The following is a 141,389-nucleotide window of genomic DNA, read 5'->3' as shown; positions in this document are numbered from 1 at the left end:
AATACAAGAACTTCAGTTTGTAATCTGGCCGTGAGTCGACCCTTCACAATGTGGGTTGGCCCCCACTAAAAACTGAAGTTGTGAATCGCTCCACCCACGCTCTGCGTCCGTCCCTCCCAGATTACGACAACGAAGAGATCCTGACCTACGAGGAGATGGCGCTCTACCACCAGCCGGCCAATCGCAAGCGGCCCATCGCCCTGATCGGCCCTCCCAACTGCGGACAGAACGAGCTGAGGCAGAGGCTCATGTCCAACGAGCCGGAGAGATTCGGGGGCGCCGTTCCTCGTGAGTCACGCGTGGGGCGGGCTACGGAAGCCCGTGGCTGTGGGAATCCAGCTGGGGACAGGGCTTTCCAGGAGCAGGCCCGGCACTATGGGGGCGCTTAGGGGTGCATTGCAACCCCAGACAGACCTCAGTGCACCTCCAGCTATCTCCTTATATCCCGGGGTCTACACAGCATTTCGGACTTTTTGTGCCGCCCCGTGGATTGCAGCTGCACCCTTCCGTGTTCTCTCCTGGTGCCGAGCCTGATCTGAAGCGGGGCACTTTGTCTGCGCTCTTTATAAATTCACTTCCTGTAGCACTTGACCTCCGGTGCACTCTGAGCTGCTTGCTTGAGTCACATGACTGAGTCAGAGCCGGGCAGGTGCTGGCGTGTATCACAGAGTAGACTCTGTCTCATTGTTTATTCACATCAAAAGAGGCAGCGTATAAATGAAAGCACTCGGCAGTCTGTATGTGAGAATAACAGGCAGGTACTTCCTCTCTGGATCAGCCAGCGAGTGCAGGTGTGAGTGTAGCCTTTTATTGTTGTTACACTCAATGTTATCTACACCAGGAAGAGATTACATTACATTGTGTTGTAATTTAGCAGACGCTCTTATCCAGAGCGACTTATATAGGTTGCCATTTTATCCATTTCTACAGCTGGATATTTACTGAGGCAATTGTGGGTTAAGTACCTTGCCCAAGGGTACATTTGCAGTGCCCCGGCAGGGAACTGAACCAGCAACTTTTCAGCTTTGAGCCCTGTACCCTGACAGATGACTCCATACAACAAATTCCTTTTTGTATCATTGTTATTATTAGGTTTGTTCATACAGTTTGTGCCGATCCCCCCTAGCGGCAACCTTTTGGTTACAAGTCCTGCTCCTTAACCACTATGCTGTAGATGATGGATTATTTGATAGCTGGTGAATGAGTGTGGGCCTCGGCCCCTCCCCTCTGTCCCTCCCCATCCCGCAGACACCACCCGAAACCGGCGCGAGGTGGAGGCGAACGGGCGCGAGTACCACTTTGTGTCACGGCAGGCCTTCGAGGCGGACGCCGCCGCCGGCAAGTTCATCGAGTCGGGCGAGTTCGAGAAGAACCTATACGGCACCAGCACCGACTCGGTCCGGCAGGTCATCAACACGGGCAAGATCTGCCTGCTGTGCCTGCACACCCAGGTGAGCGAGAACCCGCTCCTGCCGACGACGATGCCCTCTGGCCTCAAAGCGCGACGAGTCGGCTGCCTCTTCAGACATTTTGCAGAAGACTCCTTATGTAGGCTGTGTGGGTGGGGTATTGTATGCTGTTATGTTTGCTCAACAAAGCTTGTTTCTGTTTCTTTCCCCTCACCTTTCCCTCTCTTCCTGCTGTTTGCTTCCTTCTCCCTCCCTGTTTTCACCCGCTCTCTCCTTCTTTGTGCAATTTCCTTCCCTCTCTCTCTCTCTCTCTCTTTCCCTCCACCCAGTCCCTGAAGGTGCTGCGCAGCTCGGACCTCAAACCGTACATAATCTTCATCGCCCCTCCTTCTCAGGAGCGATTGCGTGCCCTCCTGGCCAAGGAGAACAAGAATCCAAAGGTAACTTTGGCGATTTTTCCTGTTAAACAAACCTGTGCAACTGCAAAAATCTGAGCATACATTTGTTACAAGCAGCCAAGAACTGTATCTTGCATAAAACACTGAAACTGTCGCCATCTGTAACTACCACCCTACATTTGAGTTTCCAGATTGGCTGTGCCATCTTTTGTCCTTCCTTCCTTGTCAAATGTATGTACCTCAAATGACTCCTGTGCTGTGTGCCCGTCCCCTCTCCCCAGCCGGAAGAGCTAAGGGACATCATTGAGAAGGCCCGCGAGATGGAGCAGAACTATGGCCACCTGTTCGACGCCGCCATCGTCAACACGGACCAGGACAAGGCCTACCAGGATCTGCTCCGCCTCATCAACAAGCTGGACACGGAGCCCCAGTGGGTCCCCTCCTCCTGGCTGCGCTGAGGACGATTGGCCCCCACACCCCCCCAGCTCCCTCCTCCCGGTACCCCCCTCCCCTCCCTTCCTCACTCGCTCTGAACTGCTGAATCACACAGAGAGAAGGGCCTTCCAACTCCTTTCGGTGAGCCAGCCAGGAGATCCTTTATTCGGCTGCCTTTTTTGAAGAGGACAGAATCGCCATGCATGCTGGATTGAACAGGACTGAGTACCCTCCCCCCTTTCTGGGTGACGGAGCGGGGTGTAAGGGGGGGGGGGTATCCCCCTCCATGTTGTTCTGATTCTATGTTTTTATTACGCTTTTCTCTAAACGAACTGTCATCATTCCAGATAGGCTATATCTTCCAGCACTTGGTGGCAGCAATAGAAATAGTGCTTCTTTACTGCTTTTGATATCTATTTATAATTGTAAATATATATTTTAAACAAAAAAAAAAAGTTTTGATGAGGAAAACCAGTAGTTCACGATACATATCCAGTGAATGGCACTGCACACTAATTTCGCTTTGCTGTAACCTCAGGCCCGGAGTGTGTGATGTGTGTCAGGAAGGTCTGATGAGTGGCGCATGTGTTCTGGAGCTCTGAGGTGTTCCAGAACCGACCTGACCGGGGCGTTCCCATTGGGCGGGTGGCGCTCATTTTTAACGATTGTCATTACATGATTGGATAGTCAGAAGAAACTGAAGAACGAGGGGAAAAAAACACTAAATCACAAGAACAAGTTTTTTTTTGGAGTACTCCCTGTTTTTCTACGCCTCTACCTGAAGTGTACTGCCTTTGCACATTGGCTGAGGCTGAACAATGTTGTCTTACCGCCTCCCACACTAACCCGCAAAAGCATAGCAGCAAAACAAACACGGCCGCCTTCCGTGATATTAAAAGGGATGAATGTAGTGTTTCACTTGGTATTTAGCAGAATGACAGTCGTTAACACTTAGATGTAAGTCGCCTCTGACCAGCACCGGCTCAATGCCGTCTCTCTCACACAGCCATCCCTATATGGGCGTACGGTCTGTGTGCACACAGTGATGTCCACTGGGACACTCTGTCAGACGCGCTGTAGTTTCCTCTCTGGAGACGTAGTGTCAGACGCTGGTCCGTGATAGAAACACTAAACAACAGCACAGCATTGTGGGAATCGATTGTTCGGTTGGGAAAAAAAGCCCTGAGGCTAAAGGGGCAACAATGTGTTTTTTTTTCTCTTCTATTTTTTTTTTTGTTCCTCTGCATCTTCTCTGTATTTCTGTCATAGTATTTGTACACTTCTTGAATCCTCCCGAAGTGTAGTAAACAGTATTGTCGGAACAGAAGAGTTCAAGCAGCACCGCAGCATCAGTGTATTTTTCTTTATCGTTAACCCACAGTTTCCCATCTGAAATCTGCAACGCTTTGTCGTTGCCAGGCACCATCGCAAAGTAAAATCATAGCACTGTCCGGCGGTTTAATACGACCGGTTTCCCCTTATAAGAGTGTGCATTTTAATATTGGTGTTGCTGACTCTTGCTAGTCTGAATGTCATCCCATTCTCCTTTCTCGGTAGGTAAACTAACTTAAAAGGGCTTAACCTATTTCAAAACCATAATCGTGTGTGTGTTTGTGTGCGAGTGTGTGTGGATGTCTGTAAATGTACATACACATACAGTGTTTTGTGAATATGTTGCAATATTTATGTGTTTGTGTGCAAGTGTGTGCGCATGTTTGGGAGAAGATGGGTGTGTATATATCGGCTCATTCATGATGGGCTGAAAGTATCTGAGTGCGTTCAGATTCGGTCTTATCAGTGAAACAGAAGCAAGTATTTTCCCACTAGATGATTTAAAAGCACACATTGGAAAGTCTGACCAAGCACTGTTCCGTATTTTTATTTGTTATGAATAATCAAGGTGTATTATGAAGACAACTTATATATTTTTATGTAATAGATCTGCACAAAATACATCCTTAGGTTTTGTTTTTGTTTTTTGTTTTTTTTTTTTTGGCTGATTTTTTTTTTCTTCCTCTCCTCCTCCCTCGCTCCTGGTTCCTGGTTCGAGAACACAGTGGAACTGTGTCTGTGTGCTGAGGACCGGGGGGGTCTGGGGGGGTCTTTGATCCCTGCCCGTAAATATGTGATGTAGATATGAGCCAGTCAACTGGAAGTAGAACTAATGAATGTAAAGTGTTGTATTAAAATCACTTTTCTGAAGATCTTTTTTTTTTTTTGTATGAATCATTCAAGTGAATTAAAGACCAGAACGGTAGAACTTTTGAGAGGTGTGTGTGTGTGTCATTCTCATTGAGTCTGAGGCACATTCCGGGTTTGGGACTGCGACCCCGTCTGTTAACATGCATGGCGTTCCCTGCATATTCCTTGTGTGAGCGTGCATTCCTCTTGTGCGTGCAGAAGAGAGATTTATCTGCTGTTTGGTGGCAGAGAAGTGGTCTGCTGAATGTTAGTCAAGCTCAATTTTTTTTCCAAATTGTTTTTTTTTTCTCCCTGAACTTTGTTACTGACCACCTAATCATTTTGTTTTTTTTTTTTTTTTAAGCGTTTGATGCATGAACGTTTCCATTTAAAGTATTCTTTGTATGTATGGGAGGTTCAGGTGGATCGGTGTGCGGTGTGATTCCTGCAGGGGACTGTCCTAGGCAGCATCGTGACCCTTCTCTTCTGCCATCTTACACGTTGGTCACTGAACAGAGGTCATTCCAGTAACTGTAAAATGCCACCTCTGGCTGCCCACTCTGGCAGTTAGTACTGCTGCTTAGATGTAATGTATCAATGGCACTGTGAAAAACTAGCACCCTGTGCTTTTACTGTAAAACAGATGCACTGCATGACGACCAAGCCCGGGTGTTCATGAGCTGCTAGGTAGTCGTCTACGAATAAATCGTTGGTAACATTACTCTGAGAATACAGATGGCCCCAGGACCTGCACTGTCTCCCTCTCTTTCTCACCTCTGACTTCACCCAGGTGCAACAGCGGTTGCCACGGAGAGAGAGCCGAATGAATGCACAGGAGGCCTTGATCATGCTGGTTCATCGGGTTTATTCCCATTTGAAAGTGTTCTGACTGGGGGAGAGACATGCTTCAGGTACAGCCCTCCAGCATAAGGGTAAAGCACCAGATGGCTTATACAACTTCGTCCAAAGGTATGGGGGGGAAAGACACATGAGCAGTACACACTCTTAGTTCGGAGAAAGGCAAAAAGATCCTTATTCTGCCTGGGCAGGTTGACGGCACAGTGTATGGTGAATGAGTTAATAGCAAGGCCCAAGTAAGAGCATTAGAATAAATGATTGTTGGACATGGCAGCGTACTAAACATGCTTGATAAATGCTAAAAGCAATTAATTTACCATTAGGATCTCCAGCTGTTGTGCTAAACATCTTAGTTGCAATGAACTTCAATGCACTACTGCAAGCCAGGGTTTACTTTGCCATACAAGTAGACTCTTATGTAAACCATGTGTAGGGCAGGAAATGAACACGTTCCAGTGTGCATCTGTAACTTTGGCATGGCTGGTAACGACGCAGGGTGTTACAGAAAAAGGGTTCATTTTAGTCGCCGAGACATCCAAAGTGCTATGTCATATATATACCCAGCCATTTAAGACAGTTCTGCAGATTACTAATTACATATTGTCAACAGAATTTTAAAAATATAAAGGCTGAAGTTGAAAGTTGCATATTGTTTACTATTTTGTTCATATACAAGTTTATCCTGATGGAAACCGTATTCACAGCAACTTCCAGTTTGGCTGATTCCTTTGACTTGCTTTGTACAGGTCGAGGTTATCTGATGCACATACACACCAGATGAAGTGCATTTGTCTCATTTGATGACCAAAACTGAAAAACACAACCATCACGCCCCTTCAACTCAAATCCCAATTTTTGATCTAGAACCTGTCTTCATTTGGTCCCTGAAAGAACAGGAACGATGCAATGTACCTGTAAGAACTAGGGACCATTTTGCCAGAAAAATCTGAATCTCAGTTAAAACGTTTGATTACTAAAAGGAAATAAACAAAACAACAAAATGGACAAGGACCCAAAAGAAACGAAAGACACGGTTAGTTCCACAAGACACCATGGCCTTGAAGGCTCGTAAATAAATAATAAATTCTCCAGCTCAGCCTCTCTGACAGCCGGGTCACTCGAACAACAGGTCCTCGTCCGTCTCCTCCGTCAGCAGGTTGGCAGGTTCACTGATGGGCCCCAGCGTAGCCAAACGAGCCGCCATCTCCTTCTCCGTCCGCTCCTTGATCTGCTTCTTCTTCTCCTGGATCTTCTTCAGCCTGACAGCAAGGAGAGAGAAAGAAGGAGGAGATCTTTCTCAGTCCAGCCTCTAACAGAGAGGCGGCCACAAAGAGTGAGCGAGTGAGGCAAAGAGATTTTCATCACAGAAGTAGACAAGGTGAGAAGAGAGAAAGAAGGAGAAGAAAATCATCTGCTGAGCAGTGAGCAGAAAGACAACCACTCAGAGGAAGAAGGGAGGATAGAGGGATCTAGAGAGCAAAGGGAGAGGAGGAGGGGACGGGGGAGATTCACTCGCCTGTAGAACTCCTCTCGCTCCCTCTCGTCCAGCTCAGAGATGATGTAGCTGAGCGTTCGCTCGATCCGAGGGATGATTACTGTGGATGGACACAGACGGAAATGGAGGAGGCAGTCTAATACTGGAACATCTCTACAAACTAGCCAGGTTAATTTCACAAGCAAACCACTCCATGTGTTCAGTGTTTCTCCAAACTGGCTCAGATGAGATCACTGGTTGAGCGAGTTGTGAACACAGACCAACTGTCTCCATCCTTGAAATGCAAAAGGATGCACACCTATAATAGCTGTAATCCAATTATTATCCCCCCCATCCTGTGACACACACACCTCACATTTAGCATTTCAATTGATGTTCATGAAGAATTACCCTACATGACCTTCCTCTGAGGAAACAGTTTTAGTTTTCCAAGGCACTTCCTATTTTAACCGTTAACGATACCAGAAATAATGCATCCTGGATTTCAGCCTCAATTTCTGGTACTGATACAGTGAAATTCCAGAGCAGGCTTTCTTTTTAATGGAACAAGAAGGGGAATGCCAGACTAATGGATTTATACCATTATATATATATATATGGGCGGCAGTGTAGCATAGTGGTTAAGGAGCAGGACTCGTAACCGAAAGGTTGCCGGTTCGATCCCTGCTGGGACACTGCTGCTGTACCCTTGGGCAAGGTACTTAACCCTCAATTGCCTCAGTAAATATCCAGCTGTATAAATGGATAACATTGTAAAGAACTGTAACCTATGGAGTAATCACACTCTGCGCCCCAGTGTGGCACAGTGGTCCAGGACTCACCGTGTTCGATGGCGTTCACACGGCGGTTGGTGATCTTAATGGCCTCATCCAGAGTGACAAATGAGGTCTGAAACGCACAAGGATCAGGGCTCAGTAAGTAAGTGCCATGCTGTGACAGACCTGAAACACCTTCTTAAGCACAGCACAAAGATGCATGCATGCTCATGGCAACAGTCTGTCATGGTGTGCCAGGTCACCATTCTTATAAGCAGCATTACCATTCTGATTTGGTATTCCGATGGTAATTACTTACAATACAGATGGCTGCACACCACAGGACAGTCTATGTCAGGTGTTATGAATGCTTCTCATGCAGTGCTTATGAAATCTTTGTGTAGCTATGTAGGGTCCTTCCTAGCAGATCTAACCTAAAACAGTCATGGCTGGGTGAGTAGGGAGAACTGAAAATGTTGTAATCAGTTACAGCAAGTTACAATCTAAGTGACTGTTTCAATGTGCACATCAGAATTCACACATAAACAGGAGGGAACATATGCAATCCATCTGCATAAAGATGCACACATTCAACACCCTTATCCTTTTTCTCTCATAAAATGATTTCTATGCTAAATAAAAAATGATCACATTTCACTGCTGTTCATTTCCTGTCCAAAACCTTGCATGTGTAGGGTATTAACTGAAAAATATACATGTGAGTATTACCCGTGTTAAACAACAGAACTCTTGCACTTTTATATGAGCTGCACTAAATGTTGGTGTATTAAGCAGGCTACTGTCAACTCAACAGACCAGGTGGAGCCCCTTACCTGCAGGGAAGCCAACTCCACCAGCAGCTCCACTGCCTTGGCATAATTCCTCTTCAGCTTGGCCAGCTGCTCTCCTCCTCTGGCCAAACCAGTCAGCTCATAGCCTAAGTAGGAGGAAAGATTTGTCTTACATTAACATGCTGCACTTATTTAAAAGTAAGAATTTAATGACAGAAAGACTCCATTTCTAAATCCCTTTTTAAAAATGGAAAAATTGAGTTTTGTTGCACGTTTCATCTCAGCTATCGGGAGCTGACTAAGACCACTCTTTTTGGCTACAGTTCCACAAAGGGGATGGAGCAATTCCAAAAGACACCTACTGTCCCCTCCCTCTTGGTAATGCTCAAACACCGGCAGGGTAACACCTGGGGAAGGGAAGAAACACACAGGTAAAAATCCTTATGGCCGAACACTGTGGGCCTCAGTGTATGAAGCAGATCCGAAGACCCAGAGCACTGCCTGGGAGTGTCACCTGCCACGTTGTCCCTCTTTGCCCTGACCTTCACCTGCGCTTTGGTCACGTTCTGGATCACCGTGGTGCTGGGACGACAGAGAGCACATAAGATCAGCTGTTAGGTTTCTGCTCCCCTACCGAGCAGTACAGCACTTTAAGCTTGCCTTGTTTGTACAGAAGCAGTTTAAGGCATTAGTATAATTGCATGTTGATGTCAGTTCTTGTTGAACTTCTGATTGTCGAGGAACGTAGTCTTTATTCAGTGTGGTCCCTGTTATTGGAGCACTAGGGGTCTTTTTTACTCATGTTCAGATTTTGAACAGATGTTTCTGTACATATTGCTCATGTTCTGTATGTATTATTGCATATACTTATGATCCTGATTTTAGGTAAAAGCATCTGTTAAATAAGTGCATATGAATGTTGTGCCATATCACATCTGTCCAAGAACCATGACCTGTTAAATGACTTCAGAGGTATGGCAACAGGTGTGCACAGAACATGGTAAGGCGCTTACAAGTCTTCTCACCTGAAATCTCCAGCAGCAAACTTTGCCTCTGCCAGAGAGAAGGCCGCCTCCCGCATCACCTCACCCATCAGGGTCTTGGTCTGAAGGAAAACACAGTTTGTGGTCCTGAGACTGGTAGCGTGTAGGTGATGCTGAGGTTCGACATGCAAAGCAACGGACCATAGACGGTACACAAATGCTATGTGAACCATTTGACCACAAACATCAACATCCGTCGTCATCGTTGATTATCAACGGTATTCGGGTGAGCGGACGAGCAACCTAAGTTAAATATATGTGCTCTGTACCTCGATGATCTTCCTCAGAATCTGGCGAAAGCGCATAGACAGGGCGTCCGCTTTCTTCTTCAGTAAGTTTCGACCCGTTTGTGCCCCTTTCAAACGCGCCTTCATGATGGTCTGAGCCCTTAGGGATATAATAACAGATTAGTATGACAAACTTCTTCTTCCCTTGATCTTCAGACAAGGGCAGCTTTCACGCCCCGTTTCAAACAGAACAGTTACTTTACATGCATTATCTTCACTTATTGTGGAATGCTCTACTGGTTGAGTAATGTTACTGCATGCACATGTCTTCCTACTGGTCATTTCAGCTCCTTTGGAAATTGCGATTGTTCCTCACATGACTATGACCACTCTCCTTCCCGTTTCTTGGGACCACTACATGCCCGCGTTAGCAACTAGTTAGCTAACTGTATGGATTTACCTTATTGGACATTCGCTTCAAAATATTCAACCAGTTAATTGACTAATCACTTAGAAAACTAATTTTCACACTGTTAAAATTTGATTATTCATAGACAAATAGGTGCTACCTAACCACCTATTTGTCTTCAAAGAACGTAGATAACTGGTTAGATGTGTCAAACAAAAGCTGCCAGGGTAACTAATGTGAGTAGTCAGCTAAATAAGTAGTTAGTCCGGTTTCTGCATTTTGGTGAATACAGACGAAGTTCGACAACAACAAAAAAACACTGAAGTTTTAGTTGCCCAGTTACTTACATCCGAGAGGGGAACACTTCGATCCTGTCTTTTCCTGACATCCTGCAGTTTCAGTGCAAACTACGGGGTCCTCTCCTGTTTAAACTTACACCATACGGCCCTTTCACCGACGAAGTTTTACCGTCGATGTCGGTGAGAGATATTCTACCTTCTGTCTGTCAAAGATAGTTGGCTAACATGTAGATGTCATTTAGCAGATTCCAGGGAGCTCCGATCCGGTCAGCTGAGGTGTCATGTGACCATGAAGCTGGGGTTAAAGGTCAAAATGGCCGCTTGCTAAATTCGGGTGATGGTTCTTTTCTCTACATCAGTGTCTGTCATAAATACAAGTAAATTAAAAATATATATCTTTTATAAGTACATTTTATATTTATATTTTTATGGAGAATGTAAACCATTTGACACGTTTGGTTTGTAGTTAACTAACTTCGCTAACGTTAGCTAACGGTGATTTGCTGCCGAATACCTACCCTACGTGTGTAACGTGTTTATTCTCCACTAGATGTCGCTATCAATTTATTGCCTTTTAATCTTCACTCATAGAGATATTACATTGAGATATTTCACTGTGTCAACCATATTACCTGCCTTGAGAGTTCATTTATGACACTGCAGTAATTGGGGCTTGGTCGGTAGGTTTAACCATCCAGCTGAACCAACCAAACCACACGTTATATATTTTCACTGTGGCTTATTGTGCAGAACAAAATTTACACAACAACATGCTACTTCATAAAGTTTTTTTGTAAATGTTTTGAAACTTTCACAGAAATGGGTGGATCTTCCCTCATAATTTTGCTCCTGATTTGTAACGCAAGTTAATAATTATTTTCCATCCTCCTACTGAATGAACGTGTGTGTTATTAATGTTCTGACGAGAGTGGTCTCTCTGTCACAATGCCAGAGAATGTGTCCAAAATCACTCCAGGCAGAAGTTGCATGTAAGTGCTGATCAAGGACCAAATGTTCTAATCACAGTTCAGCCCCAAACCATTATAAAATAGCCAGAAAAACTGGCCCTAGATCAGGACTTATGGGCAACCTTTGCTTGGAGGTTGTCCCTCAAACCGCTCTGGGACTTGTTCCTGTGTTGCTACCCTGTTTTTTGACAGTTGGATCGTGCAAATGGCTCTAGACATAGCAAATAACAGATTTACTCTCCACACTTGACTATAAACTAAGTAATTAAACAATTTGCTGGTTTTACTTCACAGGATATCAGTATCAGTTTGCTACCATCATTTGCAAGATAGAATGTGCCCCCACATATGAATGAAATTCTAGCCAATATTGTATGCTAACTTGCACTGCATGTTTAGTAACTAAGGGATCAAAGCTATAAAGACTACGTGGGGGATATCTCATCTTTGGATAATGCAGGCCAAATGTAATTTGCCATTAAAATAACATAAAATTTAAAAAATAATTATGCTAAGCAGTATTGGTGAGCCCCTAAATCTCAGTGCTCATTAAAAATATATGCATATACATAGTTATAAGTTATTTAAATTACAGACTATTATAGTCATCCTTCTTAATATTCCTCCAGGAGTATTTTAATACCCTACAAAATGGACGGCATCCACTTGGTGGATGGAGAGTGATTCGAGAAAAGAGAAGTATCTGGCTTTTTAACAATCTTCGTTTTCAGCGGTTCTGCAACTTCCTGTTCCGGGTCAGGCTTACCTACGCGGTCGCGCATGCTGATGAAACTGATTGCTGAGAGACCCAGGCCTCTGTCGTGTGGGAGCGAAAGTAGCGCTTACATTTCCCCACCTGAAACTGGACAAATCCGAAAGAAGCCGTCAGATTCTGCGTTTGGAAGTTTGGATCTGTACCTAGCTGTTAACACCTAGAGAGAAGGCGAGTTCTCTATTTGTTGTAGATGTCTTCGTGTTTGGGTTGAAAAGAAATGAATGGTAGTCTTTCGCTGGCTAGCTCATCCCTAATTCTGAACATGGGGCAGCTGGATAGCTAGCAGATAGCTAGTCAGGTGCTGCACGAAGTATGTGATGTGACCGGTTAGTAAGCAAAAATAGTCTCATGGCCAGGCGTGAGTTTGATGTGTCATCATAGCTAGTTAGTTAACGGGTCAGATAAGTTGTCGGGTTTCTAGTTTACAACACGCGATGCAGGTGTAGTTAGGTCGTGTGCTAGCTAGCGACCATTAGCGACTGCCAGCAAGCTGAAGCCGATTGAATTGGACGGCTTGAAAACCATAACTGTATTTTCGCTAGCTAACGTTCTCGTTAAACGGTATTTATCGTCGTAACTTAAAGCACTGCCCAAGTGGTAAGTTATATCAATGACGCGTGTGTTAAAAACAAACTGGAGTATTGTATGCCAGCTGGCCGGGCCACCGAACCATGCTGTTTAACGGCAATTTTCTGGCTAGCCCCTTGCGTAAATTAAATATAGTTTATTGGCGATCAGGTCAGACATAACACAAAAGTACTGCAGTGACTCTCGCAGTTAGCGAGTTATAAATGTACCCATAACTGTACATGTTTCGTTGTGTCGGTGACATTTTGGTTATCTGAATATTGGTTTCATGTCTGTCCCCTCATTTATGTGTGGTGTCTGTCACTCCCGTATCCATGAACGCCGCGGTTTCTGCTTGTTTGTGTGATCGTGTCTGCCGCTGTTACTTGCAGGATGCCGGGGCTAAGTTGTAGGTTCTACCAGCACAAATTCCCGGAGGTGGAGGACGTCGTAATGGTGAATGTGCGGTCCATCGCCGAAATGGGTGCCTACGTCAGCCTGCTGGAATACAATAACATCGAAGGCATGATTCTGCTGAGCGAACTGTCACGCAGACGCATCCGCTCCATCAACAAACTCATCCGCATCGGTCGCAATGAATGCGTCGTCGTCATTCGAGTGGACAAAGAGAAGGGTGAGCTATATGTCGAGTGACACGGTGTCGATGCTCTGTTCAAGGGGGATCATTTGCTTTCACGTGCTTAATAATTTGTTTCACAGGGCATCAAATGGTGACTTCATATGTGTGTCTCTCTCTGCAGGTTACATCGATTTATCAAAGAGGAGAGTTTCACCTGAGGAGGCTATTAAGTGTGAAGACAAGTTTACCAAATCCAAAACCGTAAGCAGAGCCTCATATCTCAGCCCTGCATGTGCGTGATAGAGAACTGCGTTTGGAGGATATGAAAACCATATAGTCTTCCCTGGAGCTGATGTGTTTAATTAAGCTAATTGTGATGGAAAGAGCTGACACACTGACATTTTCTGTAACATGGAAATGTGAAAACAGAATCGCTTGCATTTGAGTTGAGCAAGCTGCTCTGCTATTAGAAATACTGCAATAGAAGGGGAGGCCCTTTTGCTCTCTGGCCAGCTGTGACTGTGTGTGTGTGTGTGTGTGTGTGTGTGTGTGTGTGTGTGTGTGTTGCAGGTATACAGTATCCTGCGACATGTGGCTGAGGTGTTGGAATACAGCAAGGATGAACAGCTGGAGAGCCTGTTCCAGCGCACTGCATGGGTTTTTGATGAGAAGTACAAGCGACCTGGATACGGCGCCTATGATGTCTTCAAACAGGCCGTGTCGTAAGTGTCACCTCTGGCCGAGGGTGCAGTCCCCACACACGTTAATCTTTAGATATGAAGGACTGGTCCAGTTTCGGTTTCAGAAAATTTCAAATATCTATCTGCATGTGGTATAATGCTTCCAGAAGTGTTTAGTGAATAAAAGAGGACAATATTTAACCACAGAAGTGTTTGTTCAGTCTCCTACACAGATAAGTTTGCATGTAAAGCAAGTAGAATGAGTGATGTCACAATTGAAATAAGCCATAGTTACATTGCAACAAACATGAGTCTCTTTATTGGGCAGCTGTTTATACCATCCCATAATGCAGTGCTCCTCACACCTCTGCCTTCTGTTGTCATTTCACAGGGACCCGTCCATTCTGGATGGGCTGGATCTAACGGAGGAGGAGAGGAGTGTCCTCATCGACAACATCAACAGACGGCTCACCCCGCAGGCTGTCAAAATCCGAGCAGGTACGGGTGGGCAGATGGGACACACTGCACCGCTGTCCTCACCCAGTCCTACAGGATGAATCCTGTAGGCTCTTGTCAGTTGCCATGTTCGGACTCACCAGGTTTCTCTTTAGATTGGACATAATGTATCTAGGATAAGGTCAGGGTCTAAAACTGTCAGCTAATGAGATGGTGATCTGACATTTGACAGCACATGACATTACTGCAAATGGTGGAAATTGTTTTACCTTTTCAGCGTGGTACCTGTAAATTTTGAAGTGCTCGCGAAAGTGTTTTCAATTTTTAATTTGAATTTTAGTGTTTAGTCAGTCTAGGTACAAGTTTGCATAGTACAGGATGTTTAGTCCAACAGCTAATAGGGCTGATCTGTAGAACAAAGACTGGTTTTCCAAAATAATCCCTTTCACACCCATCCTTCTCTGGACTGGAAAAGTATTTCCCATCTTCCCCTTCAGACATTGAAGTGGCCTGCTATGGCTACGAGGGCATCGATGCCGTGAAGGAGGCCTTGAGAGCAGGACTCGGCTGCTCCACTGAGGCTATGCCTATCAAGGTTAGTACACGGCGATCCTGCAGCCTCAGCTCTGATACAGTGGTGCATGTTGCCCTTCGGTGAAGGCCCACCCGCTCACTCGTGCGTCCTCACAGATCAACCTGATCGCTCCGCCACGCTACGTGATGACCACCACCACCCTCGAGCGCACTGAAGGCCTGTCCGTCCTCAACCAGGCCATGGCCGCCATCAAGGAGAAAATCGAGGAGAAGAGGGGCGTCTTCAACATCCAGATGGAGGTGGGTGCTGAAAGTGGTGACTGAAGGAGGGCCAGATGGTTATGGATGGGTTTGGGTGAGGGGCGTGTCAGCCCATTCATCTAGAGTTGTGACTGGGCAGCAGTGTAGCATAATTTGCTAGGACGCTGCTGTACCCTTGGGTAAGGTACTTTACCCCATGTGTTAAAGATCAGAGATTTTAGATCAGGCAATAAATTATTACTAGCGTATACGGGCTCTGATATTACCAGACCGGAACGCAATTTTATTAAAAACAATCACTGACGTGGTGTTTTTTCGGATGAGTTTTAACCAATGGTAGTCTGTTTTAACCTGGCGATGTACTGGCACAAGAGTATTGTTCTTATCCAATCGACAACTAGTTGCAACTTTCTGTGAGGTGGTGCCAGGAAGTATTTGTGGGGACAGTATCAGTTGATTACTGCACAATAGGCTAGCATGCATTCAAATAGATGGAAGTGAAAATTGTGAAGGTTGGCACAGACACAAGCACAGTAGAATGGGGGGTGAAAAATAAATGGCGATAGGCTTGGTTAGATGAAAACAGTAATGATGGACTAACGTTCGGTGTATGTTGTCACAAATTAAACGAGCCCAGGATCTGCTTTGCACCGTGTGTTCGAAAAAAATACAGTATGGGACAAGCGGCAAAAGGTATTGTCTCGCCATGATACAGATCCCTCACACAAAGCAGCTGTTCGGGCTCTTCGTTGCACATCAGTGTTGCCGGGAGCTTGGCCACTGTAGCTGCTGCCGCTTTATCCATCCAAGACCGCGTGTGCAATCATAAAGTCCGCATTTATAGCGGAACATGACCTGTCTTTCAAGATAGTGCCAGCACTAGATGACCTGTGCAAAACATCACAGGACAGAACTGTACTCTCCAAACTTGTCAAGCGTGTCAAATAGCGTACACAGGCCAGCTACCTATCCACTCACGACATTGCCTGTCACATCAGCGCACAAGCTGTCAAAACGGATATGTTCACAGAATTTTGACAAGTCTACAAACCGCAACTTGTAACAGCATCTTGCTAGTTGACCAACTTTTACTGAAGATGCACTCTTCATTTTTAATAGCATTTAAGAAAACAGGAAGCACTTTTAATTTGAGCACAGTAATACAAAATTGTATTAATGTTTTTTGTTGTTGTTTTGTTTTACAATTTTGAATTAAAGCTGTTGTGGTAACGCTAAATGTATGTGCATCCCATTTTGCCCACCCCCCAACAAAAAACATTTCAGGCTCAGAAAAATTTGTTGCTTTAAGCCCTTTAACCCACAACTGCCTCAGTAAATATCCAGCTGTATAAAGGAGTAAGAAAAAAACCTGTAGTTGGTGTAAGTCGCACTGGATAAGATTGTCTGCTAAATCCCAATAATGTAACGTAATGTAATGATTGGTCGGTCTCACTCTCCGCTGTATTTGATTGGTGGGTGTTGTGCTCACTCCAGCCGAAGGTGGTGACTGACACAGATGAGACAGAGCTGGCGCGGCAGCTGGAGAGGCTCGAGAGGGAGAATGCTGAGGTGGACGGCGACGACGACGCCGAGGAGATGGAGGCCAAGACCGAGGACTAACGATGGGCGGAACAAACGGACGGACGGACGGAGAGACGGACAGACCTGGCCACACCCAAGCATTCGGACAGATACAAAAAAAAAAATTCTAGGTGTCACATTACATACAACTGCACCTCTAAGACTGAACTAAAAAAAAGAAAAATCTTCCGTTCTAGCACAAGAGTGAGAGAGGGTGGGAGGGAGGTAGGGAGGGAGGGGGGAAGCTTTCTGAATAGGGGGGGACAGAGATGGCCACATCAACACAGTCCGCAGGAACCAGTAGGCAGAAATGAGCGACAGCAGTTTGCAACAGGGAAAACGCAGAGTGTTCAGCCTGCCCTCTGAATATGCTCCAAAGAAAGATGCATAATAAGAACAAGGACTTCAGCTGAATGGATTTGGAAGAAGCCTAGGTTTTAATCCAAATAAACTGTGTGAGGATAAGTGGTGATTACATAGTATTTTGAGGATGTTGCAAATATATCAAAGCAGTTGCATAAAAAAAAATACTTTTTAACAAGCTAGTATTTTAATGTCTCATGAGCAGTGGCCTTTTCTTTCTCCCAGCCCCAGATGAGAACCAGTGTCTTTCTCAGAGACCTGCATCCGACGCTCTGCTGGTCGAGGGACATGGGGGGGAGGGACGAGCTTAAGCGTTTGTACACCTGAAACCTTGTTTGGGTCTTTCCCCACAGCATCCTTTCTGTTCAGTTTTGTGGCATCAGGGCGGAGTTCTGACTGAGCTCACCGGTAACCAATAAAGCGCTGGAGGTTTTGAATATTCAAAGTGAACTTGATTGGTGTTTGGTGTTGAGTTGATTGAAACTACTGCAAAGTCGCATCTCTTTACAGATAAACATCCTCACTCTCCAAAGCAATGTATACTTGTATGACAGTATTTCTGCATTTTATAGATGTGTTGGAGTAATCCAGGTCTTTTCAGTCAAAAACTAAAATCTACACCTATGGAAATGCCAAAGAAAATGCATTTATTTAATAAAATCTAACAGGTGTTGTTTGGTAGAAGTCAAGATGTCATAGTGTATTGGTAACTTGTTTACTGCCCAAAGAGAAGCCAATGGTTATATAGGACTCATTAGATAAGTGTATTATCTGTATTACTCTTCCATCAGGGTTGAGTGGGATTCTAAAATAAGAGCTGAAGGACAGGTATGGAGGTATGGTATCTGCAGGTATGGAGACTGCTGAGTCCTGTGAAGACATGCTGGTGGCTTAGGACGTGCTTTTCCACTTGACAAATAACTTTTGATACAGTGTTGGTTTGAGTCTCTGAACTCATCCTACAGAAATACTTGAATTTTGGGCAAAGGCATCATATGCCTTGGCTTCTGCCTTAAACTACACAACTCCACAAGCTGTCACTGGGTGCTGAGAGATCCATGAACATAGGGTGACCATACGTCCTCTTTTTCCTGGACACGTCCTCTTTTTGGGATGCATGTTTTAGGTCCCAAAACGAGGACGTGTCCAGGAAAAAGAGGATGTATGGTCACCCTAATGGACATCTTCTCAGGGTCCGCATCAGTGGCTTAAAAGTACGCATTTGGTCTAGAAAACTCCATTGTGAGGCAAGTCGCAGAATGAAGTTAGAGGAGATCTGCTGGTTAATTTGGTAAATTCAGCGTCTACATTTTATGTTTTACCCAACTGGAGCTTCTGTGGCAGCGGAGGCTCTTCAGCGCTGTTCTCTCTCTGCTTTTGAGTGCGTTCTTGATTAGCATGATTTGTAGCTCCTGGCTGGAGATTTATTCAGTACAGATTGTTGGAAGTTTTTAGCCTTCCATGTCAGGCCTGTGCCGCCTCCTGAGGTTGCCAGGTGTGTTCTCAATGTTTGCATGTAACATGACATCATCTTTCAGTCAAAGATTTCAAAACTAACACATTACACAACAGAACAAATTTTGAGTGACCTCAACAGTGATTGTTTTGGAAGATGCCAAAAGCATAATGCTTTATAAAACTGCCAACCAGCTTCTTGTAACAGAAGTGCTTTGGAAACACAAATATGACTACTTCTGACTACTTTGGAACAACTCCAACTTACAATTCTGACTGAAAACGTGTGTGTGTGGTGTTATTTTTTCTTTTAAGCCATTACTGGTTTTGGAAGGAAGCTAAAAATGGATAAATTGCTAAGTGGCAATTTAGTCTCACTAGTCTGTGCAAAACTTTAACACTTCTTCAAATTTGGCAGAAAAAAAGACAAACCTTGCATCCTCACACTTTCTGTTCTGTTGTATTTTCTTGCTGTGTCATTTTTTAAAATCCTATTTAACAGTGTATAGAGGTTCAAGATACATAAAACTCACATAGAACATTTTTAATAAAGAGTGGGCAGAAACGTCAGCACAGATGTCTTGCTGATTTGTATGGACAACAGGTGGCCAGTACTTAGCTGAGTGATGTGTTTCACTCAATACCCCACCCCATATTATTTTTTTTTTATATTTGCAATGATCTAGATGGTTACATCATACATGTGGTTTTTATATCATATTTTGCTGGGGAGGGTTAGGGAACAAGACTTATAACTGATAGGTTGAGTGTTTCTGTCTCAGGTGGGACCCCATGAAGTGTTGTATGAACTGACTGTGAAATATAGATCATGCATGTAATAAGCAAATGGGAACATTGCTATTAAACAGGTTGTAAGTGTTGGCATATGCAGTATGTTTGCCTAATACCCCTTTAAGAACAGAGAGATTAGAGAGGCTTTTCAGACAGCTGATGAATACAGTGCGAGTGCTTTGATTATAATAGACAGAAATTACTCAAATATGTAGAGTTGTATCTGGAATACTATTGCCAGAAATCTTGAGTGCTTCCATTTGCATGACTATTGTGTACTGACATGTCAGAGAAGGATTCTGCTGACATGCAAGACACTCCCCAGCAAAACCCTGGTGAGTTTCAGATGGCTGGTATGTGATCCACCAAGTTACAGTTTACTGGCGCATACCCCGTGCATATACAGCAGAGAGTTAGGCTCTTCATGGGCTGGCCCACAGTGCTAATCACAATTGTCCTTCAGCACTGACTGAAATGTACTTTCATTAGTTCTTTTGCCATACAGCTGAGCTTTTTTCCCCCAGATTTGTCTATTTGTTTAGCACTCAGCTTAGTTAATGAATTGTATCACAAAGGATCTATAGTTTTCTTAGTTGTATTTTTATTGTTAAAATTATATTTTTTGAGTTTATGATGGTCTACCTTTATACAAATTATTGAAAAAGCCATAACGTAAGGGCTTTTTGGCGATAAAACTGATGTATCAGCAAGATTTTGACTGTAAAATCGCAGAATTGGTGACACTGGCGCATGAGAGTTCATTTCCAGACAAGGGAAACGCAAACTTCATTTGGAGGTATCCATAGTGGTCTACGTACCAAAATGCCAGTTAGCATTTCAGTTCCACTACTCAGAGCAAAACTGGGAAAATACATGACAAACCTGGAAACTTCACACCCTAATTTACAATATTTGGTTTCTTTGATTGGAGCGTAACCCTTTCCCGACTGAAGTGTACTGTTTCTTTAAAATTGTGGCGGACTGCCCTTGCAACTGTCGGGCCAGAGACCCCGTACCGACGGTCTGAGGAACCCAAGATGGCGGTGTACTGACTGTTGAAGCTCTAATTTTGAAAAATAAAACGGTAGGAGCGAAAGCGAAAAGTAGTTCCGTTGAAGACGTCTACCAATAGGCACTTCAATAATTGAACCGGGTTAATTTTTTAAATATTTTGACATGCTGGGAAAGGAGCGGCGAGAGGCTTGTCCCTCCACGGCCCGAGAACTGATCAACATGGCGGAATACTCGTCCAAGGTATAGCTAGCTGAATAGCAAGCTACTTGATAAATAGCAGGGTTGTCTACACATAGCATTTAGCTCGCATTGAAATTAATTGGAGCGGACGCATCCGTAAAACACCTATAATGTGCTCTAATTCTCATAAGGTTGCGTTTTCACATTTACAAGAAAATGCAATGATAAACAGCGAGGGCGTCCGAAAATCCTCCCGTAGTGCTCCGAAGATCTCGTCCCCTTCTTTCCGATTCAACTGACAACAACTCCATCCCAGCTAGCTAGCTCGTTAGCCGGGGGCCAGTCATTGTTCACTTTGAACCCGGAATATAATTATTGTTTTTTGTCAGTCGAGGGCTATTCTGGTTAAATAAGTTGTGGTTGAATATAGGAATGGCGAAAGCTAAATTACCTAGATAAAATATAAAGAGCGTGGTTAGCTAGGTACCAAGCTAGCTAGCTAGCCGCTCCTCTGAGTCTTGTACGAGAACAAGGCTTGCCTGCTCTGTCGTTGTCTGGAGGTGGACTGAGTTAGCGTTAGCCGCCGTTAGCCACTCTGTCCTACCCGGTCGCCGGCCCGCCGTTAACGTCACGCTCCGATTCGGGGAGGCGCGCGAGGTCGGGCGTGTTACCCGCGAACGTTTTCGGGTGTGCGAGCGGGCGCCAGGGCTTGCAGCATGACTGACACCCGCCGGAGAGTGAAGGTGTACACCCTCAACGAGGACCGGCAGTGGGACGACCGCGGCACCGGCCATGTGTCGTCCGGCTACGTGGAGAGGCTCAAAGGCATGTCCCTGCTGGTGCGTGCCGAAAGCGACGGTGAGTTCAGCTGTGTGACACAGCACTGCTCTGCACTTCTGGCTAGCTTAGTTTCCCGGCTGTGAAGCTGGTATGCTGAGAGAAATCAAATGCACTTTGCTAATTGGTAATACGCCAGGGATATATGTTGCTAATTAAAGTCAGTTTTATGCGGAACCGTGAGTAAAAGTAGCCAGGTAGCACCTGAGGTAAGTTACGTTAGCTTGTTGGTCGGCCGTGTAATTTCGCGCAAGAGGCACCTGTAAAAGGTATTGTGTGTTCTGGCTTTCGCGATATTCAGTAGAGACACCAACAAGCAAGTTAGCAAGAGACCACCGGGGGTTAAGCTTTCTGTCATACTCGGGTTGTCTGGCGTCAAACCCACGCTTTGTTGAACTAAAACGAACCACCCGCAGTAAACAAACAAACTGTTGACCCTTTGCACGAAGGTGCAGCAAAGTAGCGAGCGGCGTACCACATCAATGTAGCAAAACGCACATTTCCCATCTAGGGATGCAAAGCCAGAGGTCTCTGTTTATCAACTGCTGAATTGCAATCCGGCAGTAATCAGACAGTGAACAGGTAGAGGTAGGTAGGTAAACCATGAACAGGGCTGTTCTGACGAACTGCAAGTGAGTTGATTGCTTTGATTTGAGGTCATCAGCACTACCCCCTCACACCTGTGTATTCGCAGAAGGATAGGAAGCCAACGATATTGACGGTTTTATAGTGATTTTTTTTTTCCTTGTTCATTTTGCCTTCTTCATTGCAGGCTCCCTTCTGCTGGAATCTAAAATAAACCCCAACACTGCTTACCAGAAGCAACAGGTCAGTGATAGAAGACTGGGGGATGCTGCCAATCATCTGTTCATTTATACCGCATAGATATTTTTGCCACATTCAGCTGGGTTTCATTCAGTGCACTCACCCTGCTTGGAGTAAAGCCTAAACTGGCCTGAACTGCTACGTATCGGGACTGTTCAGGGTACAGCAGCAGTGTCTTGCCAGGGAATCTCGCTCGTGGCCCTCCGCTCTTTGGATGACTGCTTACACTGTTGCCGTGGTGACGGACTCCTGTGTTTCCGATTCTTCCCAGGACACGCTGATAGTGTGGTCGGAGGCTGAGAACTATGACCTGGCTCTCAGCTTTCAGGAGAAGGCCGGCTGTGACGAGATATGGGAGAAAATATGCCAGGTGAGACGCTTCTTGTGCACAGTTGTACATGGTGTGCCCTTTCACTGGCTTCCTCGCTCGGGTCCCACAGATTAATTTTTATAATGTTCCTTTGGATCCAACCACCAAAAAAAAACCTGTGTGTTACTACAGAAGGTGGTTCACGGTCAATCCCAAACTTATGGGACTCTCTGGAGAAACGTCGGGCCTCACCTTTCACGTGTACCCAGATTCAGCATGTTCAGCTCGCTCTGTGTGTGCCTGCATGACTGGGAAACCACCTCTACACTGTGAAATATAATAAACTAAATCAGGGTTTTCCGTGGGACTTCTGTGTAGTGCGTTACTGTTGGTTATCAGACGTTATTCAGAGTGAATTATGTCGATTATGTATTAACATATTTTCCACTTATATAGCTGGATGTTTACATTTACATTCTTGCTATTTATCAGGTTCTCTTACCCAGCGTGACTTATAAAGTGCAAATACAAACCTTCAGTGAGGCATTTCAGGTAAAGCACCTTGGCCAGGGGTGTAAAAATAACAGCCGACTTGGGAATTCAGCAAGTAACCTTTAGGTCACAAGCCCTGGTGCTGTGATAATAGCAGTCTTAGTCCTGAGACTTTTATTATTTTATCATGACCATGTACAGACCTGTCTGGGACACGTCTTGGGTTCTGATTCGTAGTAAAGGAGCCACTGCTTTGGACTGTATCATGTTTTTTTTTTTTTTCTCGATGAGCTGTGATGGGCTTAGTGGTGTTGACTCCTTATGAATAAATGTAAAATGTAAATGTGTTTTCTCATTGTTAAAGTTTTGTGTGATGTGTGTGTTCATGTGTCACCAGGTCCAGGGCAAGGACCCGTCGGTGGACATCACCCAGGAGCTGGTGGACGAGTCGGAGGAGGAGCGTTTCGACGACATGTCGTCGCCGGGCCTGGAGCTGCCACCCTGCGAGCTGAGCCGGCTGGAGGAGGTGGCGGAGCTGGTGGCGTCCTCGCTGCCCTCCCCGCTGCGGCGCGAGAAGCTGGCCTTGGCCGTGGAGAATGAGGGCTACATTCGCAAGCTCCTGGAGCTCTTCCACGTCTGCGAGGACCTGGAGAACCGGGAGGGGCTGCACCACCTCTACGACATCATAAAGGGAATCTTCCTTCTCAACCGGACTGCCCTCTTCGAGGTCATGTTCTCCGAGGAGTGCATTATGGACGTGATCGGGTGCCTGGAGTTTGACCCCTCCTTACCCCAGCCCAGGAGACACAGGGAGTTCCTGACTAAGACTGCGAAGTTCAAGGAGGTCATCCCCATATCAGACCCTGAACTCAAGCAGAAAATCCACCAGACGTACCGAGTTCAGTACATCCAGGACATGGTCCTCCCCACCCCCTCCGTCTTTGAGGAGAACATGCTGTCTACTCTCCACTCATTTATCTTTTTTAATAAAGTGGAAATTGTGGGAATGTTGCAGGTAAGTGGTCCCTCCCTCCCATCACACGCCGTAGGTGTGTATCATTATTCTCGTAATGTATGTGTAAGTTTGACGTTTCCCCCCATCCCAGTGCAATTACAGGTGTGATTTCCTTGGAACAGTGTGAGAGCAAATGTTCTTTGAACAGAAACGCGTTGATATTTTGTTATTGGTCGTGTTCATCTTTACGGCTGATTTTGCTAAATGTGGTCGGCGGTTGGTTAAGTCTGTGCCCTTGTGCTCAACCCAAAAAATGTCCAGCGGCTTGTCTCACTTGTCATTCTGATTACGGATCAGTTTATGATGGGACTATTGTGGGGACGGATAAGTGTGTTTTTCTTAGCATATCATCAACTGGGTATCTTTTGCATATAAACAAAGATTACAAGTCCATTGCTGGCAAGACATCTTGCAATCAGAACAGTTATGGTATTTTCTTAACATTACCTGTCATAAAAAATGAAACTGAGAACAGTTAAAGTCTTAGAGTTGCTTAATTTTAGCAGAAATTTCATTTTTACCTTATGGTCACTTTGGCATCACTCATGTTGAACAGCATCGACTGTGGGCTTTAAGCGGTCAGTCTGTAAATATATATCTTTAATATAAATGTTATTCCTTTTAACTCCCCCATCACCAAAACTGTTTCTGATGTAGCTACACTGTATTAAAGCAGCGAGGAAACATTTCAGCAACATGCCCTGTGTTAAAGAGACCGAATGTGACCGGTATTACCAGATATTTCTTGTGCCTGCTGAAAAAGTGTTTGATGGTCAGAATGGAAGGTTAGGGTCACAGGAGTTCATTTTTATGAGTTGAATTTTATGGGGTTGTATGAACTTGTATCACTGATGACCCAAAAACAATAACAAGTCATGTACACCGCTGTTATGGAAAAGACCATAAGTATTAACTGAGAGTACAATAATGCATCAGTTTATAAAGGCTTCAGATGGTTATGGGGTTTATTTATGATGCCAGTTGTGTAGAAATGGTGCCACAAATGCAGCTGCCTGAACAAAAATATATTGAGATCATACTTAAAAAATATATATTTTGTAGTTCAATCCCATGTGTTTAAAATATATATTATTGTAGTTTTGGTATATTGCAATATATTTGATTTACTAATACTGGTATTAGTATTATATATATAGTATATTTGTATTTGTAGTTTGGAAATTACAATGTATGCAATATAATTGTATTTACTATTATTGAGCTAAGCAATTTTTCTCAGTATATTACAGTGTATTTTTTCCATATGGGTGAAATGTCCATTAACAAGCCATGAACACAGTGAACCCACAAACCCAAACATTGCTGTAAAATGTGTACAGCTTTGGATAGAGCCGCCTTGTTAATTTCGGCATGCCAGCCAAGTGTGTTTAAAGTAGTAGAAAGCCACAAGAACACCACGGATTCCAAAGACTGCTCTGCTGATCTCCCGTGGAAGAAAAGACCTGGAGGACATTGAACACTCCAAATGTGAGGGAATCTGGGATGGTACAAAATGGATCTTAAGAATGACTTCAAAAAAGGCTGATATTTCTATACAGAAATGGTTGCAGTTCATTGCAGCACTCACAGGGATTCTGTTTTAATAATCTTGAGAGGAAGAGAACTAACATGGAAAATTTACATAGCATGATGGGTCATTCCCAGTTGCAGGTTATTTAGGATTTTTCCACCATCAAACCCCTGCTACATTCTGCAGGCTTGCATGTTGTCACCAAACCCATTTCTTGAATGGTGCAATAATGACCCCCCCCCCCCCCCCCCCCCCCCCCATCTACTCACCCACAGATAGCCTTTCAACAATACCTTTGGAGATGAGGTGTAACTCATTATGTTCATGTTATGTTTGAACGCAGAGTGGAGCAGCATGAATTTCTCAAAGGAGAAGCCATGTTAACGTGCTCGTGCATTCATAAACTAGGGTACATATTGAAATTCAGTCATTTTTTGTGGTGTTGGGCACATTTGGCAAAAATCATTGTTGGTGTCATCCTTTAACTGATTAATGCATATAGGTACTTGTCACTAAGAGATGTGTATCATGAAATGAATGAATTAGAATCCTGTGTTATGAATCACTGCAGTAAAAAGTGTGAGTTTGGTCAAGGTTATTTAATATGACATATTTGGTTTCTGTGCTACTCACATTTGATATCTGCCTGGTTATGCTGTGCCAGCTGCTCCATTTGAATGAATGAGTGTTGAAATAACCAGAGATACGAGGTGGGATGAGACATGATGTAGAAATATATTTGTTTGACACGCAGTGAAAGATGTAAAAACATCTTCCCTGCCATGAGTCTGTTTATTACTCTCATTTTGGCGATTTGATTCTTGGGAGATCGTGAGTCACATTTGTCCAAGAATGTAGCCCAGATTTTCCCAGTACATCCGTGAGAAACAAACTTCCAGAAAGTTTGGCCTTGGCATAAGAATAGGAATTTAAATTTATGTCTAAATGTTCAGCAGTTCTGCTTTGTTGGTGTTAAACAAGTTCATTTCCCTTTGTAGCAAATAAAGGTTTTCAGGAGGGGGGGGGGGGGTGTTGTATATGATGTGTGTACTTACTATACGACCCCAAGTCAGTCATGGATTTATTCTGATCAGTGTCTGCATGTTGCTGCTCTGCAAGCAGAAGATCTGGCAACTGGCAAACGCCGGAGTGAAGCCCTATCCTAAGCAGAATCTCTCAGAATGTCTTCCTGTAACGGTACAGCAATGTTACCACCCGCATCCACCCGTTCAGGGGTGATATTTCAGCATTATAAAATACGCTTGGAGCCCAGACGTGTCGTTCTGTTAAGGACAGAGGACCTCCGAGTTAAAGACCAAACTTGTCAAGGTGCCCAGGATGGTGGACGGTCATAGGGTTTCTCCCGACTCTCGGTGGTTTGATTGAACCCCTGTGACTGAATCGAGGCCCGTGCCCGGGGTTACTCTGGTGTCACGTTTTCTCATTCAAGGACCACCTGGTTTGAAAGCCGCTGTAGAGAGGTAAGTAGTGTCTGCAGCCTAACGGCGATGGGCCTGGGGGTCGGTGTGTCTGGCAGCCAGGTTGGACGCGGTACGATGCGCATGTGGTGTTCTGTATCAGTGCTGTTCTCTGCAGAGTGAACACTGTCCTCTTCCCCGTCCATCCAGGATGATGAGAAATTCCTGACAGACCTCTTTGCACAACTGACTGACGAAGCGACGGACGACGACAAGAGACACGAGCTGGTAAAAAGACCTCCTTAAACAGAAGTTGGGTAGACTGGGAACTGAATCGCCTGCTGCAGTAGCTAGCCATGGGGGAGAGAGGTTTGCTCAGTCGGTTTGAAGTTGTACAGCAAAGCAGAAGCAAACGTTCTTTGTCGCAAAGTAGTGACATAAGTATTTTCGTAAGTTTTCATTCACACTTACCGCATGCATACATAGAATAGAAAACGTACTCTGCCAATTTCTTATGTGGTCAGTGTTTGAATGTTGTTAGGACAAAGGAAATGAAGGTCTGAGCCGTATAATGCCTGCAACCTTTTGAAATTGCTGTGACATCTTTACCCCCTCTTTTCTACCTAAATTGCTGTTGACACTATGTCATTAAATTCCTGGAAGTTAAATAAAACCATGTCCCCTAAAATAAGGATAACCTGAAATCTGTTTCATCTGTGTGTGTGTGCTCACCTAATGCAATATTTTCCATTCCTTCTCTGTCTCTGTGCTGTAGGTAAATTTCCTGAAGGAATTTTGTGCTTTTTCTCAAACGTTACAACCTCAGAACAGAGACGCCTTCTTCAAAACATTGTCAAATATGGGCATCCTACCAGCGCTGGAAGTCATTTTGGTAAGCCAAGGAGACGCATGGGGCCTGATGTTGCAGTTAACAGATGCTCCACTGAGTGTGCCTGGAGGCTTTACTGAGTGACTGACTGTTATGTCTGTCTTATATGTTTGTGTCCAACACTTCCCTGACACGGAGAGTTCCTTGACTGCAGTGTCTTGTCTAAACTGATGCAGTGTCTGAAATGAGCAGCTTATGCCAGTAAAGTGTTCCACGACTGCAGCGCCTTCCTGAACTGGTGAAATGTCTGCCTGAAATGAGCTGCTCTGCCTGTTGCACCGCGAGAAGTGCATCTCTCACCCGATTGGTCCTCGGCAGGGGATGGATGATGTCCAGGTGCGCAGTGCTGCTACTGATATCTTCTCCTATCTGGTGGAGTACAACCCTTCCATGGTACGGGAGTTCGTGATGCAGGAGTCCCAGCAGAATGACGATGTGAGTGATCCCCAGCCTGCCCCCAGGCTTTGCCTGGTTTCAGGGTTGCTGTTTTGCTTTATATACCAAAGTGCTTAGGTTCAGCTGCTCTTATGCTGGTTTTAAGTGTTTAAAAAAAAAAAAGCTGTCACATGAATGCCTCAGGCAAGATGTTTCATCCTGTTGGAGAGGGGTGATCGAGGATAATGAGGGATGATGAGAATAAATGTGGCGTACTCCTCTGAGTGGTGCTGCCATGCTGTAACACAGACAGCTCTCTCCCTCGCCGTTTCAGGATATCCTCCTGATCAACTTGATCATCGAGCACATGATCTGCGACACGGACCCGGAGCTGGGCGGGGCCGTGCAGCTGATGGGGCTGCTGCGGACGCTGGTGGACCCCGAGAACATGCTCGCCACCGCCAATGTGAGGGTCCCCTCCAACCCTCCCGTGCCTGTACAAACCACCACCCCACACCCTGACCTCCACGAACTATACTGCTCTTCTCCTGTCCTTTATCCCCTGAACACACATGCATACACACACAGGCACACACACACACACACACACACACACGCGCGCGCACACACACACACACACACACACACACCCATCCCCTCCTCCCCCTCCCCACATGCTGGCCCCTCCCTCCACCTCTATTTACTCCTCCTACTGTATTGACACCCCATCCCCCACCCCAGTGAAGTCTACATGCAAGATCTATAACAAAGCCTGCAAAGGCTTTTGTAAACTGTGCACCACTTGTATGGCTTCAGTGACTGTACAGCCTAAGGCCTCTCAGAGAAAGTCAAGCAGTAGCATTCTTACTTGCATTTTTTGTCATCTTTGAAATGGTTTGCATAGGTATGCACTAAGCAGAACCATCCCTTTGCTCCAAACAAGTTTTACTTCCCCTATGTGAGAAAAGGGACAGCAGTTTGGAGATGCCACTCACTCCCATTGTGCTGTCCCTTTTTCCAGAAAACGGAGAAAACGGAGTTCCTCAGCTTCTTCTACAAGCACTGCATGCATGTCCTCTCGGCCCCCCTGCTGGCCAATACCACGGAGGAGAAGCCCAGCAAAGGTGAGACGTCAGTCTGCCCTCATCTGTGTCTGAACAGCCCTGTTGTACTTACTGCCCTCACACTTCGTCAGTTCCGCACTTGCAGATCACAGTCATAGACAAGAGGTCCAGAGGCTTTCTTCCACTGCTGCTGTTCTAGTGGTTTTGTCTCTGACAGCTCTGTTCCTATTTAGTATCAGTTTTGTAGTAGAAGAAAAATTTATCAGGGATTATGGCTGTTCACCAGAACACAGACCGGTTTAAATGAATGCCTTGGTGGGATTGCAAGCAGTTGTACCTAAAACCATTTTGGAAATAAGTCCATCAAAGCTGGTGTTGAATGAATGCTGCATCTGAGTTGCTCATTTAAGCCAGCTGATTCACCACACGTAAAGGACTGCTCGCTCCAGGGTGTAAGCCTCTTTATTTTGTGTGTGTCTCTGTCTGTGTGCGCATGCGTGTTGCCTGCACAGATGACTTCCAGACATCGCAGCTGCTGGCGTTGATTCTGGAGCTGCTGACGTTCTGCGTGGAGCACCACACCTACCACATCAAGAACTACATCATCAACAAGGACATCCTGCGCAGGGTGCTGGTGCTCACCGCCTCCCGGCACGCCTTCCTGGCCCTCTGTGAGTCCCGCCCACTTCCTTTACTGACAGCAGCCAAAGGGTTCTCAGGCTAGGGCTCAGAGAATATGGAACCGTGGACCCAGGAAGTGTTAATAAAGCAGATGTTGTTGGATCACCTATTTGGTTTGCACCTGCTAGGTGCAAACAGTTGATGGCTTACCTGGGGATATGTTTCCAGATATATTGGATTTTTATTTTTACAGTCAGCAATAAAATGGAAGTCGAACAAGGAGGTTATAAACAGTAGTAAATAAATACATTGGGGAAATGGCAGGACGCGATGCGACAATCATTGCTCGCCTTGTCTCGGCTGCAGGTGCACTCCGCTTCATGAGGAAAATAGTCGGCTTGAAAGACGAATTTTACAACCGCTACATCATGAGGAACTTCCTGTTCGAACCGGTGGTGAAAGCCTTCCTCAACAACGGATCCCGCTACAACCTCATGAACTCGGCCATCATCGAAATGTTCGAGTACCTCCGAGTGGTAAGTGGACGAGCGCCCCCCTTCTGTCCCGGGTACAGAGCTTTCAGCTTTGCTGAGAGTAAGGAGTACCTGTCCATTTGGACCTCTCATAATTTTTTTTAGCGCTTTATAATCAGTCTATTCCGTATAGCTGAGCACTTCTCACAACATGTTTAAGAGGGGCGTGGTTTCCTCTGACCGATGGCCTTTAGTTGAGCCTCAGGCGCAGAGATCAGGTAAGAGGCAGGGAGGGCTGACACACTGCAGAAGAGCTGTCTCTGCCGCATCATTACAGACACTGAGAGAACACTGATGCTGGAGTATCAGGCGCGTCGATCCGATCACACAGAAACCAAACGAGAAACCAAAATGGGAGGAAAGCCTCGTACCGAGGCTGCCAGGTCATCTCATGCGGCGCTGTGCAGGCACAGTGCAGAATGTGATAAAGCTCAGCGCCGGTTGAGAAACCGGCCGTTAATCACGTCTAACGTAGGGTACGTTTTCGCTCAACGCGCAGGCCGATTTCAGTGTATTTTCTGTGCAGTGTACATTTCAATCAACATGCAAGGTAATTTCATTTTGTTTTCAGTGCAGTGTGCATTTCAGACGACACGCAGGTTAGTTTCAGATTGTATTTGTTTGGTAAAGTACATTTCAGGCAACTTGCTGTGCATTTCAGTTTCAGTCCATTGTTGTCTTTTTCCATGTTCAAGGAGGATATGAAGTCTCTGACGGCTCACGTGGTGGAGAACTACTGGAAGGCGCTGGAGGATGTGGACTACGTGCAGACCTTCAAAGGGCTGAAACTGCGCTACGAGCAGCAGCGGGAACGGCAGGACAACCCTAAACTGGACAGGTAAGGGGCGTGCCTGGAGGCCAGGAGCTCCGCCCTCCCTGGGGGCGGAGTCTGTGAGTACACCTCAGTCTCAGCAGGAGGTGCTTTGACCCACTCATTTTTATACTATATGTAAACCTAGTTCACTTTTTATTCCTCCAAATGTGTCTCGCATACCCCCCTGGGGGGAGCCACCTGACCTGGTTGAAAGCCACTGTCTTCCAGGGTGGTCTTTTGTGTCTTGTGTGTGAGTGGTCAGCATTGGTTAGGAGGGGTAGATATGCTGCCAGTGGCACTCAGTGAAAAGCACAGCTCTGCAGAACCTAGCTGCCACAGTGCTCGGTGGACTTCTGGTCTGTTTTGTATAACTGTTGGGAGTTTTATCTAAAATCACCTGTAAGTAGAGCTCTATATAGGGTTTCTTCAGAGAATTTCATGCTCACATGGACAAGGAATAAGAAGATTGAAAATTGCTTTTCAGCAGTTGAGAATGATGGCTTTGTATGTGAAACACTCCTGGAGACTTGATTGTTTTCAACCAAATAATGTGATTTTGTTAAATGTTACGCACCTCTCACCTTAACCATTAATCAGCACAGATAACCTTCTCGAGAGTCATTTGATTGTCATTAATATGCGCGTGTGTGTGTGTGTGTGCGCACGCAGCATGCGCTCGATCCTGCGTAACCACCGTTACCGGCGCGACACGCGTACGCTGGAGGACGAGGAGGAGATGTGGTTCAATGCGGACGAGGACGACCTCGAGGACGGCGAGGCCGTCGTGCCGCCCTCGGACAAAACGAAGAGCGACGACGACCTCATGGACCCCATCAGCAAGTTCATGGAGCGGAGGAAGCGTGCGTACCATGCGGCCCGCCCTGTCCCTGTGTAGCATTAACGAACGCTACCCTAACCACTCTCACGGTTCAGTCCGCTCAGTCCCTGTGTAGCATTAAAGAACGCTACCCTAACCACTCTCACAGTTCAGTCTGCTCGATCTCTAACTCTCCTGGTTCACTCCACAGTGTATTCCAGATTTAACAATTATCATCTTAATCCGTCTTTTGTTTCATCCCTACAAATATATACATGCTCAATAATACTAAAAAAAGTGCATTATTCATATGGGTAGAAAAGTGTTGACATTTTGTAAAACTTTGTAAAAGCAAGTAAACTCTTGAAAAAAGTAGACTGACATAACATGCTACTTCAGGCTTTTTTAAGGCTTTGTTTTATGGAAATGGGTAGTCTGCTTGCTCTAATTTTCATCAGTTATGAATGAAACGTTTTCCCTGAATGAGGGCCTTGGCACCATACCCAATGTTGTGCAGGTGGTGCTTGAACTCTGTACAGTCATAAAGGGCAGCTAATAAGATAACATGGTTGGGTGAACCTGGTTGAATTGCTGTCCCTGGTTGAATTGTTGAATTGCTGTCCCTGCATAATAACACCATTTGGACTGGACAGACACAGGCTATTCCAGCAGGGGTGGCAAATGAGCCATTTTCCTTATACTTTGCTATCTTCACGACTCTCCGTTACCTGCTAGGTGAAGACACACACACACACACGGGTTAACTCTGCGTGTGTGTTTGTGTGCAGTGAAAGACACAGAGGAGAAGGAGGTCCTGGGCAAGACCAGCCTGACAGGCCGCCAGAGTCCCAGCTTCAAGCTGTCCTTCTCCAGCGCCCCCAAACCCGCCCTCACCACACCGCCATCCGCCAGCCACCACCCGGGGTCACCGGGGTCACCAGGTGCCATCGCATCGCTGGGAATCGCGGCCAAGAGCTCCCCGCCGACGACTGCTGTCACCACCAAGGTACCGGGTCTCCCGTCTGTGCAAGGCTTAGCACTGCTTCTTACCTACAGCAGGGTTTCTCCATCTCTCACATTTCAAGCCGATCCCTGTACCTCTGAGCCAAAGCTGGGGAAAAGGGCACCGTTTCCTCGAGTCGAGCTTGGAGACGTTGGTGTTTATGTCGATAAAACATTCCAAAATGAATTCCTCTCTCCAAAATGAATGCTGGCCAGTTACCTAATATATTTTAGTTTGTTGACAATGCTCTGTTAGTTTGTGGGTGCTATGAGCAGGTCCTGATGGTGATGCCTGTGTCCTGAAATGCCTCGGCTCTGAGGGGCCACAGCTGTGTTTCTCTAAAAAAGCGTCTGTTTAGGGATGAACATTGTGCCTCTCACACTTGTCCTGTTTCCCTCAGGGGGGTCTGGTTGGGCTTGTCGACTACCCCGACGATGACGAGGAGGATGAGGACGACGCGGAGAACAAGGAGAGTCTGCCTTTGGCAAAAAAGTCCAAGCTGGGTTCCTAAAACTTGGCCCCGAATCGGGCGCTCCCAGCCCAGGGACGCGAACTCAGTCTGCGCAGAGAAGCATTGCTTCCAGCCATTCACAGAAACAAACAGTCCAGTAAAAAAGGAATCAAAAGTAATAATAATAAAAAAAAAACAAATAATCGCGGTCCACGGTTTTTGGTGGGCGCGTCAAGGCGCAGAGAGGGAACGGACCCCCGACGGCGATCTCGCGCACAGTTCCGACGTATCCAAGTGCCAATCTGAGGAGCCACGGAGGGGTGGGACCGTGCCCCTCTCACACGAACCGAGAGGCAGCGTCAGAGCGGGGGAGGGGGGAGGGGGGAATGCAAAAACTGATGCCCGAAAGGGCCGGACCACACTCTGGACCCCCCCTCCCAGGGTTAAATGACACAGCAGCACCCCCCCCCCGCCCAACTCCACAAAATCCAGAACCGCCCTCTGCTGGCGTGTCCCGTCACAGCGGACTCCACTCTACCTTTCTTTTCTGCCACGTGGGGTTTTTTTCTTTTGCCCCCCCCCCCACACAATTGTTTCTTTTTCTGACTCAGACCAAGCTGAGAGGACTCTGGGAGGCGTGCCACGTCTCCATCACTCAGCAGACCCCCCGCCCCCAATGCCAGCAGTCAACTTCTTTCCTCCTCCTCATCCTTTCTCTTTTTTTTTTTTTAAGGAAAGAGACCTGCCTTTAAATATTCAGACCATTATCAGTCGCACTAGATCAGATTTTAAAAACCTCTATTGAGGGAGTAGTTGAAAAGTAGCCACTCTTTTACCCCTCTTATTGTTTTGCCCTATGAAACTGCAGACTTCAGATAAGTCACTCCTTCTTTATTAAAGAAGAGTGGCGTTCTAGATGTGATCATTTTTGTCATATCTTTTGCTTTTTTTTTTTTTCCTTTTCACGAGTGTACACTTAGTTGTTGAGCATATTGGGGACCATTAAAAAAGATCTTTGATGTAATATGACTTCACCATTGTGCTGGTGCCTGCGTTGTGTTTAAGTTTTTTGTCAGTTTCAAGGTGCTTCAGGTGTAATGAGTTCACTAAGAATACAAACGCATCCAGTAGCAATATGTTTTTTTTTTTGTGACTACAGTATTTTATATTTTGAATTAAAAAAAAATCAAATGCTGTACTCTATAATAGAAACGCCCAATAAGCTACTAAGGTCTTGCTGTAATTCCAAAGGGTTCCAAGGTGATGGCAGTATTCTTGATGGAGTTTATTTCTGGAAGTGGTGCATTATCACACTTTAGGGCCAATCTGCATGACATGTCCAACAGAAGGCCGTTTTTGGTTTTATTTGTCTTGACCCACGTTTTTAGCCCTACCCTACGGGACGCAGTGCCTTGTAATGACATAATACTGATCTGTCGTGCAACGTCTCACTTTCCCCATGGCCTGTATTTCTGTTCTCTCAGTCCTTTGGAAGCACAAAACAAAGTGATTTAGTTGTCTTTCACTTTATGTAGTTCCCTGTGTTTCTTTGCTTTTGGAGAAGAGCTTTCCAGAAAGAAATATCTATGATATTCACAGGGTGATGTTCTGGAAATATAAAATATGCCAGCTGAACACATCATGTGGTGGTGTTTTTTTAAAGTCCGATTTAAAGGCGTCTAACTTGGGGAAATGTAGTACTGGCTGAAAATGAAGAGCACATTGAACAATCTAAACATCTGATCTTCCATCCAATGTACACGCTGACATGACAAACCTTTAGCTAGCGTTAACACCCTGCAGTATGAATTACTGTGTTGTGGGGTTTTGTTCTGTTGGATATAGCTTCATTATGCACCTGTTACACTTAGCTTGCCGCATTATGCAAACGGTTGTATTTTATCCATGCACTAGCCTGTGTGATGCAGGTAGGTAGGCATCCTTCATTCGTCTCCCTCCCCCCCAAAAAGGTGTACATGCCACCTTTCAGCAGAATCTGAGGACTTGGGGCCTGCCAGGCATCTGAGTTATATTGCTTGTTCCAAGTGCAGGCTTTAGCCCCGCTGACCGTGACCAGGTGCCCACAATGGCAAAACGGCTTGGCTTCGTTCTGCTGGGATTGGGGTGGGAACGTCAGTCAGGGGACACCCCTTGTTGTCCACACCCTGTGACTTGTGCAGTTGCCTACAGGTTGCTTAGATGTGATCCTCCATTTGCCATTTGCTTCCTGGTGCACCGTGGGACTTGTAGTGTGAAAAACAGTCATGGGTGGCACACGTGTATTTGAGGATTGCCTTCACTATGCCCTACAGTTGTCATGGTGTGGTGAGGCTAGTATATAGTTGGAGGTTGCAAAAAATTGTATGGAAGGGGGGGAAGAGAAAAAAGAAAAAATTGGAGAAGCACACTGACGTTATGCGGAATTACCCTGCTATGTTTTAAGACCAGAAAAGCAACGTTGCCACAAATTCACTGTTTTCATGCATATCATACTGAATCCATCTCTTTGTCCATCCCATAGTAGATTCACTTTAATATTGCTGTGTCTCTGCAGTCACGGATTTGAATGGCGTTTATACGGTGCGGCCATGTTCCTGTGTGAGAGTGGACACGGCAGCACATGCAGGTGCTGTGGCTAAACTTCACGTTGTGTTGCCTTCATGCAAGAAAAAACAAGTTAAATGTTCTGTAGGGATGTTTTTCAGGCTCCAAACTTACCAAACCCAGAATATAAATTGTGTCAGAATGTGGGGGGAAAAAAATCCTTACATGAGTTTATGAAAGGCAAGCTCTAGGATGCAAACCATGTGAAATGGTACCATTTGCACTCACTTCTTTGCATTATAATATGAGCCTATATTGGTACCAGAAAGATAGCCAGTCATAGAATTAAGTTTTTTATTGTATCATTTGACTAACAACTGTGATAGTTTATCATAGAATTTTAAGGTTTTTTTTTTTTTAATTGTAGTTTGCACCTTAATTCTCATTTTTGATGAATACACATTTTCCTTTGGCCAAATGGTATGAATAAATGTACTTTCTGAGCATTTATTTTTACTATTTCAAGCTGATTGGTTTATTTGGCAGGTGCTCTTATCAATAGCGACTTAACAAGACATACACAGATTACTGGAGTAACAAGATCATAAGCACAGGACAGCCAGTAACAGCAAATGCATGTAGTTATGCAGTTATGCATAAGATCACACTGTATCACACTAATGCCTAGTGTTATCACTAATTTGGGGTTGATGCAAGCAACGATCTGAATCCAGGGAAGGGAGATGAGAAGAAGCAGGCTGTGGGCGTAGCTTGGGAGGTCAAAGACCAGCCTAGCAGCAGGAAACTGAATGAGTTTAAGTGATCTGGTGGTTCAGGCAGGGAAGCTGGCCAACAGCGAGCTGCAGTAGACTACCAATGACAGCACATGCTCTTCCCATTGTTACTGAATTATGAGTTTTCAGAGCTTTGTCCCGTATAGGTAACATCATCAAAACGGACCAAAGCTTCTCATATGAAAGAAGGTCTAAACCACAAGAAGGGGTTAAAAAAAAGCCCTGCATTTTGCAAGCAAAGATGGAAGACGTTTTCTTCTAAACCATTTAGCTAAAATTAGCTGGCAATGCAACTTGATTATCTTGACATTTTCAGTGATGTTTTCAGTACTGTGTTTGGAAAGTTGTTTTAATAACTTTTGAGTGGCAGTGTTGAGTTGGCGCAAGCCATGCTATTTCCTTTTCTGAAGGCATGGAGTGTCAGCTTGCAAGCCATTCTCAGAACGTGCTCCACCCAAAGGCTGAAACTACGTGGCCAGCAGCACCTGATGTAGACGTGTGGTTTTCATGGCAGTGGTCTCCGTGGAGACAGAGGCATGGCAGCGGATATTGCTGAGGCTTCCACTGGTTCATCCGAGAGGCCGAGGGAGGAGTTGGGCGTCCTTCAACACTGTCACAGTGGGGCTGTGACATTGCATCTCAGCCAGCAAACCCCTGGTTTTGGACAGTGCGGGGATTTAGTTGGGCTATCTGGCATTGGAGGTGCTACTCTGTTCTTCCTCCACAGCCACAGCATCCTCTTCCTCTTTTGCCCGCAGTATGAGGGATCTAGATGGACACAAAGAATATGCGGTATTTTCCTTAAAACTCTCTCCATATTTCTGTTTGTGGTCAGTGGGTCAGAATTTGTGACTGGCCACCTGATGGATTTATGCAGATTAAAGGAAAGGTGGTCCAGCATATGTGTGCATGTGTAACAGCGGGGGGAGATGAGAACCTCTTACCTGGGTCAGCTCTCTTCTCTGTCTGCCTCTTGCTCCCCTCCATCTACACCCAGCCACCAGACACACACGCACAAAATCATGTGTTCAGGCAAACATTGAGTTCTGAGTCCGAGAACCATTGATACCACTTAGTCTAACATCCACAGCTCCCTTTTCCGTTTCTTGGAAGATTTATGTTTTGCAGTTGTGATGCATAGCATTTATTTGGACATGTGCTTATTTTTGGTAATTTGAGACGGTTTTTGTCTCTCTGTTGTTGGGGTCTGTGAGTCCTGGGCGCGTAAAGATTGCATTATATTCTTGTTGGATCAGAGTAAGTGGGTGACTGTTGCATTGTGAGTGCTGCTAGCCAGTCCCTGCATTCCAACCCACTGATGGCTACACTGGTATTATAGCAATCTGTGCTCTCACCTCTGAAATGATGTCCCTGATTGGCTGGAAGGGGTTGTCCATGATGCCCTTGTCCTCTTGCTTCTCATTCTTCTTCTCCTCTGCTGTCTTTTCCTGGTGTTCAGCCTCCTCCTCCTCTTTCTTCATCCTGTGTAGAAAACCAAAAGCTCCAGGAAACGTTTCTAACTGCCACTCATCGCCACACTGCTCAAGAGAGAAGAATCTCAAGGCTCTGATGGTGTATTGCAGGATCTGTCCAGTGTAGGTCCTAAATCAAATCCAAATCAAAATCTTTTGTCCAACAGTTCATCTTATATTGTCTGTCCATACCAGAATCACATAAGTGATCGTCTGAGTGAGTCTGTGGGTTGATCCATGAAAGGCGATGGGTTTTCATTCTAAGCGGAGGCGTGCTTCAACAGACAAACCTCACATTATTAGCTTGTCGCAGGGTCTTTGAGTTTCTGTGATCGAAACGGCCCTCACCTTTCCTCTCGAACCTGGCGCACTCTCTCAGCCCTCCCTCTCCTCTCCACTTCTTCCTTCCCCCTCTGCTCTGCTGTGTCCTTCTGCACACGCTTGCTGATGACCTCATAATCCAGGGCCACAGTCTCCAGCAGCCACTTCAACCCACTCTCAATGGCCTTCCTTCCTCTGGCCATTATCACAGAGCACGGCACCTGAGGGGTTAATTTCACTTGTGAAGCTCTGATTGACATTACAGGATGCTAACATTGTACCAAACACTACAGCACCATCAGACACTTAATCACATGACCACTACAGGTTGCACCGGGTCAGCATGGGGTAGCTGTGAATGCCTGTCCTTCTGTCTCCCCAGGGATACTTACTATTTTACAACGACATTTGTGCTGGTTGACAAGCTTCTCCAGGGACATCTTATCTATGATGTCAGCCTCACGCAGGGCTCCTTCTCTGTCCTGCTTGTTCGCCAGCCTGGGGCAAAAACAAAGGGAAATCACACAAATTTTGATCATTTCCATGAACAGAACAGCTTTGGTCCTTCCGTTTAATATATTTTACCAAGTTGAAATTGGGATATCAGTGTTCTCTTTAATTTCACATGCAAACTTGGTTCCTCATATGTTGTTAGATCCCATTTCAATAACATTTTTCCACCAGAGGTCCCAGCTGACAAGGAGTGTCTGCTCAGTTCTTGACTGTTTTTCTAAATGTATGATTTTCATCTATTTTTTTTTAAATATTTACAGAAAGGTTTAACTGTATCCATCTCTACTCACAGAAGCACAGGCTTCCCAGCGATGCAGGGGTGTTCGAGGACCTTGGCCAGAGCGTCCCTGGTCTCCTCCATGCGCTGGGCATCGCTGGAGTCCACCACGTACACCACAGCGTGAGACTCGGAGAAGTAGTGCTTCCAGATGTCCCGGATCCTCTGCGCCCCACCCAGGTCAAAGATGGACACAGCAAACTCCCCCTGTGTGACATCCACTGCAGAAAAGCCCACCGTGGGAGTCACATCCTCTGGGTTTTCTAATATTAAAAAGTTAAAATATAGTTTATGCCAAAAAAAAAAAAAACTACAATACACGTTTTACTTTAAGCGTAGTGCTCTGAGTATTTCTGCAAGGAGACATTTTGTCGACTCTATCAGACTAGTTTACCCAGTAAACCAAAAATGTGTTAAGAACACAACATCCAATACTTGAACTGGAATTTAATATTGTCCAAACTACAAGCAGTTACTGGTTCTGCTAATCCTGATTGCACCAACACTTACTTTAGCATTCCGCATCCTTCTCATCTTTTTGTACTGCGTAAAGCCTTTGTTCTACTTAGAATCAAGATTGTGTTTGTCAGCGTGTTCCATTTAAAATGTGCAGCGGTTGCTACTACATGCTGACTTGAACAAGCAAGAAACTGAAGTGACACAAGTGTGCCTGGTTTACCAGTGTGCCTGGTTTATCAGTTTCCCCGGTGAAATCTCACCTCCTTGAATGCTTTTGACGGTTGCCGTTTTGCCAGCGTTGTCAAGTCCCAGCAAAGCCAGTGTAACTGTCCTGAAAATCCAAAGGTTTTTTTTTTTTATCTGCGTGCATTACAATGTGCTGCGAATTAAAATACACTTCAAGATCTTAATGTCTGAATTGTTAGCTCACAGCCTTATCTGATTTTAAATTTCGCACTGTGTAACTTTTCACAGAGGGTAGCAGCAATTTCCACCTACCTACCTTATCTAAAACTAGGGTAAGAATGAATTGAAACATGCCACAACGGTTACCTAACGCGACCGCGTACTTATGCACATTCGTGGTTGTCCTCTTTAGAGCAAGCAAAATGACAAACCCCACCTTGCAGGCTTTCCACACCATTTCAGCAATTTCCAACAGGCAGCCATCAGGATACAAAAAGGTAATGAAAAGCAAAGTCAGGAAAAAAAAGTATACACGAGCAAAAGTCATAGATGATGTCCACTGGGAATATCAATACTATGTTCGTACTGCTACTGTCATTGTGAGGTGATGAGGAAGTCACAGTGTAATAATTCGATTGCTCCGGTAACAAAAACCAAACATCGAATGCGTGTACGCTAATGGCCAACCTGTACGGAACGACAAAACATGCGAACTACTCGCCCTTAGACAGTTTAGAAATTATGATGTCCCTTGTTTAATGCGTCCGGCAATATTTTGGAATCTGTACTGCGCACAACGCCCAGATTCTGACCACTTAGTTTAATTCTGGATACTACCACACGTGGCAATATTCGAAAGTGCTACGTTAAACTGCCTTAAATTAAGGCAGATTAATCAGATTTTGATCAGATTTGGGATACTAGTGGATCATTGTTTGAAATTGCTGGGTACCTACTCTTGCATTCGTAAATTGTTTGGGTTTATGTTCGATTATGATAACATGATGTAGCTATTTACTTTGCTCTTAAGGGTAGCCTAATTGTTAAATTGTTTTTAAAAATTTTATTTTAGCACTCTTACCATAATGCCTCTTCACTGTAAACCTGACTCTGTACCAGTTTAATTGTTGTCAAGTGTATTTTAGGTATTAAGCAATATTAGCACTGTAAATCAAGAACATGCAAGCATTAAACGCCATTGAGTTTCTTCGCTATGTAAGTAGTGTTGGCCCTCTTATCTGTAGGATTTGTTGACAGCCGTGTCAGCATTGTCCCGCCATTGAGCTGGGTTGCAGAGACCGAGCGCGTTACTGTGAGCTCCTCCAGATGTATTAGAGGAGGTGAGGACGGTGTAGCCGGCAGTCCTCAGCAGCTAATCCTGGATCCGAAGCTAAACATTACACAAGATATGGAGATCAGAACAGAGACTGAGCGATCTGATGTAGATCCTCTCTCGAGGGCTGAAAGACTTCGTAACGGACTCCTGCTGGCTGGGCCTGTAACGATAGCAACAGCTGTTTTTCGCTGTTCAGTGCAACAGGCGCAACTAATCTGAAGACACCGTATCAGCTCCAGCCTCCAGCAAGTGGATCATCAGCTAAGGGTGTATTTCATATAGTCAAGGAAATGTATCAGACATTACACGTAATTTTTTTGTTTTGTTTTTGTTTTTCTTTTGGGTTCCTGTGCAGATTTTTCGTGGTAGACCCAATCATTATGGACCTCTTGACGTACAAACAACACGTCTTTATGAGTCTCTGTCCAGGAAACCGAAACCAATTAATTTGCAAGTTGTCAGTGACTTGCATGGGGGAATTTTAAATAAAAGGGTTAGACTACAATTATAATTAATACTTTTATTTTCAAAGATTAAGCCTATCTTAATCGCCTGTCTGAGCGGAAAGTGATTTAAGAACGGTTCTGTTCTTTAATACAAAGTTGCCTATGATCATACCAGTGACCACAAGGCGGCAGTGTTTACCACTTTATCACATACGTTGTCTCCATGGTAATTGTAAGCCACACTCTTGATATCCCGGTTAGTATGGGAACAGCGAATATAAAAGTTCATATGAGAATGTTAATAATTAATATAATTCGTCAATCAAAATTATAGTAATAACATCGTATTTCAACTCCCCTTCACGTCTCAATCAGTCCACTAATATTATTTATGACCAAAGGTAATTGCATCATTGTGTATATGGGCAGCAGACACGCTTTCAAAAGTGACTTTCTGATTTGAACCTACTATTTTATTTTGTATTAGTATTATTTAAAGAAATTTGTATTTCATTACAATAAGTTGTCTTCACCCAGCCTCGCAGTCGCACGTAACTTTCGCCCTGCTGTGTGATCACCCCAGATTGGTTTGCTGATTCACTTCGCCTTCTAGTCACCCTACTGCGGAAACAAATGTAGCCAACAGTTGTATCATTTTGCATGTTTGTCGTCTTTAATTTCAAGGGAAATGGCTCGTTTGTGGCCGAGAAAAGGGGGGAAATGACACTTGCTGAATTACTTCATTGTCATTTAGCTCTTATCCAGAGCGACTTACACAGGTTACAATTTTTATCCAGTTATACTGCTGGATATTTATTGAGGCAATTTGCTCAAGGGAACAGCAGCATTCCCCACCGGGAAATCAAACCAGCAACCTTTCGGTTAAAAGTTCTGCCACTTACAACTACAACACACTGCTGCCCTACTACTCTATATTAAATCCATTAGGCGTGATTCAGTCTGGGTCAGGATTGACTTCTACGATGACGGGAATCTCACAGACCAGCAAAGAGTGGCTGTGACTGTGGCATCGGACATCATACCCACTTTCCCAGGTGCTGTCTCTCCCACACGTTACTGCGCTTCTTTCCTGGCCCCCCGCTTCGACTCCCTCGCCATGTGATTGGCTGCGCGGGGTGTCAGTACGGGATGTCGCTCGTGCGGTTACAGGTCGGATGCTGCGAGAGAAGCCGCGCGAGGTGCTGGCGCTGACTCGCGAGGAGGTGGGCTCGCGCCGCGTTGCCTTAACGGTAACATTTGCAACTTTTTCACGTCTTCCGTGCGGCGGGAGAGCCAGCTAGCTAACTTCATTCAGGCACCGTTTTCTAAAAGTTACCAGCGTTTATTGTTTGGTATCTCCCAGTTCTAACATTTTCCCCCTGTTTTCGGCTAGCTTAATAGTAAACTGGGTTTTTTTTTTTAAACAATATCATGCTAGGCTAACGTGAGCGGCTATCATATGTTAGCTAGCTGTAGCTAGCTAGTTGGTGGCCGGCTGAGACGCCGAAATTGCTTTTCAACTGCAGTTGCAGACAGTGCGTTTTATATTACTCAAAACTGGCTGGTGTTGCTCGTCTTATGGATAAGGTTTCTCGCTAACGTTACTTGCTCATCAGCACTTTTCTGGAGCTGGAGAAAACGAGGGGGGGGAGTTTTGAACTTTTATCAGAATACACAAGGTTTTCTCTTTTTTTTTGCTTCCTGGACAAGCTGCATTTTTTATTTTTCATCTGCAGTTAGACGGGATAAGAGAAGCGCGGTGAGATAAATGAACTGTGAAGACAGATCGGAGTTTTGATAGTCGGTGTGAACGCGGCTCCGGCGCTCCGCGATGCCTTGTTCAGATGGTATTGTTCTCCCGGGAGCAGGCATGCATGGTGGTTAACGTGGATTCCTAGCTCTTCTGAAGTGCTCGGACGGGAGTTTTCCCGAGTTCCCTACATTTTCTCATTTTAACAGTGGAATATTACAGTGATTCTTAAAAAATGGATATCACCGTGTCGGAACTGATGGCAAACTTCTTGGATTCGCCGCTGGTGGTTTGGGTAAGTGTCGATGCACCCGACTGGCTAGATAATCTATACTGGTTTCATATTCACCTGCTATGCTAACTCGACCAGAGTTAGCTACGTATAGATAATATGTTTTATGTCTGAGAAAAGCGAATTCACTGAAGTGTTTTTTTACTGGGCAAGTGTAATGTGGACATGGCCAAGACCGCTTTCAAGTTTTTTCCTCTTAAACGAAAGTTTCTTTTGTGAAGTTTGTATAGCATACGTGTGTATCATGGACAGTGCCGTATGGCAGGCTGAAATTCTAATGTGCCCTACATAACCGTAAACATGAATTAACTCTGGAAGCTGATAGATGAAAGCTGCTGCTTTGTCGTCTATACTTTTGGTTTCATTCAGTAGCTACAATGTAACCGAATGTTTATGCACTGATAACAGACACAGTCTTTATGTCGCATTGAATTTAGTACGTTCTTTGTGCTGTTTTATAAACACTGTCGTTTATCTTCTTAGTCTCTGGCAATAGGTTTCCCTTATTCCAGTCTGAAGCACTATGCATGCCAGTTAGATGCATTGTCCTAGATGACAATGGGAGACCTGCTTCTTGGACAATGTCCATTGTTGGGACATTTTATTAGAATTGCTAAAGCCTTCAAAAAATTCTCTGCCAGTGGGAGTGGTTAATCACTCACTGGCTCTTATGGTACAGGGCAACCTAATTGTTTGCTCTTAATTTTTTTTTTTTTTTTGTGAAATGATTTTATAGGAGATCACAGTGCTAGAAGGGAGGGATCTTCTCTTTCCAAATGTATTTACAGATAACCATGTAACTGCAGATAGCTCTAAAATTCTCCCACACCATCCATAACTATTCAGTTTGATTAGTTATGCTGGTAGGCCTGTTGTACTTGAAAGAAATCCTAGTATCCTCTGAGATAAGAGTTGATTTCACTTTCTTTATAAGGTCTCCTTCACAGGAGACTGACTCAGAGCTGAGCTGCTGATGTGGGGGACAAAGTGCCAGTGCTTTGTCAGGAGGACAGTGCTGAACTCTTCTGAGGTTAATGGACTTTGATTCTGCCTGCACCAGCATGAGCAGCATAACAGGGGCTGTTGGCCCCTCTGTTGACTCTGCCCAGTCGGATGACTCTGAATGTCCAAAATTGTTCCAAATTTCAGCTGACACATGACCGAGTGTGCAACAGCAACAGCTCCACCACAGAGGCTAAGGCAAGCAGAGTGGTCCCTTGAGCTGGTGATGTCAGTGACCCCGGGGTCAGAGAAACTGAGGAGTTAGCCCTGATCCCCAAATGCTGACCTCACTTCCTGTTCGCCCCCCAAAGCTGGGGCCATTCCTTTCCCCATCCCGGCCTTTGTTGCACTTTCATCTGTTGACCCCTCCCCCCAGTCCCATAGAGCCCCGCCTCCCCACCAAGCCTTCTCCCAGTGAGCCCTCACATCACCTTAAGCATCTGCTGCACAGAAACCCATCTCAGCAAAATTAAGTCAGAGCAGTGAAATGCATGCAGATTAGAGTAAAAATGAAAGGAAAAGAAATGCCTTAAACGTTTGTTCTTTCTTTCTTGTTTTTTAATTGATCCACACTAAGCCTATAGTGAAGGGATCTCTCTCCCTCTGGAATGCTTCACTGTGGACAGGACTCTGTGGACAGGAGTGGTCTGTGCTTCTGCTTCCATCTGTATAACTCCTCTGTTGGCACACATTTAGCTTACACAGACTCCCATGTGTCCAGCAGCTTTGGTGGCACATGTTGCCCTGGGTGTCTGGGGCGTGTTCACCCAAATCATTCCCCAAGGTTTACATCACTTCTGAGGCTCCCCCAGGATCCTGCTGTCAGGCCCCTGTGTAGGGGGTGGTCCCCTGGTTGGCAGGAGGGGTGTTGAGCATGACGTTGGTCATACTGTTGAAGAGTATTTAATACTTTTGAAGTGTGTTACATCAGCAGTGATGCAGGCAAAGCACGTGCTGCAGCAGTCTGCGAGGGCAGGAAGCACAGTTCACTCTGAAACTGAACATGCGTGCACCTGCCGGGGGTTTTTTTTCGGCAGTTACAGGCTGCTCTCACAGTGACTTGTGAATTTTCAAAGGCCAGCGTTTGCCTTTTATGTTCCCCAACTGCAGCAGAAATGACAGATGTGTCAAGACAATAAACAAGCAGTGGTCTAATATAAAAGGCAGTAAAGTGTTATTTTTGTTCATTCAGCTTGTTCATTTGATTTACTGCAAAGTTGCAGGCATGGGCCCACTGGTCTGTGGCCTCTGGGTCCAGTTTTTATGGCTTTAGCCAGGCCATCAGGATGAAGGACTTTGAGATATGGCTCAGTCGGGTTTAAAACTAAAAACCTGTACCTGGGCTCAGTTAAGGAGTTGATGCTCCGTGTGCTTGGGTGTGTGTGGGGGTAATTGTGCTAGTTTGAGTGTCTGTGTTTTTTGAGTAGCTGTTTTTGCATCTTTGGATTCTCGTGCACCCACCTGGCTGTTGTCCTGTTAGCAGTGTCAGCAAGAGGGAAGCGTACATGAATACAGGGGACTCAGTACTAAGTTATGCTCAGTACTAAGCTATTTATTTATGCTTACTATTTATATATGCTTGTTACACTTCTGGTTAAATGCTAATTGTATTTCATTGGCTCTGGACCTGTACGCTGCACAATGACAATAAAGTTGAATCTAACCTAATCTAATCTAAGTTCATATGTTCGTTTTTAGCTCTTGGCACTTGAAATTACACAAACTATTGTGTAAAATAAGGAAAAATAAGTATTTTGTTGTCAGTTAGTGGGTGTGGGGGTTAAATTTCTCATTGAGGGCAAATAGAATTTAGTGAAATAAAAAATAATGGTATAAATCAGTGATGCCCCCCGTGTCTCTCTCACTCTGCAGGTGAAAACGCTGGGACCTCTCGGTGGCGGATCAGAGGACAAGCTCTCCATGTTCATGGACCTGGTGGACGGGGTCTTCCTGCATAAGATCATGACACAGATGTAAGCACCAATGCACCACTGGGCCTGCCAAAAGCGTGTTAGGGGTGTGATGGGGAAGGAGTGTATGTGTGGCAGAACTGTGTGTGTGGTAGGATGTGATTGGGTAGCTATGTGTGTGTTAGGGTGAGAGTAGGGAGCAGACCGCATGTGTGTGTTAGGGTGTGATTAGGCAGCTCTGTGTGTGTGTGGTACAGTGTGAAGAAGCTGCAGCATGTGTGATGGGGTTTGATTTTGGCATGCTGTGATGATGAAGCTGACGAGATTGGTGTTATCTAGCATCATCATCTTGACTCTGTCTCATAATGTGTCTTTAGACCACATCCTGACTTCCTCCTTGCACATGGCTGAGTGAACACAGCAGGGCCAAACTGAGCAGGAAAGGGTGTAGAGTCAGGGTTGCTATTTCACGTCATGTAAATTTATTTATAGACTACATTTATTTGCAGTTTGTGTGAGTGTAGTTTGTTTGACTGCTGCTATTTGCTGTTAGTATGGTAGTATATTCAGCTGGTTGTATTTGTGGTCAGTGAAAGTTCAGGATTTTTAACGAGTGGTGTTGTGTTGCTAGGCTGATCTGTATCTTAGCAAGCTTGTGTCAAATATACATTAATTGTAGAGTGTCTGTGGGCCTGGGAGACATTTGCACAGTGGGCCTGTCTGCTTTGTTTAGCTGTGAACAGTGAGGCATGGCCACATGATCCAGTCTTGCAGCGCGGAGCCAGGGAGAAAGATACTGTCTCACTGCACAGGAAAAACTTGGCCTTTCGATGTGTGTTGCATCCCAATGAGAGAGCTGCTCTTTTCAGGGAGGGGAGAAATGTTGGATGGTGTGTGCTTTGTGATAGTGCGGCTGGTTAAAATCCAAGTGATTTCTGAGCCATGCTATAGCCTGGACCACTGAAGATTTTCTTAATTCTAGGGTTTGTTTCTTCCTCTTGTTTTTTTTTCTTTGGGCGCTGACCTGCCCACATGTGTCAGTGTGAAGCTGGGTGGGCTGCACTGACTTTGTGTAAAGCGCACAGTGGAGTTCTGTTCTGTTGTTGTCCAGGTGGGAAAGTGTACGGTGGAAGAGAGCTAATGTAAGAGGAAGCGTGAGTCGGCTGTGTGCTGCAGTGGTTCACACATCAGCTGCAGGTGTCTGCCTCGCTGGCTGGGTGGCAGTCACTCCGTTTCTGTCTGTGTTTGTGTCTGTCTCTCTAACTGACTGACTGGCTGGCTGAGTGAGTGTGTGTGTGTGTGTGTGTGTGTGTGTGTGTGTGTGTGTGTGTGTGCACCTCTCTGTCTAACTGTTTGTGTATCTGTGTGTGTGACTGAGTTAGTGTGTCTGCTCCCCTGTTAGTCTGCCTGTCTGACTGAATGCGTGTGTCAGCCCCTCTGTCTGTCCGTCTGTCTGTCGGTGAGAGTGGGGGCTTTTGCCATGCTGTTTGCTATACTTTCACTTTCTCCCTGATCACCCCAGGGGCCCCAAGAGTGACCTTGTGTGGGCTGAGTAAACCGTAGCTGGAGGTTCACACACAAAGTGTGCATTTGAGCAGCCTTTCTGCCTGCATGCTTGTTTTGGTCTCAGGTGCAGAGGGGCCTGCCAGTGAGGTTTCCTAACTGTCACAGACAGGAAGTGAGCACTGGGTGCATAGGGGTGATGGCTGTACCTGCAGCAGCGTTTGAGATGGGTCTGCAGCTTCGCTGCCTCAGGCCTGCAGGGTGGCACTAAGCTCCACTGGAGAGAGCTGTGGGATTTCGAGGGCTAGGCCACAATGGTCTCCCCTGTAAAACCAGCATAGCCCTCTGCGATGAACTTCACGCAAATGCGGTTTGGTATGGAGTTTAACAGGCGCCTGCACTGGCCTAGTGTCATCATAGAATTCATTTCCCATTTAACTAGCTGATGTGCTTGTTTATCTGTTTGACATGGCATTGTGCTAGAGCAGGTCTGCATTTCCCAGTGTGTCAGTGTGGTTTGTAATAATTTTTTATCTGTTTTATCTTTTTTTTATCTGTTCTGTGGAAATATGTTATGAAAAAGGTCGAAAATGAGCCAGGATTGGGGTATTACTGAAGTGACACGTCCATCCCATCCACTGGATAGACATGTGTGGACCAGACAGACAGATGGCTGTGGGTAGTTTAAGCCCCTTACACTCTCTGTATACCATTGCATACATCTGTTTATTTCCTCATCTGCCCAGTTCCATTCTGGTAACCCCAGGTGATCCACTAAGGGGCTGGACCAGCGAGCCAGGTTACAGTTTACAATGTCATTCTCTCTTTCAAAGCTGCAGTTGAGTTTTAGACTGTTTTTAGCGCAAACATTAAAATCCCCAGAAGCCGAGTTCGGAGTGAGATACAGGCGTCCATTCAGAAAACTAGTCAGCAGTATCACACACTGAGTAATTTAGTTCAGGAAGGATTTAACTGCAGCCTCCCGATGGTGCTCTTTGTGAGCCCCCCCCGAACACTCGTTTATCAGAGAGGGGCTTCTACACTTCCATAGTGAATTTATGGATGTGCACAGGAACTGTGCTGTTGACCCATGCATGCTGTGCAGGTTACAGCAGGAGACAGGGAAGAGAGGGAGAAAGTGGCACGTGACCACTGAGGTCAAAGGTGGGTTGGGTTAGGGGTGTAAACCAAGCTGGGTTGCTGTGTAATTATGCCTAAAATATAACATGCTGGGAGTGCATGGACTAATGGAGTGTGCCATTAACTCTTTAATAAAGAGCCTGTATTTATAATGAAATAACAAACGTCTGTCACTGTGCTATAGTTGGCCCCTTGTGTTCCTGGGGAGAGCCGGATGAGTTCACGGCGGTATCCACAGTGAGATAAGCTGTATGGACTGCGGGGCTTTACACAGTCACGCACGTCCTTTCCCCCCCTCAGTTACTTTTTGTGAATGGGGAATGGGGAACTTTCCACGTTTGACCCTTTTTAATGCCGTTTCATTGATTCCAGTGGGATGGTAATCGACACCCCTCTCTCTCTCCCTCTCTCTGTCCCTCCCCCGACCCTCTTTGTCTTTCTCTCCCCCTCCTAACACTCCCCCCACCACCCCCCCAACCCCTTCCACCCCTCCCCGGCCAGCGTCTGTCTCTTTGTGCTCCACCCAGCTGTGCTAACGGTCCAGCCCCCTGTCGTCCCTCAGTCCTGTCCTTTAACCCACTTTCTCCCGGCCTGCCCCTGACGCAATCCCCCGACTCCCACTCCCTGCTTTAATGAGTGGGCTTAAATTCCCACTCTGGGCAGACAAAGAGATTATGAACTGTATTTGGGTTGGTCGTAGTGGCGGGGGGGCAGGGTAGGGAGATACCCCTGTCAGAACAATGAACATGGGACATATGTGCTGCTCTGTCACGCAATGAGCTCTCTGTGGAGACAGACCAGTGAAGTGACTGACACAGATCTGTCTCCCTTCCATGTGGTGGTTGATGAAAGGGTTAATGCGGTCATTTGCTATGCTGCGTTGTGCCTGTGAAATCTTCCACTGTTAGTTCCACCACCATCAGCAGTCCTGAATCTGAGAACAGTCTCTCAGCCCTGCTCTTTTGATCTTTGAGTGGGGTAAGACCGGGCCGCTCTGGGTCTGGGGTTCTGACAGAATCGCGTGTATGTGAAACTCAGCACAGATGGGTGCGTGTGGACCGCTCCGGTTCTGTTTGCCCGGCGGTTCCACAGAGCAGCAGGAGACTGAGCAGGAAGGGGTCTGGATGCAGCCCTGCCTTGATTTATTTGCCTCTAAAAAAACCCCCTGGGTGCGAGCCTGCCACCGTCGGTATGGCTACAGCGGAGAGAGGGTGGCTGGGGGGATAAGGAGAGGGAGGAGGGCAGGATTCACAGCCACACACTGGGCCCGCGCAAAGGAACAGGGAAAGCAGAGTCTAAACAAATTAAATGTGAGGAAGAAAAAAGGAGAGAAAAAAAAAACGTTTGCGTCACCGGCACCATGCTAACTAAGGCCTTTTCAGAGAGACAGGATGCTGAGCCAAACTGGCGGGATTTGCATGCAGTCGCCACAAAGCAAATGTAAATGAAGGAAACAAGCAGCTTCTATCCGGGACCTGTAAACTGCGGCCTGCTCCGGGTGCCCTCCGGTCTGGCCCGCATGGTCCAGCAGTGCGGGAGCGGGGCTGTCTGACGGTTGTACGGTGGCGGGTCCATGTGACCTCATCACCCTCTTAACCTGAGCAGACATCCTGTGTAACTGTGGGGTTCTAGATAAAGCAAAGCTGCTAGCAAGGCGCTATGTCACCAGCTCACTGAGGCACACGAATAACAGACAGAATCTGCAGCTGATGGTAAGACTCGTCAGCACTTCAAGGCCTTTTGTAAAGCACAACAATCCTAATTCAGCACAGGTTTTCATGCCAGTAAAGTCTGTTTCAGCTTCCAGTAGGGCTCTGAGTGTTGCTGAACTTCATGGTGGTTATAACTGATAGATAATGAAAAAAACAATCTGTGTTTAACCATGTGGTGAGTCATCGTGGAAGGGAAGGCTTGCACTGTGGCTACTGCTAATCTTTGCCTTACATGTCCCCTTCCTCCCCACCAGTGACCCAAGTCCCACTAACCAGCGAGTGAACAAGCACGTCAACAACGACACCAACCTGCGCGCGCAGAACCTCAACATCATCATCAGACACATCAAGAACTACTACCAGGTGAGCCCCGCCCACCCACTTCCTCTTCCTGTGTCAGTACTGTGTGAGTACTGTGTGAGTATTGTATAATAGGACTGATCAGCGTGGAATGTGTGCCAGACATGGGTGATTAGGGTGCTTTGTGATGTCAGTGTTGTGTCTGAAGTGACCAGTCGACTATAGCTTTCCAGTACAAGAGGATCAGAGGGTATATGTGATGCTTTTTGGTGAATGTGTTTCTGTATGCATGCACTCAGTAATATACCTAACTGTCCTATTACAGCATCAAGGTTAAGGGTTTCAGTCTCTAACATGCTTATACGCGTATGCTCTTACAGTATGCTGCTTGAGGCTGTTTACACTAATCAAATGAATCTTGTGCTGCTATCTTAGTGTCATTTCCTTGAAGGCATATCAAGCTCGTTTTTGCAGATAGCAATTCTTAGGCGTCTAAGCGTATTGCTAATCGACTGAATTATTACTGATAAGACCTTTTGATTATCCTATTTATTTAGCTTCTCAGATAGTTTGTACTTCATTTGAAAAAGGCTGCAAGTAATTCAGGATGAAGGTTACAGATGTCACAGGACGTTGCAACCCAATCTCTGTTTGCTGTTTCCTCTCCTTGCCTACATGATGGTTCATTCTAGGACCAGACGTTTGAAAGTTTCTTACGTGAGGATCATAATTATAGTAATTTAAAGGGGAGCAGTGGGGCGGCTGGTTTGCAAAATGCTTCCAGTTGCACTGACTTTGGAACAGATCCTCAGTGCTTAGTAATTATGTTTTGAAATTCTTAGCTGGAGAAAACACTTCAAGGATCTGCAAACTCCTTCAGCTCCTCTGCAATTTAGTTGAAAGTAAAAGGTATAGAGTGGATGTGCGGGACAGCTTTGAACGGCTTTTTTTGGTTTTGGTGCCTTGGAGGAGAATACCTCTACCTACCTGTGTGGGAGTGATTGGAGGGTCATGTTTTCCAGCAGTGTGGTGTCTTTGACTCCAGTTTTTTCCCAAACGCAACCATGACTGACTTCCACTGCTGGAAGTACTGATTTCTAGCTAACATAGTGATAGGAAACTATTACTTTTCTTAATAATACTGTGACGGAGTGCCGTCACTACGGTTGAGTATGTGCTCTGACTGCCATACCAACGAGCCTGGCTCTTTGGCGTCACGGTCAAAGTCGCATGGTTGGCACCCCGTAGACCCGGGTTTGAGGCTGGGTCACCCTTCGCTACAAATACAATTTCATTTGTTAGTGTATATTTAATCAATAAATCTGCTACCTTGGAACTGAAAGTCAGACACAGAGTGGTCCTCTACAGTGTGGTGTTTCTCCATATATTATTAAACTGTGTCCAGAGTGACTAATCACCTGATAGTTCAGGCTTGGAATTTCAAAAGTATAATCTCTGCCTTGGTAATTGTGTGCATGCCTGTTCGCACCGTGTGTAATTACAGACCTGCCACATATGGATTAGCTGAGAATGTGCAAGGAAACGGTAGAGACAGTTAACAGTGACAGAGATGACATCATGACCTACGTCACAATACAATCACTGTGACAATACAGATTGGGTGAAAGCGGTGGTGGGGGAACGCTGAAGTGCCGTGCCGTGCATCTGAACACCGTGCACAAAACAAGCATCGCTGTTATGAAACCTGGTATGCAGGATGTTTGTATTGTTTGTATTGTTTTCAGCCAAGGTTTTCCTTTAGAAGTCTCTGCAATGGAAAAACTAGTCTGTTCAGGATAAGGCAAGGCACAAATCACTTCTCATCTTTCATTGGGTCATTTTATTAACTGGTTCCTTACTAATGCTGAGAGAGTGATACTCCTGCATATGCTTTGCTAAAAAAATACTGCTAATTTATCAAGACTGACCTATATTATTCTGATGTACTTTGCCCTCTTCCTCCTTTTTATTGGCCACAAGGTGTATGTGTGTGTGTGGTGGCCTGGATGTTTTTTGGGGGTGCTGCCTTATAATGTGAAATGTCTCCAAGTGTGTATTGACGTAGTCAAACTTTGCACTCTTTAATTTACTCACAAGGCAGATTTTTGTTAGTAAAGCTTTTGTAGTTGAGACGTATACACACAGTCCCTAGTCATTTTGGATCAGGCCAGCACTGTGCTGGTGATGTAGGACAATGTGAGTAAATGCACAGGTAATGTGACACTTTTCTTTTATCAAGTAATGTTTGCGGATGCTTTATCACCCTTTTTAAAGGGGTGTGGAGTGGAGTAGGCTGTGTTATGTGTTTATTTAATTGGGTAGTGCCCCCAGCACTGCTGAAAGCTCCGTGTCCCAGAGTGAAAGATTATTGCCCTGCCATGTAGCAGTGGTCATGTTTGTCAGTAATATAAACCCAGCCGACTCTTGCAAGGTAATCCTTCCAAGTTGTGATGTTTTTACCACATGACAAATATAAAGTTTTATAGTGTGTCGTTTAGAAGATCCCTTCTAAGTGCAGGCTGTGGTGATTTTACTTATATTTTAACTTTCCAAAGAGGAGATTTTAAAAAGCACTTCAGAGGCAGTTATCAGTCACCTGTGCAACTTTACTCTGGGATGGTCCTGGGGTGCTGTGTGGATATTGATTTACTCTGGGTGTGATGCAGATCAAAGTGCACCAGTGTGTCACAGGGTCGGGGGAGCAATCTGGAGGTTACAGAGGAGGAGCCTTATGTTTGATTGGCAGGAGGGACCTTCGACCCGCCCCTTTCCTGACCTTCATACACAGCCTGCCTAAGGCCTGGATCAGTTGAATGTCCAGTCACAATCCGTGTGGGATTTATTCTGGTATGTTCACTTTTAAGGAACAGAGCTTGCTGGCTTCATTGCAGAAGTGTGTCAAACACATGCTAATCAAATGCATGATTTTCCATTCAGATTAGTCTTTTTTTATTTGCCTGAGTCATATCTTATCAAACTTGGGAAACCAGTTCCTTTATACATACATGCAATTGTGCCACAGCAAAAATAAGCAAGCCTAGCCCCTGCACTTCCATCTCCAGAATGCTCTAGGGCTTTGAACTTTGGCATGTTGGAAAAAGCTTTATCTGATGGGATCAGCTGTAACCCTGGTGGTGTTACTTATAAAGCAGGAGAGAAGGACTGACTGTTGACATCATGTGCTCTATTTTGGGTCACCATGGTTTAGGAATATATGCTTGCCTAAATAATTTAATAATGCAAGGCCCAGCAGGCAAAGCCTCCCTTAAGCAGTGGCAGGGAACCTAAATGAAACAAGGAAGGGCCAGCACTGTGGCTTAATACAAGGACTGTAGCATTTTTAACTTAATGTTCATTTTCTAAGAGTGTATAGTAACTGACAGCTAACAGACATGTCCTTGTGCTTGGAATAAAATTTTTTCATTTTTATTTAAGTAGAAGGCAGGAACTGAAATCCTTTGAAGTTTAGAACTTAATATGTAAGAATATGTATATTATATTAATACCTAGCAAATCCCCTCACTTGCTCTTCTGATTTATTGTACAATAATCCTGTTTTGGAAATCTTTCTCTGTAGTTTTGTCACTCAGTTTGGATTCCACAGTTGTACAACATTAAGCACACCTCTTTCCAACACCCTCAAATGCAATAAGACCAATGTAATCCTTCAGTACACCCGCAAGCAGCCGATGGCAGGTTTCACTGTGCAGCTCAGTGACGTGAATGCCGATTGGAGGATAGGCACATCTCCACTGACGTCACGTAAGCAACTCGCAGGCACCGTCTGAACTGCTAGAGGGGGGTACCATGGCAAAGTGCAGGACCCTGGCCGATGGACCTCATCTTACCATAGCAGACTGAAGCCAGTTGTGTTCCACCACTGTGTACACACAGGCATTGTGAGTGAATGATACAGCTCAGACTCAAACCCCAGTCTAAGTTATCGGACTTAGTCCACATGGAACAAGTTATGTTATGTTTTATGTGTTATGTTTTTGAGTTTAGACCAAGTTTTTGAGTTTAGACCAAAATTTTAGTGATTCACAGTCAGAGAATTTATGGCATGCATGGGGGCGCAGTACTACTTTAGATCACCACAGCCACATCTGAAGGTAGCATAGCTCTCCTGAGCTGCCCTTAGGTATCTGTTTGAACCAGTCGAGTAGATTATTCGTCTCTCCCTTGACTCAGTGCCGTGTTTTGTGGGAGAAAGCCGGCAGTAGTAGTAGCCACATGTAGTGCCTGCAGTGTTTGGCTGTGATCACTGCTTTAGGCTGGGAGGCTTCAGGGCGGGGCCTGCAGCCTTCTATCCGTGCTACTTGGAGCTTCCTTTAATTGGGCTGTTTAGGGCTGTGTGTCTGGTGCAGCTTCAATTCTGGTTGAGTAGGCAAGGAATTATGGGAATGCCTGTTTCCCGCAGTGCTGGTGGCAGAGGGTTTGATCAGAGGACAGTCTGTGGCAGAGAAACGGCGGGAGAGGTGACCAGCCTTCCACCAATGGGCTCACTGCTGCCAGCCACACCTTCATCATTGTGGATGTTACATGATGGAAGGAAATGGACGCCCCTAGACTTTGGCCTGTGTGCTTTTGTCCTGCTGTTTTGTCTATGGGCATTGTGTAATTTGTTTAGCTTTTGTGTTTATCTAAACTTTGTAAGTTTCGAAAGAAGCTTTTTCGATAACCTTCCTCATCAGCCTTTCAGTTAAAGCCAGACTGGTCTCCTTTTAATAAACCCCCTATTTCATGCTCTAAGTTCATTACAGATTTCTGACTGGAATCTACCACTTTGTTCATGCATGATTGGAATCCACCACTCTGTTCATGCGGGTGAATTCTGGTTCCTGTTCGTTCTCAGACTGGTTAGTGCCAGCCCTGAGGTCCTTGACATTCATATTTTTTGTGTCTCCATCAGTATATTCCCTTCAGAGAATTATGTTGCCTTTTTCAGTTTGCTCTCACTAGAGAAGGGGTTAAGGCTGGCCTTGCCTAACAACACCGTTCTCCATACAGCACCCCACTCCCGGCTGTTTGTGGCCCCAGGGTGCCTGTGACCATGCAGGGGTGCATGCTTGTGGTCACTGTGACTTTTTCACAGCACGACAGCCACACTTGCCAAGCTCAGATCCCTGGGGGAGATTAGCACTGGTGTGTAAACTGTGCATCCGCGCACATGTGTGTGTTTGCGTGTGATAAAGAGACACGTATTTAACACAGGAAGGCTGGTATTATTAGTGAAGCTTTGCTTCCATTTTCTGGATGAGCATTTAAACAGGCCACAGTGGGAGGGTTTTTGTCCCAGCCATTCAGTGCTTCTCAAGGTTGTTCAACGGGCCATAAATCTGAAGTGTCAACGGCTGTGTGGGCGTGTGTGTTTGAGAGAGCGAGAGAGTGAGCAAAAGATGCAGGAAACGAGTGTGATATAGGGCTCAGATTGGCCCGTCGTCACTCTCAGATGAAAGATTTTCCTGTTGGTAAGGGCGGGAGTCCCCCCTCGCTGATGGTTTTGCACAGACACATGGCCTTTTTCTTGTACAAATACAGAGGAGCTGGAGGTGCTCTCTAGAAAAACAAAACGGCCGTATCTTGGCAACTGGGCCTGATGCCACACTCCACCCCCAGCCCCCCTGACTATCCGAGATACAAGAGGTTTGAACAAGGCGTGGCTGGGCCTGGTACTGGATAGTATTGACGTGTTTTTTTTTTTTTTCAACAGGAACAAGGGCATACTTAATCACAGACTGGGTCTTCTGCGGGGGGTGCTTTTAGGGTGAATGAAACTGCCAATCTGTGTGCTGAGCTGGAAATACTGCCGGCTTTTAGATTTAAAACCAAATCCTGTGTCATGTTTTGGTAGGCGAGTCTCGTAGGTTATGTGCCAATTGCTCCAAATATTCAAAGAAATTCCTCCCAGCTGAACTTGGGAGGGTTGAGCTCTCTCTGAAGATGTGAGGGCTCGTTTGGATCGTGCCTCGGGCTGTTAATTTAGTTCAGCTAATACTCTTGAGTTATCTCTGTCTCAGAAGTCACACCTCTATATGCTTACATCACAAGTTTTATTATTATTATTATTATTATTGTTAATATTATTATTAGTAGTAGCGGTAGTAGCGGTAGTAGCAGCAGCAGGTCTGACCGTAAAGACGTGTATGAAAGAGACTTTTATCCATGGTGTCATGAGAACTGCAGGCAGAAAAGCCTAGGATCAGAATAGCACGTGACCGATCAGTGCTGAAGCATCAGGCTGCAAAACAATGCAGAGATGTAAGTATTGCACCATAGACATAAGTGTGCATGTACTGTTTCAAAATGATCATGAAAGACCACTGTACTTCACTGTGGCATACTGGACATAGAGTACTGTACCTAACAACGTACAATATACAAGTGTAAGACAGTAGCTTGTTCTCAGGGCACACCAGTTCCTAACGATGGCCTGTTACAGTACAGCAGGCTCCACTCAGGGTGCAGGCCGCTGGAGTACCAACCGCTAGGCCAGGGACAGGCCTTCCTTCAGGGTGTGAAGAGGCAGCCTGACTGGTGGGTGATGAGGGGGCGCGGAGTGATTCCGCCCGTCCTCCCTCACCATCTTCACTAGCTGCGTTCTGCCAGCAGGGCAGCCATGCGGCACCGGTGCACTCCGGTTCCACCCAGAGCGCCCAAACAATGGGGCGGGGGTGCGGCAGGGGTGGGGCAGGCCCTCGGCCCCTGGCTGTTGTGAGGAGAGGTCCTCCAGCCGAGCGGCTGTAAGGCGACTCCACTCCCGGCACTTTTCATGATGGCGCTGGCACCGGGGACGACATGCGATCCCTCTCTTTCATCAGCCTGCGAGCGGCAGCTACACATCCGCACAACAGCAAGATAAAACTTACAGGGTATTAGCGCGTAGTTATGATGTTTATTCCCTCGGCTTAACAGGATAATTGGTTCTTAGGCTGGCTGGCTGATGTCCTCGTTTAATCAAGACTTCTAGTACAAGGTGTTCTGGCCAGAATGGTGCCCTTACAAGGTGTTCAGGACAAGTAAGGGAGTCTGAAGGTGTGGAATGTTTTCATGGGGCAGTTAAAGTTGTCATGTTGTGTAATTGTAATGGCACTGTTTTCACTCTCCCCCTCTGGGAGACTATGAAGAGTCATAAACCGTTTAGCTGGCAGGTCAGATGTTTGCTCCAAATGCCCAGCTGGGGTGTTAAAGACTGTCGGATCAGCAGCAAGGCCAGGTTCCGAGGAATATGTAGCATGAACACGCAGTCTCATGATGTACATGCTGAAAAATCTCATGAAGTGCACAAGATAATCCCCTTGCCTCTCAAACTTTCATAATCATAACCACAGGTCTCCTTTCTCTGCCAATGATTTTCCGAGCTTAAGCCGATTACATAATCAAAACTTGGAGATGGTGTTTAGAAATGTCTTCAAAATAACAAAGCTGTGACCTAGCTACATGTGTTAAGTAACAGGTTTGCTAGCTAACCTGTAATAACGTTGTGACTGCCAGCAACCTTTGAAGCTGTGTGAATGGCTTACTGTTTGGAAGTTTTAGCTTTGCTGTGGTCATTGTTTGGGAACTATTCATTAGAGTATCATCATTCACAGAGAGTTCAATAAAGCTGTCTGAACATTTTAGCTGTTTTAGTTGTGAAACTGTCTCTCACCCATTAACTTATCTTGGGGCTTTTTTGGCTGGCAAGGTTTTTTATAGTTAACATTGGTTAATTTTAAAGTACAGTGAAACATACTATTCGTTACCAGTTAACTTTATCCTTATGAGCCGAATTAGATATTTGTCAACTCAAAAATAGGTGGTCATCTCAAAAATAACCATTGAGGTGAATGGGCAGTATTCAGTGGCCATAGAAAACATCACAGTTTATGCCTGGTAGTTAAGTGTTTGACTGCAATACCTTTGGCTTAGAGGATTTTGGCCAGGAAAATCATACATAAATAAGGTGGTACTGTGCTGTGTAAGTATGATTACTAAACTCTAATAGACCAGTTATTTTCTGACGGTGGTGTTTTGGTGGGGGTCTGTGCTTGTTTGTCAGCAGGCCCCCATCATCGGGGACTTTCCTGTGAGTGCGCTTTATGTGGCTGGAGACCCAGCAGGGTGTGATTTTAGGGCTCCGCCCGCTAAAGGGCCCATGCACAGGAGCTCCGCTGTGCCACACCGGCCACAAGGTTTTCAAAACCAGATCCCACATTTCTGCAGTCCTGGGCTGGGAAAAGAGGAGGATGTGGTTTTACATCCAGCTCTGTTTCTCTGTGTGCGTGTGTGTGTGTGTGTGTGTGTAAATAAGAAAGAGAGTGGGAGGAAGGGAGGAAAGGAGGGAGTGAATGTGTGTGTGTGTCCGTGTGTGTGTGTCCGTGTGTGTGTGTCCGTGTCCGTGTGTGTGTGTCCGTGTGTCCGTGTGTGTGTGTCCGTGTGTCCGTGTCCGTGTGTCCGTGTCCGTGTGTCCGTGTCCGTGTGTCCGTGTCCGTGTCCGTGTGTCCGTGTGTGTGTGTCCGTGTGTGTGTGTGTCCGTGTCCGTGTGTCCGTGTGTGTGTGTGTGTGTGTGTGTGTGTGTGTGTCCATATGAGCCTGTGTATTTCTGTCTCAGAAGACTTGAAGAGAGGGCGTTTGCTGTTTGTCTGGATGAACTCTGTTCACAGGGGAGAAAACTGGGTGACAGAGAGAGAAGACCTGCTTACTTTCTTAGAATGCGTCCAGCCCACAGTTGACTAGAGGCAGAGGCAGGCCCTCCTGGCTTAACTCTGCGCAGAGTTCGGTGCAGGAAAGGGCGCTTTGAACACAGCCACTGAGCAGCTCTTTGTCGGGTCTGCCAAGTGAGGTTTCTGTTCCCAGAGGTGTTGGCTTTCTGCTGCTCCATTTACCTGGAGGAGCCAAGAGACCTGCACAGAGCTGGAGGAGGCTTACAAACACACACACACGCACACATGCACACACATACATACACATACATACACACACACACACACACACGCACATACGCACATACACACGCACATACGCACATACACACACAGAGAGAGAGAGACCCACCCCTCATACACACACCCAATAAACATACACACAGTAGGTGCGCAAACACATGCAGACAATAGACGTAAACACTTAAAGCACATATTTAGTGAACACACAAACTAACCCCTCCACAGACACACACACATTAAACATATGCACAAGTTTACATTTACATTTATTTATGTTGCAGATGCTTTCATCCAAAGCAAGTGAAGTGTGTGTGTGTGTGTGTGTGTGTGTGTGTACACTCAGACACACACACACAAAAGTGCTGTTGTCATACAAGTTTGAGTTTTTAAAAAATTTTGGTAAAATTGCAATTTTACACTTTTGTCCAAAGGTTGAACACACTGTTCCATTGTTGTGTGAAATTTAAAAAAGTAATCGTAATGTTGCTGCACTGTGTGGGAAAACCACATCCATTTCCATTTGTAACGTGACAAGCATTTTACCAGTCTAAATGCCACTCCATTAATGCGTGTATGTTTTAAAATACAGTGTATGGATTTTGCATATTGACTACTTTTTTTTTGGCCATCAATTTCATTCATGACTGAACTTGATACCCCCGAGTGACTTAACTGGTGAGAGGCAATTGGGAACAGTTGATTAGGTGATTTAAGCTGTACAAGGTCAAGCCTGCTGAAAATCGCCAAATGCAAACAAGGGAAGGGGTATGTTCCTTTTAGCAGGACAGCAGTGCCTCGGTTCCATCAGGTGTTGGAGGAAGGATTAAGCTTGCTAGCTTAGCTGTCTTATCATCCTGACAGTTTCGTTGACATTGTCATTCTTGTAGGTGACAGAAATAATTACTACACAAACTCGTTGCATTTTGCACTGTGTAGTTATGTGTGAAGTGATTGTGAAGGAATTGATAACTTAAAACAACCAGTCAACAGTGTGTGATTAACCCACGCCACTGTGTATCTGAGTGGAGGGAATCATTACTCTCCCAAAGCATCCTGGGAAGACTCATGATTGGTTGGGCAGACTAGAGCATCTTTCCTGTACTTTTTGCTGTACTTGATAGAAGGGTCTTTTTCAAAGCGTCTTTTTCAAAGACGACAAAACAAAAATACCAAAAATGATGATGTTGAAAATGGATAATTATGATAAAATGCCTTTGTTTCGTTGTCTTAGGCTGACATTGCAGCACGAAAATTAGACCCAACTTTTATCACGTCCAACAAAGTTGTACTTTGATCATGTTATGTAACACCCTTTGCAGCTTACTAGCAACTGAGCGATCAGCAAACCAACTTCATGCAACTAGTTTCAAGCAACAGCCAATCAATACACATATTACTTCCATTTCACTGAAGAAGCTGGTAATTAATTAAGTCATTTCAGAACACATTGCCTAGCTATGGGGTTATATTCAGACAGTTAATTTCTATTCATCTGTTGACAGATGGAGAGGAGAAATACACTGTGTAGTTCTATGAAGGTTTGTACATGTAGTCAAGTGGTAAATAAAATGTTAACATGAAACACCTACGTTAAATTTTATTAGCTGGCTAGCTCACTAAGAAACCAGCTGTTTTGCTGTATCTGACTGAGTTTGTAAGTTAGGTAGCTAGCTATCTAGTTCAGGGTTTGAAATGATCAGCATCAAGGTCAATATAGGAAACTAAATTATAACTTGGTCACAAAGATTTTACTGGCAAAACTTATAGCAATAATACAAGAAAAATAAATGAATAAAGAATTGATGGGCACAATATTGAATGAAATTACATACAAGATATAAACGTGATTGGACATTGAGTGCTGTTTAAATCACATTTGAATTGTTTTGTGTAACAGTACATGAACACACATCACATGCAACTAGTGCATGCAACTTTAGTCGGGTGTAAGCTACTTTGTGTAACATCAGCCGAAGCTGCAGTGAGTCTGTGGCAGTGTTTTCAGTGCATTTTCATGCCAGTGCATGTGAGTGTGTCTAGCGTGTAGTGTGTAGGATATGGATGGCTGCCCCAGGTCAGTGTTTTCAGCTTTAACTGGAGCGCTCAGCCCCCCCCCCCCCCCCCCCCCCCATTTACAGGAAACCCCCCTCTGAGACAAGGGCAGTCACCATGGGAAATGCAAAAACAAAGCCCTCCCCAGCTCTGCCTTAATTCACTTCATTTTCCTCCTAATCCCTCTGGCCTAGATAATAACGACATCCTTCTGCAGTCGCAACACTCATTTATGGCACCATTGGTTAGACCCTTTTCCTCATTCTTGATCTCTGCCTCAGCTTGTTTACCTGTTAATGTTTTATTTTTTTTCATTTCTGGTATCCGTCATCAGTATTGGTTGCCTAAGTGACAGTGTATTCTTTTACTGCTTGTGTGTGTGTGTGTGTGTGTGTGTGTGTGTGTGTGTGCACGCAGTAAGTAAAACAAGCTCAAAGTACTGAAATATTGATGTAGGTACGATGCTATATGGAGTGTCCAGTGTTATATCCCATGGTGCTTTGAGGAGGACAGTGTTTAGACCACAGTGGGGGACCCGCTGTGTAATGAGCAGGAGCTAGAAGGTGGAATCCGATCAGCAAGCTAAGCCACAGCACTGCATCACATCTAAATCTAGATTTTCACATGAAAAACATTGTCAGCATCATGGTTACTGCCTGGGAGGTGAGGTCTGAGTTTGGTTTTGGTTTGTGGTTGGTATCAGCATTACAAGCCAAACAGAGAGCACTTCAGACTCATTCTCCAAGCCTGTGGCAGGCAGGCAGGCACTGCTCAGTTTGATATTCTCTGTGATCAGGCAGAAGCTCAAGTTGTAAACGCTTTGTGGTGATGCACATGTGTGGCGGCGCGTGTGTGGCAGTTTAAGCGCCCTATGACACCACTTGCTCCCCTTGTCTCAGAGCTTCCCACAATAGTCGCCATGCTTCAGGGACAGCATAAATGATTCAGGATCTCCGTGACTAATTTCCTAACCCCATCAAATGCACTTCTTGTAAGTCTTTTTGGATAAGAGCACTTGCCAAACAAACATAATGTAAATGTAAATTGTCTGTTAAGGGCAGCCTCTGGCAGCTCCTACATCGAGAGCATGTGTCTGAGTGTAGTTTGAGCGGGAAAGCACTATTAGTGCCCTGCTGTGGTCTTTGCCCTTTCTCCAAATTACTATGTTGGGGATGATTGCTTCAGGGCCTACAATGTTTTATAGTACTTTATATAGCCTTTTGTTCTTAATGTTTTTTTTTTGCCCTTGTGACGAACATCTGTTTCATTTGGGCCAAGCATATGGGACAAACCTGTCCACCGTGCCCCTTTGCCAGAAGCATCTTTCTTTGGACGCAGGAACAGTCGTAAGAAAATAAGGAGCAGGACCAGGGGGGCCAGTTTCACTGCACAGTGGCCGTTTCATGTTTAGAAGAACGTGCCTTTTTAGGTCTTTTTAGGTTTTTTGATCTTCATGTGATGCCATGCTACTCTGTTGTTGTCACTCAGGATTGCTAATGGTTATGTTTTCCTACCAAATAATTAAACACTATCTCCTCCTAAAGCTTTGAAGCTTCTAAAGCCATTCTCAGTCAAGTTACAGTACTTTATCCAGGTTAGATTGTTGGTTTGTTGAAAAACTTTTTTTCCTCCAATCAGCAGCATTAGCAAAACTCTAAAGTGGAGCGCATGCTGTCGACCAGCCAGTTAATCTCCGTTTCAAGAACTCTAGTTAAAAGTCTGCATTGCACGGCTTGCTTGCTCAAGGTTATTTTTTCCTTTCTCACAATGGGTAGTGAACTTCATGCTTACATGGAACGATGGCCAGTTGGCCAAATGAAAGACACTGTTTCCCATAAGGATATAAGAAGAGGGAGTGGATACACCTCACTAAGGTTACCATCAAAATGATATATTAACTGTGTAATTACCTTGATCTGTACCTGACCTTGGTCTGAACTGTAGGACTCTGCCTACGCTGGGTGGCAGTGTCTTAGCCAAGTGAGCCACTTGGCTGTCCCAATAACACCTCTGTGTAGTGCAGTAAGTACCAAAGGAAACCAGCTTATAGTACCAGTTATACAGCTACAGTGTTAAAAAGTGCAGCATTTCCATCCATTAGTAGTGACATCGACCTTGAACATGTTTTTATTCAATAGCATAAACAGAATAATTTTTTTGATTGTTCTTAGTCAACTGCCATCACTTAAATGCAAATGACAGGCTAGAGTATGCACACAGTAGCTTTAGCTAGTCCTTTTATTGTCATAATTGAGGAACATTAGGTAGCTAAGTCGCATATCTGTGCTGTTCAGCTAAAATAAATAAGGCAAACCTAATTAAGCTTGCAACTTATAAAATTGGAATGTTGAAGAGTAGACTGTAATGTTGGTGCTAATCTCATAACTCGGAGGAGAGTACATTCCCCATAAGATTGTATTGATTCGGTTGCTGAGCTGAACTAATTTCATTGGCGTACCAGCTTCTGTGCAGATCCATTGGACTGTCACAGCGCATGAAGCTGTTCATTTAGAAATGCAGTGGGGGGCCATAGACTGCAGCGCTACATTGTCAAGTAAATTAAATTAAACTGAAATTGTTTTACAGGGCTGTTCAGATGTAGAAAACTGGTTCAGCCACCGTATAGTTGGTGGGTTAAGGATCAGTGTTAATATGCTAGATTAAATGCTCTTGCATGCACGCTGAATTTAGTCAGTCCAGTTTACTTCCTGCTCCTTGCTCAGTGTCTGGTGGTGTGCTGCTCCTACACACCCGGCAGTCAGTCAGTCTGGGGCTGCTTCATATCGTTTATCTGCCATTCACCACAGCCTGATGTTCTGGCCCTCGATCGGCCTCCCCCACCCCCACCACCACTGTCAACAAAGCAGCTGAGAGAAAAGCAGTTCCACCAGGGCGCCCCATCTCAATAGGCAGGGAGACCTCCTCAATGTCCGGCCCCTGCCAGCCAGGCGGAGGGGGGGAAATGTTACTCTTCATCAGCAGAGCAGAGGAAGGGGGGGGGGGCCTTCAGCTGCGAAGGAATGCCTCTCCCCACCTTTCCTGCTTGGGCTGCACTGAGCCGGCAGACTGGGCGTACCGAGGTCTCGCACCGACAGGTCGTGTTGAAATGAGGATGTCGGAGATCACGAATGTGCTGCGCTGGGCTCCATGTGCAGAATCTCATTGGCTTGCACTTGGCTCTGGCCTGCAGGCGTGTCCAAACCTCGGGAGAGGAGATGACTGCCCGTAAAGGCCAGCGGCCGCATTGAGAGATTTGTACAGTTTCCCTTAACAGGCACCCACACACATACACATACACATATCTACACATACATTTACATTTTTACATTTACATTTATTTATTTAGCAGACGCTTTTATCCAAAGCGACTTACAAAAGTGCATACAGTAGGTACAGCGACAGTACGGGGACAGGATGTGTACAGTTCCACAATGAGACAGTTCTCAGCTGAGAGCAAGGTCTGTTTGAGGACACAGTACTATCAGATTTGTACAATTACAGCCTATAGGGCAACTAATACGATACACTTTCGAACGGCAAACTTCAACAACTTCAAATGGCATACACACACGCATATACATACATACATACACACATGCATATACATACACACGTACATACACATTTTGTACGTGTGTACACATTTTATGTTTAATTGATTCAAACAGCAAAAACCTAGACTTAGGTCTTATTTCAGATAGAGCACACATTGAATAAAATGTAGACTAATGACTTACTAAGTTTTGAACTACACGTGTGCCAGGCTCGTGTAAATCATAAAATAAAACATCTCTCATATCTCACTTCTGCCTCAGACTGGTGGTAATGTTGGCCAGTCTTTCAGTGTCTTAAGAATCAGTATGATTTACAAAAAGCTATAGACCAAAGCTCCTCAACTGTCACTTCGTGACAGGCAGCAGAGCCAGAGCAAAACCGGGGAGCCGAAATATTTTCCACACCCGGCTCTAGTTAATAATGGGGTAGGGTTGCTACTCTTTGGCCGTCACGGAATTGCAAAATTGACCCTTGAAAACAGAATTTCCATTTTCCAGTGGAACTGGGCATTTCAACTTGAAATTAAACAGTTTCCAGTGTCAAGTAATGCATGGAAACTAGTTTACTGTCAGTTCATTAATTATTAGTGTTCATTTGCATCCACCAAACAAGGAGAAGGGATTGTCATTGACAACAAGCCGACTATTTAAAGCATCCAGACATGCATCAGCGTATTGAATAATGTTACATGCATGTGCTCAGCTGTCATTTAACTGATGAATGTATTTATTTTTCCACTTAGTTCCCTCTGAGGGCTGATGGGACCCCTTCTGGGCCTGTGTGTGGCAGAGAGTGTCTGGGCAAAGAGCCCTGCTGTAGTCTGTGCTGTTGCACACTGAAGACTGCGTTTGCACATTGCTCCCTTCTTTATGACCCTCACAGCTTTGTCACAAGAGACATGGTACAAGATTGCAAATGTGCTATTTGGACAGACGTAAAAATGGATTAACTGCATGTGACAGGGAGATCACATGTCTGTGAAGTTCACTGAATCTGCCTGTCTTGGCTCTGTTTTCTGCACATACAGTGGCTACATATTTGTCGGCTATTACTTGTGCAATTTTAAAAATCCTAGTTAAATGTGCTGATTCGCTGTGTTTCTGTATCTCTCTTTCTCTCATCTTCTGTCGCTTTCTCTCTGTGTGTCTCTCTCCGTAGATATTTCCTCTCTCTGTGTGGAAAATCCTCTTCTGGCCTGTATTTTTTGCCTCTGTGGCTGATGTAGTTTCGTTCCAGTGAATTTCCAAGCTTTTTCCATCATTGATGGGTTACGGAGTGCAGAAAAAAGCCAGCAGAATTCACTGATTACCTCCACATTGATGAATCCACACTGGTCTCCCTGCTGAGTTTGGTAAAGGTGAAATGCAATAGTTCCTTCTCTACCTGAGAAATAATGCAGCGGTGTGATCTCAGCTCTGAAGTGGAATTGTTGCAGATTGGCATTTTTGAGAACGGTGTACAGTACAGGGAGGCCTTTCATTTTTTAGTTGAAATACAGTGGGAGTATATGCCTTTAAATATCCTACAATTTCTGCCCAGTCAATCAGTGTTCAGAATGATGAAGACTTGACTTCCACAGCTAAAAATCTTGCAGCCAAGCACAGGGCTCTTGTTTGAACAGTGGTAGCAGCCTTGATCTCACTGGGGCAACACAGTGGGTTTCTATGACTGTGCTACATGTTAGTATGGCACAGATAACAGTGTGTACTCCAGATAGCCCGTATCTATCTATCTGTCCCATCTGAATGAGTGTGGCACTCCTGGGTTCAGGCGTGGTGCTGCCAGGGGAAACGTGAGGTGTTGGCTGACAGGTTGTGTTTTGCTTGGGCCTTCAGATTGCTTTGTGCGATTAGCTGCTATCAGTGCTGCAGATAGAGGCCCTCTGGGGGGGGGCAAAGTGGCGCAGCAGGTCACCAGGACAGGGGAAGTGGGCCAGAAAACGTGGCCGGCATCGACGAGCCGTCACGCTCCATATGCCTGCGTGCTCCCATCACCGCGGAGACGCCGGGACCAATCGACCCCTCCCCGGGGCCTGAGCCTGGGCCCAATGTGGGTCAGTCCAACTTTACATAACACAAATCGCTAGGATGCCATCGATTCGCCCGTTTCCACAGCAGCGTTGGGATGGACTGCGCCTGCCATTGATCACCCCTCCCTACAGCTGATTGGCTACGCAGTCCCTTTGCATTCTCTACTGACCACTTGGTGTCCTCCTTGAAAAGTTCCACCCTCGTCTTCGTCAGTGTGGCTTAGTTGGGCCTTTGCTGATGTAGACAGTGTTATGCAAGGGGAGTGAGCGAGTCTCCCAAGCTGAAGTTTACCTGCCACAATTAATTTGTTCTCACTGCCATCATCACAGCGTGTTTCTACAGCAAAACTGGTGCTGTGCCTTTGCTGGGGGGGTCTGCAAGGGCACTAAAAGGACTCCTACGTTGGGAGGGAAGACAATGCCAAGAAACAGGGTGGAAAATCCCACCAAGGTGGGCGATACTGCAGAAGGAAAAAAAAAATCAGGTAGTAACATCAACGGTGGTAGGAGATGGTGGTAGGGTGGTGTAGGAGACGTCATTTACTGCAGTGGATTGCAGCTGTATGTTTTAAAGTTAATTGTCCTTTCAGGCAGAAGAGATTAAGTCCACAATGAACACAAGTCTTTCTGAAGCCTTTTGTAGTTTTGCAGACTGGCATTCTTTGCAATTCACACAGTAGTTTTATGTTTCAGTGATAAGCCCCCTTCCTGTATATTAACTATTCATGAAGCATGTTCTATTAAAGCCTCCACTCTCTCAGATCTGAAGTTAAGAATACCTATGGGAAAAGTGAATTGAATGTATTTCAACTGAGCTTGCATCCCAGTTACTCTCCATGAGGATAAGAAAGGTGAGATTTACCCAGGAATACAAATTGATTGTTCTGGTTGATGATGAAATTGCGAGAAGGCGAGTTTTGCCACGCAGAGAGAGATTCTGGGACATGCAGGAAGGCCTGAGGTGCTGTTGTGATTGACATTTGGGCGTTGGCCCTCTTGCCACGGAAATCTACCTCCGTTTCCTCTTCTCACTGATTGTCCTCGGTGCGGAGGAGACCGCCTGATGTATCCTCACAGGATGTCTGAGCGTTTGGGCTCCGTCCTCAGCAGAGACTCCCCATTCTGTTCATCTGCAACTCTGGCTTTCATGTTTCAGTTTTACCCTCGTCTTTATGAAACCTCCACTCAGAGAATGATGCACACCAGCCCAGCTGGCCAGTTTCAGAACGTTTATAATAACACGTTTGTTATCCAGAACTATGGGGAACATAGTGACAAATCAGTCTGGGGGATGATGGGAGATCTGTATAAGTGAATGTAGGTATGAAATCCTACATTGACGTCATGTACTTTTTTAAAACATGACTGTGGTGCATCTGTTGATTTTAGCACAATAGACAGCAAGTGTAGAAAGCCTGTTCAAGCCTAACCTATTGTCAGGACCATGGGAAAGGCATAAAGGAAACAATCACCAGGTCAACGAAAAATAAAGGAGACAAAATGAGGATGATGTTGTCTTCCTAAATCACACCGCCTCAGCTGTAATACCTGCTGAATAGAGGAAATGGCCTCATCAAGGCCTTGGCAGCAAAATGAAATTTCCAGCATTCCTGTGCTGGGAAATATCTGATAACTGCTATCACAGCATAGCAGATCTTCAAAGGCCTGTGTCTCCTCAGCTGATGAACTGCGGAGAGGTCAGACATTGTGTCACAGAGCACTTCATAGATTGTAGTCCATGTAAAACAGTTCATGAGATGTCCCTCAAACACTTTGCATGTAGTGCGATATATAAACATATATAACCTTTACATTTACATTGTGTTTATTCATTTGGTGGATGATTTTATCTAAAGCACCTTACAAGTGAGGCAGAGTACAACACAAGCAAAAAGCCATATAAGGATATAGTATAAATGACATGAAGGATTTGCACTTAATAGATTGAAAAACCACAGAAAAAAGGAAGGTTTGTTGGGGAAAAATTATGGAAAATATCACCTCAGCCCCAAGAGATGACCAAAGAGAAATCCACTGCATCTGTTTGGGTGGATGGGGCAATTGGCTACCTTTACAGGAAACTCTCTCACAGGTCAGAGTTTCTTAGAGTCTGGAGGTGGTTGAAATTACCATTTTCCTTTGAAGCTGGTGTCCTCAGGGGTTTTGGATATGAAACAAGCTGAAAGCTGAGTCCTGAATGTGTGCTGTACAGTAGCATTGCGAACAACACAAGAGTGAATATGTGGTGTAGGGTTCCAGCCCTCAGGCCATCCCAGAATCCATTTCTCATCCCTGGGAACAAATCTTGATTTTTTTTTTTTTTTTTTTTTTGTATTGTGCTTTTCCCTATTTTACCCAATGTGGAATTGACAGTTGTGCTTACATTAATCTTAAGTCTCACCCTCTGTGGTCTGAAGCACTGAAATGCAATGCAATCCTCCGACACAGGCATGCAGCCAATAGCTGTTTTCCACACTACAAGTCCCAGAGTGCACCACAGCAGGGCAAACACCCACTGGAGGATAGCAGCACCTCCAACAATGTCATTTGGGAAAATTGCATGCATGTCACAAGCCACTACAGGGTGCCATAGTGGTGAGATGAGTTGTTGAGATCCCTGAAAAAAGACTGCTGTTAAAATGGGGGCTTGTTCCACACACAAATAAAACACATTTAATGTAATGTAATGGTTCCATTAACAACTGATTAATGTGTGTATTTGCCGTGTAATAATCCAGTGAACAGGTGTAATATGTGTAGTACATGTAAGAGCATAGGTTCAGTGCAGTGCTCTCCTGCAAAAAGAGAGTGAAGGCAGGCACAGGGGGTGCTGCCTGCTGTAACTGTATGAAGCTTCACATGATGAGAGTCTTCTGTAACCAAGCTATTAAGCTTGGAATAATATTTTGTTGGGAAGTGAGGGTCAGTATCTCTCAATCCCTGTCGAGTCACTTCTGATAGTAGCAGTCGTCATGTTTGCCTGACCTCTGAAATTTCACTGATAGCAGCTGTTTGTGTTGGATTTGATTTTGTAATTGCTAATGAGTGGTATTTGTCGGGAGTAATGAGCTGTGTCTGTCAGGAGCAAGTAAGAACGGGGAGAAAGGAAGAGGTGGGTATAACCATAAGTATGTTAATGAGCTGTATCTGTCATGAGCAAATAAGGACAGGGAGAACGGAAGGGGAGGATCTAACTTTATAATTATGTTAATGAGCTGTATATGTCAGAAGCAAATGACGAGAGAGGAGAGAAGAGTATTAAGTGTTCCAGTGTTGAGCTAGCTTACTGGTGATCCACTCTGGCAAAGTAGTCTGAAATGGATCTCTCTCCTCATCAATAATGAAGGCCTGTGTGTGTGTAGTGTGTGGAAGGAGTTGCATGGACTGATAGGATAGGATGTCTTTAGACAATATGCCACCATCAGTGTGTGTTGTGCTGTAGGGGTTCATTGGCTCTCATCGTATCTAATTTTTAAGCGAGGTGTTTTTTTATCTTTTTTTTGGGTGATGGCAATGAAGGTATCGTAACGTTGCACAGACATTGGTCTCTGCTGGGTTTGGGAATTCTTCTCAAGAAATCTCCCGTATCTACTGCACGGGGCCCGTCGCTCAAGGAGAAAGACGATAGCCGATGTCTTTCTTTTCAGCGTCATTTATCCCCGGGTCATTCTGTGATCATTCTTCAGCTGAAAGGCGACACCAGCGTCTCCTCCACGCCTCTTTGTTATGTGTATTGCCCAGCGCTGGTAATTAGCCTCCTGTATTACGTATTCGGTGTCCTGCACACAGAACCCGCTCGGCGGTAATTCAGCTCAGAGGCGTCAATGAGGAGGCTCGCGGTGCGCCTGTCAGAGCTTTTTGCGGATTTGCATGTCACCGAGTCGGTTGCGTGTGCTGTGCAAACATTTTCCTCTGTCTCCATTTTTATTCCACCACAGCATGCTTTAATTCTCACCAGATGCCCTGCTGGTGCCCAAGTGAGTCAGTGAGGTTGCAGCCTCTAATGACACTGTGTGGGCCGCAGTTATAGGCTCAAGTTTCTGATTACACAGCCACCACACATTACAGCCATCTTTCTTGTGCTTGAAGTTTTGCACGTATTTTTTTCCCCTGAGTGGAGACAAAGTATGTGTAAAAAAAAAAGAGGAAATGCAGATTAATTGTTATCCATCAACATTAATTAATTATTTTCACCCTCACATCTAAAAAAAAAAAAAAGTCTGTAGCCCATGTGTGGCAGGCTCAGGGCATTAGTCAGAGGCCGTTTCAGCCGCCCCCATGCATCACAGGGGATGTTGGGGCAGAGGAGGGCCCTGTCTCAGGGGAGGGGTGTACCGGAGACAGATGGGGCCTCGGTCATAGCAGAAAGAATGTGCTTTGCCTGACAACAGCATTCAGTCCCGACCCCTGGCGGCCATCTTTTGTTTGGAGCAAGGTGGTCTGATCAAATCAGGCCACAAAGAGGCTTCCTTCAGACGGGGATGTCAGCCAGCTGATAGATTACCAGGCCTAATTCCCCCACTGCACCGGGGGCTAAGCCTTCAGCAAATGGGGCTCGTGGGGCCTGAGGGTGGGGCCTGGGGCTTTGTGATGTCATAGGCACCCGCTTGGCTGTCCCAGGCATTCACGGCCATGTGATTTCATTGTAACTCGATCTGCAGGTTGGGGGGGGGGGGGGTGACTGCAGGGCTTTGATCCATGGGGGCTTTGCTTTTATGGTTCATACTCACTTTAAGAACAACATGTCAGAGTCGTAAGGAATGTTATTTGTTACCCCCATTTTTTCCACAAATTCCACAAAAGACCACAAATGATGAGTCATAAAGGGCTCAGACAACTTTTTACTTTACAACTGCAAGCTGATACCCTGAAACCCAAACTGCTGTTACCATGGAAACTGACCTGCAGTGTTTTTTTTTTCCGGTCATGAATGTGAAGTTTTCTTTGGCCTCCTGATGTTGCGTTTAAAGACATTTTCACAGTTGAATTCATCTCGGCCCATGTCCAAATTGGCAGAGGAATACAACTGTAGAAATAGACCTAAAGCAAAGACCCGTCAGTGAAGTTGACCCCTTTAGTTAAGAGAAAAAATATGTTAAAAATAATAAATTATATGAATAGTCAGGTTATAGTCAGGAATAGTCAGTTATGAATACCAGTGCAATAGGCGAATATTGAGTCATTATAATGATAAGTTCCCCTTCATGGTAAATCACTGTTCTGTGTCAGCGTTATCAGTTCTGTCAACATTTCGCAATTTTCTTCCTATTATGAAGATGTTACAAGTGTGTGCCTGTGAGAATGTGAAAGTGTGTTTGCGTTTGTGTGGGTTCGAACATGGCATGTTCAGGGCAACCAGACGTGTTGGGTCTTGTCTGCTGTTGACAGTGTGCAGGAAATTGTAACCATGTGTACAATGTGTTGACCTGGCCTATGGCCCCGAGCGCAGCATAGTATGGCAGTGTGAATGATTGTCCAGGGAGTTGCCTGTAGGGTTTGTGAGAGTGTGTTTGTGCATGTTTGCTTTTGTGTGTGTGTGTTTGTGTGTGTGTGTGTGTGGGCGCTTGCTTGCGTGTTAGTGTGTGCATGCACAAACAGCCCGTCCCCTCCTGTCTCAAAGTGCTGGCACATGAGAGCACAGCATTAAAGTGGAACCCCACCCAGTGTCCTCAGCATACCTCTTTTCATTAACACTTCCTGTCCGTCTGTCTGTAAATCTCTCCTTTTTTCCACCCTTTCTCACGTGCTGTAAAGCGCTGCAGCTCCCACCCCACTCACCTGCCCCGCCCTCTCTGCTCTGTTTCAGGAGACCCTGCAGCAGCTGGTCGTCATGAACCTGCCCAACGTGCTCACCATCAGCAAGGACCCCCTGTCAGGTAACATCACCCGAGCTCACCTGGAGGGCCAGCCACCGAGGCCTGCTGCCACACTCACGGGGCAGGGCGGGGAGGGGAGGGGAGGGGTGCTGGATTTAGCACTGAGGGCACTATGGATCTCGAAACTCCACTGAGGGCGGAGTCGATAGCTGGCTTGTGTCCAAAGAGTGGAGTGACCTGGAAGAATTGCTAATGACAGTGTGGTGGTGGTGGGGGCTGGGGGAAGTTGGGTTGGGGAAAAAATGCCATTTTATTAGCCACATGTGTTGTGTTTTTAATTTATTCTCCATTCTTTAACTGTTTAAAAAAAGTAGCTTATTATTTATCCTTATGCTCTGTATGCCTTTGCTCAGTGGACATTTTTATGCCATTGGTCTTGCATTTGTAACATTTTCTGTAGTGCCGTTTGTCTGTTCTAACAGCTGTGAATTTTTGCTTGGAAAGAGGCAGTTAAGTGGAGAAAATGGAGAGGAAGGGGAGAATGAAGTGAGACAGAGGTAAGAACAGGATGAGAGGGTAGTGCTGTTTGCGTGTTCTCTCTCACGCTCTCTCCGGTGGTGCTGAGGTGAGGACACGCTCCTGAGCGCACCCACGGGAAGGATGCACATGGTGTCCTCCTGTAACGGGGTCAGGAAGAGGGAACGGCAGGAAAGCGGTTACGGCAGGGAGAGCTGGCTCTGTGGCCTCCCGCAGAGAGAGAGCACTAACCGACAGCCTCGCACAGGCAGAGAGCTGTAACTACAGCCTCGCACAGGCAGAGAGCTGTAACTACAGCCTCGCACAGGCAGAGAGCTGTAACGACAGCCTCGCACAGGCAGAGAGCTGTAACGACAGCCTCGCACAGGCAGAGAGCTGTAACGACAGCCTCGCACAGGCAGAGAGCTGTAACGACAGCCTCGCACAGACAGAGAGCTGTAACGACAGCCTCGCACAGGCAGAGAGCTGTAACGACAGCCTCGCACAGGCAGAGAGCTGTAACTACAGCCTCGCACAGGCAGAGAGCTGTAACGACAGCCTCGCACAGGCAGAGAGCTGTAACGACAGCCTCGCACAGGCAGAGAGCTGTAACGACAGCCTCGCACAGGCAGAGAGCTGTAACTACAGCCTCTCACAGAGAGAGAGCACTAACCGACAGCCTCGCACAGGCAGAGAGCTGTAACGACAGCCTCGCACAGGCAGAGAGCTGTAACTACAGCCTCCCGCAGAGAGAGAGCACTAACCGACAGCCTCGCACAGGCAGAGAGCTGTAACGACAGCCTCACACAGGCAGAGAGCTGTAACTACAGCCTCGCACAGGCAGAGAGCTGTAACTACAGCCTCGCACAGGCAGAGAGCTGTAACTACAGCCTCGCACAGGCAGAGAGCTGTAACTACAGCCTCCCGCAGAGAGAGAGCACTAACCGACAGCCTCGCACAGGCAGAGAGCTCTAACTACAACCTCGCACAGGCAGAGAGCTCTAACTACAACCTCAGACAGGCAGAGAGCTCTAACTACAGCCTCACACAGGCAGAGAGCTCTAACTACAGCCTCACACAGGCGGAGAGTTCTTACAGACTCACACAGGCAGAGAGTTCTTACAGACTCACACAGGCAGAGAGCACTATCTATAGCCTCACACAGGGAGACAGCAGTGAATGTATGGCCTCGGAGGCAAGGATCATGATGAACGGCCTCCCAGAGGCCATCACTAACCACAGCCTGACACAGGCAGGGGGCACCAGCTGTTTGACTGTTTGTGTGAGAGGCAGAGCAGCCTCTCAGGATTAACAGTGTGAGGAGTGGAAGTGCACCCAGGTTGGTGCTTTCTGTTTTAATGTCTGTTCTGGGCCTGTTTCACCTTACATTGCGCAAACCCTTTCATAGACAGATTATGGGCTTCAGTGAGTTTGGGTTACCAACATGCTACACTGCTATAATTCTGTGTACGGTACTTTGCTCCCCGGTATATATTATGCATTCATTGTAAACATGCTGTTTGAGCCCTCCATATTGTGTGTTACTTGTTTGTGTGTAGGGTCTGGCAGGCATTGTCTATGTCTACCATGAAGCGGGTGGCAATTGTGATTTTCCATAACGTGTTTGTGTAGATGACTGAGGAATTAAAAACGCTGTGTGTGTGCCCTCGGCGTGGCCAGAGCATGTGAATACCCCATTGTAACCCCACCATCTGCAGATTCAAATCTCCACCACGTCACATCCAACCGCTCATCCTCACTTCTGCGCTCCGAATTGTGTTTACCTTCCTCCTGGTGTCGTTTTTTTTTTTTTTTTTTTTTTTGGTCGGCTGCCAGCAGGTTGTTTTGCATGCCTGCTCCTGTCAGAGACATAAATAGTTTTTTTTTTTAATCAGAGTGAATTTCCCTGTTTTTTTTCTGTGCAAGTCATCTTGATTATCTGAGATATGGGCACCTGAGAAGGGAATCATAAACATTTGTTGTTGTTTTTTTTCCTAACAGCAGTAGTGGACTTATAAAAATAGAACAAGAATGTAGGCACAATCATAGATTTCCACAGGTCCATATGCTAGCAGATAAAATCTGTAGCGGAAATGATTATACCCCCACATTGTTGTAATGTTCCTATGTGAAAACTAAACAGCGGAATCAAGCAGAGTCTCGTTCATGGAGGTCTTTGCCAGGTCAGGACAGAGAGATTTTTTCAGTGAATTTTTTTCATTGTTTTCCTCTCTGCACAAGTTATATTGATGAACTAAGACAAGGGATCTGAGGAGGGAATGCATTTTTTTTTCTCTGAAGAGCAGTGATGTGCTGATAAGTGCTGAACTGATCCCAGTACACCTCAGTAGAAATAAGCTGTTGATCAGCAGAGCACTGCTGAATGGATTAGCTCTCACAGGTGTTAGACTGGCAGGACCTGTTTGTCTGAAGTGAACATTTCCAAGCTCGTAGGAAAAATAAATGGGAAATTGACTCCTGGAAATTCGCTCCACCTGACACCCTCGTCACAACAGCTTGACTATGCGTACTGCCCAACCCTGATAATTAGCCTCATGTATAATTTGGTGTTGTGTTCTGCCTTCAGTAATTCAATTCAAAGGCATGAAGGTGAAGCCTGTTGCTGTGTATATGACTCAGCTTCTTGTGGATTTCCTGTGTGCCAAATACCTTGCATTTGCTGTGCAAATATTTGTTTGTGCCATCGTTTTTGTTCCATGTCTGAGTAGCATATTTTACTCATCACTACATGCTGTCGGTAGCCATGCAAGTGAATGTGGTTGCAGCCGCTAATGAGATTGTGTGGGTTACAGTTATGACCTTGAGGTTCTGGTTACACAGTCACCATGCATTACATAGAAACGGCTCCTATGCTGCTGTCCTTTTGAATGTCCACGTTTTCTGTATGATTAGAGGCACAGTAGTTGTGTCAAAAGAACAAATGCATAGCATATATTAACCAAGTGCAATCGTTTGCAACAATTAGGTGACAATCAGAGTTCTGCCTTTATCATTCAAATTTGATAAGGTTCCCCCACAAGTTTGTTGCCCATGTGTTATTATGTGCTGTTTTGTACATGGGTGGAATTGTACTGGGATTTCAGTGCTGTGGTCTCAGCTGTGCATGTTTTAACTTGCCCTTATAATCACCACAGATGCTCTGTGTATGGTGCAGATATTCAGCTCCCTGTGCTTCACATTGAGAATTGCATCTCTTCTGTAGCTTGTGCCCATTGTTGAAGCTGTAAATGTTTTGATTTGCCTGCACATGGAGAACATTCTTGAAGGAGCCTAGTGGCAAACTGAACATCCATTTCTAGCATGGAAGTGCTGGCAGCACCAGAACCTCCTACATGAGGAGGTTAGGAGCTCTGAGGGAATGAGGAGGAATGTGAAGGAGCTAAACATCTGGGAATAATATAGAATATCTGTGACATCACCCATTTCTATCTAGCAGGTCAATGCTTCCATCAGCTGACAGCTGACTGTAGTTGCCAGTAAATGGATAGCTAGAAGTGGCTGGGCTGACAATGGTGTCTCTAAAAGCAGTGCCTACTTCAGAGGAGAATTGCTCATAGATTTTAGTCCCCTTCTAGCCTTTCTGGGCTCTGGTGTATTGACTAACTCACTAAATAATGGCAACTGACCAAACCAAGGGGGGCAGGGAGCAGAGGAGAGGAGCCACATGCTAATTCACAAAAGGAAGATAAACAGAGCTAATGTTTAGGATTCCTTGTTCTTAACTGGAATTGTTTTAGCTTTAGGTATTTTGAATCTCTTCTCTTCATTTTTTAGCCTTTTGTTTTCATGAGAAACAATTTCCTTTTTTGTTCTTAATTTTTAACTGAAATTGTCAGTATTTGTACAAATGACAGAGTATTTCACTTTCCTCAACAGCAAAAAGCATGGAGGAGATGAATCGATTGCTGCTTCTGATGCTCGGCTGTGCTGTTCAGGTAATGCAAAGTTTCTAATCAGTAAACCATTGAATAACAAACAGGTTAATACTGATTCCACCACTGCTGGTTGTGGTCCTCAGAGTTGCAGTACATTCTGCTGTGGCAGGTCTGAGAGTTCCGGAACCTTCAGTACAGTTGTGGGCTGCAGCTCATGCTCCAGCTCCAGCCCTGCAGTGAAAAAGGACTGCAGTGCTAACGGCTCATATTAGCCTGGTTACAGCCCTGCAGCGGACCAAGAACAGCGGTAACGGCTCATATTAGCCTGGTTTTAGCCCTGCAGCGGACCAGGACAGCAGCGGTAACGGCTCATAGTAGCCTGGTTTTAGCCCTGCAGCGGACCAGGACAGCAGCGGTAACGGCTCATAGTAGCCTGGTTTTAGCCCTGCAGCGGACCAGGACAGCAGCGGTAACGGCTCATATTAGCCTGGTTTTAGCCCTGCAGCGGACCAGGACAGCAGCGGTAACGGCTCATATTAGCCTGGTTTTAGCCCTGCAGCGGACCAGGACAGCAGCGGTAACGGCTCATATTAGCCTGGTTTTAGCCCTGCAGCGGACCAGGACAGCAGCGGTAACGGCTCATATTAGCCTGGTTTTAGCCCTGCAGCGGACCAGGACAGCAGTGGTAACCGCTCATAGTAGCCTGGTTCTAGCCCTGTAGTGGGAAAGAGCTGCAGTGGAATCAGGTTCAGTTTCTCTTTCTGAAACTCTGTGCCACTTAGCTTTTTCCTTCCTTCTCACCCCTCCCTTTTTCCCCTCTTTGTTTCTGTGCCTGCTCTGGCTGAGCAGTAAATGGTTGGACAAGGCACCTGTTTTTCCTGTTTTTGAGAGAGGAGGATGCAGGGAGAGAGAGAGAGGCACACAACAGCCCAGATAGATAGCCTCACACCAGAGCATATACCAGGACACTGTCTAAAACAGCCTGTCTGAATCAGTGAGCACTGCTGTCTTCATTGTTCTTGCACAACCCCCTGATCCATTAGGCCAGTGATAAAATGCACACTTTGCACACCTCCAGGTGGGTAAACATAAATCAAGATGAAGCAATAGGGGACGTTGGCTGCAAGTGACAGCCTGACCGTAAACCTTCTGGAATACAATGCAAAATCACTCAGTGTGGTCTCTGTCTAAACCCCACGGCTCTAAGATCCCTGCCAATACTCCCCTTTCTCTCACCCACAAGTGGTGAGAAACACTGAATTATGACCTTGATCTCACCTACCCCTAGTTAACCTGTGTGTGTTTTTAGGAGTGTTTTTAGCGTGGGAAGGTGCTCTGCTTTCACTTGGTGACGTGTTTTCTCTCCTGCAGTGTGAACGAAAGCAGGAGTTCATCGAGAAGATTAAGCTGCTGGACATCGAGACCCAGGCCGCCATCGTCACACACATTCAGGAGGTGAGCGAGGAGGGAGAGAGCTGCTTTCTTTAGGGGTGTGTGCCTGGCGAGGACGTCGCGTTTTGTGGACGCTCTTGTTTGATTCTACCGTGCTCATTCCTCCAGGTCACCCACAACCCAGAGAACGTGCTGGAGCTGCAGTGGCTGGAGGTGGCCGACCTCCCGGCCGAGGAGCTGGACTCGCTCTCTCGCAGCATGGCCGTCCACCTGCGCAGACTCGTGGACGAACGGGACGAATGCGCTGAGGTACTGCACCAGCGGCCGTGCGTAACGCACGCAGCCGGCTGTCCGAGTGTACTGGCTGCGCAGATCTGTGTCTCCGCCTGGACAGATTCATCTGCTCGTTGCTTCTGCGCAGCCATGTCTGCAGCTGATTGCAGGCAACCGCTCTGCAGGTGCAGGAATCCTCTATGGCACCGATGCTCACATCATCTCCTACCTTGTCTGTTTGTTTTGACTGTGCAAACATTGTCAGCTTAAATCACATTGTGTTGTATATGCATTTTTCACGTAGGATGTGTCTGTAAAGGATTCCCTCACTGTCAGACATGCAGCCGTTGTAAACTGCACTGCTGTTCCTGTACTGTACCTGCCTGAGAATCACCCCACCAATCCCCTGCTCCTCCCCCCCAGGTGATTTTGGAGCTGACCCAGGAGCGGGACTACCTGCAGTCTCAGCATCCCCCCGGCCCGGTACAGCCCTCCAGCCCCGAGCGCCCCGCCCAGGGTGGCCCCGCCCCCGTCCTGAGCAAGGAGGAGCGGCAGCACCTGGCCGTGGAGCTGGCCGACAGCAAGGCCAAGCTGCGCCGCTCGCGCCAGGAGCTGTGAGTGTCCCGGGGGAACAGGAAGCTGTCGGGTCACCTGTCGCTTCAGGGCGGACCTTCTCTCTCTCTCTGCACTTTTTAACGGTCAAATCTGGCTACTGCAGGAGGCCCGGGGGTTTCTTTATGTAACGCATTACGAGAGGGTTCATTGTCAATTATTAATGGTCGGGTTATTTTTGGGTAGCTTGTAGCTTGTTACTTCCGCGTCCCCGCCAGTCCTTCAGTCCCCTGGCAGCCAGTCGCCGCTGTCTGAGAAAGTGCGCTGGTGCACCACAACTGCTCTGATAGCCTGTGACAGGAAATGAGTTTGTGTTTCCCTTGCAGTTCGCTGAGTCATAGTTTCACTTGTATTTCAAGCTGAGGAGCCCTGTCACAGGCGATGAATAGGTGCATTAATGCTGACTCCCGATCCAGGCTTCAGAGCACCTGTATAAGTGCCAGTTTGAAAGGAGGGAGACAGGCAGGAGTGTAATTGTCTGGCCAGGCTGGAGATGCTGACCCCTGTGTGTGCGGTCTCCTCGCTGCAGGGAGGAGAAGACGGAACAGCTGATCGATGCCAAGAACGAGATCGAGAGGCTGGACCTGGAGGTGCAGAAGCTCAAGCAAGAGGTCTGTGTAAAGACAAATCAAACACACACACACACACACACACACACACACGCACCCTTACGTGGAGTTAACAGAGTGGCAGTGACATCATTAACAATGAATGCAACCCACCAGCCAAGGCAAAAGTTGCCTCTTGTCCTTGTGTGACTAGCATTAAGCTGTCAAAGAGCTCTTAAAGATGTCCACAAATGTTTTTTTCCCACAAAGTTTGACTTTTAAAGGTTTAGTTGGAAGAGAATTTAGGCTAAATCAATATTCCAGGGCTTTTAAAGAAGCACACAGAAAGTTATAAAGAAGCTTCAAGTTCAAGGCTATGTTCTCAGTCATCTTGGACAACTTTCTATGGCTGTATACTTCACTTCATCTTCCATCATATTTAGGTTAAGTCATTTGGATAGGCCTTTTAAAGGCAGAAACAGAAAACTTAGTTTTGCTCAGAGCTCTTGGGCTTCCCCTGAATATCCCCCTCTTTATCTATCTGAAACCCCTGCTTGCCACCCGCCTCTGTTCCCACCTGCCCCCCCCCACACGGTCTCTCAGAGCATGCAGCTGCTGGCGGAGGCGCGGTCGGCGCGGGCGTACCGCGACGAGCTGGACGCTCTGCGGGAGCGGGCGGGGCGGGTGGACCGGCTGGAAACAGAACTGACGCGCTGCAAGGAGAGGCTGCACGACGTTCACTTCTACAAAACCCGCGTGGAGGTGAGTGCCGAGGGCCGGCTCCGCACCGGCTCACCCTGTCCTCCCACTGTCCGTTTGTCTGCTCCACACCGGCTCACCCTGTCCTCCCACTGTCCGTTTGTCTGCTCCACACCGGCTCACCCTGTCCTCCCACTGTCCGTTTGTCTGCTCCACACCGGCTCACCCTGTCCTCCCACTGTCCGTTTGTCTGCTCCACACCGGCTCACCCTGTCCTCCCACTGTCCGTTTGTCTGTTCCACACCGGCTCACCCTGTCCTCCCACTGTCCGTTTGTCTGCTCCACACCGGCTCACCCTGTCCTCCCACTGTCCGTTTGTCTGCTCCACACCGGCTCACCCTGTCCTCCCACTGTCCGCTTGTCTGCTCCACACCGGCTCACCCTGTCCTCCCACTGTCCGTTTGTCTGCTCCACACCGGCTCACCCTGTCCTCCCACTGTCCGTTTGTCTGCTCCACACCGGCTCACCCTGTCCTCCCACTGTCCGTTTGTCTGCTCCACACCCTGTCCTCCCACTGTCCGTTTGTCTGCTCCACACCGGCTCACCCTGTCCTCCCACTGTCCGTTTGTCTGCTCCGCACCGGCTCACCCTGTCCTCCCACTGTCCGTTTGTCTGCTCCGCACCGGCTCACCCTGTCCTCCCACTGTCCGTTTGTCTGCTCCGCACCGGCTCACCCTGTCCTCCCACTGTCCGTTTGTCTGCTCCACACCGGTTCACCCTGTCCTCCCACTGTCCGTTTGTCTGCTCCACACCCTGTCCTCCCACTGTCCGTTTGTCTGGCATTCTCTTGTTCTGTGTGTGTGTGTGAGTGTGTGTGTGAGTGTGTGGGGGACTCTGTCTGTATCTATGAGTAACACTCCTGTGTGCCTGTGTGTGCACATGCCTGCCCCTGTCTAACTCTTTTTCTTTGTGTCTGTATCTGTGCAAATGTGTTTGTGTGTGTGTGTATGTTTGTGTCTGTGCATAACTGTCTGTATGCGTAACTGTCTGTCTGTATCTGAGTCTAACTGTGTGTTTGTGTGTGTATCTGTGTGTAACTTTGTGTGTGTGTGTGTATCTGTGTGTAACTCTGAGTGTCTGGATCTCTCTTTGTGTCTGTATGTGTGCATACGTTTGTGTGTGTAACTGTCTGTAACTCTCTTCGTGTGTGTATCTGCAGGAGCTGCGGGAGGATAACCTGACTCTGATGGAGACGAAGGCCCTGCTGGAGGAGCAGCTGAGCGGGGCCCGGGGCCGCTGTGACAAACTGCACGAGCTGGAGAAGGAGAACCTGCAGCTGCGCTCCAAGCTGCACGACATGGAGATGGTGAGAGTCCCGCTGCCTGCGTCTGCTCCGGTGCACACGCGTGTGCACACGCATGTGCACACGCAGCGCTTCCTCTAGCGTGAGCGGACTCATCTTGGCCATCCGAAGGTTCTGATCTGTAGTTTGCTGCGCTGTGTGGTGAGCGTTCACACTGGTTTGGGTGTGTCTCTGTTCTCACCACCTGCGATGGTCTCCCACGGGAAAGAATGTCTTCTGCAGATTCATTCCCAGCAGTACAAGCGGTATAATGGCACATTTAGCCTGCATATTCTTTTTATTGTTCAATTTTTACATATGGCTTAAGAGCAAAAAAGACTGGTGCAAGGCAGACATGGCAGGATCTCATCAGAACCTAGAAACTAGCCTACCTGCTTTTTAATTCAGACTGATATCAGTCAGCCTGTGGTCTGTGCTGAGTTGCTGGTCTCTCCAGTGTCTCTGTCTGCTTGTCTGCGCTGATCCCATGCGATGGTCTCCTTCAGGAGCGGGACGCAGACAAGAAGCGGGTGGAGGAGCTGCTGGAGGAGAACATGATGCTGGAGATCTCCCAGAAGCAGAGCATGAACGAGTCGGCCCACCTGGGCTGGGAGCTGGAGCAGCTGTCCAAGAGCAGCGACGGGGGAGAGAGTGAGTGCAGACCGCCCCCCGCCCCCCACCTGATGTTTCTGTGCGCAGTCGAAGGGGTTTACAAAGACAGTGTTTAGCAGAGACGCAATATCAGGGCCAGTTTTATCAGGATTTTAAGGCAAGTGTGAGCCTGATCAGACAAAGCTGTGAGTGCATCTAACCACGTTTCGCTCATCATGCCCTGGGCCGCTAAACACGGCTTCCTCACGATAAACAGCTCACAAAGGCATTCTCTCATTCGCTTCCCATTTTGCATTCTTGTCAGATGTCGTGCCCATATGTGAGGTCACTTGGCATAGCTTCTTTCCCCTTGACGCAGTGTTATTTCACAAGCATTCCTTGCTTAAGCTTGATTAGGCTAGACGGTTATTGTTGGTAGTCCATAGATGTGTGATATTTTTCATTGTCCTTCACCACCCAGCATTTACACCAAATGCAGTTTTTTTTTTATTAATGACAATAACAAACGATACCCATATTTAATGCATTCATCAGATGTAGACACAGCACAGAAGTGTACGGGCTGCTGGTCACAGCCCTAGGTCTCTGGCTGTTGGATGTGATGAACACGTCTTCACATTTATCACACTCATTCAACTAATATTCACCACTTTCTCAAACACTTTCTCTTGATGTGCTCTTGACCGTAGCTCTGTCACTGGCCATTGGGCTTCCCAGCCCTTTACTTGCCTGTGATCTGTAATTTACAGGATTTTCCCTTCTTCTCGTCTACAGTTTTTAGCTCCTTTGGCTGATTCCCCACAGCTTAGCCTTGTCCATTAGCTGCTCATAATTTTAGGCTGAGACAGTGTGGTAGACTTGATGACACAGTTCTGTGGTGGTGGCATGTGAGGACACAGCAGTTTAGCCACTAATGACATCAGCCTTCCTGCACGTTCTCTCTCAGTTTGCCTAGATGCCCAAGGACAGGGGAACCACTTCCTTCTTTAGGAGTCTGCTCTGGAGTTTCACAGCATCGCCTTTAACATTTGTGCAGACTTCTGTGTGTCAGCATTTCAGCCTGACAACTCCATTTCAGACTGACGTCTGCATTTCAGACTGTGCATCAGCATTTCAGACTGTGTGTAAGCTATAGTGTGTCTGCTTATCCCTCTTGGCTCTAACTCTTAGCTTGTGTAGCCCAGTCTTACAGCTCATTTGCTGCTCTTTGAAAGTCTTTTTTTTCTAATTCTGTAATGCAGTGAAGTAGTGGAGTGATTCAGCTGCTGCATCAGCGTCCCTCAGTTCAAATACATCATAGCAAATGGCTTAATGCACTTACGGTCTATAGGGATATGAGCATTCCGAAAAACACTAGGCTGTTGATTAATACTGTGTACTGCGGTACAGCCACAGACTGTCACATACTTATGCATGGATGCATTCTGGAACATCCTGAGAAGGTGTGTAGATCAATCTAGGGTAAATACTGACATGCAGACGGACAGAAATGTACTCCCTGCTGGACACAAAGTGGATTGGACACAGAGCCAGTGTGTCACATTGCTGAACGGTTCAAGACAGATCCAACTGATAAATGCATGCCCCTATATCTGCATGCACGCATGCACAAGCACACAGGCACACAGGCATGCACACACATTCAGAGAACCAACAGCGTTCCTTGTTCCGCCGGCAGCCCGCAAGTCCTTTGTGCTGGAGCTGAACGAGTCTGCACAGAGCAGGCTGCTGAAGCTGGAGAAGGAGAACCAGGGCCTGCAGAGCAGGGTGGAGGAGCTGAGAGGGGCGGCCCTCAGCCTGGAGCAGGGCCAGCTGCGAGTGCTGGAGCTGGAGAAGGAGAACCAGGACCTCCACAAGAAGGTAAAGCAAAGATTACAACCTCCCTGGTTTTCAAAAGCCACATTTTGCATTTGAATCCGTTTGGTACGTAAGACCTGAGTGCCGATCCTGTTGAGTTTAAGATTATATGATTTCTGTGTGTGGAAGGGTCCTGAAACGGACCGGGGTGGATGTTGTGGTCCATTTCGAGTCACTGACATGACATAACGTGTGAAATATCAGAGGCAGTTTGACACAGGTATATTCGCTATGACCCTTATCCTGAGTTTTACTTGGTCCTGAAGCATGTCCTGGCCAAGCTGTGCTCTAATCAAGCGTAAGATACCTGCTCTGGCCTGCACTGACACAACATTGGCAGTAATTTGTGGGGTTTTCTCTGAACAGTCTTGATGTGGTAACTGAAAGTCCTGCAGGTTTCATTTCGAAAAGAGCAGGCAGGTTGGCACCTCAGAATGAGGTGTCTGTGTTCTGTCACAGTTGGAGAAGCTCCAGACCCTGCTGGACCAGGAGAAGCAGACCACCCAGGACATGGAGGCCCTGGGAGAGGAGCTGCTCAAGGAGAAACAGAAGCTGGAGAAAACACTGGAGGCAGCGCAGGCGGACAAGGACAGACAGGTACACCACCTCTGTCCCTCCACCAGGGGGCTCTGGCAGCAACATTAAGCTGTGAATTATAGTAACAAACATGCTAAGCAAATTATTAATATCCAGGGTGGCTTTCGTAATCCACATGTCATATACATATATAGGTATTTACGGAAGCAATTCAGGTTAAGTACCTTGCCCAAAGGTACAGCGATGCCCCACGTGGGAATCGAGCTAGCAGACTTAACCCCTTATAAGACCTGCTCCATAACATTTACTGGCTGAAGTTTTCCTATTATAAATGGCAGTGTAGTCTTCTGTGCCTGGCTGTGCTGACGAGGCCCTGTGTCCTGCGTGGCTCAGGTCCTGGAACTGGAGCACCTGAACCAGGCGGTGGCGTCACTGCGGAAACGGGCGCAGGAGGACAGCGAGGCGCGGGTGCGGGAGGTGGAGCAGGAGAACCGCGTGCTGCACCAGACCATCTCGGACACGGGCGGCAAGCTGGCGCAGGCGGAGACGGAGCGGCGGCAGGCCCTGAAGGAGGCGGAGCGCCTGCGGGAGCGGGCGGAGCGGGCGCGGGAGCTGGAGGCGGAGGTGTCCCGCCTGGAGCGCGGCGGCGAGCAGCTGCAGAAGCAGGTGGCGGCGCTGCGCATCGCCTGCGACCGCACCGAGGCCCTGGAGCGCGACAACGCCGGGCTGGAGCGCGACAACCGGCAGCTGAAGAAGCTGGCGGACACGGCGCAGAACGCCGCGCTGCGGCTGGGCGCGCTGGAGGAGGACCGGCGCCAGCTCGACCAGGAGAACCTGGAGCTCCGCCGCACCCTGGAGGCGCTCAAGCCGGCCGCCGCCAAGCTGCCGCAGCTGGAAGCGGAGAAGGCAGAGCTGGAGCGCGAGCGGGAGGAGCTGGCCCGTGCCGCCGAGGAGCTCCGCCCGCTCGGCAAGAAGGCTGAGAGGCTGGAGCTCAGCTGCAGCACCCTGGACGCCGAGAACCGGCGGCTGCAGCAGTGCCTGGAGGGCGGCCGCGCCAAGGCCCAGGCCCTGGAGCAGGAGCTGCGGGAGGCAGAGGCCGAGGCCCAGGGGCTGCGCCGGGAGCTGGAGGAGCTGCGCATCGCCGGGAAGCGGCTGGAGGGCGCGGAGGAGGAGCGCAGGGCGCTGGAGCAGGAGCTGGGCCAGTCGGAGAAGGAGAGGAAGCAGCTGGAGAAGGAGGCCCGCAGGCTCCGGCAGCAGCTGGAGGTGAAGGAGGCGGCGCTGGACGAGAGCGCGCTGCGTCTGGCCGGCCTGGAGAAGGAGGCCGGCGCCACGAACAAGGAGCTGAGCCGGCTGAAGGAGGCCGCGGGAAAGCTGAAGGAGCTGGAGTGGGAGAACAAGGAGCTGCAGAAGCAGGCCACCATCGACAAGAGGACCCTGGCCACGCTCAGAGAGGTATGGGAGACAAGCCTTGGTGATAGGGGTGTGTGTGTGTGTGTGTGTGTGTGAAAGAGGGGTGTGTGTGTGTCTGTGTTTGTGACAGCTAGCGAGAGAGAGGTGTGTGTGTGTGTGTGTGTGTGTGTGAGAGAGAGAGTTTTGTGTGAGAGAGATATAGTTACGTGTGTGTGTGAGACAGAGAGTTGTGTGTGAGAGAGGGTAGTGTGTGCGTTTGCGTGTTTGTGTCTGAGCGTGTACAGATGTAAGGATAGTGTGTGTGTGTGTGTGTGTGTGTGAGAGTTGTGTGTGTGAGAGGGTAGTGTGTGCGTCTGTGTGTTTGTGTCTGAGAGACTGCTGTGTGTCTGAGCGTGTACAGATGTAAGGATAGTGTGTGTGTGACAGCTCTTGCGGCCTCTCTCTCAGGACCTGGTGAATGAGAAGCTGAAGGTGCAGCAGCAGTGGAATGACCTGGAGAAGCTGAACCACGAGCTGGAGAAGATCGGCCTGAACCGCGAGAAGCTGCTGCAGGAGGAGCACAGCAGCGAGGACAAGTAAGGGGCGCGGTCCAAACGCTCACCGCGCGGTCCAAACGCTCACCACCCGGTCCAAACGCTCACCACCCGGTCCAAACGCTCACCGCCCGGTCCAAACGCTTACCACACGGTCCAAACGCTCACCGCCCGGTCCAAACGCTCACCGCCCAGTCCAAACGTTCATTGCCCGGACCAGCTGCTCACTGCACGGTCCAAATGCTCACCGCCCGGTCCAAACGCTCACCGCCCAGTCCAGCTGCTCACTGCACGGTCCAAACGCTCACCGCACAATTGTTCCAAACGCTCACCGCTCGGTACAAAGGTTCATTGCCCGGTCCAGCTGCTCACTGCACGGTCCAAACACTCACCGCACGATCAGTCCAAATGCTCACCGCACGGTCCAAACGCTCACCATACAGTCCAAACACTCATCATATCACCAGCTCAGGGGCATAATTTAAGCTTTTCAGACACTCATGACTTTGTCCAAACACTCACCAAACAGTCTGAACTCCTACCACATAGTCCATACTGTTGTCACTTGGTCAAAAACCATCACCACAGTCCCAACCCTCACCACACAATCACATTGTCCAGACTCTCACCACATACAGTACATTTTGATTGGGTGATTGATTGTAATGCTTTTGTTTAGAGTCACAATAATGTCCCGGGCTTCCTGTGACTGCAGTTGACTACTGTCACAATATTTATTTGTTATGATGTTTAAGGAACCCTTAAGTTGATTAATTCTAAAAGTTGTGCTTCTGACCCAGACCATTGCCCTATTGCTCTTGTAAAGATTTATTAGTAGGCATCCAAGCCAGAAATGCAGAAATCCTATTGTTTTTTATAAAGATGATTTGGCTTCTTACCCAGAATGGTTGGAAGTCAGTTTGTTTAGTAAAGACTGTTGTTAGCATTGTCGTGTGCTGGAATTTGCGTCATGGACGTGTTTGCCTTGCTGTGTGGACGCTGCCCGCGGGGCCACCGCTGTGCCAGGTATTACGGGTGAGTGTGTTTGCAGCTGGTGCGCAGTGATGTGCCGTTTAAACCGGTGTGCTGTGAGTGTTTCTCCCTGCTGCGTGACTGTCCGCTCCAGCTCTCCCTCTTCCTCACGCTCTCAGTCCACGGGGATCACATCAGAAAAGCCCGCCGAGTCACTTCCTGAGTCTTAAAATTCACCCTTACAGAGCCCCAGCCCTGTCTCGCTTGAAATCCTGACTCTCTGTTCCTTTGAGGCATTCTGATGTGTGTTTCACGTGATTATAGTCCATTTATACTAGCTGTAGAGTGGTGCGTCAGGGTGAGGTAGCACGCAGTGTGCAGGGTTAACTGTAACTCCAGTGTGATGTTCTGGCCTTTTGTAAAACTGGTTGGGTCAAAGCAGGAGTTGTGAATTGGGATGGTGTTTTTAAAGTGGAAGGAAACTCACTTAAATAGCTAAGCACTGATTAGTTTTTAAATGAAGTCCCCCATATATACAGGAGCAGATGGTTAGAGGTGTAGCGGGTGGCGTTTCCCAGTGTTTGTCTCTTACAGTACTGCTTATCAGTTTGGGTTCTCTCCAGTGTGGGTGGAGCAGTGAGTCAGGTGTGTGCTATTGTTACAGTTCCTCAGGCCTCCAGAACCAGCCAGCTGTGGACTGGGTCAGACTGCTTCGCTTCCAGAAAGGAAATGGCCCTGTAGAAAAATGGCAAACTCAAACAAGAAAAGGAGTGCACAGTGCTCAGAGCTCAAAAGTGCAACAAAAATAGTCTGTGCTTATCGTTTTTAGAGGAAGTTCATTGTTGATTCTGGTGATGAGGTCCATTAAGCCTCATACAATGTCTTTAATAAAATACATGTGTGTTTACCTCGGCACAGGTAAAGACAACATGTTTCGTTCTACAGCTGTGCTCAGCCCTCACGACTGATTAAAATTTACTGGCACGAGATCAAAGCTAAATATGCCAACTTTGCAATGCTGTTTACACAGGCATGACTGTGTTAATTTATCCATCCTTAACCTTTGTCTTTTAGCTCTGTAGTGTTTTTATCCCGCAGGAGTATTTACTGAGTAAATTGCATTACCATTTGGATGTAATTACAAAGACACAGATTATCAGTACAGATTAGATTGGAATATTAAGTGGTTTAAATTGAAGATTTCAGGATCAAGTGAATGGAATGGAGCTCATTGGGGTACATGATCTCTGTGACTCATTGGGTGTGTTTATTGTACATTACAGTTCCCTGTTTAAATCTGGCCTCTCTCTCCCTCAGCAAGTACAAGATCCTGGAGTCGAAGATCGAGTCGACGCTGAAGAAGACTCTGGAGATCCGAGAGGAGAAGATCCAGAGCCTGGAGTCTCGCCTGGCAGAGTCCAGCAACTTGAACAAACAGCTCCACACTGAGCTCACTTCTGTAAGAGAGAAATCCCACAATCCCTTGCATGTAACCTGCCTTTCCGTCCCCATATTTCAAGGTTAAAATGGGATTCAGACTCATGTTTCTGCCTCCAAAGCATTCAGCTCCATGGTGGGGGTTCTGTTTATTTGATTATTAATACTTTCACTAGTATGTATGTATACAGCTGTAGCACCAGCAGTCCCTCGGCAGGATAAGACAAAACAAAGCGTACATACAAAAAAATAGATATGTGTGTGTGTGTGTGTACTCTTGTGGGACTGTGTGTGTGTGTGTGTATGTGTGTGTGTGTGTGTGTGTGTAGTCCTATGAGAGTGAGTGGGTGTGGGTAAATCCCTGTGTGTTCTCCTGTGGGTGTGTATATACTCTTTTGGGAGTGTGTGTATGTGTGTGTAAGCCCCTTGTGTCGCTGCAGGTGAAGAGGAGCCTGGAGGCCCTGCGGCAGAGGCAGGAGGAGCAGGAGGCGCACTCCCAGAATGCTCAGCAGAGCCAGCCGAGGAGGGCGCGGGAGAGCAGCGAGGCCGAGCAGAGGGAGGCCACCGCCCAGCTGCTGAAGCTCAAGGACCGCCTCATCGACATCGAGAAGAACGTGAGCAGGAAGGGAGGGGGGGCCACAGAAGCCACACCCACATACATCTCTGATAGGAGCCCCAGTAACTATACACTGTACCTCTATAGTTACTACTGTGTACCTACATGATGCCTTCTCGCCACATACACACTGTGGTGGTTACATAAGTGCAATTACCACAAACAGCCACAAACAGGTTTAACAAAACATTTACGTTACATTACCATCTGACTACATTTGTTCAGCAGACATTCCTGTCCAGAGCAACCCGCATAGCTTAGAATTTTAAGGATGTTTACATACCTGGATATTTACTAAGGCCATTCGGGTTAAGTACCTTGCCCAAGGGTACAAGAGCTGTAGCTCACCTGGGAATTGAACCAGCAACCTTTGTATGACAAGGCTTGCCCCTCAACGCTGTGCCACACCAGAAGCATCTGCACAGCAGAAAAAGGAGCTGGGCCTTGCTCACCTGCAAGGAGCAGTGTTTTTTCCCCGTCGCCCCTCACCCCTCTCCCTGTCTGCGCAGAACGCGGCGCTGCAGACGGAGAAGCAGCTGCAGAAGGAGCAGCTGCGGCAGCTGGACACGCAGAACACGCAGCTGAATGCGCAGATCCTGGTCCTGCAGAAGCAGGCCTCCGCCCTGCAGGAGCACAACACCGCCCTGCACACGCAGGCCGCCAAGCTGCAGGTCCCCTCTCTCACACCCCCCGCCCCCTCTCTCACACCCCCCACCCCCTACACTCCATCTGCCCCCCCTTTCATTACCCACCTTTACCTTCGCCACCCTGCACACCTGTTACCTCTGTAAAGACTCCAGTGCTTTGTCAAGTGCTTGTCCGCATTACCCACTGGCTTGTCTGTCGCGGCTGTTGTCCTGCTTTACCGTCCTCTTGGCATCTTTCCTGTCTCTGGTAACTGTCATGGTCTTTTCCTGAAATCCTTTAACTGAAATGAGTTTTGCGGTCTGGCACAGCAGTGATAATTTGTATGCTGTATGTATGTGTGTGGATGTCTGATTGTGTCTGTGTGTGTCTGAATGTATCTGTGTCTGAGTGTATGTCTGTATCTGTGTCTGAGTGTGTCTGTCTGTGTGTGTGTATATGTGCGTGCGTGCGCGTGTGTGTATACTCTTGTGGGACTGTGTGCGCGTGCGCGCTGTGTCTGTGTGTCCGGTATCTGCGGTATGTGCTCACTCTCTCCCCGTGGGCCGCAGGTGGAGAGCTCGACGCTGAGCTCGCAGAGCGCCTCGCTGATGGCGCAGAACGCCACGCTGCAGGGCCAGGTGCAGACGCTGGAGAGCGAGGCGGAGGCGCTGCAGGGCCGCTGGGAGGAGGCGCGGGCGGCGCGCGAGAGCGTGCTGCAGGACCACGAGCGGCTGCTGGCCGTGCACGAGCGGCAGGCCGCCGAGTACGAGCAGCTCATCGCCCAGCACACCGCCCTGAAGAGCAGCCACCGCGGCCTGGAGCAGGAGCACCGCGCGCTGGAGAGCAAGTGCGTCACACCGGGGCGGGGCGTTACGGGGCGTTACGGGGTGGCAGTCTTCTCCACTGTGATAGCTTGTGATGTTCTGACTTTGATCAAGTCGCTTCATGAATATGCACACTGTCAGCAGATCAAAATCACTTTTATCTTTAACAGTGGCTGAGGCTGACTTAAATACGTTAAGCATACAGAGCTGACTGTGTCATCAGTATGTCTTGTACACAGTGAGGTCATACAGGTCCCATGGCTCCACCTGTCATTCATGCTACCCATATTTATCCTCAGCAAAACATACAAATCTCAAATCTACAATTTAGATTTATTTGGATATAAGTATTTAGATATTGTGATACTAGATATTGTGATATAGACATTGATCTAATATACATGAGACTACATGTGATATATAGACCTAATACATAGATACTGTGATTTTAGTCATTATGGGGTTTTGACTTTGGCAGGATGAGCGGAGGGCCTATGAAGGTTACCCCAGATGTGGGCTCTGTGCCCTGCCTGGGCGTCTCATTACCCCACGACTGTAAAACCTTCTCAGCTGCATCTAGGCTGCACTTGGTGTCGGACTGCTGACGGGGCTTTTTGAGGGAAAGGGGGGTAAAGCAGGGTTCTGGTGAGGGGGAGGGGGGGGATTCTGTTCCGGGGGTTTGGCGGACATCGTCTCACAGGGGAGGTTATAATGTCTTTAGTGCCTTGATTGTTAAGTGGAGTCTAATTTCATTGGTGGTCTCATTGGGGGAAAACAGCACAGTAAAAGTCGACTTTGATTTCCTGTGTAAATGTGCAGAGCAGGAAGTGAAACCGGAGAGTGGTGCAGAGACCCGGGCCTCTCAGAGGGTTTACAGTAGCCCTGCGCCGGTGCCTTGCGAGAGATCAAATGCTGTGGTAAATCCAAACGAGCGGGCTGGGAGTTGAGAGGGCTGGCTGGGCTGGCCGGGCTGTGCAGCCGCATGCGCAGGCCTACTGGTGGGTTGCACATGTGGAGAAGCAGAGCGGGACGACTGCGCAGTCAGCTGCAGAGCGATGATGTCATAAGCCCTGGCGTGCAGCCGGTCTGAATGAGAATCAAGAATAGGCAGAAGTGAGGGGAGTGGCAGTTGTACAAAGGTTACATGATCCATAACATTTGAGCACAGTGGAAACTTCCCAGCCTCGTTGTTTTCTTTGATCTTATTTTTGAACCTGTAGTTCACACCCTTGTTTTCCCTCATGTACACGGAAAGTTGGCTCTATCTCACTACACATTATCAAAATTAGCTGAAAATACTCTAATGGTGCATGCTAGCCTCCCAGTGTAATCTCTCCATAAATAATGCATGTGGCTCCCCTGGGTCGCAGGCTCAGGGCTTAAGAGGAGCAGGTGGGCTGCGATCAGTGGGTCAGCTGTAATATCAGCAGCCTCTGGGCCCCAGGTGGCTGTCGGGTCTGGGCGTGTAGCAGCAGGGAGTATGAGCGTATGAGCACTCCTCATTACACACTGCTAAATATTTCATGACCATAGAGCACACACACACACACACACACACACACACACACACACATACTCCTGCTGCCATTATGCTGAGTGCAGTGAGGTAATCAATACGCTCACACACCGGCCGGTTGCCGGCTGCTTGGATCACAGTGGCCAGGTGCCTCAGGTCTGCCTGCGTCAGCAGGAAACCCTGGAGAGGGACACCTTCAGCACAGCCTCAGCCTTAACATGGAAATAGTGTCCTGCACTGTACAAAAAGCTCACAAACTGTGTGCATCAGACTGCACTGTCTGCTCTGGGATTCTGCCAGCACATTGTCCATCCATTGGCTTTGCTTCATTGTGTCAGCTGTGAAACTGCATTGAGAAGTGTTCTCTCACCTACCTAGAATGTCTAATGCACTTTACATTTGTTACACAAATTATCCTTAAATTCAAATGGATATTTTTACCTCACCCACGGGTGCAGGCGGTGCCCCACTTTCAGGTAGAATCTTCACCCTTCTCTCTTTTGAGTCCTAGTTGTGCTGAGTTTTTGAGTGTGAAGTTACCTTTTCACTCCTTTTGCTCCACCACAAGATTAGACCCCATGTCTGAACTACTGCAGCTCAGAGCAAGTAGCCAGGGCCCTTGTGTGTGGGGACACGGTCGCAGTGTGTGGGGTCCGGTCAAGCAGCATATTTCTGAAGGCAGCAGCTTATACTGCGTACCATGCTGTGGTCACAATTCCACAACATTATTGAAACACAAGGTTAGACTAGTGAAGGGCCTTGTGACCTTGTAAAGATGTAGAATGCAAATGCAAGACTGGAGAGGACTGGACCAGCTGAGAGGGCTTAAAGAGTTATGCCTGTCTGCATGTGCAGGCTGTGTTACAGTATTTAACTTGTCAATTAATCACGATCAATTTCGATAAAAAAGTTGGTTGTCAGCTGAAGTTTTATATGATTAGTTTTTCCAATTAATCAACCAGTCACTACAGCTGTGCAGTTGTAGTCAAAACAGTGCTTGAAGCATTCGAAAGTTTATGGAGACCATACCAGGTTAACACCTTGAGACCGGTACAAAACCCTGAGACCAGTCTGATCATGGAGGAGTGATCAGATAAAAAGTGGCCCTGAGGCCTGCCTGGCCCTGTGACCTTGTGTGACCCTAAGTGACCCTGAGGCCTGTCTCACCCTGTGCCCCTGCAGGTACGCAGTGCTGCTGATGCAGAAGGCTGCTCTGGAGAATCTGGAGGGCACCCTGCGCAAAGAGAGGGAGAACCTGGGGGAGGAGATCCACAAAAACGGCCTCATCCTGGGGGAGAACCAGAGCCTGAGGGGAGAGCTGGACAGGTGAGTGCCGTGTGTAGAAACTCAACTTCCATTTAAACACTGGCTCCCTCTGCTGGTTGTAGTGTGTAATTGTATGTGCCACATTTATTTGTGCAAGCTAACGGAAGCTATAGTCCTATTAAAAGAAAGGTTTACTAATATATTGTGAGCATTACTGTTGTTTGGAGTTACCACCATTTAAAAATGTCCATTCACTTATTCTTAATACATCAGCAGTGGGTTCATTTATTAAGAATGGTAAATGGTGAACACAGACTTTTCCCTACTCACAGTCAGTGCAGGTGAAGGTCAGTTTGGCAGGGATTAGAGGTGGTTTCTGGCACACCAATCCTTCCACTCCTTCACTACGAACTGACAACCCCATAAAGATAACCACAAAGATAAAAAACAAGTCATACTGTTCTCAGTTAAGTAAAAGTTAAGTAAAAATTTTGCTCATGTTAGTAGTAGCGATGGCATAGCCTTCTAAATGTGTCTTAGTGTTTACAACTGCTTAGTTTAAAATAGTAAAAATGGTGAAAAGGTCTGAAAATAACTAATACAATGCAACAACCCAACTCACTTGGCATTAGCAAGGATAAATAGGCTGGAGGGTCTTTCTTTAATTTTTTTTAATCTAAACAGTAAAGACTCCATTCAAGATAATGGTAATATAACAACCCAAAAATCACATCATGGTCCCCCATGGTGTCTGACTCCTGGATGCTTGGCCTGCCGCCCTTGTGTCCGTGCGGTGTATCCATGTGTGTTTCTGGCGCCCCCTGCAGGCTGACGCAGACGCACGAGCAGCTGAGGCAGGAGTATGACAGGCTCCAGCTGCAGACCAAGGAGCTGAAGACGTCGCTGAACGAGTCGCAGCTGGAGCTGAACCGCTGGCAGGCCCGCTACGACCAGCTAAAGGAGCAGAACCAGGGCCTGGACATCTCCCTCACCAAGCTGGACAACCACTGCGAGGTGGGTGTACGGAGACCGCATAATTATACATGCATGTGACATCAGAAGTTCTCTACACCTGTGTGGTCATGCTAATAAAGCTTATTTGAATTCGATTTAAATCTGAATTTGAACACTTCATCTCACCAGTTTATGGCTGAGGAGTTTAGGGTTTTAAGGTACACTGTGGAGTGAGGTGTAATGGTGGGGTTTTGTGAAGTAACAGTAACTCTCCAAACACTTAAATCAATAGGCTGTGTGCTGGGTTTAATAATTACAGTCGTCAAGTCTTGCTATACAGAGGTTGCTATACAGAGTCTAGGTGCTCCCTTTCCAGTATTTCGGAAACCTGTCGTATGAGTTGTGTAAGTTGCACCTTAGTTAAGTCTAATGATTGGGCCAATTGACCAAATCAGGAATTGACTAGAGGATCCTGAAAAAGTCCACCGCTGCAGCCTGAGGCCATTTTAGGGCTGTTAGGAATTGACCTTTCACTTAATTGTCTAAAAGATCCTGATAAGATCAGCGTGCTGCCAGTTGAAGTGGTGAGTTGATCGCGCGTTGACCTGCCCTGTTACACACAGCTGCTGACCCGTCTGAAGGGGAACCTCGAGGAGGAGAACCACCACCTGCTGAGTCAGATCCAGATGCTCAGCCAGCAGAACCAGACCCTGCTGGAGACCACCATGGAGAGCAAGGAGCTGTACCACGAGGAGCAGAAGCAGTACATGTGAGTGTCCCTCACTCTGGCACTCCAACTTTCAGGAATCGCAAAGTTGGCGTCAAGTTCTCCTCACCGTCCTGCAGCACGCTCAGTGGTGTTCGGTCTTTTTTGCGACGCTCTTGCAACTTGCGACTTGCAAAGCAGAGGCACATCCGTGCATTTAACCAGCCCACAAGAACAGCTGTAAACCACACTCAGATGGGCGTCAGTACGTCACACGGTGCTACAGAAACGGGTGCCATGCTGAATGCACACACTGAGTGACACAAAGTGTGCTACAAAGTGATACAAAGTGCGCTGGCTGGGTTGTGGTGTGATGAGGAATGTTGGTCCACATAAACTCCCCATTCCCTGGTGAAATGAAGCCATTTGTGTCCTGCTAAGCTCCCTTTCACTGAAATTCACAGCGTCTGGGCTATAGGGTTACCTTTGCTCTTGGCTTGAGTGTCTAATCTACTTCTACTGTAAAAGGTTCTTAAGCGTGTATTTTTATCACCTCTAATGTGCTGTATAATCTTGTTTCAGTGATAAGCTGAACACCCTGCGGCGCCAGAAAGAAAAACTGGAAGAGAAGATAATGGATCAGTACAAGTTCTACGATCCAACTCCCAAAAAGTAAGCTGTGCTACTTCTGTTCTCTTGCTATATACATGGATAGACCAAAAGAAATGTGACCGCATAGATTGCTGTAGATTAGAGATTTATAGACTCTTTTTTTAGCCTCCTGCTCAATCCTGAACCCTTGCAACCCTTTCAGTACTCCTATGGGTACCCCTGGTTGAAATCCTTTGTTTTAGAAGAGTAGGCAGGAGTGTATGATGTATAACATGGTAGAACGTGCTATGTGTTCATGACTGTATCCCGTACTTATCCTCAGACGGAACCACTGGGTGGGCGCGAAAGCCCTGGCCAAATTCATCAAGCCAAAGAGGGAGAGTGCCCGCGAGCGAATCCGCAGCGCCCCGGAAACGTCCCGGCCCACGTCGCCCATCGAGTGCCCCGACCCCGCGCCCCCGCTGCCGTCCCGGCAGGCCCGCCCCAGTTTGGACTCCATGGGCGTTCACTCGCTGGAGGAGAACCACTCCCACACCTTCCCCCTCACCCCATCGTACACCACCAAAGGTATATATGAGGGGAATGAGCTATGTATAGTTTGTGCTGTAAGACATGGGACCGCTGTTTTCTGGCTCCGAACTCCACAGGATTTATATTCTGTAGTTTCTGTACCTCATCCCGTTGGTTTTCATTCTGGAGAATGTTTTTGTAAGATTTCTGTAAGCACGCAACAGACAGGTGTATAGCCATTGATCCTTGGAATAAGACCCAGACGGACTTCAGGTGTGGTTTTCTCCCTGTATTATACCGTGGAGTTGCCTTATCTCCCATTCAGGCTTTTCTTGATGTGAAACAGTGAGGTAAGAACTTAAAGCCACTCCATCAAAATATCAGGCACCTTCACAGATATTTACACATACTAACACACTCTTAGGCAGACAGGCATGCAGTGGAAGGCGTGTTCTTGCAATCAGACAAACACATACACACATTCACTCACATGCTCAGACTCACATGAGCACACACTCTGAGTTGCTATATCTATAGTACTTAATGTGCACTGCCAGCCCTATTGAGGTTCCTACCATCCTAACTTGCTGAAGCTGACCTACCATATTGTAGATACTCTGTCACAGTATGCGGGTCTTAGTGTTCCTGCCGATGAATTCCTAGCAACCCTAACATGCATGTAGATGTTACGGTCCTCACTACTAAAGGAAGAGTGCTTTTTATTGAAAGCATAGTTTCTCCTAAAACATCCTAGTTTCATGTTTTGTCATCTGACCATAAAGCAGCATCCACCCATTTTGGCATGTTATGAATTGATCCTAGCATTGGATTAGCATGGTGCTGTTCTCATGTACAGGGATTTATTCTTTACATATGCAAAAGGAGACCAAACGTTTCTTTGGTAGGTGGTAGAATATCAAATTTCAGAGGTTTAGATTTTAGAGTTCTCCTTTTGAAAAAGAGTATTTGAATTCTTGTGTGTTTGTGAACTGCAACAAGCATTTTTTAATCCACAAGGGGGCGTCTGAGACCAAACTGACTTCTGGAATCAACTGCAGCGTATATGGTATCGGAAGGGATGCAGTTTACTTCCTCAGTCTCTGGTTCCTTTACTCTGCTATTTAGTAATTCCTTTAATTCCTCGAACCTATCTTATTCTAATTAACTGCCTCTCTGTAATCTCTGGGTTTTAGGAGTGTCACCTGTGTGGTCTAACAACGTATCAGTGATAGTGCATGCATCTGGTGTTTCTCTGTACAGTGGGAATTCGTGTTCTGTACAGGATTAACGTTCTTTTCAGTATCATCATTTGTAAAACTCATCTTTTTCTTCCACTCATCTTCCTCTCTCTCTCTCTCCCTCTCTCTTGCGTGTTTCTTTCTTCTGTTTGTTTTTGTTCCCGTAACCCCCCCCCGGGCGCTCAGCGCCTTCCTCAGCCAAACGGCTTCAGTTTCTGCGGAGTAAGAGTCAGGAGAAGCTCAAGTCCCCGCGGACCCCCCCCCACGCGGCGCTCGCTCTCGAGACGCCTGCGCTTCTGGGCGTCCTGTGACATCCCTCCCGTCCCCAGCGAGCCCCTGGCTCAGAACACGCACTTCTGACCGACCCCTTCCGCCATCAGCCGCCATCCATCTCCCTCCATCAGACACCGTCTTTCTGTAGCCCTGTCTTATACAGAGACACACACACACACACACACACACACACACACACACACACACAGACTGTACCCACGTCACCACACACCCACACAGACTGTACCCACATCATCACACACACACACACACACACACACACACACACAGACTGTACCCACGTCACCACACACCCACACAGACTGTACCCATATCACCACACACACGCACAGACTGCACCCACATCACCACACACACACACGGCCGGGTGATGGACCTCTCTCGGCAGTGCAGCGTGCAGTGTCTGAAGTCTCATCAATTACAAGGCTTCCACATCTCAGAGCTAGAAGCTGGCACTAATCCACTTCACCCCCCCCCCCCCCACCCCACCCCCAAACGCGCACGCACACATACACACACGCACGTACACAGTGACCATTCATTTCAGAAGAACTGATTCTGCCATCAAGTTCAAAATGGACTCAACTTAAGTAGGAACAGCAGTAAGTAGCCCCATTGGAAAGCATATATGTTAGCGCCTTTGCCCTGCTGAGGTGTTTCATCTGTGTCACCTGATAGATTTAATCATGTAAATGGAAGTGGTCCTGGGTGGTGACCCAACAGCACTTAGCTTAGTGGCAGCACTCAGAGCGCTCAATACATGATGAGTCAAACGCCTTCTTGATTGAAGTCCCAGTCTGTGGTTAGTGAGTGTGTTGTCGTGCCGCTTGCTTTTTTGTCTGTGGCCTGCGATCTCTGACGCTGTGTTTACGACTAACTCTGAAACGAGGCGCAAATGCCAAACCGCCTGCCACTAGAGTTCTTACTGTTGAGTGCTGACACTGCTCTGCTCCCCTGGCCTCAGCATACACACACACACACACACACACACACACACACACACACACAGAGAAATGCAGGAGCACCATCTCCACCCCCTCATCCATCTTCCCCCTTTCTCTCTCCCGCCTCGTTACCTGTCCATCACCATACCTGTCACCTAATCATTCATCTCACCGCAGCAGTTGGTAGCTGCTCAGCAGCTACGCTTCTTTCTAAAGGGGCAAACTGCACCTGATCCTCTTCATGCACTCGCATGTCTTGTGTGTCTGACTGCTGCCATGAACGTACCAGCTGCGGTTAGCACCCCTAACCCAACCCTCGGAGGCCCTCACAAACACGCTCTGCGCTTCCTCGCACTGTCTGTTTCCTGCACGCACATGGGAAAACAGCCACTGCTGAAGGTTTCAGTGAATTCAGTATAGAGGCGTAGAGGCTCAGCTCTAAAATACTATTTTCGTGAAATCGAACAAAAAAATGCCACAAATGATACCTTCTTGAGACTGCCTTTACAGAAGGAGCTCAGATACTTAATGAACAGTGATGTCAGTGTAGCCTCCAAGTGGCTCAGTTGGCAAGGCTGTCCTCTTGAGAGTAGGCTGAGCCCTACGGCCCGGGTTCGATCCCGGCCGCGTCATCAGGTGACCCGGAGCCCGCAGCAGCGGAACAGATTGGCTTCGCTCTGCTGGGTGTAGGGGTTAGCTTATCGACAGGAGTTTCCCCTTCTCTCCACTCTCAGGCACTCCTGTGCGTCATCGGGCACCTGCTGCGTGAGTCAGTGAGAAGACTGCAGCGGAGCGGCGTCTGACTTCCTGTTGGCACTTACGTCACGCGCTCACCGAGGGGGAACAAGGGTGTTGCAGTGAGATGAGCCGAAAGTGCAGTCGGCAATCCCAGCACAGAGTTGCATGAAGGGAAATGCACATTAAAAGAGAAATGTCAGAGTAATGGAAAAACTAGATGTCACTGCTTTCACTTTTCAAAATGGCTGCCTGTATCACCATATAGCTTCAGTGTTGGGAGATTTTAGCCCTGTTGCTGAGAAAACATGTTTCAACAGTTGAATTTGAATAATGAGGCGGTTTTTATGGTATTTGAATGTAACCAGTTTACTCAAGTGCAAGGTCTGCATAGTTGCACAATCCACGGATCTACCCCTCAGCCTTGTATCTAATCACTGTTGGTGTGGGTGCAAGAGATGTAACGTTGGTATGAAAGACGTGTTAAACAGGCACATGGTCTGGTGTGGGGATTGCATAAGTCTCACAAACCCGTTGTGGCCCCAACAGACATTTGCTGTGGGACCCCCACTTCCACTGAGCAGATTATCTGATGCTAAATGTCAAGCAGTAAATATCCCTCACCTAAGCCATCGATCCATGAATTGACTTGTGCCAGTGAATAATATCACATATAACTGAGAGAAACTGCATGCTGCAGCCAGCATCTTCTGAGATCTACCTTTAGATAGAGCGCTCCCCTGGGATCGACCTCACTTCCTGCTGAAATATAGGTTTTAAAGGCTGATGAGAGTTCTTGGTAACTGCTTCTGCAGTCCTGTCCAGCCCCTCCACATCATCTCTGTCCTACCCAGAATCCTTTGCGCGTGGCACATGGCACACATGTTTAGGAAGTGGACATGCAGTCCACCATCGCAGCAGCTGTATAGACAGTTTCAGCTCCATTTTGAAGACAGAATCTGTATTCTGTCCCACGGTGAGACACACAAATACACATCCGCCTGCTTGCATCGTTCTCCCACGGTGACCCTGACCTGCACACCTGCCCGCAGTCCCTCACAGTGGTGCACCTGTCCGCCTGCCTGCAGTGCCAACCGTGTTGCCTCCCCGCTGCTCCAGCTCGTGTGTTGAGGAGGCCGAGACAGTTGTGCTGTTGAGGATATCCAGGTGCTAACTGTTCCCTCGTTGCTTTTAGCCCGCAATGAGAGCGCCGGTCCGAGGGGAAGGGACATGGCCCGGACACCAGGGGGCAGCAGCGAGACCGTGAACGGAGCCGAGGAGCTCCACGCCAGACGGAGGGGCGTTGAGCCGGGGGCCTCGCCCTATTCACCCTCACCCATCCCCCCCACCGGCAGTACCAACTCTACCCCCAGCCACACTCCCAACTCAAGCACCAGGCACGGCCACAGACCCAAAGGTAGGCCGCGCTCTCCCACTGTTTTTTTGCAAAATATCGAACTGCGAGACTGAACAGTGGAAACGAAGAAACCTAAGGGTTTCACAGAGGAATCGAGTGTTGCGGTGGTCACTGGTTAGTGTGTAGAAAGGCACACAGTGTGTAGAAAGGCTCATCAAGGTCTTCTGTTCTCACCTAAAAATAGGAAGCTATAGTAATGCACTTCTGCAAAAGCTGTTTGCTTGTGGCTACCATTGCTGCTGCTACCTCGTTCATGGAAATGAATCCATTGTGAAATCCACCCCATGAACGCAACATACTGGATGAATTCCATCTTTCATCTTAATTGCATCAGGGTGCTTAATCTTTCATCTTAATTGTATCAAGATGCCTGCATCTTTACTGTTACAAAACCAACTGTTGTTTTTGATGATTTTATGTTTTTTAGCATGCTGTTAATGAAAAGATTGCTGTTTCACCCCAGTTGAAAGTTTGGCTTGCTGACACAAAATCCTGTTCTATCTGTACAAACTCAGGTAGTCAGATAGACATAGGTACACACACATAAACAGGGAGAAATATGTTTGTGGTAGGTCACAACCCCTTAAACAAATTGTCAATCATTTGTGGGAAATAATTATACTGATCTTTTTTAAACCTATTTTCCATTGATGTGTCTGAAGCATTCTGCGCTGTTGTGTCTGTGGCAGACCTTTGACCCCTCTGCTGGTTGCCTGGAGACGGTGATATTTATTTAATTGATCTAAAACAATTAATGGAACCTCTCTGGCAGGCATCTCTGTAAAGAACACAGGCTGAGCACAGCATCTTTATTTGTCCTGAAGAAAGCTCGCAGCATCCGATTTCAGATGCAGCGAGGCTCAGCAGATTAATGTTGATGCTGTTTAATGTCACCGCCTTGCTGTTGGTGACCCTGTGTTCTGTCACATGAATTTGCATTCCGGTTAAATTTGGACGAAGGGCTCTCGCTGGCTCGTTTGAAATGCCTCAGCTCCATCTCACCACTGCAGTCTCACCTCAGCTGCAGAGCTATTTAAATCAGGAAAGCTGCTGAGATGCTGTGTCCTGTCTTTCTTTAAGAAAGCGTGCATGCAGTCTGTTTTTATACATTGTGCTCTGTTTCTCTGATAGCACATAGAGGTTTTTTGGGCTCATGGGGTTCCTTTGTGTAAACTTAATGTGTGTTTTCAACTGCTTGCCTTTTCACCAGAAGAAATATGCATATTTGCACAATTAATCATCTCATATAGTATATTATATAATGAAGAATAATATTGCCAGTATAAATCATACAAGTCATGTGCAGTACCTTTAAAATCCCACAAATTTGGTGAACAAGAAATTGACTCCAATTTTGTGTTTATAGTTAACTCATGACCAGTACTGTGACCAAACCTTTGCTCTGGAAATTATGAAGTGTGCACATATTTCCATCAGGGAGTGATCCTTTATTCTGACCCATTACTACATATATTTATGTATTAATCACATCTTTACTGCATTCATAGGTTATTTTGTCAAGAAAAAAATTACGCTTCTCTTGGTAAACCTGTTGTAAAGGTGCAGTATAGTCCATTATTTGTGGAAAATCCCTCTCTACAATGTGCTTCCAGCAAATGGAGTGGGCTGTACTGTCAGATACTGAGGTGTGACATCTCTTCTAGGCAACAGTGGAGTAATGTCATTACTGAGTGTGAAGCACTCCTTGTGCTTTGAGCGTGAAGGGATTGGGTTTGTATTACAGCTGTGTGTGAAATCCATTCCATTGTGTGCTGGATTGGGCGAAAGCAGGCAGGGCCTCACAACTGGTGTGTTTTGGGGAAAAAGGGCAGTAAAGCCCTCTCAAGGAAGTTGGTGTACTCCCTAAAAGTATCAGAAGGACATTCTGTTTACAGCTGAAGTGTGTCAAATGTTTAACGTTTCACATATATGTGCATACTTAATATCCCAGAGCATCCAAGGACTCGGTTTTTTTAATGAAGTATATCTGGAGCAGATTAAGGCATGTGAATAATCTCGTGCTGAGATTAACAGGTCTCAACAGATTTGTGTCTGTGGAAATGACGCACTCTGTACATCCTGGAGGCTTTGCACTCGGCTGCCATGCGGTTGCAGTCACGTCTCTGCTGTCTCCTCTGCAGGCTTAAACCCAGACGAGGACCCGCGGCGGCAGTCCCCAGACACCGCGTTTGTGAGCGGTGGTGTCCATGGAAACACAGGTACGGCCCCGCTGGATCGATAGCCGCGGGCCGGCTGCGGCTGCGTCCCCTCGGCCTGTGTGTCTGCACCGCCCCAGCTCTGCCGTTCAGCGCAGCGGCCGAGAGCAAGGCGCGGATTGTGCAAGCCTCTTTCGGCTCGACGGCGGGGAACAGGAGCACACATTCCAGATTACCGCAAGGCCAGAAGTGTACTGATAATATGAGGGCCGTGGCTGTCAGTTAGTTTTTCTTGTCTTCGATGACGAAAACATACTGACGACTGCAAGGCCTTGCTAAACCAGCAATAATGATCTCTTCACTCCTACACGCATTTACGATTAGCAGGAGGAATCTTTTCACGTTTTAGCTCAATTCTAAGCTTCACAGAAGGACAACTTTTTTGTTGTTTAAACAGTTGTTGCGTGTGGGTTTTTCAGCTTTAGTCTCTTAATAAAATGACAGCATTGGTTGTTAGCTGGACAGCAGGCTTGTTCTGTCACATCACCTGCACAGTTGTATAATGTGCAACCACTGCGCTTCCCGGCCACATGAGGTTCACACTCATTAGCATAGTAAGCAGTGTTGGCAACAGGTGCTGTTTCCGCTAACTGCTTCCACAGGGACTGGCAGCCGTGGCCTGTGACCCTATTAAGAGCCACGAGGGAAACTCACAAATGTATTTAGATGTTGTGTGAGAGAAGCTCAGGCCTGACACTCCCCATCTCCTCTCTCTCTCTCTCTCTCTCCCTCCCTCCCCCCCGCCCCCCCCAGGGCACCGGCCCAACTCTACTGAGCTCAGCCGCAGCACCTCCAGCAGTGACTCTCCTGTCCACTCGAAAGGTATTCACCTACATTAGTGTGTTAACACACTGTCCCAGTGTATCGCAGCCAGTATCCAAAATATAGACTGTTCTCTCTGGGTGTGGCTTCAGCTTTCTATTCCTTTTTTTGTTTTTCCTCAACACTCTCTCCTTTCTCACCCTTTTGATCCTCCTTTTTCCATCTATACATCTCCCACCTGTCCCATGCCCCTGTTACCTGCTCACTAACCTCTTCTGCACCCCCCACCCCCCCTTTCCTTCTCCCTCTCCCCTTCTCACTCCCAGGCTCACTGGAGCGTCTGGACGCCCTCATGCCAGGGCATGGGGCGCGTGATGTCCTGCTGTCCCACAGCTCCCCGCTCCCCTCCGACACCCCCCCCCTGCGCGGCGGGCCCCGCCCGGGCCGGCGACGCCCTTCGTCCCCGGGCAGCGAGATGGTCACCCTGGAGGAGTTCCTGGAGGAGAGCAACACTCTCTCTCCCCCTACTGTAAGTCCGGGGCTGCTGCAGGTCCTGGGCTTTGGCAGCTCTGAGTTTGTTGATGTTTTCCTGCCCGTTGGGGTGAAAGGCCACTTTCAAAGTGCACTTGGTATGGGAGATTGAACAGGTCAAGTGTGACCCAGGCAAATTACCCATTACGCCAAATGACAACTACGAAACATCCATGGGCATATGTTACATGATACAGTATTACTAAGATAACCATTGTTTTTTCGTACGATTTTGAAGTGACATTGTTGGTGTGTTGGAGTCACTGTAGAATGATGTATTACTTCAAATTTACTTCTTTTTTAGTAAATTTATCATATATATTTTTTTCATATATATTGGTATACACGATTGTCACGCGGAACAGTTGCATCTTTGTCGTAAGCAAAGGGGGATGTTTGGATTTGCTCCGGATTCCCCCTGAGCACTTTGTGCTCGCATGAAGAAGAGGACGCAGATCCACAGCTCTGTCACTAATGCAATTGGTTACACTCATCCAGTCTTACTCCAGTAGTGTCAAACCGTGTTTGTGGATGAGGTGTGCTCACCCAGCCCAAGCTGATAGTAAGAAAACACAGAGCAAAATTAAGTCTAAGACAGACAGGGATGACAGTGTGGAACGGTATGGTATTTTGGCCCAGCACTCGACATGAATGGACCGCAGTCCAGAGTCGGTTCTATATGCGGAGTCTTTGTTGCCATTTGTCAGCCTATAGCCACTGAGGCAGTCAGAGAGCAGGTGGGTGTGGCTGGTGAATCCTCAGAGCTTTTCTCCCCCATTATTCAACCCTGCTTGGAGTCGCCAAATGTGCATTAGGCTCATCTCATTGCGTAGACATCTGCACCTGTGATGGTGCACCGCAAGTGATGAAGCAAGAAGGGTGAAATCCTCAGATTTACTCGCACGTATCCAGCGGCTGTCTGTCACGATACAGTGCACAACAGCGATGTGGTCGCTTATGTGATCAGAGAAGCTCCCAAGCGTCTCAGTAATCCGGGGAAACCCTGGCCTTCCTACGACCTACCCGCCCCTATCTCTGGCGGAACAAAGCCAGTTTGCTCGGCCGCTATGAACTCATGGCTGTTGTCAGCAGATGACATCTCAAACCCGGGTCTGAGGGCTCAGCCTGCGCTCAAGGTGGGCGCCTTGCTCAATGAGCCACTTGGGAGCCTGATCCTTTCGATAACTAGTCACAGCAACTGCAGGTTTGCAGGTCGTAAACATCGATGCTCAAACACCAAAACGACCACAAGGTTTGGCTTGTTTTTAAGCCCACAGCAAACAGATGTCTGTTTATGCTAAACTTTGAAAGACCCATTAGCACTGCAGAGAATGTGAGATTCATGATGTGTGGACAAAGTCTGACCTGAACTTCCTGACTGACCTGAGATATGTGAATATGAGAGAAGCTTCACCTCCTGAGGTTGATTCCAGGGGGGCGGAGTGCGTGGGTCCTGTAGGTCTTGCAGTGTCTCATGTCTCATTCTTACTATAATTGGTTCCCTAGAATTGCCAGCCCTGGGTTCTCGGGGGCCGCCAGTTTGTGAGTGCAGGCCTCTAGATTTAGAAAGCTGACCGAAACCATATGTTCCGAGGAAGCAGAGGAACTGAAATGGAACTGGATATCCTCACTGTAAAGCTTTTCAAAGCAGAGTAAATATCTTTGCATTGGGGGAGGAAAGCCAAAAAGCCGTTAGGTTCAACCGCTCCTGGGTATTTTCCCTTGTTCCATTTCAGCCGCAGACATAAGCGTGGCAGTGAGCAGACTTCCTGTGCCCGATGCAGGGCTGAGTCTGTCTCCTTTCTGCACCCCATACGGTGTGCCTCCCTCCCCAAAACCCTCCCCCAAATCTTCTCTGCCCCCAACTCACCTGCCAACAGCCAGTATTCGGTGGGTCTTTGAAGACGTAGTCACATTGCATTATAGTCAATGCGGTTTTCTACCCCAGCCCCACTGCCACCACAACACTTTCTCTTGCGGTGAAGGAACCCCTTCAGCAACCCAGCAGTTCAATCCACAGACCCACCCCAAATTTACATACACCACGTTCTCGCCAGGATCCAGCCTTATTCTAGTCAGCCAGTCGCAGCCAATCATAGATAAAGGCCCTCTTCCTCCTATGACCTCCCCACATTCCGTTCACAGTGCCAGCAGTGCAGAGAGCTTCACATTTATCTTTGCTGTTTGAAGCCTGCACTTTATTTCTGATAAAAGAGAGATGAATTGCAGGGCTGCGTAATGGTCTTACCCTCACATTTCTGAAAGGCTAGTTTATAGAAACGTTTGGAAAGTCCAACACTCAGGGTGTACCCTTCCAATGAGGGGCGACAACCACAAACCTCTCAACCTTGGGGGTTCAAAGAGGATCACGGACGCAGAAATGTTCTGGTTAGAACTGAATTCGATAGATTTTCTGTTCTGTTCTTATCCGATACGGGTGTGGTTATTGACTCACTTCAGATGTGAAAGCCCAAAGACATGAGCACCAGCGCTGTTAACCGATTTATTCTGCATGGCTGCGCAGTGCAGCAGTGCGGATGTGGTGCAGTTCTGTCTCATCACCAAACCAAATGCCGCTCTCTGGATGTCTGATAACTGTAACTGTAACCTATGTAGGTCGCTCTGGGTAAGAGCATCTGCTAAGTAATAAAAAAAAAAATAGTGGCCACAGTCTAACAAAAGATCTCTCCACTCTTTTGACAGCAAGTCTTAGGTAACACACAATACATCTTGATCGGATTACTTAAATTGGAAAGGCCACTCATGTCTAAATGTAGCTGTATTTTGAGCTGAAATTCACGGAACTATCATTTTATATTATATCATATTTATATTTATAGGGGCTATTGATTTTTAATATAGTCATTTGCTTCACTCAGAATGCATTTTGCGAGAGTGGGACAGTGGGAGGTGGCACAAGCTTGGGGAAATTTCAGTACATTGTTATTTTTATTTATTTTTTTAAAGCAGCTGACTGAGGACATCTGATCCCGCTTGTTTACGCCTTTATCTAAAAGCTCGATGGAGTGTCTAATTGAGGGCCATGGAACTAATTGGGTTTGATGTGATCTCAGGCCTGCAGTGCCATAAACACATTTTCTCTGCAATAGATCTTCATTGCTGAGCCAGGGCACTTTGAGGGACTGGAAATTTGATGGCATATCACCCTGATGCCCCCCCCCGGGGCACGCTCTGACTCCCCTCCTCCACGCTCACCAGCACAGCTCGGGGAGGGTTTCGTCTGCCCGTAGCAGCTCTTTTTAATTCAGACTGCATAGCTTGGTTTAATTTTTTAATTCAGACATCACAACTTAGGTTTAGTTTTAGTTTAGATGTGTCAGCTTGTTTTAGTGTCTAAGTGTCTAGTGTCTAAGTATATTGCCCAGGGGTACAACAGCAGAACTCCAGCAGGGAATTGAACCGGCAACATTTTGGTTACGAGCCGTGCTCCTTACCACTATGCTACACTGCCGCCTATACCAAGATGTCTGCTGCTCTCTGGTCATCCCCAGTTGCTCAAAAATGCATTGTCATTGACTCAGAATGAGCACTGACATAATACTCTCTGTAATGCAGTAAGTGGACATGATTAATGATGATACGAACAATTGTTTGATTAGTTGTAACTGTAGCCTGAGCGTGTCTTTGGGGGTGCCAGTAGGCAGTAACGGTGCAAGTCCCTCTCTCTCTAACCGCGAACCTTCCTCCCTCAGGTGCAGACCAGCAGTCATGAGGATCTGCTGACCGACTACTTCAACAAAGTGGGCGAGTGGCCCGGGGCCGGCCGTCCCACCCCTCTAAGAGACGGAGCCAAGACTCCCACCAGCTACGTCACACCCACGGTGAAGGCCCCGCCCCCTGGAGACCCCCGCGCTCTCAAACCGGGGCAGAGCGTCAAACCCAGCGTGCGCCTGCCAGAGGCAGCCCCGCCCACAGGCCACACCCAAACGCTGCCTGTGCGGGGAGGTGGCGGGGGCGGGGGCCGGCCCCCTCCACTGCACACCGCGGGCTCCAGGGCCGTCAAAAGCGGCCTTAGCCGAACCTTCAGCCTGGCATCGGCTGACCTGCTGCGCTCCAACGGTCCCGACAGCTACCGCGAGGGGGGCTCGCCCTGGCCTGGGGGGGACCAGGCGGACGGGGCGGTGGTGAGGAGGGCAGGGGCGGGGCCTCGAGAGAGGCCGCAGTCCGCCATCCTCGCCGGGTCCTTGCCCCAAGCAGGGGACGCAGTCCACCAGAGCCTGGCCAGGCTGTCCCATGTCCCGCCCAGAGAGGAGCACCTGCCCCCCCCACAGCACCACTCCTCCTCCCTGTCCCTGTCTGCCAGCCCGGGCGCCAAGGATCGCTACGGCGGCAGGCGGACGGGAACCCCGCGGGACAGCCAGCCCCAGGGCCGGCCCGCATCCCAGCACCGCGGCGAGGTCGCCATGGTGACGCCAGTTCGGGCAGTGCCGGCCCAGAGGCAGGAGGAGAAGGAAGAGCCGGCGGAGGCCGCACCGGCCGAGTCCCCGCAGATGAAGAAGTGGGAGGGGGGCGGGGGCAACTGCGGGGGCGAGGAGCCCCCCAAGAGCACCCCCGCCTCCCCTGACCCCAACAACGACCCCCAGACTGTGTGGTATGAGTACGGGTGTGTGTAGACAGTGGGTCTGCGCATCAGCAGTGAGTGCGGTGCTTAGCAACGGTGGGGGTCCACCACCTCACTGTGGGGAAACTTCTAACTTCATGACGCTGTGCCCAAAGAACTGTACCTGTCAGACCTCACACGCAGCAGGCAAAGGCATGGAATCTGTTTGGTTGCTCGTAGGAGGTCCTGCCCGCTAGCTTAGATGAAGTCTGTGTTAGTTTTCACTGCTTCCTAAAGGTTTCGTCTGAAGCGCTTCTCCTCAAGGAAGAGTCCCCACACCTTCAGCTCAGTGCCCAGCAGCGCCCTCTCTGTGACTGTCTGTTCATCACTTGGTCTAACACTGCGGGTTTGGTGCGGTTTGTGAATGAACGTCTCGAGAGAAGAGAACGCTTGAGACCAAACTGGAGAGGGTTACTCCGTCAGTCAGTCCTTTCCCGCCCCTTTGCCTCTAGCGGTGCTCGTCCGGCCAAGTTCTATTCTGAATCAGAAAAACAAAAGTTTGGGAAAGGGAGAAGGGGGACCACTCCCATTGCAATTACAGCGTAATTACAGCCTCCATTGTGGAGACCAAGGACAGCGGTTGTCTATCTCTTCGGTCACAGATTACTGGAAATGGTTCCTCTTTCTGGACGCCTCTCGTGTTTTCTTTTCTTGCCGTTTCCTTTGCGGGTGACCTCCGTTTGCTCAGCCACGGGCAGGGTTAAGTGCAGGCTTATGAGGGAATGTGTAATCCATGCCCCCTCTGTTGAAACCAGCAGAGAAGATGGTTCCAGTAAAAAAAAAAAAAGAGGACGAAAAGCGTGCAGGATCCTGTTTCCACACGCGTCTGCTCCCCACCCGGCCCTCGTCCCTTCATCTCCCCGGCGACGCCGACCCGCGTTGAATGTTGCGCAAAAGGATCTGTCTGTTCTCTCTGTAAATTCAACAGATGTTTTCCGAAATGCATTCTTAAAGCACTAAAGTATGTAATGAAGTAGACATGAGTTTGAACACTGAGTGCGTTTTTTAGCAGATTGCGTTTACTGTATGTCCTGTAACGCATCCTTTTCAGTTATTATTTTTCACCCCCCCCCCCCCCCACGCCTCTTAAATAGGAAGCATAATTCACATCAGCCTCACAGACTAGAGTAATAACTTATTTATTGTTTCAGTCCACACGATTAAATCTTAACATCTGAAAGCTGAATTGTGTTATGCTGAATTGGTGATGTGTTGCACTGAAGTTGTGCCGTGGAATGGGCCAGTGAATGCAGAAGGCTACTTTGTGAATTTAGCAGGTTAAAATACCGAAGACTTACTGCTACTGCTACCGCTATCACCAGGACCGAAAGCAGCATGGAGCAGCGGCTTGGTTTTGCTGAGCCCCACATGTGTAGCACTGTGCATAACAGCGTGTCTGCGGAAGAAATCTGCATCATAGCACTCAAAAGGATGTACATTCACGTCATTTAATTTCTTATCAGAGGCCCTTATCTATAATGACTTTTTGGCACCAAATAATACTCTTCCATTTTTTTTTATCACATTGATTTGAGTAAAGTTAAAGGGGTACAAGAGCAGCATCCAGCCTGGGATCCAAACCCATGTCCACCTGGTCCAGTGCTCTGTTGTATCATTATTCATGGTGCTCACCTTTAAGTAGCCAGACTCTGCGTAAGGAAGTAAATTTAAAAAAAAAAAAAGCCATTTGGTATGTGTCATGCTTTGTCATCTCTGGGCCTCTGAGAGCAGAAAGGTGTACATCATCTGTGAATCCCTAATTACTCCTACGTCATTACTTTTCTCGGTATCAAGACATATGAAAGGTATTGCTCAGACCCAACTTGTCTTTGTTGTCCTCTGTTGCTGGTGTACCTGATTATGTCCCTGACATGAAAGCAAAAACAAAAACACATTTGTCTCTGTGAAGTTGTTATCCCGAGATAAAAGGCCTTCTAGCGGCCGGCTGTCACATGCGTCTTTAACGCCAGACCAGTGCAAGGAGACTCTCAGGCAGTCCAGCTTATAACTAGGTATAAAATGGGATGCGTGGACACTTCTGACTGTGCACAACTACTGTAATGATTGCAGAAGTAAGTTATTGAGATCAACGTATAATAATGATTCTTTTAACACTACATGTAATCAATTTTAAGTGCTCCTTGTGAATACATATTAGCTTGCCTCTAAATTTCTTACATTGTAAAAAAAAAAAATTGAATCTTTGTTCATGGAATCTGTTTTGTTTTAGTTGATTTTTAATAGACGAGGGTAATGTTGGTTTGTTATTTTTGTTTTTTGTTTTTAAAAAAACTACTGCTGCCTTTGTAATAAAGATTTATAAATTGTAAATTGCGTCGTTATCTTGCGGCTAGATACGTGTGACTACCTGTTGTCTGAATCTTTCCATCAGAGCAATCATACAGGGTGGAGAGCCCATAATGGTTTCGGCTAGTTTTGGCGTATATTTACGTTAGCATAACCCTTTAACCAGGGACTGTCAAAGTCAAGAACATCAAAAATGAGATAGCAGGTGGTTTCAATTAATGTATTATGTGACGATAGGAAGATGAAAAATGAACTCAAAAGCTGAGGCAAGACACTGGTATTATTCATTTAATATTACAAGCGGAGATTTTCAGGGTTTGCAAACATACTAAAGCATTTGTACTGGAAAAAATTGAGCTCGTGTGGCTGCCCCTATGTGGAGTTCGAGGGTGGAAGAAGTCATTGAAAGGGTTAGCCAACAATACGCAGCAAGTCAGCGACTTCCGTTTATTACCTTAAAGTGGTTCTCGGAATTCACTCTTTTTTTGCGTAGGCGCCAAGTCTGAAGAGAGGCAACTAAAACTTTTAAATACAGTACACATCCGCCCAGACAATGTGAAACGTGAACGGGGACTCATTCTCTGCGCGTTACAGTCTCTCCGCACGCTTTCTGGGGATAGGAGGTAATTGCAGGACTGCGCGGCTCACTTGACTGCGTCTGGATACGGACGAATGGATGCGCTCTGACCGGGAGGTGGAAAAAAGGTAAGACTGGATAAAAGCGAAAATTGTCATGCACCTTACAGTTAGTTACATGATCTTCGGTAACAGTTTTAATTCGAATAAAACATGCTTGTTTGATTCATGTGGTTTTGTGCACTGGAAGCCTTTCAATCGATTTGTGTCTTGGGTATAGATGCATAGTCACAACTTTTAAGGATTTATTTTAACTGATACAAACTGCATTTACAAAAATCGATGTTTTCTCATGTAAAGGGGCTGGCACTTAAGTAATCCACGTACATTAATCTGTCATATTTAAACTAGAAATGCTTGGCCGAAAGCGATTGTCTTATTTGCTGTATTCTGATCCATTTGATGCGTGACTGTTTTTATCACGTGCAGTAGTCGTGCGCATTTTTCTTTTTATACTCTTTCGTTAATATGGCAGCAGTTAGTATTATGAGGGGTGAAGTTGGACACTGGTCTTGAAGCCGATGCTGGCTTTTGTTACACAGACCATTGTAAAGGTGGAAATCATGGCTTTTCCCGTATTGGTTCATCGAGTCTGAGCACCTTAAGTTGGGTCGACTTTTCAGGGACATCGTGCATTGCAGCTGAAGGAGTATGCAGAACCGACAGAGGTAGTTCTCGTGTTCATCAGAACATTTTCAGCGCCTCTCAAAAAAAGGCTTGTTCGGCAGGGTAGGCGACACCGGAGACACAGAATATGTTGTATATAGTTAAGTGATCATTATGATTTCAAAATATTGTGCTACGCTGTCTTTCTCTGCGTTCAGCCAGTCGGTAACTGGCTTCTCAGAGCTGTGGCCACGGGTCACTGCAGTCAAAACCGCCACGCGTTTTCTCTGGTGGCCGTAGAGCCGGAGGGCGCTTTCGCTCGCACGGGATGGAATCGTCACTGACCGCGTCTTCCACTAATTACCCCTGCTGATGGCTGACCTCCGAATAGCGCACTGTTACTGTGAGTCAGTCAAACCCAAGTTTAATGGGGTCGTGCGGCACAAGCCAGTGATGGATATAGCTACGCATGAAACTGGCATCCGTCGTTGTTGGTGGCAAGCGAACCTTCTTGTGTGCCGTATGAAGCACAGGTAATCCGTATCAGCACGTTCGATCATATAATTCGATCAGACCAGGTGGTTGGACATTCTCCAAACTAACTCATTTCAAAATTACAGCAGACTTTGCTAACGCGGACGAGAGCGGGGATTTTGAAACTGAGTCGTTACGACTTTCCTTGAATAATTATTCACCACATCACATACGTTGATGAAACCGGTCAGCTAAACCGGTCTGCTTGGTTGTTCTAGATATTCGCCTCAGAAATGGATACAATTATCTTTTCACTAAAATATCAAAACGCCGATCTTGTTGTCTGTACATTAATAAATAAAAGAAAATCCAATGATGGTAAAGTCTGCCAGATTGACAAGCCTGAAAGACCACAACAAGGCTTGCACACTTGACACAAATATCCTGGTTTAAGTAGTCGCGTTAATTTTTAACATGTATCCCAAGACATTTTGAATATCCCACCCTAATAATCACGTAATATATATAATTAGTGACGAAAATAAAGAAACATCTTAAGACACAGCTCTTCCACTCTCACCTGAGCACCTGAAACACACTACATCCTAAAGGAACTTCTCATATCGCAGACTGTCTCCTACTAAACTATATATATATATATATATATGTCATTACTATTTTTTTTAAATAATCTAATGGTTTAACACACTCTTTAGCTTTAGCTGTTAGTTAGTACCTTGCCTGGCCAGCCATTGAAACCTGGTCATGCAGTAAGGTTTTTTCACTTGTGTTGTACTGTACCTCACTTGTAAGTAGTTTTGGATAAAAGCATCTGCCAAATGAATAAATGTAAATGTAGTGACCACATTTAGGTGAACACTCACTATTGGAGGATACATTTGTCAAAGAATTGCAGTACTGTATACCAAATGAACAAGGTGAAAGTAATTTACAAATATGATTAATTTGTCAAAATGACAAACAATAATGGTTGTGCTCCTGTCTTTGGACAATTTTGCATTGCTCATATAACCGCCATTACCCATTACTGCTGAAGACTATTATTACTGGGTCTTTCCAAAGCAGTGTGGTCCACAGGAACAGACTGGCTTTAAATTAAAAATGCTCTCCTTTAGAATGTCCATCAATTTTTCATTAGCTGCACATCCGTGCAATTAAATGGTAATTTGTGTTGCTCTTCCACAACAGACAGATCTGTAGCCTACAACGTTACTGTCAACGTGCAATTGGGCATGCATTAGTACAGGTGTCTGCCTTTAATCTGCAGTTTATTGAGTTATGCTGAGACCATACAATGGCTTAATCAACAGGAAACTATAAGGATTACATAGAGCAGCTTCAGCCCCTTCAGTTGAAGCAGAAGCTTCTGCAGATGATATTACAAGATAGCGCTTGCTACCTCCGGTGTGGGTAATTGGGTGGGCAATTAAAAAAAAATTCTCACATACAGGAAAAGCAACATCAAACGCTATGTTGAGCCTTGCCCTTAGCTCCGGGTCCACATGTCAAAAATGTCAGTTGCTTTAACGTTTGACTTCTATGACTGACTCCACCAGAAAGCCAGCTGGGGTTTATGCATGTTGTATGATGGATAACCACAATTGGGAGAACATTACTTTCAGAATGAGTAGACTTATAAGTGGAATCTAATGTAGGTGTTGATGCAAATTTTGTCAGTGTCTGTTGGAAGTCCCAAACCTCACATTGCTCATGTGTGTGTGCTGGTTTTCTGTAGCAATCAAAGTTGCAATTATCCAAGAGAAATGAGCTGTTGACTGACCTGTAGTCTGAATTAGCAATTGACAGTGACCTGTGCAAGGTCTGTCCTCTAAGGCCAAATTACAACAGAAAAAAGGTTTTTGTTCCATGAAGAAACAATGTCTGATATTTATTTAAGGATTTGCTCATCCATCGTGTCAGCTCTCAGACAATTAATACAGTTCTTTTCTGTAATGTTCTCTATGGGATTGGCGCCAATAAGTAATTATTGTTTCCTGACTGACTGACTCATTGATTGATTGTTTGATAGACAGAAAAGAATTACCCTGCAGTCCTGACTGCTGACTGCTGACATTTGGTTGACTGAAACGGTACATCCTCTTACATAAAATGATGGGATCAGAGATAAATGGGCAATGCGCTAAAATTGTATTATGTTAAAATAACCTTAAAGCAGGAAAACTGTCGTGACACTTAGATGGGAGTTTTCAGTATAATAATAACTGATCAACAGATTTGCTGTACCAAGAAGTAGCATATCTAAGTTTTGAAGCCCTGGGCAGTGATATCTAAGGACAACCCCTCTCTCTCATCCTTTCTCTCTGATTTACGGTGCCCCAGCTTTCCTGTGCAATGTTATTTTCAAGGTTCATCACATCAGCCAGTCGACAATGTCGCTAATCACTTAGCTGCACCTCGGGGCCGATCAATACCGCGGCCTTCTTGCGAGCTGGGAAACCAAACCGCAAAGAGTTACTTGGACCGGCAACGTCAAGGATGATACATCTGGTGTACTCACAGGGAATCTCATAGCTCTGAAATACGGCCATAGAAAAAAATCCACTTCCTTGTTCAGTGCTGATGTAGTATTTGGTGTAATTGGCTGATTGAAGCTGGGGGCTGGGGAAACACGTGACCATCTCGCTCCTGAGGGTCTTGGGAAGCATGAGTGTGCCCGCCTCACACACGGCTCTCTGGACCGGGACTCTGGGTCAGGCCGGGGCGAGACGACCTCCCCTAACAGGGACAGCATGAGGACACTCACTGCTGGAGGATAATCGCGATAATTGGGTGGCAGTGGGGGTGGGGGAGTTGCAGGGGGGGTAGCTGTTTGTGTTATGAGGTCCTTAGTATCTCTTCCTCTTGTTTGGTATCATGGATTGAATATATTTGCTGGTGTTGTGTTGAATATTTGTGTCCTTAGATGCTATTGCCCAGGGATTCCAAAATTAGGTATGCTGCTTCTTGGTGCAGCAAATCTGTTGATCAGTTATTATTACCGAAAACTCTTCAGTGTGTCCACAATTTTTCTATCTTGTACCTTGTCTGGCCAACTATTGAAACTTGGTCATGCAGCACTTCTAATATTGTTGACTCCTTATATGGATTTTTGCATGTGTTTTACTTGTAAGTCACTTTGGATAAAAGCGTCTACCAGATTAATAAATGTGTTATTTTGTACTTTTCAAAGAAGTAAACCTTTTAAAAAATAACAAAAACTGCCTTTTATCAAAAAGTAAAATAACTTCAGTGATCAATGGGGGGTGGGGTGTTTAAACTTTTTGATGCTGTCAGTCAGGGAGAAAAGCAGTCTTCTGATTCGCTGCTCTCCAACAGCTAGTGTCTATGTTACACTGTGCCAATCCCATGATGCACTGCAGGGGAAACAATCGCAAGGTTTGGCCCTCCTCTCACAGAGGGACAACTTAGCAAATCATTAGCACCTGACAGAGGTATTACTGTTTTTATGAAACTTCAAATAATTTCAATTGATTTTTGAGAAAACATATAAATAGTTTTTGGTTTCACACTGGATTACAAACACTATGCATAGGGCTGCAGGTTTGTAGGAACATTTTGGAGGAATTGGTGCATGCCCTGCTTTTGTGCCTCGCTGGGTCAGTGCATGAAGGTGTCTCCATGCTGCCATCCGAATTTTCCGTGAGCAAATCTGATACCAAGGTGAAAAGGGGAGAAAAAAAAAATCATGTCTTCAGAATGCATTGGAAACATGCTCAATCCACCGGTGTGGCCTTGGGCAATGGTGACAGCTTTCAACACTTCATGAAACTGGTGTTATCAATTGTCAATAGACGGTACAACAAGGGCAAGTGGCATTTATAAAATCTGTAGTTTGCTGGAAGACCCACTTTGCATTTGGGTCCGTATGATATGCAGTATTTATACTATATTATATTATTATATCTGATTTTCTTGAGGCTCATAGCGATCCAAGTGAAATTCCAAACTTGCTTGAGTATTATGAACACATCAGCTGAATATATGCGCAGTATATGATTTCATGTACTGATTTATTCAATGGCTTATTTTTTGTTTTGCATTTGAGGCCACTACAAGAGAGATCACCAGTCACCACTTAAGGGGCATGACTGAAGGCCAATTGCTTTGTTTTTGTTTTTTTGGGTAAATTTGATTATTACACCCAGAGATATGGAGTGTGATCTTGTAAATCCACTATGTAGAGATTTTTTGTGTGAAAATGCTCTCACTCCCGTCTTGTAACGTGTTCAAGTTGTATCTGAGACCTGTGGTCTCACTTTGATGCATGATTCAAGCACGCTATCGAAATTTTTATTGTCTTTTATTGTCAGGTAGGGGGTGGAAAGATAAAAACAGGGACTGTTCATATTAATGTGTGACCTCATGTAACTCATTTAAGAGTGACACATTCATTTTTTATCCCTACTCTTTAGATCATTGCCAATTTGACCCACTTAAAGTACCGTCATTTTTAATGACACAGCTCCAGGTTTTTTTTCCTCACTTGACAAGGAATTTAAGATCAGCTTGCCAACCCTCAATCCAAAACACAATCATTTAGTTTCAAATTTTGATACAGATCCACAATCAGTTGCCAAGGGCAAAAAGTGTCAACACTGCTGGCATGGGAGAAGGTAAGGGAAGGATTGTAACAGTGCCATATAAGCAAAGACTCTTTATTTCTTTATATATTTATTGCTAAGTCATGCTGTCATGTTCTAATATCTGGTAGTTAGCCATTACTGCACTGCGCTAATGATATCTCACTGGAACAGTTAGCTGACTGCTATCTAATTTTATTCCTCACTGATGGCTAGATGACCGCACAACTAAATTATCCCTCTAGTTTAACTGTCTAGCAACCAATTAAAGCTACCTGAGAGCCCTCTGACTTTGGTTTCTAGACTATCAGTGCACTGCACGGCTGTATCAGGTGCAGAGTCGGGTATGTGGAATGTGAATTTGTTTGGTTAAATCCAACATGTTTGCTGCGCTGGAGATAACGGATGACTTGAACTGAGCCGAACGAGCTAATCTGATGCACCGAACTACATTCATGTTATCTGAAAGTAGTGCTTCCGCACTGAGGCAGCCAGCTCGGTGAAGGCAGATTAAGTCTTTTATTGAAAAAGGGGATGCTGAAATCCCCACATAGAGGAAACTCCAAAGCCACACTGCTTGTGTTCTGCTCCATGTGACTGTGCAATCGTGGTGCTTCTCGGTCACAGCCCCTTGCAGCCGACGCTAAATCTTGGGAACTGAAGGCTAGTTCAGCGTGCGAGTACAAATGAGCTTGTGCCTTTTTCTTATGAACTGTTGATTGCAGTAATGTAACTAGCTAACGTTCTATCAGTTACCTATTTTTGACATTTTTTAAACAATTATAACCATAACACATGAGGTTTCAGCAGACGAATGGAAAAAGTTACAGGTAGTATAACCACAGGATTTCGGTCATCAAGCAGCTGCATTTTTGCTCCAGGCAGAATTTGCCCATAAGTGCTGATCTAGGACCAGTTTTGCTATTTAGCTTCTAATGGTTAAGGTTAAATTTATAGTTGGGGAATCTGGTCCTTGCTCAGCACTTATGGACCACTTCTGTCTCAAGCTGTATTTTTTGACATATTCATGGTAGGTGATAACATCTCCACCTACTTCATGGAGTGTGGACCCCTTCCTGGTATTGATCCTTTTGTATCATTTTGTCTAAAATTTGAAACCATTATATTTTCTTATCCCAATTTGTTTGGTCAGTTAAATTGCTTGCTATGAGCACAGGTTAAGGCCTGCAGTCTGGTTTCAAACCCAGCAGTGTCTTCTGACAATGACCATGAGCCCATAGTGACAGGGCAAACTGATTTGCTGTGTTCAGGGATGCAGGTGAGTAGGTCACTCAGGGTTCCCTCATCAGTATGCACGTGTGTTGGAGGATTGCACCTAACTATGCCCTGTAGTTCTGCTCAAGTTTCTATGGTAAGACGAGCTTACTGTGCAAACTGTGATGCCAGACTGGATTAAAAAAGGAAACAAAAATTCCAAAAACAAGCAAAAAACCCCAGACCTATGTAAAGTACCTCAAGGAGTTTATGTGTGTGTAGTGGCATGGACATTCTAACCCCACCAATGTCTTCATGCAAGCAGCCCACTTACTTGGACGTAGCTTCAATGCACGTTATTTTTATGTTTGTTTGTTATGCTCTTGAGTATTGTTTAGTCGTAGTGAGGTAGTGTTGCGTAAATAGTCTGCATGGAGAGACAGAGAGCACTCACCCTACGCCCTGTAAATAAAGCCTCTGCAGACTTTACTGACATTTTCACATCTCACTGCCACTTTGTTTTACTTTCTATGCAGTAGATCAGATTTTTTCTATATTTTTAAATACCCTGCTACGTGTAGACTGCCGTGAGACAACAATTTATGATCTCTCAGAGTCCGTTAATCTGTCAGTGTGTCTCTGATTTAGATTTGTGTGTGATGTCATATACCTCCTCATCTTCAGCTTCTTCACCAGGCACATTATGTCATCACAATTGTCCCTTAAAACAATTCTAGAACCAGGAACACAGTATAGTTTCAGACTCTATTTGGCCCTGGTGATAGCTGAATACGAGTTTGCTACGATTCTTGTTGAAACTCTGCGCTCAGTCTGAAATTGTGCTGCCAAGCCTGACGAAGGGCCGGGCAAGACCGGCAGCCTAGAAGATGAGTTTCTGTCATGTCAGAGATTACAATCGGTGCTGGGCTTCACGGGTCAAGCTGGTGACAAGGACTGCCGCCAGCCAATGAAAAAATTACCATTCATTTGCAGAATGTTCCAGAAGCAATGAGCTAGGCAAAAACACACACCGGGCAGAAGCAGAGATTGAGGAACCTGTAGAGATGTGCCGAGAACGCGGGTGACTATTTGCTCTGTCCATACAGACTTGTTACCAGGACAAACAACCTAACTGCAGCAACTGCAAAGACATCCCTGACCACCTCGACACAGAAATGACAAATAGATTACTTTGCAAGGAAGTCAAATTCTGAACTTTCAATCCTCCAAGCAAACAAGCCAGAAAACTGCAAGTTTTTCATGCACAGTAATGTACAGTATCTGTATGTGGCAGTGGCATCCACACTACAATTCCCCAGTTCCAATACTCATGTGATTCGTCAGCCCTGACTCCAATGACTCTTCAGTAGCCAATCGGTGGTGTGACAGGCACATTCCTCGTTCTCTGGCGTGAGATTTTCAAGAGGGCATTACTCTTTCCTTGTTGCCTTGGTTACTACCTCAGAGTGTACCAAGAGGGAATTTTCTTGCAGAAGAGGAAATGAAGCCGATGTGAAAAAGGCAACAAGAGTCCAGCGATGAATAGTCGATATCCAGTTCAAAAATAGCAGCTGTGGTGGTCAGCAGTAGTGTTGGTGATAGGGTTAACATTAAGCATTTGACATTACTCGAAGTAAAGCAGCTCATGCCAGTGTAGTACATAATCATATTGCACTCAGGTCAAGTTTAATATTCTGCTATTGAAGTGATATGTGAGTGGATATACAGATAAGAAACTAGTAACGAAGATACTTTTTGCTTCTTTTCCTTAACCAATGCCCCATGTGCATCTAGTATAGTACAAAACAGTATTCCTTGATTCCTAGATAAAAATCTACAAAGCTGGATAAAGGTTTCTGAAATATTTTTAAATTCCCAGTATAAATTTATAGGGTTCCAAAATTGCTGAAATTTTGCTGCCTTTAGTTCAAACAAAATATGTTATTAAACTGGTTGCAGGAAAATGTCTGTGCTCTGTAATAATATGCACTGCAATTAATGTCAGATGTCAGATGTTATTCTATTAATCATGGTATATGCTTTAACTGTTTAGCACCCCCCCCCCCCCCCCCCCAAAAAAGGAAACCAAATTTTGTCAGTGTTATTACTACAAAAATAGTAGAAAGAAATTTCAACCATCAACCATCACTGTGCAAGAAGAATGCTAAAGTCTAAATGCTTATGAGAGCACTATTGAACTGTGCTACCTATATCAGCAGTATGATATATGACTCTATAGAATGACCTCATATTAAGCTCCTACAGTAACAAGGAATTCCTGTGCTGTGTGTTGCTACATAAACTACTAATGTTTCATTTTCAGACTGCGACCCCCCCAAGGAAGGTCATAAGGAGCCAACAAATAAAAATGCTTGCAGCTTGCTTTCAGACTTTCAGATCTTAAGCATGAAGCACAGGTGGCTGGATACCTGGTTGTAATAACCTGAATGTCTGTGGTAATGCTGCAGATTGAGAAAATGTAATTTGGCAGCCTTGTTATTTGAAGTGGCCTCAGCTGAATTTGCAGTGACATTCTACTGGCACCGTAAGCTGGAGCTGAGGCGATGAATTAAGCCAGAGGCTGTAATCAGAGAGTTCGCTCTCACACCGCTGTTCGAATAAACGGAGGAAGCATCTTCGGAAACGGACACACTTTATACTTCAGGAATGAATTGCTTTTTCCCCTCCATTGGCTGGAGACAAGACGTTACCTTCGCCATCCTTTTTCATCTCCTGGGACCGCAATGTAGCATGGTGGTTAAGGAGCAGGGCTTGTAACCAGAAGATTGGTGGTTTGATTCCTTGCTACAGCACTGCTGTTGTAGCCTTGGACAAAGATTGCCTCGGTAAATATCCAGCTGCACAAATGGATAAAATTGTAAGTCTGGATAAGGGCAGCTGTTAAATGATGATAATGTGATGTAATCTTCTGCAGAGTACTTCACTCTGTTGGCCAACTGGTTACGGAGGGCAGACTAACACAAAACTGCAGTTGGACTGAGAACAAAAGGTGCCTGCGTGCCCCGTGTGGATAATATCCAAAAGAACAGGCCACGTACGGATCCTTTTGGCATTTGCTTTAGAAAATGAGCACAAAATGCCAAAAATGTTTGAATCGCTTTCGATTTCAGCTCTTTCTTTCGCATGTCAGCTGGGGCCACCCCTCAGAAGAGTTATTATAATTGTTGTTGTTCATTTATAATTCATGTTTTTATCCAGAGCAGCTTACAAAGACATCAAGGCAAAATGGCATTAAATGTGTTGCAAGAGAGACAAGAATAGTGAGCTTAAACTGTAGGTTTAGGACAGTCCAAGTTAATATAGCTAAAGCACATGCAAGTGTACGCACACCACAGTAAATGTTTTAATGCACATACAGCACCTAATGCTTATACCAAAAAGCATAACAGCTTCAGACTATCACATACAAATGTGATATTTAATAGGAAATTACACCTCCCCCTCAAATGTCATAGTTGATAGCTATTTTTTGTGCTTGGGTTTTGCAAAGTTGTGGACCTGCAGACTGTAGTAAACTATCAACTATTGAAAAGAGTTGTTTTGATTACGGTGTTGTTAAAACCACATAAAAAGTAAGAAAAACCAGTATCAGAAGTTCTTACAGGTAAAGTGGTTTTGTTGATCCTTCATTTCAATGACAGATATTTTGTTTTCTTTTTCATTTGTGAAAACTGTACAGTGGTCTGTCTTCATATTTCTTTTTAATATCTTTTTTAAATTGATTTTTAAAAAGTTTAATTAGCTTAATTAGAAATAATAATGGTTTTAATTTAAAAGAAATTACTTCTTGTATGCTCAATAATAGCACATCCTATTTATATGTAGGAATATTTGACACGTAATTGTACAACATTCATGTGATTTCTAACAATACCCATTTTATTTCCTTTAGATCCCAGCAGAATGGAATTCGGAATTTGCACTGAGAATCGGCACATCGCCTCCCACTTCCTGGTTTGAAGGTGGGGCATGGGGAGGTGTGGCCATCTCCATGAAAGAGCCATGACCAACATGTCAGAGGTGCTGCGAATCGAATGCAACATAACACACGACATCCACCAGTACCTGTTCTCCGTCGTGTACATCCTGGCGCTCCTGATCGGCCTCCCGGCCAACGTGTACTCACTGTACCACGCCTGGCAGCAGCTGAGGGCGCGGAACGAGCTGGGCGTGTACCTGCTCAACCTGACCGTGTCCGACCTGCTCTACCTGGCCTCCCTGCCCCTGTGGCTGCAGTACATCTTCCAGGGCGACGACTGGAAGTATAAGGAGTGGCTCTGCCAGCTTTGCGGCTTCCTGCTCTACGAGAACATCTACATCAGCATCGGCTTCCTCTGCTGCATCTCCATCGACCGCTACCTGGCCGTGGTGCACCCCTTCCGCTTCTCGGGCTTCCGGACCATGCGGGCGGCGGCGGCGGCCAGCGCCTTCGTCTGGCTGAAGGAGGTGGCGGTGGGCGTGGTCTTCTTCCACCGCAAGGAGCTCAGCATGGACAAGACCAACCAGTCCATCTGCTTCGAGCACTACCCGATGGCACACTGGGAGCGGCCCATCAACTACTACCGCTTCTTCGTGGGCTTCCTGTTCCCGCTGGCCATCCTGTCGGTGTCGTACTTCCGCGTCCTGCGGGCCGTGAGGAAGAGCGCGGGCACCCACGGCGCCCAGAAGACCCGCATCAAGCACCTGGTGACCAGCACCATCGTCATCTTCCTGGTCTGCTTCTCGCCCTACCACCTCTTCCTGCTGGTGCGCACGGCACTGGAGAGAGAGTGCAGCTTCATCGAGAACATTTTCAACTACTACCACTTCTCCCTCTTGCTGACCAGCTTCAACTGCGTGGCCGACCCCGCCCTCTACTGCTTCGTGGGCGAGAGCGCCCAGCGCGAGATCAGCTGGGCCCGGGAGGCCTGCGCCCGCGTCCTCTGCTGCGGCTCCGCCCCATCCGACGAGGTCCCCTCGTCCAATGAGAACGGAGTCACGGGGATCATCCTGCCGCAGAAGTCCAATGAGGAGGCCTGGGGGCGGGGCAAGGAGAGGGAAGACTGTGTGGATCGACGGGACCTGAGCCAGGGGTGTTCCACCCTGGTCTCAAGGGCCACAGTCTTGTAGGCTGTTTCAGTTGATGATGATGAAGGATAAGAAAAGGGTTGAACTTTGCAATTGGATAAAAAAAAGAACAAATTTGTTTAATCAGGGGTCCAGGTGGAACAAAACCAGCCCCTGGAGGACAGCGGTTGAGGAGTCGAGGTTAACCCCAAACTGAATCTTGACAGAATCTTGACTTAAACAGGTGTCTTGGCTGCATCTGTCAACAAAATGTGTCAATAAGGTTCTCATTAAAGTTTACATGTGTTTCTATGCTATAATGTAACCGTCGTTCTCAGGGAAAATTATCTTCATAACAGTGATTAGCACAGTGAGGTCCTTGGAATATTTCTCTTTTTTTAATATTCACAAATCACTAAGGTAGAATCCAGTGCTGAAGTTGCACTTCCTATTCCTTCTCAACACACCTGCTTGAGTTTGGAATTGGACTAGCTTCCTGTTCGAGCTGACATCTCTGAATAGTATGTGCCAGTTTTCAGGCAAGTCTGTGCGAATCCAATCTTTGACGTAGTCTTCCACGCTACTCAATGAGTTCCTGTTGAGTCAAGGGTACTGATCTGTCTACACTCAGCTGAGTCTCGTATCGATTAGCAATGCGGATGCACACGGGCCCTGAGAGAATTCCAAGATGTAATTTAGTCTCACCGAAGACAGAGAATTAAGGTACAATTTCCTCCACATCCAAAGGAGAAATTATCGAAATGTCAGGGGTTGCAAAAGGGCATTCCATGTTCGGTTGATTTAACTCCCAACATTCCGGGCCCGAATGCCATCTAGTGTTTTTAAGTATTTATTTTTGTAAAACTGTCCTTAAATCCCTTTGACCAGGCGTCAATCCTGAAAGTCATACAGGCCACCCTGGGTCCAGCGGTGCCTCAGTCAGTTTTGACATGATGGGCCATTTGGGGAAAATGTTTTTTTTTTTTTTTTTTTAATACGTAAATGGCAAAGTAAAGGGGAAAAAAATATGGGCAGCATAAATATCCACAAGGGGTGTGAAAGGTCTGATCGGGGGGTCCCAAGCGGCCTATTCCACGGCCTGGGAAAACATAAGAACATGGGGAGGGCGGGGGTTAAAATGAGACGTCCTGGAAAAGCAATCTGAACGTAAGGAAAGGGGAAGCAGGCAAACTGCTTAGGAAAGTTTCAGGACTGGCTGGCTAAGAGGGTGAGGGGGGGACAGTGTTAGGAGGCGACCCCAGATTTTTTTTAGGCAAAGAAAAGCTCTGGATGCAGTTAAATGAATGAAGTGCCCCATGAGACCATGAAGACTGATGACTTTTTGCAATGAATGCTATGAGTTTCATTTGCTGGATGACAAACTCCTGTCTTCCCACATTCGGAGGTACTATGCTATAGGAGATAACATTCCATACTGTGTGTGTGTGTGTGTGTGTGTGTGTGTGTGTGTGTGTGAGAGAGAGAGAGAGAGAGAGAGAAGCGAGAGAGAGAGAGAGAGAGAGAGAGAAGCGAGAGAGAGAGAAAGAGAGAGAGAGAGAGAGGGAGAGAGAGAGAGAGAGAGAGAGAGAGAAGCGAGAGAGAGAGAGAGAGAGAGAGAGAGAGAGAGAGAGAGAGAGAGAGAGAGCACTCTTCCGTTGTGAGGAGATGCGTATCTGACATATGAACATTAAACACATTCAAACTGACCTCCAGCACTTGTACTTCTTTCCAGCTAAGTGAGGTGATTTTTTTTCAGCCGCCGGCCTCAGGTTAAAACCTAAACTAGGTTTCTGATCGCGCGACTGTCACGGCGTTAATCTGATCAATCGCAGCGGTCCATGCAGGGGTTAAGGGACACACAAAGGGGACAGCAGCTGTGTAAGTCTTTCCGTTGCGTCACGTGATTGGAACAGCGTGGGCCGCTTGTATCTGTCCGGTCCGACATGCGCGCCCGTGAAAGTGCAAGCGTGTTTGTGCCCGTCCGCACATCTAACGAGCTTTTGGCCGAAGTCCATATTGCGTTTAGCACAAAGCATATTTTTACAGGATTTAACCGTGTTATTTTTGTATTATCGGTCAGGAGATGGGTTTAAGCGGTGTCCGTTGTATGTTTTTTTTTTTTCATTCTAGGAAACTTGTGAGGAACATGTAACAATATTGATTCAGGCATTGATGAAAGATCTGAGAGTGATGAGAGAGATGAACCGACTGAGAGTGGCAGATATTGCTTCATCCTGGATTTTTTTTTTTTTTCTGCACATCAGCATACAGTTGCTAATTTATTACCCTGTTTCTATGACCCATGTTGGGCTCTTCTTTTCCTTGTACAGCTTTCTGTAAATATACTTTCTCAGGCGGACTATATTACAGATATACCCCCATTAAATGACATGCTAGTATTTTGGAGCAGAACAGAATGAGGTGGTCTGTTTTATTAATATGGATTAACCCGGTGTACTGACTCCTCAGTGAAGATAACGGAACCGAGGGGGGGGTGGGGGGGAGGAATCTGGGAACAGTGACATCCTGTACTGCTGAGGGTGGGAGGGGCTGACTCCAGGCCAAACTGTAATGCATTTTGATACACTACTATCTCTCCATATAAGGACTTCCTGGTCTCATGAAAAAACAAACAGTGTTCTTCTGAGACAAAAAGGAAAGATACTGAAAGGCATTTAAAATGCAGCGCAACATTTTAAAGTACTGTATGCGCATACACGTCTATGTATATGTGTGGGTATACACACACGTACACGCACACAAACTAGCAAAATTCCTTCAAAATTACTTAATATGCAGGGTAATAGAAATTTATATATTGCATTCCAAATTATATTCTGTTTCACCAAGCGTTTGTATTCTACAAATGTACTTCTGTAGCTCTCTTATGTAAAACTGATCCTGGGCATACACTACCTCGTTGATTAGAGGTTGATTTAACTGTCAGGACTGATCTGGGATTGACATCACTTGCCAATTGTGCTTTATGAAATATATGTGTGGTTTGTGTGCTTTTGAAAAGACATAATATGTATGTCCATTCATTTTTACCCTTTAAACCAATTAGCAGGACTGATTCATATTACATTTATTGGATTAAATTGAACTATTTGTTCACGCAATTGCTGTTGAGCCAGGAATCGTTAATTGAACAATCATTTGGCCTCAGGGCGGCTGCCTCTGCTTTTTTTTGTAGGTCTGGTATTAACACGATCAACACCTTTAATTGTTCTTGTTAACATGCACACACCTCTGACAACATGTTCCTGTCTGGAAGGATTCTCAGCTGATAAATGTCAGGAGATGTGAACCCCAGGTCAGTGTTCAATCAAAAGCTCAATGAAACCTAAATAATGACAATCAGCTAGGAAAAAAACAAACAAAAATTAGCAAGCCATGTGCCCTCAGGACCACTGTTTGGAAGCTCTTAAACGATACATAAAATTCAGTATCTGAAAGTGGCAAATATTACCATAATTCGTACATTTTGTGTGGTGTACACATTGACATATCTTTTAAATGTATTCCTTATAATTTGGATTTCAGATATCATTTTATGTGGGTCTGGCCTGACGATACTGCCACAGAGGAGCCTGTTGATTTTTTTTTTTCTTGGGGGAAACTAGAAAATGTGTGATGTGTCTGGTTCTTGCAAAATTCATTCCAGTGTTGTTAGTCATTTCTGCAAAATCACACAATGACCTATGTCACTGCCACCCAGCTCATCTCTTAAGGCTATGACTAAATCAGGCCAGAAAGCAGTCAGGCACGCCCATTATGCGTCATTCATATGCCACGTTGTTCTTTTTTTTTGTACTTCTTCCCCCTTTTTTCTTTTTGTGATTATCAAATGTATTATGTTCAACTCAGCTCTTCACAGCAGGCAAGGTGAACGCAGTACCCTGATACACGTGTGCTAGCTTGGCTATTTTTCACACTACAAGTCCCACAGTGCACCACAGTACAGTGAGCTCTAATTGGAGGATACATGCTACTGCACCGATATCGTCTGAGTAGCTCACAGCTGCCTCTGATGATTCACTGGGTGTTGAGAGTGGTGCGGCAAAGCTGGCCAACCTACCTACCACCTCCGCATGTGGAACGGAGAAACTCCGTTCCCTCACCGTGGGCTGCTGGTCATTGTAGGTAGATTCCACGAATGGATTTGAGCCTTGGTCATAGGGCTTGGCCTGCACTCAGGATGAGTGCCTTCAGAGCAGACTCGCTCGGGAGAATGAAAACGGTGATTTTGAGACACAAACGCAACGCTGTAGCCTTAAAAGATGAGAACTCCAGCAGTTTAAGAGGCCGCTGTGAACATCTATATCAGCATTGGCTTCCTCTTCTGTGTCTCCATTAACTGCTACCTGGCTGTGGTCCACCCCTCCTGCTGTAACTATTCAGCTTAATACAATTACAGCCACTTCTCTCTCTCTCTGGCTGTTTATACATCTTGGAAACCAGTGCTGGAAACCTTGAGAAGGCAGTGTAAGGAGCAGTGCTTGCAACCTAAAGCTCTGTTGGTTCAATTCTCTGTTGAGGCACTGCTGCTATAACCTTGGGCAAGGTACTTAGCCCACAACTGTCTCAGTAAATATCCAGCTGTATAAATAGATAACATGTAATGATCTATACAATTCCCTCTGGATAAAAGCGTCTCCTAAATGAAAATAATGTAATGTAATATAAACCACCTTAAAGCTAGTTCAGTTGACCAAGGACTTCGCCCCACCAGATTGATGGACTGCCGCATATTCAGATGTGGTCTGTTACTGTAGCATGGTATGAAGAACTGAAATATTCAGATGTGGTGAAACATACTGTTGTTATGATGGTCTTATTTGGTCCCTTTGCTTTGTAAGTTGCTATGGGTGTCAAAATGCAAATTCACAAGAAGGCTGTTGATATTTTCAGTTAACTATGTCTGAAAAAAAACAGCACACTTGTTAGCCACCAGCACTTCCACACAATACCCTCGATCGTTGCAGTCTTCTGCCTCTGCGTCTCTCTCTGGCTAACTTTTATTCGTTTAATTTTAGCAGGCCCCTTACGCAGGCCGACTTGCATTGCTTATATTTTGTATGTATCTTATACAGCTGGATATTTACTGTACTTATTCGGGTTGAGCACCTTGCTCGGGGGTACAACTGCATCTGAGAAGTGACCCTTTGGGTCAGAAGCCCAGTTCCACTTGCCCACACAGCTACCCCGTCACTTTCACCTCCTGAGGGAGGTCTTTCCCCTTAAGATACCCTCTTTCTCCCCGCTTCTGCACAGACAGCAGTCTCACCAACAACGTCCTGTTGATATCATTACAACAGCCTTCAGCTAGAGAGGAAGACTTATTTTAAGTTGTTCAGCCGTGAGTGAAATAACTGCCACCAATGTGACACTTTCTCCCAGGGAGCTGGACGGCGGTCGACAGATATGTTTCAGGCGATTTATTTTGCTTGCAACATGAGATTCCCTTTGGGAGTTCCGAGAGCGTTTGTTTTGGTAAGGCTTGCACGAGAAAGCAAAACAATCCTAATTATGAGAGGTCGACTGTGATGTTTTCCTTTTTCATTGATTTATTAGATAAATTATATTTAGGGAAATAGGCGGACATTTTTTAAAAGGATATTTGGTTTGAATGAGATGAGAAGCAGCTGCCCATGACGCCTCTGGCGAGAATGATAACGTGGGAGGGCTCTGCTTGAAGTGAGTCCAGCAGATTCCCTGACACACCTTTGGCTTTTCAGGAGGTACGGCGCCGGCACGCCTCGGTACAACCCTGCAGATAACAGACTGCACAAGGTTGCTGTGATCTTTTATTCAGCACTGCTCAGCGGTGTGTCTTCAAGAGCAGCGGGCGAATTACATGTACTGTACATTACAATCATTAACCTATCCAGAGTGAGGCTATGGGATGCTTGGGGGGACCGAACACAACTTCCACTGCTGATTAAAACATTCAAAAAAGTGTGATGCTTTAAGCCACTGATTCTCAATCCTGCTCCTGGGGCCCCCCTGCTCTGCACGTTTTCCATCTTTCCCTGCTCTACCTACCTGACTGAACTCACCAGTGGCACTTTTCATTAGCTGAGCACACAAGATTTAATCAAGAGCATGCACAGTAATTTCAATCAGGTGTGTTTGGAGCAAAGATAGATAGAAGATATGCAGGACAGAGGGCCTCCAGGAGCAGGATTGAGAAACGCTGCTTTAAGCAAACAACTGAACACAACACAATTAACACAAATTACTTTGTATAGAATAGTTAATGACCTAATTCTATGCAAAAACCCCACACAGCCTAGGTGTACATTTGCACAAGTTGCGTTTCATGTTTTACGCTAATGGCACTTTGCCTAATTCTATGAGGTGTTATTTTTCTAGTAGACAGGTTGTGGTTAACCTGCTTCCTTTGCACATCGGTGAAACTCGGAGGAAGCTTTTTTGGGGTTATCTCGCCATGTGCGATGTGTGACTAATTTCGGTCAGAACTGCCAGGAGGGAGGGAGGGAGCTGATGAGGCTCTGTCTGCAGCGTGTCAGAGACAGAGACAGTTAACCGTCTCTCTCTCTCCCCAAACTGGTCAGAATAAACTGGGCGAAATGAGCCCAAACATTAGAGAGCCGTAACAGTGGGGGGGGGGGGGTGCTGCCTGTTCAGCGGTGTGAAACATCTGCATTTCAAGCAGCCGTCATTAAAATGAAAAAAGGTACACTAGTCAATGATTGAAAGGGAGCGGTCTGACTCCCCCCCTCATCCTGTACTGGGCTGTTCCCAAGAGCATGGTAATCTGGAGGAGACGAGCTGTGAGGCTGGGCACAGCGGCTTTGAGAGGCTGTTGGGGGTGGGCTGGGGGGGGGGTTACTCTGGGTTCTTTCTGCATCCTTAACAGCTGATCTGGGATCACCCCCCCCCCCACCCCCCTCCGTCCGTGCCAAATTCCTAACCCCACCCATCTAGCGTATAGTGTTGGTTCTGTTAATTCCGTTGCTACGGCGCCGCCTGCGCTCGGGTCAGGTCAGAGCAGGGCGGGGCCAGAGGGCAGCCTCCCTCAGCTGCTGGATCAGGTCAGAGCAGGGCGGGGCCAGAGGGCAGCCTCCCTCAGCTGCTGGATCAGGTCAGAGCAGGGCGGGGCCAGAGGGCGGCCTCCCTCAGCTGCTGGATCAGGTCGGAGTGGGTGGGGTGGAAGGGGAGGCCATCCACCTCCATGGCCAGGTTCCCCGTCTTGCCGCTGCGGACGCCGTGCTTCACCAGGACGGCCAAGAGCTCCTCCTCCTGAGGGCAGGGGAGGAGGAGGAGGAATCGGGGAGGGGTGAGCAAAGAACAGTGAGAGGAATACAGTAAACTGTGTGCTATGGAGTGGCAGTCCAGCACTAAGTTATGTGCTATGAAGAGGCAGCCTAGGTCTAATAAGTTATGTGGTAAGGAGAGGTAGCCTAGGTCTTGTTAAATTTATGTGCTACATAGAGTTAGCCTAGCTATGTAATATGTAACATGGAGGGGTACCCTAGCTCTAATAAATTATGTGCTATAGAAAGGTACCTTTGCTCTATTAAGTTATGTGATAAGGAAAGGTACCCTAGCTCTATTAAGCTATGTATTAAGCAAGGTAGCCTTGCTCTAGTAAGTTAAGTGGTACGAAAAGGTTGCCTAGTCCTTGTAAGTTATATACTATGGAGATAGAGCCTAGCCCTAGTAAGGGCTAAGTAAGTTATGTGCTAAGGAGAGATAGCCTAGCTCTTAAGTTATGAAGAAAGAGGACGAGACGGTGCACTCACCTTGGCGACGGTGGGCAGGCTGTTGGCCCAGTCACGGTGGCGTTCCGGTGTGGCCGGGAACCCAAGGCCTCGGCGGAGGTAGCGCTCGTGGACGGGGCAGAGAGCGAGGATGCAGAGGGCGCAGGCCACGGCATAGCCCCCCCAGTTTGACACCCCTGGGGCAGAGAGGGGGACAGGGATGGGAACAGTGAGGGGGCGAGACTGTGTGTCGTTACCCGCTGCCTTGTATCACTGTCTCTGGCATGTGCATTTATGGGGGAGTGAACAGTTATCACACACAAACCGCTTCAGAGGTTTCTGTAGTCTGTGTTGCTTGTAGTCCTATAAAGGATGGGTGATATACACACTAAATGTATTTTGTACAATACAGTACCCATGCAAAGCAATATTTAAACACAAAGCGCAAATACGAAAACTGTATGAGAATAGGTATCAAAATAACAGATTATGGTTACAAATCGTGAAAATGCATTTAGATTTTAGATACATTAATACTGTATATTGAGCAGAAATAAGGGGTAAACTGAGCACACAAAAAACACTAAGGGAGAAGGCAATGTCAAACGTTTGACGTTGCGAAACTTCCCTTTTCGATTTTAAATTGAAAACACCAAATAATCAGTATGTCATGTGTCATGGGAATGTGTCACAAAAATTCTCAGTGCTTTCTCTCCAGGGACTGATAAACATATTACAAAACAGGGCTTTAAATGAATGTGTTTTAATTACGTCTTCTTGAAATGCTGACCCTCTCAGTCCAGCATTTGCTCCTGCTGCTCCTGTCCCATTTGTTCCTGGTACTGGAGGAAAGAAAGAAATCTAGAAGCTGAAGTTTCTTTTTTCCCCCCGCTCTGTTTGTGTTTTCTGGAGGGAGTTCAACATCTAAAGGGCAGTTTGTCAGCGCATCTGGCGTTCGGGGGGTTGCGTGGATCACACGCCAGAGCGCTCATCTTCAAGCGTCAGTCCAAGAGCGAGAGCGAGTTTCGCTTCTCCTTGGCAGGTCGCAGAAAAGAGGCTGACGCAACGATGGGAAGCCGCTTCTCCTGTGCACTCTTTCTGGCACCCTGCGGCCCACCTCGCGACCTTCACTTGCCCTTCCACGTCTTTACCTCCGCGCGTCCCCTCCAAAAGGCAGGAAGTGGCGTTTCCTGGAAGAGTCAGATCTCTGATCGGAGGGTAGGGTTCACATGCGCGGTTAATAAAATCCAAAGCTGTTTTTCGACGTTGCCTCCCCGCCTCCAGGTAGCACACAGGGGTGATTTTTGACCGTGGAAAGAACCTTGAGAAGCAAAACGCAGCAGGAGGTGAATTTGATGATAGTGGCATCTGTGGCATGTCTTCCTAGGGCGTCATTTGTGACGTGTTGTGCGAAGAAAACTCTGTGAAGTCCGCCCAGAAATCCACAAGGTAAACAGGAAGGGATTCGCTCTGGAAGGGCTCGGGGGAACAATGACCTGCCATTTATTTGACTGGTTTATTTAGTGCTTGAAACAATGTATCATGCAGACCACTGTGATGCAGCACAGGCTGAAGTTGATTGGTTAAATGCTCAACCGCCCTCTGTTGGTGGGAAAAGGAAACGTGGAAAAGACAGGTAGTGCTTCCCTTTTTTCCGCACAACACCAGCAAACACAGACTTTCTCAGCTGATTCATACCAAGAACATGGGCCCTCAATCCTTAGCACAGACAAGGATTAATGTGGTTGCAATCTAACTGTACACCACATATTTGTACATGAAGTCACTTGTCCAAGTCCCTCTTTGAAGAGAGCTGCAATGAATGATCACATATGCAGTTGAAGTCGAAGGCAAGAGACCAGTCGAGGTTCTCCATCAAGCACATGTACACAGGAGAACACACCCCCGAGTGCTGTGCCTGTCTGCACGTCAACACACTTAACAGGTAGGGGGAGCTATGGAGTACTAAATGTGTAACCTCCAGCACAGACGTAATGGGTGCCCTGTACCAAGCAGGAGTGCCACCCCAGATGCACACAGCATCACTACTGATTCCAACTTACATTTAAGCAAGGAGTGACACGTGAAATAACCAATATGCACGGTACTTGACAGTCTAACAGGACTCTTGAGGTCAGGTCCTCTATCATCCTCACATCATGTTGCCATGGCAACGCATGTCATTTTGGGCGGGGGGAAAAAAGCACCAAGGTCAAGTGTTGTCAGCACAGCTTCTAAGTGAAACACTTGCGGTAATGTGCTGCGTGCAGTTAACACTACTCAGCACGCATGCTAGCTAGCAGGCGAATTAGTTTTCAAAATATTACCTAGCAACCGTATATAACAATGCAATTGGTGTTTCCTGAGCGGTTTGCCAGTGATAATCAGGCAGGACTATGCACATACATATTAAGCAGTTTCAAATTCGGGTCAAGTCAGGTCATGCGACAAAATAAAGAGAAGGCGGATTGACTTTGGTCTTAAAATTCATACCCAATCCATGCTCTACAGTAGATCATAATCCTCCCTAATAACAGAGACTAATACTGCTAATTCCTGAGATGCAATTGAGGTATTAGAGGAATGTCTGGTTTGAACAATGAGCACTCCTACAGTTTGTTCATGTTGGCCTTCAATCACGCGGGCAATCAAACTGCATTTAGTTTTGCAACCTTCACAAAGGGGTGGTTCCAGAGCACTGTGCACAATTCAGCACAACGCTCTTTCATTATGTTTATGAATTTAGTGGAACCGTGTTCTTGCTTTCGATCTGTTCAATGACGTCACAGAAAAAGGACCGCTCAGCGCTCCTATGCAAGACAAGTTATTCTGTTAGACTGCAAAATTTAGGATTATTGCAATTTCACAGTCCGTTTGTTTTTTAATGGGGTTCGAAACACATGTTCTGTAAATTACCATCTGTAGAAACAGAACAAGGAGAGTACATGTTTGTGTTATTTGCACTTTTACACAGTTTGTAACCTGTGGTTGGCTAGCAACAACCTTCCACAAGCCACAGTTCATGACCCTAATGAGTCATGTGACATTTCAGGTCCTTGGCAGACGCTCTTTTCCAGAGCAACTTGCCTCTCTTTCAATTTTACATTTTATCCTTTTCCACAGCTGGATATTTAGCAGCGTAATTCAGAATAAGCACTTTGAGGGTACAATGGCAGCGCCCCACCGGGGAACCCAAATGCCAACCTTTGGGCTTGGAGCCCTGTTAACCTGGGTATTGGTTTTACATCAGAATTCGGCCTGTCTGCTACGCTCCACCCTGGGGTCTGAGAACAGTCCTGCTGGTGACTGGACTTCCTCTCCGCTTCTACAGATTCTGCACTTCCACTTTTTTCTTCGGTTTTGTGGTGGTTTGATGTTGGCGCAGCTGAGAACTGCAGGACTGGCATCACCGGCGACGGGCGGGCGGGAAAAGCGCCAAGATTTGGTATCAGCCGTGACATAAACCACTTTCCTGGGTTTGTGAATAGCTCTGAAAGAGTGATATCGTACGTCTGGCCCATCTTACGCAGAGGCTTTGTCTCAGCCTGGTGGTGAGACACAGAGTGCACTGGCAGGCTGATCCCAGGTCAGCCAAAGGGACGGAAGAGCGGTCTCTGAAACTGATGCAAAGATACAGGGGGATTCTAGCCAGGTGATCCCAGGTCAGCCAGAGGAATGCAAGGACTCCTCTGAGACTGGGACAGAGGCGCAGACGGTTCTGGCTGGCCGATCTCAGGTCAGCTGATGGCCTACCTGCAGTGATGGCGAAGTCGGCCGCCACGTCACAGGCGATGAGGCTCCCGTTGGGCATGTGCGTCCTCACGGCCTCCCTCACCTTGCCCATTCCCAGCTCGTTTCCGCCGTCCCCGATACCTGCAACGCCACCGCGTCACACACCACCGAGAGCAGTACCTACACAGTAACTACCGTGTAACTACAAGTGTAATTACACAAGCCGCAAAGAGGACTAACAACTGTGAGTGCTATCAAACGATGTGAATGTTTGTAGTAGTTACACTATACCAACTACACAGATTATGGGGCTTCCTGTTGTAAAGTGGGACCAGTTTGAATAAGCGTAGGAGGAATCATGGATTTAATCTGTACCTGTTGTAGTGATCCCCGCTATGGCAGTGGCCGCAGTAAAGAGGTCATCAATGGGATCCACCAGATGCTTAATGTTCACTCCCCTCATGTTGTAGTAGTTCCCGTCTGCTGCTCTGCCGGTGCGCTCTATTGCCACCAAGTGGTCAAATCTGGAAATCGCAACAACAATCAAGGATGGCAGAATTAAGTTCAAGCTGCACTTTTAGACAGATGATTATATTGGGGGGCTTCTATACTACATAAAAGGACCTCAAAACTCTGATTGGACCCCTGATCTTGTCAATCACTTCACCTGGGCCGGGTCGGGTCGCCATCATGACACAGGAAGCGTTGAGCTGAGTCTGAGCCCGAGTTCTGGAAGCTGAGTAGAGGGAACGGTGCCTCGATCACACCTGTGAGGAGGTGGCAGAGAGACCAGAGGCAACAGGGACATGAAAGGGACTCTAACAAAATGTCCAGTCCAGGACCTGCATGAAAGCCCTGAAGCTTACTGGCCATTTTGGGGACACAGAGTCTGGTCTATTAGCAGCAGCTAAATTCATTCATACCCTGGATATATGCTATTACAGAAAGATGATTTAAGAGAGGAAATGCAACCCTATTTTATGCAAAGAAATGTATTTACATCACCACAATCAGTGTTTTACACATACACCTTTGACTATAACTGTTCTTACTGCATTTTAAAATAAAAAAAATATATATTTCTGTCTTTTGGAATTGCAAATTCTACATTAGTCTCATCTCTCTGCATAAACCTTCATAACCACACGAGGGCGCTGAAAGTGCCAAAAAAAAATCAATCCTCTAATTCACTGATTCTCAATCCTGCCCCTGGGGCCCCCTGCTCTGTACGTTTACCATCTTTCCCTGCTCTACCTACCTGACTGAACTCACCAGTGGCACTTTTGATTAGCTGAGCACACCTGATTTAATCACTAATTTCAATCAGGTGGCCGACATAACCCACCCTAACCCCCAGCAGAATGAAGCCAACCGCGTTCCTCTGCTGAGGACTCCCAGTCTCGTCAACTACTGACACAGGCCAGCCTCAAACCTGTGAAATACTGGGCTGCAGGGCTCAGTCTGCCCTCAGAACAAGCACCTTAAACAGCTGAGCCACTCTGGAGCCTCTTCGCAGCAGCTGAGCAATCTCCTATAGCGGTCATCGCAATCTCCAGACCTCAGCTCGGCCCGGTCATTTGTGGCCCAACCTCAAGAAAGCAGCTCTCAGGCGAAAACCGTGAAACCCGAGGGAGGCGGAGACACTGTGCCAGGAGGTGCGGCCGAAAATCTCCTGGAGAGGGGCCCGACCTCATCAAAGGCTGCAGGCGGCATAATATCATCAATTAGCGGCGCAGGTTTCAAAGGATCGTGCACAAAGCGCTGGTAGGCGGGGTGTGGTGAACACGACACACACACACAACCCGGGGAGAGGGACGGTCTGCAGAGAACCGGAGGCTTGAGGGGTTGTGTTTATTATAGCCAGAGTCAGGAAAAGGGAGCGGACAGTCCACATTTAGTCCGAATGAGTAAGTAGAAAACACAGAGTGAAATATATATATATATATACTGAATATGAAAAGGAAACAATGCACACAGCTCTGCGTCATTAATGTGAATACAGCTCTGCCTGTTTCAGATTTCAGTGCCAATCCTCCCAGCTCCAGCCCACCAGCAGACCACATCATGGCAGCCCAAAGAGACCAGCTCCTTTTTCATCATCAGATCCATCTGCATTTACTTCAATCCACCCAAAGGAAATCAGAAATGTGATTCTGAGTGGGGTGTGGTCGTCAGGGGCTGCGGTTTGAGGTGGGGCGCGCTGCACAGATTACAGTAAAGGGCACTCAGCATGAAATAACATCCTCTCACGCGCACACACACACACACACACACGCACGCTGTGTATTCATGTATTTTGCATTAGCTGAAATGCCAGCCCTGTTGTCTGCTACGGTTTCAGCCTTGCCTCGATTCCCTTACCTCTCTCCACGGCATCCTCCATGATGCGCAGGTTCATCTCCAGGGCACGGCGGTCCGTCACTATGGCAACCTCCTTGCCGAGGGCCCGGAGGGTGGCCGCCATGGCGATGGCGCCGGGGGGCCCGTCGGTCTCCTCGGGGGGGTCGTGTTTGAAGTGGGTGGGGAAGCCGGTGGTGATGAGCACGGAGGAGGCGTGGGACAGGGACAGGCAGGACTTCAGCAGCTCTTCCCGCACGAACAGGGCCCGGATGCCCCTCTCCCCTGGAACAGGGGCCGAACAGGGGGTCAGAGGGTCACAGCCTGGTGGACCCACACACTCCTGCTCCTATGTGGGCTAACTGCTCCCACCTGCCCCATTTAAAGCTTCTTTTTTATGTGCTCCTCCGCAAAATCGAAGTGATGGAGATATGATCTCGAAGCAGTCAAGATGTAATGATACGAACAACCAAAACGGCGTGCTTATTACTTCTAAATTTTTAACGACAAGCCTGCAGTCCATTCTGTCCTCCCTGCGCTAATCATGCAAAGTACACACACTACTGTGGCTTCTGTGACAGCCTTGTGCGAGGATGGTAACAGAGAGGAGATATGGTTGATTTTTGGTACCGTAACAACCTACCATATCAAAAATTTACAATATCTACCATATGTCTCTCCTGGTAATCCCATGTAATCATGCTCAGTTTAACAGGCTATAATAAATCCCTCCCAACGTTCGGTAGCAAAATGGCGGCTGCAATGGTGGATGTAAACCATCATTAGATGTGCCTGTTTGCGCTCTGTTCAGTTGTGGCAGCAGTGGTGCATGCTGGGATACCTGGATCCGCCCCGATGATCTCCTCCAGGGTCCGGATCCGCTGGACAGCTGCCTTGGACACCAGGCTGTAGTGCAGGGGCCGCTGGGAGATGCAGAAGGTCAAGGGACACTGTTCAGGGTCAGAGGTCACCGCGGCAGTTGACGTCTCCTCTCTGTCACTGACGAACATGCAGCCAGGTGAGTGAGTGAACGCCAGTGGCGGCTCTGCAAAAACACAAAGGTTAAAGGTCAAACCAGTCAGGATGGTTGTGCACATCAACTACAATGACCTTGGTTTCCTTTTTTTACTTTTATTCATTAAATGTCAGTCTAACTGCTTCATGTTTTTACCGCTGCTGGATATAATTGTGGTTGTTACTGTAGGTCGTTGTTGTTATGAATGATGGAACTGTATACCATTGCTGTTTCATTTGAGCATACTGAAAATGATACTGCCTTTTTGAATTGTGGTCACGTGACTGGTCTGAGGTCAAGGAAATTTCGACTGTGGAGCGCTGCTAAAGTTTCTTCTTAACCTCTGACAAACGACCAAAAAAAAAGACTGTGATGTGAAAGAGTGAAGGTGAATCGAGCCTCGTGCTTAGTTTCAGCTCTGCTGCAGAAGCGTGCTCCTGTTTCCGTTAAGGTGGCATGCTTTTTGGATGGTCCTGCTTGGACTCACTGCAACTCTGCACTGCCTCCACGCCCGTCACCCCGCAGGCCCAGAACACCGGCACGTCGCCCGGGGCGGGGTCCACCGTGTCACCATATTCCGGCCGCGATGCATCCTGGATCCCCAGCAGAGCTGTGGAGAGATGGGGGTGCAAAGCTGAGGGCAGGGACACTGGACGAGGACCAAGGGATGGGGTGACGGCAGACCTGCCTTCCCAGGGTGCATAGCAGCTACAGTGGCGTTAAACATTCAAGATACAACCATGCTGAGCATCTCTCAACTGCTTTCATGTTAACGCTTCTGACCTG

At 46.6% G+C, this 141,389-nt stretch overlaps 8 protein-coding genes across 9 annotated transcripts in view; 5 read left to right on the top strand and 3 right to left on the bottom strand.

The window, feature by feature from the left end:
- The window catches only part of mpp5a (membrane protein, palmitoylated 5a (MAGUK p55 subfamily member 5)), a 34,038-nt gene extending 31,567 nt beyond the window's left edge, over positions 1-2,471 (top strand). The window contains exons 11-14 of the mRNA XM_036542133.1: positions 121-288; positions 1,249-1,451; positions 1,739-1,849; positions 2,089-2,471. Of these exons, the coding sequence (XP_036398026.1) occupies positions 121-288; positions 1,249-1,451; positions 1,739-1,849; positions 2,089-2,265 (659 nt within the window). The 3' untranslated portion in view covers positions 2,266-2,471. The remainder of the gene's footprint in view (positions 1-120; positions 289-1,248; positions 1,452-1,738; positions 1,850-2,088) is intronic.
- Positions 2,472-5,249: 2,778 nt separating this feature from the next.
- On the bottom strand, positions 5,250-10,440 carry LOC118786943 (V-type proton ATPase subunit D-like). Its single transcript, XM_036542300.1, has 9 exons — positions 10,349-10,440; positions 9,635-9,752; positions 9,348-9,427; positions 8,837-8,904; positions 8,685-8,729; positions 8,365-8,468; positions 7,598-7,664; positions 6,798-6,876; positions 5,250-6,540 (listed from the first exon to the last, which is right to left on the bottom strand). Exons 1-9 carry the CDS (start codon positions 10,387-10,389, stop codon positions 6,396-6,398), a joined length of 747 nt encoding a protein of 248 aa, XP_036398193.1. The 5' UTR covers positions 10,390-10,440; the 3' UTR covers positions 5,250-6,395.
- A 1,762-nt stretch (positions 10,441-12,202) lies between these two features.
- Positions 12,203-17,506, top strand: eif2s1a (eukaryotic translation initiation factor 2, subunit 1 alpha a). Its single transcript, XM_036542244.1, has 8 exons — positions 12,203-12,212; positions 13,004-13,244; positions 13,372-13,451; positions 13,761-13,912; positions 14,262-14,368; positions 14,824-14,921; positions 15,017-15,160; positions 16,616-17,506. The coding sequence occupies exons 2-8, from the start codon at positions 13,004-13,006 to the stop codon at positions 16,739-16,741; spliced, it is 948 nt and encodes a 315-aa protein (XP_036398137.1). The 5' UTR covers positions 12,203-12,212; the 3' UTR covers positions 16,742-17,506.
- A 2,829-nt stretch (positions 17,507-20,335) lies between these two features.
- On the top strand, positions 20,336-35,125 carry LOC118786654 (serine/threonine-protein phosphatase 4 regulatory subunit 3-like). The gene is made up of 15 exons (XM_036541863.1): positions 20,336-21,364; positions 22,116-22,171; positions 22,440-22,538; positions 23,368-23,985; positions 27,145-27,222; positions 27,710-27,826; positions 28,142-28,258; positions 28,533-28,664; positions 29,220-29,322; positions 29,775-29,933; positions 30,250-30,419; positions 31,112-31,254; positions 31,900-32,090; positions 32,836-33,053; positions 33,451-35,125. Exons 1-15 carry the CDS (start codon positions 21,223-21,225, stop codon positions 33,559-33,561), a joined length of 2,454 nt encoding a protein of 817 aa, XP_036397756.1. The 5' UTR covers positions 20,336-21,222; the 3' UTR covers positions 33,562-35,125.
- Positions 35,126-37,525: 2,400 nt separating this feature from the next.
- Positions 37,526-42,074, bottom strand: LOC118786850 (ADP-ribosylation factor-like protein 13B). Its single transcript, XM_036542190.1, has 8 exons — positions 42,064-42,074; positions 40,142-40,212; positions 39,436-39,685; positions 39,025-39,130; positions 38,660-38,853; positions 38,195-38,321; positions 37,784-37,826; positions 37,526-37,584 (listed from the first exon to the last, which is right to left on the bottom strand). The coding sequence occupies exons 1-8, from the start codon at positions 42,072-42,074 to the stop codon at positions 37,526-37,528; spliced, it is 861 nt and encodes a 286-aa protein (XP_036398083.1).
- A 1,760-nt stretch (positions 42,075-43,834) lies between these two features.
- On the top strand, positions 43,835-111,930 carry ccdc88c (coiled-coil domain containing 88C). 2 transcript variants are annotated; one of them, XM_036541708.1, is made up of 30 exons: positions 43,835-43,894; positions 46,766-46,866; positions 51,413-51,521; positions 73,828-73,897; positions 78,251-78,309; positions 79,621-79,704; positions 79,810-79,950; positions 80,338-80,528; positions 81,056-81,137; positions 81,678-81,836; positions 82,993-83,139; positions 83,622-83,766; positions 85,406-85,587; positions 86,044-86,181; positions 86,515-87,573; positions 87,979-88,106; positions 90,354-90,495; positions 90,914-91,087; positions 91,599-91,760; positions 92,286-92,563; positions 95,239-95,382; positions 96,150-96,336; positions 96,900-97,045; positions 97,565-97,654; positions 97,917-98,161; positions 102,511-102,732; positions 104,874-104,951; positions 105,702-105,770; positions 106,037-106,239; positions 109,955-111,930. In XM_036541708.1, the coding sequence occupies exons 1-30, from the start codon at positions 43,835-43,837 to the stop codon at positions 110,873-110,875; spliced, it is 5,916 nt and encodes a 1,971-aa protein (XP_036397601.1). In that variant the 3' UTR covers positions 110,876-111,930. The 2 variants fall into 2 exon arrangements, with proteins under 2 accessions (XP_036397601.1, XP_036397602.1); XM_036541709.1 differs by lacking the exons at positions 102,511-102,732; positions 104,874-104,951; positions 105,702-105,770; positions 106,037-106,239; positions 109,955-111,930 and adding an exon at positions 99,529-99,775.
- A 1,759-nt stretch (positions 111,931-113,689) lies between these two features.
- LOC118786575 (ovarian cancer G-protein coupled receptor 1) lies at positions 113,690-125,991 on the top strand. The gene is made up of 2 exons (XM_036541710.1): positions 113,690-113,874; positions 124,636-125,991. The coding sequence occupies exon 2, from the start codon at positions 124,713-124,715 to the stop codon at positions 125,850-125,852; it is 1,140 nt and encodes a 379-aa protein (XP_036397603.1). The 5' UTR covers positions 113,690-113,874; positions 124,636-124,712; the 3' UTR covers positions 125,853-125,991.
- A 6,730-nt stretch (positions 125,992-132,721) lies between these two features.
- dglucy (D-glutamate cyclase) overlaps positions 132,722-141,389 on the bottom strand; it is a 17,884-nt gene continuing 9,216 nt past the window's right edge. The window contains exons 6-13 of the mRNA XM_036542330.1: positions 141,091-141,213; positions 140,430-140,633; positions 139,613-139,873; positions 137,919-138,018; positions 137,627-137,775; positions 137,273-137,392; positions 133,562-133,716; positions 132,722-133,058 (exon numbers count right to left, since the gene is read on the bottom strand). Coding sequence (XP_036398223.1) covers positions 132,897-133,058; positions 133,562-133,716; positions 137,273-137,392; positions 137,627-137,775; positions 137,919-138,018; positions 139,613-139,873; positions 140,430-140,633; positions 141,091-141,213 — 1,274 coding nt within the window. The 3' untranslated portion in view covers positions 132,722-132,896. The remainder of the gene's footprint in view (positions 133,059-133,561; positions 133,717-137,272; positions 137,393-137,626; positions 137,776-137,918; positions 138,019-139,612; positions 139,874-140,429; positions 140,634-141,090; positions 141,214-141,389) is intronic.

This window comes from Megalops cyprinoides, chromosome 12 (genome assembly GCF_013368585.1).
Source record: "Megalops cyprinoides isolate fMegCyp1 chromosome 12, fMegCyp1.pri, whole genome shotgun sequence".
Classification (NCBI taxonomy): Eukaryota; Metazoa; Chordata; class Actinopteri; order Elopiformes; family Megalopidae; genus Megalops; species Megalops cyprinoides.
The sequence above is the reverse complement of the archived record's forward strand: the minus strand, read 5'-3'. Positions and strand labels throughout refer to the sequence as shown.

Excerpts from the sequence above, each read along its gene's own strand:
- LOC118786575 (XM_036541710.1), top strand. The coding sequence starts at position 124,713 with ATGGGGAGGTGTGGCCATCTCCATGAAAGAGCCATGACCAACATGTCA.
- LOC118786654 (XM_036541863.1), top strand. The coding sequence starts at position 21,223 with ATGACTGACACCCGCCGGAGAGTGAAGGTGTACACCCTCAACGAGGAC. Across the intron at positions 21,365-22,115 it reads GGTGCGTGCCGAAAGCGACG|GCTCCCTTCTGCTGGAATCT; the intron begins GTGAGTTCAGCT and ends TCTTCATTGCAG. Across the intron at positions 33,054-33,450 it reads CGACTGCTGTCACCACCAAG|GGGGGTCTGGTTGGGCTTGT; the intron begins GTACCGGGTCTC and ends TGTTTCCCTCAG.
- LOC118786943 (XM_036542300.1), bottom strand. The coding sequence starts at position 10,389 with ATGTCAGGAAAAGACAGGATCGAAGTGTTCCCCTCTCGGAT. Across the intron at positions 9,753-10,348 it reads GAAGTGTTCCCCTCTCGGAT|GGCTCAGACCATCATGAAGG; the intron begins GTAAGTAACTGG and ends TATATCCCTAAG. Across the intron at positions 8,730-8,836 it reads AAAGAGGGACAACGTGGCAG|GTGTTACCCTGCCGGTGTTT; the intron begins GTGACACTCCCA and ends TCCCTTCCCCAG.
- eif2s1a (XM_036542244.1), top strand. The coding sequence starts at position 13,004 with ATGCCGGGGCTAAGTTGTAGGTTCTACCAGCACAAATTCCCGGAGGTG. Across the intron at positions 14,369-14,823 it reads GGCTGTCAAAATCCGAGCAG|ACATTGAAGTGGCCTGCTAT; the intron begins GTACGGGTGGGC and ends CTTCCCCTTCAG. Across the intron at positions 14,922-15,016 it reads CTGAGGCTATGCCTATCAAG|ATCAACCTGATCGCTCCGCC; the intron begins GTTAGTACACGG and ends GCGTCCTCACAG.
- ccdc88c (XM_036541708.1), top strand. The coding sequence starts at position 43,835 with ATGGATATCACCGTGTCGGAACTGATGGCAAACTTCTTGGATTCGCCG. Across the intron at positions 88,107-90,353 it reads GAGCACAGCAGCGAGGACAA|CAAGTACAAGATCCTGGAGT; the intron begins GTAAGGGGCGCG and ends TCTCTCCCTCAG. Across the intron at positions 95,383-96,149 it reads CTGAGGGGAGAGCTGGACAG|GCTGACGCAGACGCACGAGC; the intron begins GTGAGTGCCGTG and ends CGCCCCCTGCAG.
- LOC118786850 (XM_036542190.1), bottom strand. Across the intron at positions 38,854-39,024 it reads ACAAATGTCGTTGTAAAATA|GTGCCGTGCTCTGTGATAAT; the intron begins GTAAGTATCCCT and ends TTAACCCCTCAG. Across the intron at positions 37,827-38,194 it reads TCAGGGACATCATTTCAGAG|ATGGAGGGGAGCAAGAGGCA; the intron begins GTGAGAGCACAG and ends GGCTGGGTGTAG.